Source organism: Bos indicus x Bos taurus, chromosome 20, assembly GCF_003369695.1.
Source record: "Bos indicus x Bos taurus breed Angus x Brahman F1 hybrid chromosome 20, Bos_hybrid_MaternalHap_v2.0, whole genome shotgun sequence".
Taxonomy (NCBI): Eukaryota; Metazoa; Chordata; class Mammalia; order Artiodactyla; family Bovidae; genus Bos; species Bos indicus x Bos taurus.
Genome location: NC_040095.1, coordinates 37,354,152 through 37,498,330, shown reverse-complemented (window position 1 = coordinate 37,498,330; position 144,179 = coordinate 37,354,152). Strand labels below are relative to the sequence as shown.

Here is a 144,179-nt window from a genome sequence, read left to right as displayed (position 1 = left end):
TAGAGAGGGTGATAAGATGTTCACCTTTCAAGCTGCATTTCCTTCCATGAAGCACTCTAGTCTTAGTATCTTTTACACCAACTTATATCCACCCCGTACGCGTCTATACTTCCAAACTTCTACCCTTGTTCTTATTAGCACTTAGGACATTCTTGCCCTCATTTCCTACCTGGTCAATATCTCCTCAGCCTTTTCAAGTTTCAACTCAAATCAACTCCTTTCTTCTCCTTCTCTTTACTGAACTCTTAGACAGTATTAACTACTCTTTCTTCCTTATTCCCAAAGTATATTAGTCTTCACTCTATTTTAGAACTTAATGATTGTTTGTATATATGTCACTCCAAGCCCTGGAGGAAGAAGGACTATTTTATTTAATCTTTATAACCCTAGTCCTAACCTTGTGCCAAAGACATCTAGAAGTTGTGCTAATATGTGGGACTGAATGTGAACAGAAGTCCAACCCGGGGCAATATTCTGCTCCTCCTGATGCTTGCTTGGTAACCAACACTCCCCCACCCCCAACTCTCCCACACCAACATCCTGTTTCTTCTTCTTATCTCAGCTCAACATTTTCTTCAAGTTATACTTACTCTGCAGGTCCCATTGTAGGCCCACTTACTCTAGCTTTATTTTTTGGTACTCTCTCTGTTCAAGCCTAAGTACTCGCCCGCTACCTCTTAGCTTCAGTTTCCTCATCTGATACAGCCTCTTTGTAGCACTGTTGTATAGAGAAATATTAGATGTGTATGCAAAAAAAGTTTTGTACTAAAATGTCAAAGAATGATGCAAATAAAATAAACTTTAATTGCATATTTCAAAGTAAACTATATTTTCTAATGGAAAATAGTTATGATAAAAAAATAACTCACAGAATATGAATGTAAAGGAGTCAGAAATATATCTCTGAATGGCAAAATAGATCAAAAAAGAATAAAATTATAACAGTGGGAGTATGATAGAAAAAATACACTGGACTGAAAAATTATTGAATGTTATCAGTTGTCAGTATTATAAATTTCCAGTAGTCATGTATGGACGTGAGAGTTGGACCATAAAGAAAGCTGAACGCTGAAGACTTGATGCTTTTGAACTGTGGTGTTGGAGAAGACTCTTGAGAGTCCCTTGGACTGCAGGGAGATCAAACCAGTCAGTGCTAAAGGAAATCAGTGCTGAATATTCATTGGAAGGACTGGTGCTGAAGCTGAAGCTCCAATACTTTGGCCACCTGATGTGAAGAACTGACTCATTGGAAAAGACCCTGATGCTGGGAAAGATTGAAGGCAGGAAAAGAAGGGGATGACAGAGGATGAAATGGTTGGATGACATCACCAACTTGATGGGTATAAGTTTGAGCAAGCTCCAGGAGTTGATGATGGACAGGGAAGCCTGGTGTGCTGCAGTCTATGGGGTGGCAAAGAGTCAGACATGACTGAGCAACTGAACTGAACTGATCAATTGTTTAAAAAAAAAAATCTTATTCCATTCCTACACATCTATTATTATCTCCCCATAGACATCTCAAATCCAATATGTTCAAAACTAACCTCAAGATAGATCTCTTACCTACTCCCCTTATCTAACTTGCTTCTATTCTTATATTCCTTCTTTTGACCACTATCCATCACTCCTAAAGCCCCCAATCCTATTTCATTTTCCCATCGTATTCAAAGCCAACCCAAGTCCTGTGGAGTCTAAGTCCTGAAATATCTCTTGTCTCTATCTCCTCTTATGCAAATTCATTGCCCCACTTTCAGGACTTAGGATTTCTCACCTGTTCTGCTTCCTCTGTGTCCTATTAGATCTTCTGTCAAAGACATAAACCTTAACATGCCACTTAAAAATATTCTATGGCTTCCATAATTCAGACTGAATTCCTTAACATGTCATTCAAATTCTTTCATGATTTAGCCCCTGTTTATCTTTCAGTTCATTCTTCTGTGCTTCTTTAGGGATCTTGTAATATAGAAAACTTTCTCAGACCTTCTCAAGGTGACCTTTCACCCATACGCCCCACAATACTGTGTGTTCACCTTAATTAGAACATCTGTCTCAAACATGATCATTTCTAATTAGATATCTTCCCCGCCAGACTGTACACTCTTTGCTTGTCACCTAAAATTTTCACACAAAGAGATTAAATGGAATGCTTCCATTGCCTCCTCACCCAGGCAGGCAGCCCCTGAGTAAAATGGTAGAAATAGAAAGAAAGATAGGAATGAAGAAAGAAAGACAGTGTTAGTCCTGACATTGGAGAGAGAAGAGTCCAGGAGGCTGTAGCCTCTGTTGATGAGTGAAGAAAGAAAAATACTGAATCCAGCATAAGCTTGACCATATGACCCCAGCAAGGATCAAGGAATTTAACCCTTGATATGAATCATTTTGAAAGAATACAGAAACATTTCTCTCTATCAGGACTTCTAGAAAAGACAACTGACTACTGGACAAGCTTTTGCCTGATAGATATGGATTAATCCCAAAGAACAAATGTTTCATTGTGAATTATGTCTTGACCACTTGCCAACAGGTGATTGCATTTAAAGAGCTATTGAGTTTTTTTTTTTTTAAGAGTTCTTAAAATGCGCTCATCATTGAAATCTTCAAGGGCAGATAAAGACTTCAAAATCAACACACTGGCCCAAAAAGAGTAAACACAGATCACAAAAACAATAACTTCTGGTAAATTTAACCAGTTAAATTTAGTTCTCTGTGTTCCTTTCTCCACACAAACATCATCATTGGTCTCAATATTTAACCAAACCCAAGTTTATTCTATATAAAAAAAAAAATAGAGCATTCTAAGATTCTACCTTCATTAGAAAGAAGATTTATATAAATGAAATGAAGAATTTAGTCACTTAATAAATGTGCTTTCAACCAAATTTTCTGCCTAAAATCACCAATATTTATAGAGGACATAACATAGTTCTAGTGTTACTGTTGACTCTGCTGCCTACAGTTTTAGATCTATCTCTTAGCTATTTTTGTGATTGATATGCCCCTCTTTACCAACATGGATATAAAATCAGAATATATTTTTAAAATACTCAAATTAAGTAACTATTCATCTTACTCCTCTGTCGTGAGAAAGTATTTCCTCTCTCTTCAGGGTTGTCTCATGTCCAATGCCAAGGGAAAGAAAAAATCTGAAGAGTTTTACTCAGCCCAAGGTGTTATTCTTGCTTTACCATCCTCATGATGTAAGAAAACTGGAAACTATGAGGAGTCCCCTCATGACAGATGCTGGAACTTGCAGCAGTTGCTGCTGAGGGAGTATCTGTGAAAAGTGGGCAGTTTGATAGTGAGATACAACGCTTCCTCATTTCTGTGAGAACCGCTGTTTCTCATAGTATCTGTGTGTGTGTGCATGCATGCTCAACTGTGTCTGACTCTTTGTGGCCCCATGGACTATAGCCTGCCGGGCTCCTCAGTCCATGGGATTCTCCAGGCAAGAAAACTCGAGTGGATTGCCATTCCCTTCTCCAGGAAATTTCCCGACCCAGGGATTGAACCCATGTTTCCTGGGTTTCCTGCATTGGCAGGCAGATTCTTTACCCCTGAGCCACCTGGGAAGCCCCTCTGCTGGTCAATCCATTGAAGAAGGGAACTTGGGTACCAGTCCATGGCTATTACACAGGTCTGGCAGAAGGTTCTCAAGGTAGAATATGGAAAAATAGAAAGACATGTTAAGATCAGCAATACTCACTACACAATATGACTAGTTACTTCAGTTCAGTCGCTCAGTTGTGTCCGACTCTTTTCGACCCCATGAATTGCAGCACGCCAGGCCTCCCTGTCCATCACCAACTCCCGGAGTTCACTCAGACTCACGTCCATCGAGTCAGTGATGCCCTCCAGCCATCTCATCCTCTGTCGTCCCCTTCTCCTCCTGCCCCCAATCCCAGCATCAGAGTCTTTTCCAATGAGTCAACTCTTTGCATGAGGTGGCCAAAGGACTGGAGTTTCAGCTTTAGCATCATTCCCTCCAAAGAAATCCCAGGGCTTATCTCCTTCAGAAGAAACTGGTTGGATCTCCTTGCAGTCCAAGGGACTCTCAAGAGTCTTCTCCAACACCACAGTTCAAAAGCATCAATTCTTCAGCACTCAGCTTTCTCCACAGTCCAACTCTCACATCTATAGATGACTACTGGAAAAACCATAGCCTTGACTTTAACATATATTAAACTCTGGTTAGTAAGTTTGCTTTTCACGGTGGTATAGTTGAGCAATTCTGAAGCTATTCTAAGTGTATTCTAAGCATGGGTAATTGAATAACTATGTATTATAGCTATAGAGAGGAAAAGACTGGAATGTATCCTGTGGGACTTAATTGAATTGGAACTATCAGCATAAGTTCATGGTTCTGTGTACATATATACAGAGAGAGAGAAGTTTGTTTATGTACATGTTTGTGTGTGTATGTGAGTGTGTGTTACCACTACCAGTAAGAGGGCCTCTGAACAATGACACACATGTAACAACAAGCACATCTCAGATACTGATTTCTAAATACCACTCTTTACTAGAAAGCCAGGGCTTCTTGGAGAAAAGGCTGACTCCTGGCTTGGATCAGTAAAAGCAAAAAATGATCCTGTAATACCTTGTGCTGAAAATTAAGGAACTACGTAAATCACATCAAAGGGACAAGGAATCAACTGCAAGAGTCCCCACTAATCATATCTAGGACAATTGATAAAATAAATTGATGTTAAATATAGTGGGTCAAAATTACATGATGGCCAAGTAATTCTCACAAAATATGTCTCCACCTTTCAGGGGAGGGAGCTGGTGGACACCACCTTGTTCAACTGATCTATGTCAATATCACTACACTGTGGCAAATTGACACCATGTGCTTCCAGATGTGATGCACTGAGAAGGACATGTCACCTTAACCGTGCCAAAAATGCATGGCCTGAAATTAATCACACCCAGACTGAGAAGAATTCTACAAAACAACTGACTTGTTCTCTTAAGAAATGTCAAGGGTAAGCAAGACAAGGTAAAACTGAAAAACGCTTTCAGTTTAAAGGATGCCAAAGAGACTTGACAACTACGGCTACACGTGATGACTAGATTAACATATAAGCAAGACAAACACAAAGAAAAAAACCAGTAGACATAACGGATATTATTGAGCCAAGGGATGAAATTTGAATATGCACTATGCGTTAAATAATAGTGCTATGCTCATACTCAGTCATGTCTGCTTCTTTGTCCCTGCATGGACTGTAGCCTGCCAGGCTCCACTGTCTATGGGATTTTTCAGGCAAGAATATTGAAGGGGGTTGTCATTTCCTCCTCCAGTGGACCGTTCCAACCCAGGGATCAAACCCACCGAATCATTGGGAAAGCCCCAATAGTGCTATAGTAGCGTTAAGTTTGGGTTTCTCTCATGGTTCAGTTGGTAAAAAATCCACCTACAGTGCAGGAGATGCAGGTTCAGTCCCTGGGCTGGGAAGATCCCCTGGAGAAGGGCATGGCAACCCACTCCAGTGTTCTTGCCTGGAAAGTCCCATGGACAGAGGACTCTGGCAGGCTACAGTCTATGGGGTCACAAAGAGTCCAAGACGTCTGAAGAGACTGAGCACATATGCTCGCAATGTTAAGTTCCCTGATTTCAGTGTCCTTAATTTCAGAAAATTCACATGAAATGATTTAGTAGAAAAGGGACATGATGTCTTGAACTTTTACTGAAATAATTCAGGAAAAAAAAAAAAAACATTTTGGACACATAAACACATTGATATGAGAAGAGAAAATGCTAAAGTAATTGGAGCAAAATGGAAACTGGTGAAGGAGCCCCTTGTAATAGGCTTGAAACTTCCCTATAAGTCTGAAATTGCATCAAAATAAAAACTTAAGACAAAAAACTAAAATTATATAACATTCGGAAATATTGATTAAATGACCAACAAAACTGGGTTATATTCTTGGAGAACTTATACATGGCTCTATTAAAAGTTATTTTCAAAAATAAAATTCTTTCTTAAACAGTTAAAATAATCTATCTGAGTATATTATTAAATTTTTCCAGCCCTTATAATAGTTATCTAAATATTAAAACTATAAAGGTGAAATGACTATCCTTGGTACGTATTTGTTTGTTTAACCAATTTCTTAGCTTTATCTATCACACCATGTTACCACTGTTTTTGTGAAGAATTTTTAAAATATGGAATTGTTATTTTCACTTTTCTTATAAAACTGCCTACAGTATTTTTCATAGTTGAATTTTATAATTAGTAAACTTGAAATTCATGACAGCTTCATTGACCTCTGTCTTTCGACCATGGTATTTTTCCTTTTCTTTTTTTTTTGGCTGCATGGTGTGGCATGCAGGACCTCAGCTCCCCAACCAGGGATCAAACCTGTGCCCTTTGAACTAGGAGCATGAAGTCTCAACTACTGAACCTCAAAGGAAGTTCCTTGACCGTAGTATTTTTATTTAAGAAGCTACACTCTCTACTGAGCACTCCACAGGCAGTTCTGGGCAAAGTCTGCCAAACTGAATCTATTTTCAAATTTTAACTTTTAAACTGGGATCTGTAAATATTTTAACCCAAACATTGCACAGGTACTTTTTTAAAAATCTCAGAATACTTTGCTCAATAAATATTTTTATAAGATAAAATTCTTATTAAAAGATGTTCTTTTTATAATTTTTCTAAATATTTCATGTAATTTAGATTATAGAAATCATAGGTCTTCTCAATTTCAATGAATTCCACATAGAATAAAAATTTATCAAATTGAAAATAAAATCTTCTCAAAAGATTTTTTCCACATGTTGATCTATTTCACAGTTTGAGCATTTCTTAACTAATTTGTTCACTTCTCCCCTTGCTTTTGTAAGGATAAATATTAATATCTCCCTGTTTGCAAGCTTTCTTTTTAATAATTTCAGTTTACTATAAACTTTAAAAGTTAAAGGAACATTTGTTTCCTTTATTGAATAATTTGATTAAATATTTCCAAATGATTTTGAAAAAAATACAATCAAAATTTAGAGGACTTTTTTCTCCATGGTTGACATTGAAATTGATTTTCCAAGCAATTCTTCAAAAAGTTCAAACGTTTATAAGATTCAATAACGCATGTCAAGGAGAAAGCACATACTGTCTGTCATACTGCAGTTTTTGTTTGCTTTTGTGAGGTCACTTCATCACACATACACACACAAATATTGTGATTCAGTTACTCTATGTACAAATTTAACCACTATCAGCTTCTACTTCAATTACTAAAACACTGAAATTTGGATGCAGTTAAGTGTTGTGACTCATTGGAAAAGACTCTGATGCTGGGAGGGATTGGGGGCAGGAGGAGAAGGGGACGACAGAGGATGAGATGGCTGGATGGCATCACTGACTCGATGGACATGAGTCTGAGTGAACTCCGGGCGTTGGTGATGGACAGGGAGGCCTGGCGTGCTGCGATTCATGGGGTTGCAAAGAGTCGGACACGACTGAGCGACTGAACTGAACTGAACTGAAGTGTTGTGTGTTCACCAAAATCAATTCCAAGTACGTTTCCATTCCATAGAGAGAATGAGTACAGTGTAGTTTTTACCATGGTGTTATGCTCTGCTAAAATTTATCCTCATAGTATCACAATAGCAACAAATAATTTCATCTTCAATTGACTGTTTAACTGAATTTATCACAGTATTCACAATGATGTCAGATGTTTCAGTACTTTGATTTCATGAACTGTCAGATGGAAAAATAATTGAATCATTAACCAAAATTAACTGATGTCCTCACTGAAGCATTTGATGATCCTGACATAAAACTGGAATTATTTAATTGTTCACCAAATTCTTACTGCTAATGGAACCACCACTTTAACATTGCTTTGTACGTGCACAAGAAATCTTGAAATTGAAAGTGATTGAAATTATTTTAGAAGGACATACATGTGACCTAAATGAAAAATCACACTTCAGAGTGATGTATAAACATATCTTTCCACAGCTGCACATATTTAATTGTTTGCTTGGGGCACAATCTATTAAAATAACATCCAACACTGAAATCAGTGCTTCGCTTCTTCAGCAGATGTGTCTTGGCTTTTTATATGTTTAGCTACATCACTAAAACCCCTCATATCAACCAACATTTTATGCAAATTTTATATTCGTCGTCAGTTGATAAAAGAGCATTCAGGACTTTATCTTTCATTAAACATGCTCTTTCAGGCTTTTGGCTTGATTTTGTGCTGTTGTTGCTTTTGTTTTTTAGCTTGTTGCTGCTGAAAGTACATATTGCAAAATGTTTAAATAGAGTTGCCACATAACAAATGACAAAACCATTACAGCTAGAGAGTTCATATTATTTTCCATATATGTACCTGTGTCAGGACTCTTCAGTCTTTATATGCAGCCCGTAATTTGCATACACTTAACCTGTAATTTCCTGTGTTATCTGCTGATGGACAATCTCATGGCTTTGCCAACCTCCCCGGTTAGGGCACATACCTGGGCACAGCTGGCTGGTAGACCAAATGGCAAGCAGAGGCAGCCACTTGTCAAAGAGAAAAAGGAGTTAGCTCAAGTGTGGATGCTCTTCTTTTCAACATGCATGCTATTTTTGAAAAGGAGGGGTTAATTATATTGTGTATGGAAACAGTGGAAAAAACAGGTATGACTTATCATTAGTCCTCTTTCAGACTTGACCATATGTTCAAGTAAAAACTGCTCACTGCATGTGCATGTTTCACGTGACTGGGTAGAAGCTCAAAGCACAAGGTAGAGGGCTACTGTTAGTTTTCTTTGCTGCTAAAAAGTTTTCCTCATTCATAAAATGGGAATAATAATAGATCTACTTAGGAAGTCACTGTAAGGAGTTAAAGAGTTAACATGTATAACTCAGTCAAAGGAACTGTTTTATCAGAATTAGGCATTATTATTATAACTATTACTGCTTTCTAGAAAAAACAACACTGTGATTCCTCATTGTTGAGATTTTTAGAAGCCAAAGTATTTCCAGACCCTTTGCTGTCATGTTCTATGACAAATAGTGTTTTATTCGCCAATTCCTTTATGGCTGTACCTCTGCAGATATTACTTCCATTGCTGCAACTGCAGCAGTTAGCTTTCATGGGCAGGCTTGTTACAATTTCTTGGCTCATGTGATAAATTAAACTTTTTTAAAAAAGTAAACGTAAGCCTATTCCACATAAACTGTTAATAAGCCATAGTTTCTCCACTTCAGATTCAAATAGCTAGTGTTATGAACGTACATTCAGAAATTTCCATCTCTCCCCCATTTTATTTAATCATGTTAGTCTGAGTCCATAGCTTTATTTCCCTTGAGCTCTTTCTGATTATCTAAATTATTAGTTTTGAATCACCTGTCATTAGGAAAGAATTTGGGCTTCCCTGGTGGCTCAGTGGTAAAGAATCTGCTTGCCAGTGCAAGAGACAGGGGTTCAATCTCTGTTCAGGGAAGATCCCACGTGCCTCAAAGTAACTAAGCCCATGTACCACAACTATTGAGCATGTGCTCTAGAGCCCAAGAACCACAACTCCTGAAACCTGTGCACCCTTGAGCCCATGCTCAGCAACAAAAGAAGCCACAGCAATGAGAAGCCCATTCACCGCTACTGGAGAAAAGCCCGCACAGCAACAGGGACCCAGCACAGCCAACACAGAAATAAATAAATATTTTTTAAGGAAGAATGAATTTGGACTCAAATAGTCCTATGCTTTATTAACTGTGTGGACTTGGGCAATTTCAACCTAAGTCTCACTTTTAATCTGTCGAATGAATAATAAGAAATACTTTGCATCACAAAATATGGGATGGTGAAATGACATCAAAACTGGTATATCTCTCAATATCTTATTATAGTAATAAAATATAATTATAAATATATTTATTAAAACAACATATAGTACATATTTCATTAATTATGTATTATGATAATAAAAATTATTATAGAAAACTATTCACCAAGATGACATTAGACATTTATTATTATAATAATTAATAAAATATTATTATGAAAAACTGTTCCACCAGGATAAGAATGATCACTATGATAGTCCAATAGAGACCTCCTTCCAGTAGTTTGACTCTTTAACAGCTACAAATTGACCTATTAACCAACTTTAAAACCCTAGCAGTAAGAACTGAGATTAATACTTTAAGACAGTCAACACAAATCTGGGTGTCTTCTTAAGCTCAGATCATTTTTTTCTGATACGTTGTTTTTCTGTACCTTCCTCTCATTGTATTCATCAGCTCTTTTCATGTGTCTAAATCAATCTGTCCACACATTGTGTGGAAGCTTGCAAGTTTTGGTCAGAAAACAAATTTTCAATACAGCATCAAAAATAAGCATCGAGTATAGCATCACGGATATGTGGGTAATTCAGGAAGTAGTTGATAGGATGATCTTTCTGACAGCAGTTAACATTTATAGATAGAATATCTTCTAAATGCAGATGTTTAATATTAATGAAAGCCAAAATAAGATAAAATAATGAAAGCCAGTACTGCAGAGCTCTTACCATGTAGCAGGCAGTCTTCTCAGTGCTTCACATGCATAAACCCCCCGTAATCCTAGAACAATCCTACAGTTGATACTACTATTACCCCATTTTACAGATGAAGAAATTGAGTCCCAGAAAGACTAAGTTCTCGTCCCAGTGGGAGAGTCAGGTTACAAAACCAGAGAGTATGGTACCTCAGTCCACATTTTTTTGTCTGTTTTTTACAGTTTTTTTTAAGTATAATTGCTTTACATTGCTGTGTTAGTTTCTGCTGTGCAATGAAGTGAATCAGCTATAGGTATAGGTATATCCCCTCCCTCTCGCACCTCCCACACACTCAGCCCCATCTCACACCTCCAGGTCATCACAGAGAAACACACTTGCAGCTCCCTGTGCTATACAGCTGTTTCCCACTAGCTATCTATTTTACACACGATAGTGTCAATCCTAATCTCCCAAATCATCCCACTCTGCCCTCCCCCCTCCCCTGTCCACATGTCCATTTTCTATTTCTGCCCTGCAAATAGGTTCATGTGTACCATTTTCCTATATTCCACATATAGGAGTTAATATAAATATTTGTTTTTCTCTTTCTGACTTCCTTCACTCTGTATGACAGACTGACGTCTCTACATCCATGTCTCTACAAACGACCCACACCTGTCAGGATGGGCACCACCAAAAAATCTACAAACAATAAATGCTGTAAAGGATGTGGAGAAAAGGGAATCCTCTTGTACTGTTGGTAGGAATGTAAATTGATGCAGCCACTATGGAGAACAATGTGGAGGTTCCTTTAAAAACTAAAAATAGAACAATCATATGACCCAGCAATCCCACTCTGGGGCATTTACCCTGAGAAGACCATATGTAAAGTCACACAAGCACCCCCATGTTCACAGCAACACTATTTACAATAGCCAGGACATGGAAACAATCTAAATGCCCATCAGCAGATGAGCGGATAGAGAAAATGTGGTACGTATATACAACGGAATACATATATACTACTCAGCCATAAAAAGAAACAAAATTGGGTCATTAGTACAGTTGGCATTTTGAACCTGTAGCTGTGCTGCCTCTCTGCCACTTTGCCAAGTGCCATCCACAGCAGGCACCCACATCACCCTTGGGGGAAGGGACTGGGATGGAAATCCGCTGTGGTAGAGAGCATGCACAGGAAATATACCCAGTGAGGACACATCCCAACATGTTGCAAATGCTGCACGCCTGTTGCTCTTCCTTTCAAAAAGGCCGCCCATTCCAGCTCTGCACACAGAACGGGCTTTCCGCTCACGGGGCCATAATACTCACTGTGATGCTCTGTTTGCCCAGTGACCCTCTGGTCCTGGAGCCCCGCGAAGGTACCCTAGAACATGATCCCACATTTTTCCTCTCTGCGCCCACTTTCTCCCTCTTCTGCGTTGTTGTCATGGCACCCTATAGCCCTATACACTTCTCTCTCCCTTTCTGGGTGGGCTTGAGGAGGTAGGGAGGATGCGTGGTGGGGCAGGTCTCACTAGATCCTGTGCATCTTGTTTGAACAGAGTGCCCAACACTCAGCGCACTTCTCACTCCTGCCCAGGCCAGATGCAACCCAGCTGTCCTTTCCCTAGAGCCCGGGCAACCCCTGCCTGGTTTGTGTTTCCCTTGCCCTACTTTTTTGAAAGGCCTTTCATCACAGCTTTTTGCTTTGGAACACAACAAGGGCTTCCCTTGTGGCTCAGCTGGTAAAGAATCTGCCTGCAATGCGGGAGACCTGGGTTCCATCCCTGGGTTAGGAAGATCCCCTGGAGAAGGGAAAGGCTACCCACTCCAGTATTCTGGCCTGGATATTTCCATGGACTATATTGGGGGTCACAAAGAGTCAGATATGACTGAGCAACTTTCATTTCACTCACAACAAGGAAGGGTGTAGGTGGGCAGTGATGGCTTCTTCTTGTCCCGTCTCCCTGCTGCTAGGCGGCCGGCCCTTCCTGAGCAGCCACCCATCCCCAGCCCAGCTACCCGCAAGCGCCCCCTTCCCTGCTGCCTCTTGGACCAGTCGGAGTGCGATGTGATCAGCTGGCCTGACCCCGCCCTCCTCCCCTTTGCTCCCTTTCCCTTTCCTCCCAGTGCTTTCGCCATCACGACCACAGCATCGGGCCTGGTTCCAGCAACAAGCTGCTTCACGATGCCCTCTGCCAGAGAACCACAGCTGCCTGCGGAATGCCAGAACCTTCCAGAAAAAGCCTACCGGAGAACTCCGCTCTTAAAAATCCCAGCTCAGGTCCTCTTTCTTCCAGAACCGTGGTCATGCTCTGGCATGTGCCAAATGCCTCCACACTCAGTACTTCATCTATATTCCTTCAGGGAGAAATCCCTTCACACCTTTAGGGTAGGTTGAGACTCAGAAAGGTTAATAAATGGAGGAAGGGAGAAAGGGCCACACTCCAGCTCTATGAGCATTGTCTCCAGGTGAGCATTCCTGGAGCTATTGACTGATGCTCAGGGCTACCAGGCAACTCATCCTAGACCCTGGAGCTGAAACAGCCCCCTCCAGCCCCCAATGCAGAATTCTTTTCTCTAGACCTCCCAGGAGTTAAATCCCTCGGTCCTCAGGTCTCCTACAGCACATGACAGACATCACTCCCATCTCCCACAGCCCCAGATACTTCATAGCTGCCCGTCCCCATCAGTGTCTGTGAGGGTAAGGCCAATGTTTTGTTCATCCATTTTTTAAAAAAACAAAACAAAACATTTTGTTTGTTTTGGACTGTGCTGGGTCATTGTTCCTGCTCACAGGCTTTCTCTAGTTTCTATGAGTGGAGGCCAGTCTCTAGTTGTGGTTTGAAGACTTCTCATTACAGTGAATTCTCTTGTTGAGGAGCACAGGCTCTAGGCACCAGGGCTTCAGTATCTTTGGCTCACAGGCTTAGTTACACCAAAGCACCTGGGATCTTCCCAAATTAGGGATCAAAACTGTGTTCCCTGCATTGGCAAGCTGATTCTTATCCACTGGACCACCAGGGAAGCCCCTTGTACATTTTTTTATCCTCAGCATCATCTCATTCATCTTGAAAATTCTCAACATTTGCTTTATGGAGATATTTTAAGACAGACAAGGGTCTCACAGATAGAGAGATTTTGTTAATGCCTGGTGGCCTGCCGTCTATGGGGTCACACAGAGTCGGACACAACTGAATTGACTTAGCAGCAGCAGCAGCAGGATCAGGAAGTTGGGGAAGTTCAGTTCAGTCACTCAGTCACGTCCAACTCTTTGCCAAAAGATGGACTGCAGCATGCCAGGCTTCCCTATCCATCACTAACTTCCAGAGCTTACTCAAACTCATGTCCATTGAGTTGGTAATCCTCTGTCATCCCCTTCTCCTCCCACCTTCAATCTTTCCCAGCATCAGGGTCTTTTCCAATGAGGCAGTTCTTCACACCAGCTGGCCAAAGTACTGGAGCTTCAGCTTCAGCATCAGTCCTTCCAACGAACACTCAGGACTGATCTCCTTTAGGATGGACTGGTTGGATCTCCTTGCAGTCCAAGGGACTCAAGAGTTTTCTCCAACACCACAGTTCAAAAGTATCAATTCTTTGGCGCTCAACTTTCTTTATAGTCCAACTCTCACATCTATAGATGACTACTGGAAAAACCATAGCTTTGACTAAATGGACATTTGTTGGTAAAGTAATGTCTCTGCTTTTTAATATGCTGTCTAGGTTGGTCATAGCTTTTCTTCCAAGGAGCAAGTGTCTTTTAATTTTATGGTTGCAGTTACCACCTGCAGTGATTTGGAGCCTGAGAAAATAAAGTTTATCACTGTTTCCATTGTTTCCCCTTCTATTTGCTATGAAGTGATGGGACCAGATGCCATGATCTTAGTTTTCTGAATGTTGAGTTTTAAGCCTGCTTTTCACTCTCCTCTTTCACTTTCATCAACAGGCTCCTCAGTTCCTCTTTGCTTTCTGCCATTCGGGTGGTGTCATCTGCATATCTGAAGTTATTGATATTTCTCCCGGCAATCTTGATTCCAGCTTGTGCTTCATCCAGCCCAGCATTTCACATGATGTATTCTGCACAGAAGTTAAATAAGCAGGATGACAATATACAGCCTTGACATACAGTCTGTACAAAATACAGCCTTTCCCAAATTGGATCCAGTCTGTTGTTCCATGTCCAGTTCTAACTGCTGCTTCTTGACCTGCACACAGATTTCTCAGAAGGCAGGTAAGGTGTTCTGGTACTCCAATTTCTTGAAGAATTTTCCACAGTTTCTTGTGATCCACACAGACAAAGGCTTTGACGTAGTCAGTAAAGCAGATGTTTTTCTGGAACTTTCTTGCTTATTTGATGATCCAGCAGATGTTGGCAATCTGATCTCTTGTTCCTCTGCCTTTTTTAAATGCAGTTTGAACATCTGGAAGTTCTCATTTCATGTACCACTGAAGCCTGGCTTGGAGAATTTTGAGCAATACTTTGCTAGCACAACTGTGGGGGTAGTTTGAACACTCTGGCATTGCCCTTCTTTGAGATTGGAATGAAAACTGACCTTTTCCAGTCCTGTGGCCACTGCTGAGTTTTCCAAATTTGCTGGCATATTGAGTGCAGCACTTTCACAGCATCATCTCTCAAGATTTGAAATAGCTCAACTAGAATTCTATCACCTCCACTAGCTTTGTTCATAGTTTTGCTTCCTAAGGCCCACTTGACTTCTCACTCCAGGATGTCTGGCTCTAGGTGAGTGATCACACCATCATGGTTATCTTGGTCGTGAAGATCTTTCTTGTATAGTTCTTCTGTGTATTCTTGCCACCTTTTCTTAATATCTTCTGCTCCTGTTAGGTCCATACCACTTCTATCCTTTATTGTGTCCATCTTTGCATGAAATGTTCCCTTGGTATTTCTAATTTTCTTGAAGAGATCTCTATTCTTTCCCATTCTATTGTTTTCCTCTATTTCTTTGTATTGATCACTGAGGAAGGCTTTCTTATCTCTCCTTGCTTTTCTTTGGAACTCTGTATTCAGATTGGTTTATCTTTCCTTTTCTCCTTTCCTTTTGCTTCTCTTCTTTTCTCAGCTATTTGTAAGGCCTCCTCATACAATAGAAGAATGGATGTCTTTGAACGGTGGTGTTGGAGAAGACTCTTGAGAGTCCCTTGGACTGCAAGGAGATCAGACCAGTCAATCCTAAAGGAAATCAGTCCTGAATATTCATTGGAAGGACTGATGCTGAAACTGAAGTTCCAATACTCTGGCCACTTGATGCAAAGAACTGACTCAGTGGAAAAGACCTTGATGCTGGGAATGATTGAAGGCGGGAAGAGAAGGGGATGACAGAGGATGAGATGTTTGGATGGTATCACCGACTTGATGGACATGAGTTTGAGCAAGCTCCAGGAACTGGTGATGGATAGGGAGACCTGGTGTGCTGCAGTCTATGGGGTGGCAGAGTCGGAAACACCTGAGTAACCGAACTGAACTGAACTGAACTGAAGGGGAAGCCCAAAGAAATTGAGCAACTTGCCCAGACTCATATACTCAGTCATCCAGCTGGAACTAGAACTTGGATCTTCCCAATTCAGTGAGTCCAAACCCTTTGAAAATTGGGGGGAGGGAGGTGGTGCGGGTAGGGGAAGGAAGGAAGGAAGAAAGGAAAGAAAGAAGAAAAGGATACAGAAATCTTCTAAAATGTCCTCCTTTCTCCTTCAGCCCACACTCCCCTGGAAGCCAGTGCAATACTGCTGTCTGCCGTCCTTTCTCATAGGCCTTGTAGAGGTGGTCATAGCAAGTTTGGAAGCCTCTAGGCAGAGCTGGATGAGGAAAATGCTCCTCCACGGGTGCTCTCTTCCTTTCCCCAACCATTCCTTCCCCTTCCAGGAATTCACCTCTATATGAAAGGTGGACAAATTTTTACCTTCAAGTACCTTTCATCACAAAGAGCAAAAATTTTACCCAACACAGATGTCCAAAATAGGGAAACAGTTAAGTAAATTATGATATACCTACATAATGGCAGCATATGCACTCACTGACAAACCATACTTTGATAATACAATGAATTCATGCATAACATGGAAAATACTCATATTAACTCACAGCTAATGAGTGTTTGGGGCGTCCCAGTTGGCTCAGTGGTAAAGAATTCACTTGCCAATGCATGGGACACAGGTTCAATCCCTGGGTCAGGAAGATCCCCTGGAGAAGGAAATAGCAACCCACTTCAAGAGAGAGGGGACATATATATACTTACGGCTGATTCACATTGTTGTATGGTAGAAACCAACACAATATTATAAAGCAATTATACTCCAATTAAAAATAAATTTGAAAAAACTTCTTTAAAAAATAAATACCATCTAAGGTAGCTGTCCATGGTCAGTGGCAGTATGCATAGCTTTCACTTCCTAAGTATGTTAAATATTTTTCAAGCATTCCACAGTGAAGAACTATTTCTCTTATTCTTTGGTTTATTTAAAGGCACAATAAAAGCTCTTGTAAAAAGTATTGCTCCCAAGGAAATGGCAGCTACATCACCAGAGTTTGCAAAGGAAGAAAAAAGAAGAGACTTCAGAAAAGGTTCATGGAAAAGTGAGAGAGACTGAGCCATCCTGCTGCCTACACCCCATTCCCATGTCTTCCAAGCCTCCTCCAAGCTCTAGTTCAGGTCCTGCTTTCACTCAGAACTGTCCCAACTCTGGACCTGAGGAGGGAAACAGGAGCTACTTGCCTCATAGTAATAACTAACAAACTCCTACCTTGGCCATCGTCTAAAGAATTTCCCTCCGAAGGGAAGTCTCCTGAAGTCCCCTGCTCTGAGCTGTATCTCCCATTGGAAAGTAAAAACCCACCTCAGACTTCTTAACTCAGTGAAGTCACCCAGCCCCTGTGCTCAGCATTTCACATGATGAGGCTTCTCTGGTGGCTCAGATGGTAAAGAATCTGCCTGCAATACAGGAGACCCAGGTTTGATCCCTGCGTTGGGAAGATCCCCTGGAGAAAGAAATTTCAACCCATTCCAGTATGCTTGCCTGGAGAATCCCATGGACGGAGGAGCCTGGCGGGCTACAGTCCATGGGGTTGCAAAGAGTCAGACACAACTGAGCAACTAAGCGTGCATGCACAAGGAATATTACAAAGGAGGCCAGGGAGGCTAGAGGTGCACCCAAGAGTCCTATGCCCACTTCCTTCTCTGGGTCAGCCCCACCCAGTTTTCCCAGAATGCCCTGGATTTTGAGGAATGGCAACAAAGGGGACTATTTGAAATGTACGTCACTCAGCTTCCCCTAGTGTGACTTGGGCTGCCACACTGTTCTTTCCGGGGCACCAGGACTATGCTGCTTGCTTATTTTTAGAACACGCTCTTCTGACATCCGCATCCTGCAGGAACACACGTGTACACACACTCGCAGACACCAGCAAGTGCACCGGTAGAGTCACAACCACAAATGCCAGCGTGCATCCCCAGGGCAGGGCGCCCCAGAGATAATCATAAAAGCCTGTCCAAGGAGGGAAGCAGGCAGATAGGCAAGCATCCGAGAGTCTGCTTTCTTCTCCATCTCCTTTGATGTATCTTCTTCCTCAACCTGACCCCTGTTGACTAAAAAAAGATGCACGATGTGAAAGTTTCAATTAAGGTTTATTGGGGGCAAAATGAGGACTGCAGCCAGGGAGACAACTAGGTCTAATAAACAACCCCAAAGAGGTAGTGGGGAAGGACAGCATGCATGTGATTTTGATAAAGGAGGAGTACGTGCAATCCAGCATATTTATTTTTTAGAAAGTTTCTGCTGGTTTCATGAAGCTTCTGCAAGTCACAAGAAACAGTTGTCACAATGAAAGATTTTAGTGCTTTTGTAGATATGAGGAAATACAAGAATTGGGCTCATAATATCAGCTCCTGAGAATATCTAACAAACTGAAGACCTGTACTGCCAGTTTTCCAAGATCACAGAGCGCCTCATTTCTGCTCTTCACCTTGAACTCCTCCAGTGGGTGTTGAAGGTCAGCAGCTGCAGCAGCACATGATTTAATCCTTGTAGAGGTAGATGGCAAGCACTCACGGCAAGTGCCAATTTGTAGCTGACAACCATAAAGGCTGGAGTGTCCCGGGACTCAGTCCCTGAACTTGTCTCTTCTCCATATATTCATATCATGGAAGATCTCATCCAAACAAATCAATAAGCTGACAGTTCCAGCCAGGACTCTCTTGTTAACTCTTATAACAACAATGTTTACAGATCACCTAACCATGGGTAGCAAAACAATGACTAGAAGTAACACAGAGACTTTAAAATCTACTTTCAGGATATTTTTACTTTATCTTGGGAAGCAGGGTTCTCTCCATCAAGTCTTTAAACGAAAAAAAAGGAAGGGAAGGAAAAGAAATTCTGCCTTAGGGACTTTCCTGGTGGTCCAATAGCTAAGACTCAGCGCTCCCAATGCAGAGAGCCTGGGATTCAATCCCTGGTCAGGGAACTAGATCCCACATGCTGCAGCTAAAGACCCCACAAGTCTCAACAAAGACCCAGATTGGCCAAATAAATTTATTTTAAAAAAATTTTTTAAAAGAAAGTCTGCCTTAAAGTGTTTTACAAAGAAGTTTAAGAAAGTTCAAATGAGCAGAGTAGAAGATGAGTTTCATGTCATGGATGACCATACTAACAATAAAATTAAACAATTTATTTTTTGTAAACACTTTCAGATTTGTTCTTTCATTTGATATTCATAACAACTCTATATGGCAAGCAGATGAAATAATTTCATCCATGTTTATCTTTGAAGAAACTGAAAGTGATGTTCAGAAGATCATAGTCAAAGCATGGCTTAGCCAGAAATGCAGCTTCAGTCTCTCAGATCCAAGCCTCGGACAGGTCAGTTGTACCTCCTTGCATGCCATCCCCCTCCTAGAGCCTGTCACTGCTTATCAGTCCCTGGGAATCATAGCAACAAACAGAAAGAAGAGGAGTAGACCTGGATTTTCTTTGTTCTTCACCTGATGTGCAGTGGCAGTCTTCCATACCTACTACTGAAACCCTAAGAAAGTTTGTTAATTTGGATTAGATTCCAGTCCTGGTGTCTGAGTGATTCCTTGGACTCAGCAAAGGGACCAAGTTTCCAGAGTCCTGAAGACCAGGGGTAACACCCCAAAATATGGATTCATTTTCCACTCTACCTTCATTGGTGGAGCAGCTGCCAAGAACAAAAGCTAAAATCTGGCAAACAAATGCCATAATGTCTCATGAACTGATTGCTTCTCTGAGGTATCCACCTGTGTGTTTGGGGAGAAACTTTGAGAACAAGTTGAGGAGCAACTGTCCTTCTGTGAGACTAGAGAGATTCCATGCAAGAATCTGGTTGTCATGAAGGATGCAACAGCTCAGGCAGAAGAATTGGCTGCTGAAATTACCAGGAAGCTGGAGAAACAGAAGAAAGGAAAGAAAAGAAAGCAGAGGAAGGAAAAGGAAAAGCTGTCTTTGATTGTTCCGGCATCTTCAGAAAACAGCAGTAGTACCCGGAGGAGTGTGAGGAAACAAGCAAAAGACCTAAAAAAGAGGAAAAGCAAAAGCCCCGGGATCCTCAGGAGAATAGAATGGAAGACCTATCTATCTCTTTCTCCAAATCCAAGAAATAGAAATCTTTTTCCAAGAGGAGCTGGTTAGTACTGATCTTGAAGAGACAGCTGGCTGTGAAAGTCTTCCCAAGAGGAAGAAATCTTTCCCCAAAGAGGAACCAGTTAGTGACCCCGAAGAGTCAGAAAATAAGCAGGTCCCCAAGAAAAAGAGGAAATTATCTTCCAAGATGGAGCCACTCAGCGGGGGGCCTGAAGAGGATGCTGCCAGCAAGAGCAGTGGCTCCAAGAAAAAGAAAAAGCTCCAAAAGCTATCCCAGGAAAATTAGAATGGACATTTCCCTAGTGGGGCATAACTTGCAGAGGTCTTTCCCAACCCATCCCTTATGGCCCAATAAAAATAAAAACAAATTCAAGAGAAAAAAAAAAGGAAGAATAGATTCAGTTACACATCTCGGGGGGTGGGGTAGTGGAGAATGGCTTAAAAGAATATAAGTTTTATTTTCTCTCACATCAAAGATGCTGAAAGTACGTGTTCCAGGGCTGTACAGAGTCATCAGAGACGCAGGATCTTACCCCTCTGCTCTGTCATCTTTGGCACTGGCTTCCATCCCCAGGTTCCCTCATAGTCCAAGCTGGCAACTGGCGCTCCAGTCATCAAGTGTACATTCCAGCCTAACATCAGAAGAAAGCAGGGAAAACTATAGTGTCATTCTCTTCTTCCTTTTAAAATGCTTATCAAAAAGTGCCATAGAAGCCTTCTTTTCAGATTTCTTCAAAGAAAATTTTATCACATAGCCAAATCAAGCCACAAGAGAGGCTGGAAACAAATCTATATTCTAAGTGGCTAATCCCTACCTAAACATTATGTTCCTATTAAAAAGAAGGGGAGAATAGATACTGAGAGGTAACCTGCATTGTCACCTAATTGCATTCAACTGAGGACTAAGAAAAAGTTGCCTCCTATTTTAAAAGGCCCTAATCCAACACTCAGGATTTCCCTGGTGGCTCAGTGGTAAAGAATCTGCCTGCCAAGGCAGGAGACGCAGGAGACATGGGTTCAATCCCAGGGTCAGGAAGATTCCCTGAAGAAAGAAATGGCAACCCACTCCAGTATTCTTGCCTGGGAAATCCCATGGACAGAGGAGCCTGGCGGGCTACAGTCCAGGTCACAAAAGAGTCAGACACGACTTGGCGACTAAACAACAGCAGCAACATATATATATATATATATATTATTTAATATAATAATATATATTGATAATATAGCTCTAATGTAGTCATTCCACCACTGCCAAAGACAGATTAAGTAGTACCAGATCAGTGCTCAGGCCTCAAATAACCAAAGAAAGAAGACAATATATATGAAACAATTGTTTTTAGATGATGGACAACCAGCAAGAGAGAACTGTAACTCCAAAGAAAAGAGAAATAAATGAAATAACCCCTATGATGACCACAATTCTCCGAAGGTATTTGTTAGACTCCAGACACAGTAGGTACAACACAGTGGTTTCGATGAATACAAGAGACGTTGTTGTTGTTCAGTCACTAAGTCATGTCTGACTCTTTTGCAACCCCATGACCCGTAGCCCACCAGGTTCCTCTGTTCATGGAATTTCCCAGGCAAGAATACTAGAGTGGGTTGCCATTTCTTTCTCCAGGGCATCTTCCTGACCAATGGATTGAACCCTCGTCTCCTGCTTGGCAGGCAGATTCTTTACCACTGTGCTGCCTCAGAAGCCCACAAGAGACATTACTTGAAGTGAGCTGAAGTGGCTGAGATTTGCAAGGCAGAGAGAAGGACGCTATGCATGCAGACATGTAGCTTTAGGAATCTCCTTGAGTCTTTGACTGGATACAAGTCTGTGCCTATATAGGGTAATACAAAAGGAGACCAATCAAGGGAAAACAGAAACTTGACCAAATATTCTGGATAATTTTTTTCCTACCCCATAGCATTAAGGCCAAACTAAACCTAGAGTAAAAACTACTTCAGATTTACTTTAATAAAGCTTAAAAACAAGCCTCAAAATGATGAAGACACTCTGCCAGTAAATTAATTACATGACAGAACAAATCTATTCACTCTTCCATTAAAGGAAAATGAAAAGATACAACCAGGAAATGAACTACCATTTTTTTAAGTTTAAAGGGTTAAAAAAAAAAAGTCCACCTAGAATTCTATAATTAAAAAAAAAAACAACTTCAAAAATGAAGTTTAAATAAAGACGTTTTCAAACAAACAGAACCTGAGAAAACTCATTGCCGTTGTTAAAGTGCTTCAGGTTAAAGGATGATAACTTCAGATGGAAATTTAAACTTCTGGAGATAAATGTAGAAGACATTTATTTCTCATTTTTTAAGTCCTTAAATAATAGTTAACTTTTAAAACAAACCCCAAGAAAGTACTGTGAGGTTTGTACCATATGGAAAAGTAAAATCTATCATAATAATAGAACAAAGAAAGGGAGGAGGGAAAGGAAGTATAATGCTATAAAGTTTTAAAATTTATGGGAAATGGCATAAAATCAACTTTTTACCTAACTCTCTTACCCTTACATTTCCTATTCCATCAAATCCCAATGAACCCAGTCTTTTCCTCAACATGACTTTCAGTCCCTACTCTTCGAAGTATCCTCCCCTTGCCTTCCAACTCAGCAGGACCCTAGGGCCACAACATAGAATTGTAGATACTTTAGAGCTAAGAGTTGGACGTTATCCACTGCAAAGCCCTTACTTTATAGATAAAGAAAGAATCCAGACCTCCAGCTCCTTTCCCTTCAGATGTCCTTACCATGATCCTTCGCTTCCATGACCAATGCTCCACTTGCCTTGTTAATTCCTGTGCTGTGCATTTTTCCATTTAATTTCTCCAACTTCATCTTTTTATGTTCATTGCTACAGTTAATTTCTTAAGAAATTATTAATCATATCAAAAGCTTCTATTGCCATTTTCTGCATCTCAGCCAGGTTTTCAATATTGCTTCAACTCTTTTTTTCCATATCTTTTTAGTTCCTAGTAGAATTTATAATTTCAGTTTTAGAAACTTTTTTTTTTTGGATGTGCCATTCATCCTGTGAGAGATTAGTTTCCTGACCGGAGATCAAACCCGGACCCTTGGCAGTGAATGATAGGAGTCCTAACACCTGGAACACCAGGGAATTCCCCTCAGATGCTTACCTTTTAGTTTTTCTATGTCTGTGTTTGTCTTCTTTCTTAACAGTGGACATCGTAAAATTTTGATTTTCCAACATTTAAACCACCCATACACCTTCCTATGGGGAATTTCCCATTGTGGGAGGCAGGTTTTTAAAAATAGCCTCCAAGATTCCTAGCCTTGGTGTACATGCACCTTCTCCCAGTTATTCAGACACTACTGCTGTGACCTCTCGTTACTCAAACACAAATTTCAGATATAATCAAGTTCCCAGATCAGTTGGTCTTAAAATAGGGAGATTAGCCAGACGAGTGTGACCTAATCACCCTTTAAAGCTGGGTCTGGTGATGGGGACAGAGAAAGTCAGAGAGATAGGAAGCACAAGAGAGGGATTCAATGAGGGTGAAATGCTCCATTCTTGCTTTGAAGCTGGAGGGGGCCACTCGACAAGGAAGGTAGGCAGTCTCTCACCTCTGAGAGTGGCCCCTGGGCAGCCAGCAAGGAAACCACATCACCCAGCCAGCATCATAACCACAAGGAACAGGACTTTCTACAACCACATGAGTTTGGAAGAGGACCCCAAGCTCTAGCTGAGAGTGCAGTCTGACCGACCCCTTGATGTGAGTTTTGTAAGACACGGAGCAGAGATCTAAAGACTTCTGACCTACAGAACAATAAGCTAATATGTGAGTGTTGTTTTAAGCCCTTGATGCTGCTGCTGCCACTAAGTTGCTTCAGTTGTGTCCGACTCTATCCGACCCCAAAGACGGCAGCCCACCAGGCTCCTCTGTCCCTGGGATTCTCCAGGCAAAAATACTGGAGTGGGTTGCCATTTCCTTCTCCTTTAAGCCCCCAAGTCTGGTAATTTGTTATGCAGCAGAAAGAAACTACTACACCCATATTTTACCTTTGGGTAAAAGCTGAAACCAGTCCGTTGCAGGATGAAGGCATATGGTTTAGGTTTTCCTCTGTTAAGAACAAGACAGCAAGGAAATCCCTAGCCGTCCATTGGTTAAAATTCAGTGCTTTCACTCCCGAGGGCCTGGATTTGATCCCTGATTGAAGAACTAAGGTCCCACAAGCCACGCTGTGTAGTAAAGAAAAAAAAAAACTCAAAAAAATAATTTCCTTCCAGAAACAAACAAACCAACAGGCCTAAAATGAAGTCACTTACGCTAAGCCTCATGTCACCGAAAATGAAAGTGAAGTCGCTCAGTCGTGTCCGACTTTTTGCGACCCCATGGACAGTAGCCTGCACCAGGCTCCTCCATACATGGGATTTTCTAGGCAAGAGTACTGGAGTGGGTTGGCATTTCCTTCTCCAGGGAATCTTCCCGACCTAGGGATCGAACCCAGGTCTCCCGCATTGTAAGCAGATGCTTTACCATCTGAGCCACCACCGAACTAAGACTTAATTATAGTCTTGACTTTCTCAGAAATGAAATCTTTCCCAGAAATGATCAATCAAAATCACCTAATCGGGACTTCCCTGGTGGTCCAGTGGGTAAGACTCTGTGCTCCCCATGCAGTGGACCCAGGTTCGATCCCTGGTCCCTCATGCCTCAGCTAAGACCTGGTGCAACTGAAAGAAAAGAAGAATCACCTGATCAGCTCTAGTTAGGCAATCTGCCTTATAGAGCCCTGACATTTCCTAAAGGACTTCCCTGGTGGCTCAGTGGTAAAGAATCCTTCTGCAATACAGGAGACACAGGAAACACAGATTCAATCCCTGGGTCGGGAAGATCCCCTGAAGGAGGGCATGGCAACTCATTCCAGTATTCTTGCCTGGAGAATTCCATGGACAGCAGAGCCTTGCAAGTTACAATCCATAGGGTTGTAAAGAGTCAGAAATGACTGAATGCACTGACACATGGCATTTCCTAAAGGAAACCAACCTGCTGTTTCGCTTCATACAGCTTCCTTCTTCCTGCTCCCTTCTGCCTATAAAGACAGATCCCTGAAGCTCCTTTCTATCTGCTAGATTGCAGGATGTCTGTTTCAAATCAATTTTTGCTCAAATAAACTCTTAAAATTTTTAACTTGCCTTAGTTTGTCTTTTAACAGTTTTGGTATCAGAAGAGAGAATCAAAGAAGACTCCCCCCACCCACCCATCAGGAGAAGCCCCTCAGGAGCAAAGAGTAACCAGACAGGTATGCTTGGAGCCGCTTGACCTGCCAACTTTCTTAGAGCCCTTGGAGGTGGTGGGTAAGTCCCTCTAGCATTCTAGTTCCTCTGTTTTTGAATTATGAGTTTTCAGATTTTATGTAAGCATTTCTTTTTCCTGGCTGAACCCAAAAAGTGACAAGCATTCAATTTAGAATCCAGTCTGGGTTGGACTAGGTCTTTCTTAGTAATTGGACTGGGTTTAGGTTCATACTGGGAGAAGGCAATGGCACCCCACTCCAGTACTCTTGCCTGGAAAATCCCATGGACGGAGGAGCCTGGTAGGCTGCAGTCCATGGGGTCACTAGGAGTCGGACACGACTGAGTGACTTCACTTTCACTTTTCACTTTCATGCATTGGAGGAAGAAATGGCAACCCACTCCAGTGTTCTTGCCTGGAGAATCCCAGGGACGGGGGAGCCTCGTGGGCTTCGGTCTATGGGGTCGCACAGAGTCGAACACGACTGAAGCGACTTAGCAGCAGTAGCAGCTTCATACTGAGGTGCCACCTAGAAACTGGACAGATGAGGCCGTTTGGGTGAATAAAATTTTGTTTTAAGGCTGAACAAGTAGGTTACGCTTACCAAAGATAACTTGAATTATAATGGCCGAAGTAGAGAACTTTTTTTTCCCCCAAACGTATTTATTTTTAATTGAAGGAAGATTGTTTCACAATATTGTGTTGGCATCTGCCATACACCAACAAGAGTCAGCCACAGGTATACATGTGTCCCCTTCTTCTTTAACCTCCTTCCAACCTCCCACCCCCTTCTACCCCTCTAGGTTGTTACAGAGCCCCAGTTTGAGTTTCCTGAGTCATACAAGGAACAGTGGAGACTCAGACATAAAGAACAGACTTATGAAGATGCAGGGGGGTGGGGTGCGGAGAGGGTGGGAAGAATGGAGAGAGTAACAAGGAAGCATATATACTACCATGTGCAAAATAGGTAACCAATGGGAATTTGCTATATGAAGTAGATAAATTTTAATCTAGATAAGCTTATCCATTCATGAGGTGTCCTTAGAGAGAAAGGGGTCTCAGCCAAGCATTGACCACAAAAGGTAGAAGGAAAATTATTTTTCCTCCTCTACAGTTTCTGGTGACCAGGACTACACCCCTAGGACAGCCTACTTGCTCCAGAACCTGCAGACGGGATCCTGGGGAAATTGGCAGAAGCCTGCAAAGGAGGAGAATTCTTACCCAAGTCAACTTGCCTAGATCTCTATCTGTCATGCCAGGTGAAGAGAGAAGGTAAAATTTCATGTTGTCCTTTCTTTTTAGATTGGCAGACAAAAAAAAAACACATGTAAGAATTAGATCTTTAAATTGTGATCTGTGAATTTGCTTTCAGGTACCTGTTGGTTGTCCATCCTTAGCCAGCAATATCTGTTGACTTCTTATTTGTCTCATTTTGTGTCCCAAGTGCTTGACTTGAAAATTGTAGGTTAGGAGCCTCAAAAATATGGCTGGATAGAAATATGGGTTTCAATTCACTTGCAGCTGAGATTCTGTGAACTCAGTCAATCCTAAAGGAAATCAACCCTGGATATTCATTGGAAGGACTGATGCTGAGGCTGAAAGTCCAACACTTTGGCCACCTGATGCAAAGAGCCACCCAGACCACGATGCTGGGAAAGACTGAGGGCAAGAGGAGAAGAGGACAACAAAGGATGAGACGGTTGGATGACATCACCGACTCTATGGACATGAGTTTGAGCAAGCTCCGGGAGATGGTGAAGGACAGGTACGCCTGGCATGCTGCAGTCCATGGGGCTGCATGAATCTAGATCCAGCTCTAAATCTGTAACACGGAAATCTAAATCCAGAAAACAGACATCTTTTGTTTTTCGTCATTGTTGAAGATCTTCTACCAAATAAAAAGAAGCAAATTGAAGATCACTAGCTCCTGGGCAGGGCTTCCCTTGTAGCTCAACTGGTAAAGAATCTGCCTGCAATGAGGGAGACCCCAGTTTGATTCCTGGGTCGGGAAGATCCTCTGGAGAAAGGATAGGCTACCCACTCTAGTATTCTTGGGCTTCCCCAGTGGCTCAGCCGGTAAAGAATCCACCTGCAATGTGGGAGACCTGGGTTTGATCCCTGGGTTGGGAAGATCCCCTTGAGGAGGGCATAGCAAACCACTCCAGTATTCTTGCCTGGAGAATCCCCATGGACAGAGGAGCCTGGAGAGCTGCAGTCCATGGGGTTGCAAAGAATCAGACATGCCTGAGCAACTAAGCATAGCACAACAGAGCTACCAGGCAACCTCCGTGTCAGCCAGGTTTCAACCCAGTTCTTTAAGGAATTAAAATCAACAGCACTTATCTTACAAACTGCAGTCTTATACAAGAACAGAAGTGTGACTCTATGAACAATTCAAAGCCCATCTATCTATTTTTATCAGTTTCCTAACCTCCTCTGTTCACCTCAAAAGACTTGCAGATACTGTAAAAAGTCTGGACTTAGGAAACAGAAGTCCTTCCTGGTGGAAATTCTTTCTCTGTGCCTTTTGATAAGTATTCCACTGGTTTTCTCCAGGAACCAGGGAAATTCTTTTCAGTAAAAAAGGAAAGGCTATTTTGCAAAGTAGACCAATAAAAAACTAAAAATTTCTTTCATAAAAATTAGTAAAAAGCTTTAACCACCTGAACAGGTAATCTTAACTTATTCCATCTGCAAAAAACACAATTTGGATCTACCTGTTCTTTTTTAAACTAGTGATTTTTGTACTATCATGCCCATCTTATGATTAAAATTTCAAAACAAAAGCTATAAGATCTCTGTTTGGGTCTGTATATTTATGTATGTCTATGTGTTTATTTATAGATGTCTGATATTTTTCTACCATGGTAAGGTATTACCAAAATTAATTTGTATAAAGCTCTATTTTATAGGCTTAAAGACAAATAAGCATTTATGTTAATCAAATATACTCTTAAAAATGTAGAAACTAATTAAAATGTTTTTCAAGTTCATGTGATCTAGGATAATCTTCAGTAACTAAAAGCTAGTTTAAGTTTGTTGGTTTAATTAAAACAGGCATGTCAGACTTCCCTGGTGGTCCAGTGGTTAAGACTCTGCCTGCCAATGCAGGGGACATGGGTTTGACCTCTGGTCCCGGAAGATTCCAAGTGCCATGGAGCAACTAAGCCCATGTGCCACAACTACTGAGCCCACTTGGCTAGAGTCCATGCTTCTCAACAAAAGAAGCCACCATAATGAGAAGCCCACACACTGCAACAAAGAGTAGCCCCCGCTCACCATAACTAGAGAAACTCTGCATGCGGCAGCGAAGATCCAGGGCAGCCGAAAATAAATACACAAAACCAGCATGTCTTTAGAGTTATGAGCATTAAATACAATACCTTTATTCTACTTTGGAGAAGGCAACGGCACCCCACTCCAGTGGGAATCCCATGGACAGGGGAGCCTGGAGGGCTGCAGTCCATGGGGTCCCTAAGAGTCGGACACGACTGAGCAACTTCACTTTCACTTTTTACTTTCATGCATTGGAGAAGGAAATGGCAACCCACTCCAGTGTTCTTGCCTGGAGAATCCCAGGGACGGGGGAGCCTGGTGGGTTGCCGTCTATGGGGTCGCACAGAGTCGGACACGACTGAAGCGACTTAGCAGCAGCAGCAGCATTCTACTTAATCAAATGCAAATTCATGCGCCCCATGCACAGGACTTCCCTGGTGGCTCCGATGGGAAAGCATCTGCCTACAATGCGGGAAACCCGGGTTTAATCCCTGGGTTGGGAAGATCTCCTGGAGAAGGCAATGGCACCCCACTCCAGTACTCTTGCCTGGGAAATCCCATGGACGAAGGAGCCTGGCAGGCTACAGTCTATGGGATCCCAAAGAGTCGGACACGACTGAGCGACTTCACTTTCACTTTTCACATGCACAGTAAGGCCAAACAAACCAGAATGTCAGAGTTTGGAGCAGAAAAAGGTATATTTCAGGGCTAAGCAAGAGGAATGGGTGGCTAATGTTCAAAAACCCTGAACTCCTCCATGATTTGGATGAGGAGTTTTTAAACATGAAAAATTTGCAGTGAGGACTGCAGGGTGACTTTCTTCTGATCAGTTGATGGTGCTCAGGAATCTTATGCTCATCCTGAATTTACCATCCTCCACCTGGTGGAAGACCTTAGTTCCTGAGGAAGAACTCACAGATACGGTTATATATATCCCTTGAGAAAGAGCCAGGACCTTGCCCTACCACTGTAGTAATTTTTTTTTTTTTTTTTTGGCCATGCCACTCAGTTTATGGGATCTTAGTTCCCCAACCAGGGATTGAACCCAGGTCCTGAGCAGTGAAAGCAGAGTCTTAACCACTGAACCCCCAAGGAATTTCCTGCAGTATTATTTCTTGACTGGTCCTCCTTGGTTCCTGCATTTCCTTATTCCCCTGATTAACTACTGTTGAATCTCTCCTTTAATATTCAGGAAAGTCTAGGAGGCTGAAGCCTTTTTGCTACAAATGAGAACTGGGGACCTAAAAAATATTTATACCTGGGAGAGCCCCACGGGTTCCTGCTCCCTTTCATAACTCTACTTGGAAAATAGTTTCCAAAATCTTCTGGTAACTTGAAACCTTAGAGTGAGATAAAGTAAATGATGGACGTTCATTGACTATCTAGATCATTTCCAAATAAAATACTGAAGCATTAGCTACCCAGGTGGTGCTCGTGAACCCACCTGCCAATGCAGGAGACAAAAGAGACAAGGGTTCCATCCCTGAGTCTGGATGATCCCCTGGAAGAGGGCATGGCAATCCACTCCAGTATTCTTGCCTGGAGAATCCCATGGACAGAGGAACCTGGTGGGCTACTGTCCATAGGGTCACAGTCAGACACGATTGACACAACTTAGCATACACACACACACACACACACAAACACACATGTCACCAAACTGAGATAATTATAGTCTAAGCTCTTCCAAAAATGGAATATCAAACCAGTCAACCAGAAATCACCCGATCCACCACCAGTTGGGGAATTTGGCTCAGAGACTCCTATAATCCTCTAAAGGAAAGTAACTTTGCAATAACCAACCTATTTTTTGCTTCATAGATTAATAACTTCTTCCAATTCCCTTTTGTCTGTAGAATTCTTTTGTACAGCTAATTGGCACTCCTTTCTATCTGTTAGATTGGGTGTTGACTGATTGAACCAACTTTTGCTCAAATAAATTCATAAATTTTAAAATACGATTCATTTTATTTTTAACATATCTCAGATCCATTTTGCCATATTCAGGAGCCAGTGGCCCAAAAAATAGTAATTGTGATGTTCTTATGCTTCCAGTGGTATTAGTGGCAGCTGCTAAAAATCAAGTTTCTCATGTAGAAGTGATGGCTACATAGGTGGATAGCTAGTACTAAACAATTGTTGTTCAGTTGCTAAATCATGTCCAACTCTTTGTGACCCCATGAACTGCAGCACACTAGGCTTCCCTGTCCTCCAGTAGCTCCCAGAGTTTGCTCAAATTCGTGTCCATTGACTCGGTGATGCTATCTAACCATGTCATCCTCTGCCACCCTCTTCTCCTTTTGCCTTCAGTCTTCCCCAGCAACAGGGTCTTTTCCAATGAATCAGCTCTTCACATCAGGTAGCCAAACTATTGGAGCTTCAGCTTCAGCATCAATCCTTCTAATGAATATTCAGGGTTGATTTCCTTTAAGATTGACTGGTTTGATCTCCTTGCTGTCCAAGGAACTCTCAGGAATCTTCTCCAACACCACAGTTCAAAAGCATCAATTCTCTGGCACTCAGCCTTCTTTATGGTCCAACTCTCACATCTGTACATGATTACAGTAAGGGCCAATATTTCCAGTTCTTAACCTGGATCCTCTATGGCCCTGAAACATTGATTTTTCTCTTCATTCACTTGTTCAACAAACTTTCATTGACTACCCAATATGTGACTTTTCCCCTAAAATATCATGGTTCAAAAAAAGACAGATTGGGCCCCTGTCCTCACAGATATGATGACCTAAAACATGTCCACTAATTCAACAGTCCTCTCATCAAGCCCTTAGCACAGGCTGGCCTTACTGATTCACTTCTAATTGATTGAATGCAGTGGAAGTGTCACTGTGTGACTCTGCCCTTAGCAGAAATATTGCACAATTTCTCCTTGCTTTTCTCTAGGATGCGTGTTCTTGAAAACCAGTCACTATGCTGTGAAAAACTGAGGCCATGTGGAGAGGTCAAAGCCACATGGAGATGTTCTGGTCAACAGTCTCAGCCGAAGTCTCAGTTGACAGCCACTGTCAACCAGACGTGAGTTTTAGAGTGATTCCGACTCCAGACCTTGTCTGACTATAACTGAATGAGAGATCTTGAGTGATAATCACCTAGCTGAGCCCAGCCAACCTTTGGAACCATGAACAATGATACATAAGTTCTCACTTTATGCCACAATGTTCGAGATGGTTTATTATGCAGCTATACCTGAGTTTACAGTCACCTGCTCTAGTGTCTACAGCAGACATCAAACAATTACCCCCAAAAAACTAAATTCAGTTACAAAGATGGCACCAAGCTTTCTCCTTTCTTGGCTCACAAAACACTACCCCATCCTAGCTCTTTTTCTCCTCTTCCCTGCTTCCCTTTCCTTGCTAATAGCATTATCCTCCTGACAAAAACCAAGGCTGAAAAATTTGAGTCACTCTTGACCTATTTTCCTCATCAGATCAGATCAGATCAGTCGCTCAGTCATGTCCGACTCTTTGCGACCCCATGAACTGCAGCACTCCAGGCCTCCCTGTCCATCACCAACTCCCGGAGTTCACTCAGACTCATGTCCATCGAGTCAGTGATGCCATCCAGCCATCTCATCCTCTGTCGTCCCCTTCTCCTCCTGCCCCCAATCCCTCCCAGCATCACAGTCTTTTCCAATGAGTCAACTCTTCGCATGAGGTGGCCAAAGTACGGAGTTTCAGCTTTAGCATCAGTCCTTCCAAAGAACACCCAGGACTGATTTCCTTTAGGATGGACTGGTTGGATCTCCTTGCAGTCCAAGGGACTCTCAAGAGTCTTCTCCAACACCACAGTTCAAAAGCATCAGTTCTTCGGTGCTCAGCCTTCTTCACAGTCCAACTCTCACATCCATACATGACCACTGGAAAAACCATAGCCTTGACTAGATGAACCTTTGTTGGCAAAGTAATGTTTCTGCTTTTTAATATGCTATCTAGGTTGGTCATAACTTTCCTTCCAAGGAGTAAGCGTCTTTTAATTTCATGGCTGCAGTCACCATCTGTAGTGATTTTGGAGCCCAGAAAAATAAAGTCTGACACTGTTTCCACTGTTTCCCCATCTATTTCCCATGAAATGATGGGACTGGATGCCATGATCTTCATTTTCTGAATGTTGAGCTTTAAGCCAACTTTTTCACTCTCCACTTTCACCATCAAGAGGCTTTTGAGTTCCTCTTCACTTTCTGCCATAAGGGTGGTGTCATCTGCATATCTGAGGTTATTGATATTTCTCCTGGCAGTCTTGATTCCAGCTTGTGCTTCTTCCAGTCCAGCATTTCTCATGATGTACTCTGCATAGAAGTTAAATAAACAGGGTGACAATATACAGCCTTGACGAACTTCTTTTCCTATTTGGAACCAGTCTGTTGTTCCATGTCCAGTTCTAACTGTTGCTTCCTGACCTGCATACAAATTTCTCAAGAGGCAGATCAGGTGGTCTGGTATTCCCATCTCTTTCAGAATTTTGCACAGTTTATTGTGATTCACAGAGTCAAAGGCTTTGGCATAGTCAATAAAGCAGAAATAGATGTTTTTCTGGAACTCTCTTGCTTTTTTGATGATCCAGTGGATGTTGGCAATTTGATCTCTGGTTCCTCTGCCTTTTCTAAAACCAGCTTGAACATCAGGAAGTTCACGGTTCACATATTGCTGAAGCCTGGCATGGAGAATTTTAAGCATTACTTTACTAGCGTGTGAGATGAGTGCAATTGTGTGGTAGTTTGAGCATTCTTTGGCATTGCCTTTCTTTGGGATTGGAATGAAAACTGACCTTTTCCAGTCCTGTGGCCACTGCTGAGTTTTGCAAATTTGCTGGCATATTGAGTGCAGCACTTTCACAGCATCATCTTTCAGGATTTGGAATAGCTCAACTGGAATTCTATCACCTCCACTAGCTTTGTTCATAGTGATGCTTTCTAAGGCCCACTTGACTTCACATTCCAGGATGTCTGGCTCTAGGTCAGTGATCACACCATCGTGATTATCTGGGTCATGAAGATCTTTTTTGTACAGTTCTTCTGTGTATTCTTGCCATCTCTTCTTAATATCTTCTGCTTCTGTTAGGTCCATACCATTTCTGTCCTTTATCAAGCCCCTCTTTGCATGAAATGTTCCTTTGGTATCTCTGATTTTCTTAAAGAGATCTCTAGTCTTTCCCATTCTGTTGTTTTCCTCTATCTCTTTGCATATACTCAAATCAGTTATCATATAGTTTTGATTCTATTCCAGAAGGTGCCTCCCCAACCTGACTCCATCTGACAAATCCCGCTGTTACCTTGGCCCAGTTCAGGCCCTCAGAATCTCATCACTGATTTATTGAAATGATTACCCAATGGACCATTCATATCCTTGCCTATTCAACACTGTCAGGTATGTGTTCTCAAACCACATCCTCTATTTTCCCCCTCTCCCGCTAGAAACAAACAAACAAAAAAAACCTGTACTATCTCTTCATTCACTGTCTGAAATGTACCAGCCAATTGTCTCAGACCCTTCATGGTCTTCTGCTAACATTTGGTCTGGCTTTTCTTCCCACATAGTGCTACTATTACATGCTATGCTCCCAATAATCTGAACTTCTCAGTATGCTGATCATGCCCCCTCATTGATGCCCTCAAGCTCTCCCTCCCTCCACTGAAAATGTTTTTTCTTACCCCATCTATCCTGTAATCTCCTGAGGCTCACACAACACAATTGTCATTGATCCTATGGCTAGGTAAGAGTGATAGCTATGGCAGAGATGGTTCACGGCCAACCATTTCATACAGCGGAAGCCATGAGTTTTTGCTGAGCACATGGGCAGCCAGACACTACAATTAACCACTCTTTTAATGCAGCTTGACGCAATCATATGACTAAGTTCTGGCACATGGCATTAATCGAAACAGAATGTGCCACTTCCAGTTTATTCCCTTAAAAAGAAATAAGCATGCCTTCCCCTAGCCTTTTCCCTTTCTTGCTGGCAAGGATGGGACAAGGGCTGGAGCCACCATCTTGGCCTTAGACATGAAACTATATTTTGAAAATGGCAGAGATATTTTTATAATCCTAGACCTCTCAGCTTCAAATAGAGAAAATCCATTTCTATTATTCTGTACTACTGAATTTCGGAGTCTCCTTGTCATTGTAACTTCGTCCATATCCTACCTACTATGATAGCTAATCTTTATATTGAGAGTTTATCAAGTAGCAGACACTGTGCATCGCATCATTTAACCCTCACAATAATATCGTGGGAAAATAATGTTAGAGATGAGGAAACTGAAGCTCAGAAGGGGTTTGCAACATGCCTGGAGCCACACAGCTAGTAAATAATGGAGTTAGAACTCAAACCTAGGACAGTTGCTTTCAGAAACTATACCTTTAATCACTGCTTATCCCTTTGCTCTGATCCACAGCCTTAAAGGCATAGACAGACCTCCCTGAGGTTTGCCAAGAGTCCCCATAAACACTTAGAAATATGTTTCTCATGTCATAGGTACTCAATAAATGTTTGTTGAATAAATATCAATTGGTTTTAGGAAAGCAGGCTTTTTGGAAGTTCCTAACTGCAATCAGATGCAGCCCTGCATCCCTGTTTTATATAGAAAACTCTCCCAGTTGCTTAATACCAGACAATTTTCTCTCTGAAGAATAACATAGAGTACTGCACTTTGGATCCATGCATGTCCTTATGCATCTTACCTGCAATCAGCAGAGAGCCTATATAAGTGGAGCAGGCAGTTGGGGAAAGCACACAGCCAGTTGTACTCATCTGTATTTATTTACACAGCTGTTCTTCCCCTTGTTCAAGCAGAAGACTCCAACCCAGAAATCAGAAACAAAAATAAAATTAGGGGGCTTTTTGAAGACTGCTGGGCAGTATCCTGCATCCTGGGGTCTCAGCAGGGATGTGGGGTCCAAGGACGTTCAAAGTCTCCTTTGTGTGGTGTCAAGGGTACTAGTACAAAGCGAACAGTGCTGAGAGTTTAGGGCTGTGAGAGAGGTTGTTATAAAGTACTGACATCCTGCTGTGAGGGCTGAGTGTGTTCCCTTCTTCAGGGCTCTTATCTGAGCTCTGCGATAGAAAAGGAATAGAAGAGAACGCCTGAACTGTTCTGGCGTTGCCTTCAGCCCTCCCCTGGGAAAACTTTTAGCAATAAACACAAATCAAGAGGAAACTGAAAACGATTTTTTCAAATGGGTCTTCAAACAGCCAGTCTTTATTTGTTCAAGTGGGGGGACTAAAAGAAGAAATTAAAGCCAACTTTCTTTCTAATTAAGTTTCATGGACCTCCCAAAATACAACACAGATGCTGTGATGAACATTAACAAGCTCTCTGATGGAGTGTACTTGAACTCAGTAGGACTAAGACAGAGAATGATTTAGAAAAAGAAAAAAAAAACTCCACTTCACACGCTGAGAGAAATACCCTAAAAACTTGTAATGATGACTTTTATTAGTTCTTTAGGAGGTTACACAATAAAGCTGAATCCTTTTTTCATCAGTACATTCAAAAGTAAATTCATTCTTCTCTTTTGATTCCAGTAATGATATATATTTAAGATTATTCTTTCTTTTCTTATGGGAACCTACCATGTTAACATATCTAATTAAAATTAAGCATTATTTTGTTTCAGAACATATGTTTAGATATAATGTCCCTGCCCTGGAATTCCACAGAGTCAGTGTCTCAGGGCTTGGGTGCAGGGGTTGGAGGGCTAAGATTGATCCATCACCTAGAGGAGTATGTGCATTAGGAAGAGCTAAGTGATCACTGAAGAGGCATGTTTGATCCGCCATGTGTAATCAGTTTTAGTGCAACCAGATCCCAGGGAGTGGGATGAGTGTAAGGCAGGTGATTTTAGCTTCAACTTCAGAAAGTCAAAGATGATTTCGGTGGTATTTCTGCTTCAGTTTTAGCTATACCTGCTATATAGTTGCTCAATCGTATCCAACTCTTTGCTACCCCATAGACTGTAGCCTGCTAGGCTCCACTGTCCATGGAATTCTCCAGGCAAGAATACTTGTTTTAGGGTCCACAGCAATAATCCCACAGATACCATCAAGGATAGGAAAAAACGCATGACATAGAGGGAACCGTGCATGGAAGTTGGCATCACTTCAGAGTTAATTAATTTGAGATAAGAATCAGACAGAAACAAGCTATGTGATAGTGCCAAGAAAGATAGATGATGCTCTCCTGAAACGGAAAAAAAAAATTGAGCTCAATGTTGAAATTTCAAACGGAGGCAGTGCAAGGTTGGATTGAGGATTATTTGCCTGTGAGACTGTATTATCTATAAACCATGTCAATGAGGAAAAATAAAAACCAATAAGGAAATTCATTTTTATGATTTCTGTTAAGTATACATGGGGGTGAGGGAAAATACCAACATAATTAACATAGAAGAGGGACTTCCCTAGTGATCCAGTGGTTAAGAATCTGCCTTCTAATGCAGGGGACCCAGATTCAATCACTGGTTCAGGAACTAAGATCACACACGCCAGGGGAGCAACAAAGAGCCCTCGCTGCAACTACAGAGACCATGTGCTCTGGAGCCTGTGAGCCACAACTAGAGTTTTGCACCACAAGGAAAGATCCCGTGTGATGCCATGAAGATCCTGCATGCCTCAGCTAAGACCTGACACAGCCAAATAAATAAATACATAAACTTTCAAGAACTAATGTAGGGAATTAAATGAGGGGATCTGTTTCAGGCCACCAAGGCTTTGCATATGGAGTGAACTGAAGTGGAAGATGGAAGTTTCTGTGTCTCTTCACATCTCTGTGTACTCTCTACCTCACCTTAAAAAGTGGAATAATAATTTACTCCATCCAACATCAAATTGCTAGAAGGGAAAGACTCAGTTTTCTTTCTTGTGGAGGATTCATTTTCAAGGCCTCTTTTTACTTCTTACTCACTCTTCCTTCTTCTTCTCTGGCAAATTAGGGAAGAATAAAGTAGAACTTTTTGGCTCCATTCTTACCTTTTTGGTGGGCCACAAGGATTGTGGAATCAAGGTGCTGAGAGCCTTACATGGACAACTCCCACCTCGGGAGATGGTCCCCAAACCAAGGTTGCCTGAGGCTCAGGAGCACATCCGCCTAATCCTGGAATCAGTTCATAGGGCCATTTGGAGGTACATTTATAGGTACACTATCAACTCAGTTGTAGTCTCTAATGAAGGGTGTCTTTTTATTTCCCATATGCCTGCCTCTTTACCATTTTTCTCACTGTGTTCATAACCTGGACAGAGAAAAGATATACTATATATTGGGCTCCCTGGGAAATCTCAGCAAAAATAAGGAAATATTGGAATGCATAAGCTGGTTTTAAAGTCCACGTAGAAAAATAAGCAAGCAAGAATAGCTAGGACAATTGTGAAAAACAAAAATAGTGAAAGAATGTCTTGATAGTCCAATGATACAATAATTAAAACTGTGGTATTGACACACTGAAGTTGCAGACAGATCAATGGATCAGAGTAGAAAGGTAAGCATTAATCACTCAGTGTGTCTGACTGCTTGCAATCCCATGGACTATAGCCCGCCAGGCTCCTCTGTCTATGGAAATCTCCAGGCAAGAATACTAGAGTGGGTAGCCACTCCTCTTCTCCAGGGGATCTTCCCAACCCAGGGATTGAAACTGCCTCTCCTGCATCTCCTGCATTGCAGACAGATTGTTTACCAACTGAGCCACCAGGGAAGACATAGGCATAAATATATGTGGAAATATAGTTGCAAAGATGGCATTTAATATCAATAGAGAAAAGAAAGAGTACTTAATAAATTGTTTTGGAGCAGTATCTGGGGAAACAAAATGAGCCCTTACTTTATGGCAAGATAATTCCAAGTATATTAAATATTTAAAGTCAACAAATTAAATAACAAAAATTCAGGAAGAAATCACTGGAGTCCTTTCATAATCCTAAGTACCATAAAACTTCTCAGAAATCACAAAAAGAAAGACTGATCATTTCAATTGCCTAAAATTCAAAATTTATGTACAGCAAAGCCCATCAGTAATCAAAAGATAAATGACAAACTGGTCAAAATATTAGAAACTTAAATCACAGAAAAAAAGACCAACATTTCCTAATAATATATTTATTCTATGTAAGCAGGAAAAGATAGATATCAATAGATAAACAGGCAAAGGATATGAAATAGAAATAGCTCTTAAGCATGAAAAAAAACCCAGTATCATTCATTAGAAGAAATATGTAAATAACTCTACAATGATTTATCATTTTTTGCCTATTAAATGGACAAAATTAAAAAAAAAACTTACATAGAACAATGTGTAGAGAAGCCAGCACTATCAAGACATTATCCTTGGAAGTATAAATTGATTAATCCTCTACCAAGAATAATTTGATCATATCAGTTCTAAATGTATATACCTTTTGACCCAGAAATTCCTCTTCTAGAATTCTATTCTATCAATATATTTATATATGTGTCAAATGATATATATAAAGTACTTATTAGAGCACTGTTTATAATAGCAAAAGATTGAAAACTAAACATTCATTATTAGGAATTTGGTTGAATAAACTATGATCAACCTCATTAGAAGATAAGGTCTATGAATGAAAGGATTTGTGTTTGCTTTGTTCACTGAAGAAAAAGAAATGCAAAAAGGCAAAATGGTTGTCTGAGGAGGACTTACAAATAGCTGAGAAATGAAGAAAATAGAAAGGCAAAGAAGAAAAGGAAAAATATACCCATCTGCATGCAGAGATCCAAAAAAAAAAAAAAAGCAGGGAGAAATAAGAAAGCCTTCCTAAGCAATCAATGCAAAGAAAGAGAAGTATACAACAGAATGGCAAAGACTAGAGATCTCTTCAAGAAAATTAGAGATACCAAGGGAACATTTCATTCAAAGACAGGCACAATAAAGGACAGAAATGGTATGGGCCTAACAGAAGCAGACGATATTAAGAAAAGGTGGCAAGAATACAAAGAACTATACAAAAGAGATCTTCAGATAACCACAATGATGTGATCACTCACCTAGAGCCAGACATCCTGGAGTGGGAAGTCAAGTAGGCCTTAAGAAGCATCACTATGAACAAAGGTAGTGGAGGTGATAGAATTCCAGCTGAACTATTTCAAATCTTAAAAGATGATGCACTTAACATGCCAGTAAATTTGGAAAGCTCAGAAGTGGCCACAGGACTGGAAAAGGTCAGTTTTCATTCCAATCCCAAAGAAAAGCAATGCCAAAGAATGTTCAAACTCTGTACAGAGTACATCATGTGAAATGCTAGGCTAGATGAAGCATAAGCTGAAATTATGATTGATGGGAGAAATATCAATAATCTCAGATATGCAGATGACACTACCCTTATGGCAGAAAGTGAAGAACTAAAGAGCCTCTTGACAAAAGTGAAAGAGGAGAGTGAAAAAATTGGCTTAAAATTCAACATTCAAAAAAAGAAGATCATGTCATCTGATCCTATCACTTCATGGCAGTCAGATGGGGAAACAATTAAAATAGTGAGAGACTTTATTTTGGGGGCCTCCAAAATCACTGCAGCCATGAAATTAAAAGACACTTGCTTCTTGGAAGAAAAGCAATGACCAACCTAGACAGCATATTAAAAAGCAGAGACATTACTTTGCCAACAAAGATCCATCTAGTCAAAGCTTTGGTTTTTCCAGTAGTCATGTATGGATATGAGAGTTGGACTGTGAAGAAAGTTGAGTGCTGAAGAATTGATGCTTTTGAACTGTGGTGTTGGAGAAGACTCTTGAGAGTCCCTTGGACTGCAAGGAGATCCAACCAGTCCATCCTAAAGGAGATCAGTCCTGAATGTTCATTGGAAGGACTGATGTAGATGCTGAAGCTCCACCTGAGGTGAAGAACTGCCTCCTTGGAAAAGACCCTGATGTTGCGAAAGATTGACGGCAGGAGGAGAAGGGGACGACAGAGGATGGGATGGTTGGATGGCATCACTGACCTGATGGACATGAGTTTGAGCAAGCTCCGGGAGTTGGTGATGGACAGGGAAGCCTGGTGTGCTGCAGTCTGTGGGGTTGCAAGTAATTGGACACAACTGAGCAACTCAACTGACTGAGATGAGAAACAAAGCAAAAACCCTGTTAAAACATTGGAAGAAAATCTTGGAGAGTACAGTATTTTTTACCTTTAGAAAGGGTAAAGTCTTTGAAAGAAATATCTAAAACCAGAGGCCATGAAAAAAAAAGTAACAATAGCAAACTTACTGCTTAAAATTTCAAACCTCAGATGAGAAAAGACACCATAAATAATGATAATGTTGTTGACCAAAGCCTCAAGATGTCCCATAGAATATCATTACTCTACCTTTAGGAGTAGTATTGTGCCAAGAAGTGGGAAGTATATCATAAGAGTTCAGGACACAAATTCAGAGACAGCAGAAGTTCTCCACCTTCCTGCACCATTGTTCTTTGGCAATCTTATGAAGTCCCTTCTCAGGATTAAATAAAAAATGCATAATGCAAAAGATTACAAAGGGAACCAATTATTTTGATATTCAGTTATATGTATATATACTTCTCTACTAACACAATAAAAAAAGATACAGTGTCCAATCTAATAATTACTGCAATTTTGAAGTACCGTTGAGCTATCTGAAACAACTGTAAGGTGATATAATGCTATCTATGTCAGTGACAAAGTCCAGGTACTGCTAATATTAATATGGCTTGTTGCCTACATTCTTAAGTGAAAGAATTACTGAATTTCAATTAAAAGTTAATGAAAGTAGGACTTCCCTGGTGTTCCAGTGGTTAAGAATTCACATTCCAATACAGGGGGCCCAGGTTCAATCTTGGCCAGGGAACTAAGATCCCACAATGCCACGGGGCAACAAAGACCCAGTGTAGTACCCCCAAAAAAGTTAATGAAAAGATTGAAAGGAAAACTGTAATATTTTTCACATCCAAGTTCATGGACACCTAGGTTTTGTCAATAGAAGACCCTTTGGACAGCTCCTCCAACCCCAGGTTCAGAATTCCATGGGAAGATCTTGACACAACCTCAAAATATAAAGAAATGCAAAGTCTAATCAAGTGTTATGGATCCCCTGTGGTTGCTTAAATAGTCCAACCTCATCCCACTTTTTACCCTTCAAAGTCATGACGGAGACTTAAACAGCATCTCACAGCATGGCAGTCAAGAGTTGAGAAACCAAGCTCTGCTGTCTGCTGCTTCCCATATCACACCTAGCCAAAATCTCTGGTCAACGTGCCACACTGATTAGCCAGGAATGTATAGCTGGAAACATAATTCCAAAATATCCCTTTGGGAAAGCAACTCTCAAATCCTTTGGATGACATATTTATTTTCTAAGCAAGCAAGTATATATAATCCTGGGGAGATTTAGAATTAAATACAGAGGCCATGTAAATAAGACCAGGTGGTTCAGTGGTAAAGAATCTGCCTGGAATGCAGGAGACTCTGATTCAATCTCTGGGTCAGGAAGATCCCCTGGAGAAGGGCGTGGCAACCTACTCCAGTATTTTCGCATGGGAAATCCATGAACAGAGGAGTCTGGCAAGCTACAGTCCATGGGGTCGCAAAAGAGCTGGACATGACTTCTTGACCAAACAACAAATTCTACGCTTGCATTAAATTTCAAAAGAATCTGTGACTAACTGGTATTTTAAGTACTTGTTTACAATAATTTGGCATATTAGACCATACTTCTGCTTTTTCCTCCCTTACCATGAGGGCTCTCTTCCCATTCCTCCCTATCTTTTCCATCTTTGGGTATTGGAGAGCCCCCAGCCCATTCCTTGATTATCAATTCTTGATTACCTATCTCTAGCTACACTCACACCCTGTGGAAACAAAATCCAAGTTGTTAGTATCAAACTGTGCCCTAGCTTTAAACACTATCTAGAATTTGATAACAGCAGATCTAATCTCCAACCAGACCTCGCCCCTGAATTCCTTCTCTTATATCTAACAGCCTATTCGATATCCCTACTTGATTACCTTTTGATTTCCTGTCCTGCCCACACCGCACACGTCTGTTCCCACTCTTCCCCAAATTGATAAATTACAACCACAGTCTTCCAGTTTCTCAGGCCAAAAACCTTGGTGTCATCCTTTTTGAGCCAACACATGCTTATGAAAAATTTGGCTAACAGTATGAAGCAGAATAATAGAGATTCCATTAGATATAACTTCAGCCTTTGTAATAGTGTTCGGTGTACTAACATGTATAATGTTAAGCAAAATAAACTGAACTATTTAATTTTTAGTTATTCCATTTGTTATGAATCTTTCTGCTCTGTCTCCATGCACACCCATGCACTCCCTTGGCAAGCTCATGCAGAGCTGGAGCTCTTAAATCTGTGTGTGTGACAAATATGGAATGCCGGCTTTCCATCTCTCTTGAATGCCATTGCCACCCGGCATCTACATTTGGCGATCTGAGAGAATCCAAAACAGCTCTTCCATTCCCTACACCTAACCGAAACCTTCAGCTTTCCACCCATTTCAGTTAAACTATCTACGCATTTACTCAAGCCTAAAACTTTAGTTCCATCCTTTACTACTCTCTTACCTTCATACCCTTCATTCAAACATCATTAAAGACTGACAGTTCTTTCAAAAGACATCCACTGCTCATCATCTCTCTGGTTAGTCACCTTAATCCAAGCTACCATCATCTTTCCTTGAGGCTTTTCTAGTAGTCTCTCACCGTATTAACCATTCTCCATCCAGCAGCCAGAGTTTGATTTTTTTTGTCTGTACCAGGATCTTAGTTCCCTATCCAAGGATGGAACACAGGTCTCCTACAGTGGAAGTACAGAGTCCTAACCACGGGACCACTAAGAAAGTCCTAGAGTTGGTTTTTAAAAAGACTATTTCACCCCTCTGTGCTAAGCTAAGCCCTACAGTGGCTTCCTATCTCTCTCAGTGAGATCCACAGCCCCCTCCTGAAGCCATGCACATTTCTTTGTTGAGGCTCTATCTCGCACTAGAATGCAAACTCCGGGAGCATCCAGACCTCCTTTCCTTTCTTCAGCATCTATCCACAGCACCTAAACAGTGCCACACATGGAGCAGGGACTCAACAGAAATTTGATGCATAAAGAGTAAATAAACTTGAAGTTTGGGGTTAGCAGATGCAAACTAATACATAAAGAAAGGATAAACAGCAAGGTCCCACAGTATAGCACAGGGAATTCATTCAATATCCTGTGGTAAGTCATAATGCAAAAAAAAAATTTTAAGAATATGTACATATATTTAACTAAATCACCTTGCTGTACAGAAAAAATGGCACAACATGTAAATCAACTATGCTTCTATTTTTTAAAAAGTAAATAAAATGTTGGATGTGGATGAAGCAAAATTTGGGGGTGCAAAGGAGTATATAAGGGCAACACTTACATTTTCCTTTATAATTTTTACTCTTTTGTAAAGAAAAAGCATTTTGAAGACTTAATCCTCAAAAATTTTAGAGGGGAAAAATTTATGTAAACATGTTAGCAAGTTTAAGCTTTCCATAGGATTGAAGGGGCACCAGAATAAGACAGAGAAATCTACAGTGGTGGAGATCTACCAGAAATCTACTGGTGGAGCTGAGGAAGCTGAACAAGTCACATCAACCTTTTAGGAAAAATGTTAGAGAGGAGTCTTCCTCTGGTTCACAATGACTTCCTAATGAGAATCAAAACCCCAGCTTCCACCATAGCCAGTTTCTACCCTTTTGAAGATTATCTGTGCCCTCGTCCACTCTCTTGTCTTGTTTGTTCTTTTCCTTTTTCTCACCCTAATCACATCTATTTTTTTTTTTAGTTAATTCCACACATGTATTTAAATCCGATGGTGAAAGTGAAATTCCTCAGTTGTGTCCAACTCTCTGCAACCCCATGGACTATAGCCCACTAGGCTGCTCTGTCCATGGGCTTTTCCAGGCAAGAGTACTGGAGTGGGTAATCTGATGGTATGAAGGTATAATTGGTTATAAAAAAGAGAACTTATTGTGAGGTGAAGAGCACAGCAAGCATGATGAATGATACAGTTCTTGAGAGTAAGAGGAGGTTTCCTCAGCAAAATAAAATTTCTTAACACCAAGTTACAATCTGTTGGAAAAGACCGTGATGTTGGGAAAGATTGAGGGCAAGAAGAGAAGGGGACAACAGAGAATAAGATGGTTGGATGGCATCACTGAAGCAACAGACATGAGTTTGAGCAAACCCTGGGAGATAGGGAAGGACAGGGAAGCCGGGTGTGCTGCAGCCCACTGGGTCGCAAACAGCTGAACACCACTGAGCGACTGAACAACAATCTTATCCAGAAGATCCAAGAAAACAGTTCTAAAAAGCAAGCAAAGAAGAAATAAATTCTTTGTGATAAGAAGTTGAGAAAGCCAGATATTCCAAGTGGGTTAAAAGAATGCCAGAGGCATAGCTTCAGGATTGACATATAAACATTGGCCATATTCTAGGAGTAGGATTTGCTTGGTCCTGGTGATGGTACTATTATTTGTAGTGAAAGACTGGCGCAAAAGGTGGTTTGTTGTTGTTCTTCAGTCACTCAGTCATGTTGACTCTTTGAGACCCCATGAACTGCAGCACGTCAGGCTTCCCTGTCCTTTGTCTCCCAGAGTTTGCTCAAACTCATGTCCATTGAGTTGGTGATGCCATACAATCATCTCATCCTCTGTCGTCCCCTTCTCCTCCTGCCCTCAATCTTTCCCAGCATCAGGGTCTTTTCTAATGAGTCAGCTCTTCACATAAGGCGGCCAAAGTATTGGAGCTTCAGCATCAGTCCTTCCAATAAATACTCAGGATTGATTTCCTTTAGGATTGACAGGTTTGAGCTTCTTGCTGTCCAAGGGACTCTGAATCAGAGTCTTCTCCAGCAACACAGTTCAAAAGCATCAATTCTTTGCCTCTCAGCCTTCTTTATGGTCCAACGCTCACATCCATACTTGACTACTAGAAAAATCACAACTTTGACTATATGAACCTTTGTCAACAAAGTAATGTCTCTGCTTTTTAATACACTATGTAGGTTTGTCATAACTTTTCTTCCAAGCAGTAAGTGTCTTTTAATTTCATGACTGCAGTCACCGTCCACTGTGATTTTGGAGCCCAAGAAAATAAAGTCTGTCACTCTTTCCATTTTAACCCGAGATAAATTAACCCTTCAGCAACACTCCTTTCCCTAAATTCACCACCACACATTTTAACCTAGAGACAAACCCTGGGCTGAAATTAGATTGGGACTACATTTTAATCACTTAACTGTTCCATAACAAAAGACCTCACCTGGTGGCTCCAATTTCCTGCAAGAATTTGAAAGTTGGACAGGCAGTTCTGAGTCACATTGGATTTGGTGAAAAAAAAGATTTAAGCAGTGGAAGGGGAAACTCCATCTTCCCTGTCAAGGAAGTGGGCAGTGAGTTCTGCCTTAAAGATTACATTTGAAAACTTAACAGACATCTAAGAGGGATTCCAACAGATTATCTAATAAAATTATTCACTGTCTTCTACATGCTGGTAAAAGCTACTTTTTCTAGTCTTCTCTGTCTGCCCCTTTAATGTTAGCAATTAGTATCCTCCTGTGGATCTATGCTATGTTATGCTAAGTCACTTCAGTCGTGACCAACTCTGTGCAACCCCATAGATGGCAGCCCACCAGGCTCCCCCGTCCCTGGGATTCTCCAGGCAAGAACACTGGAGTGGGTTGCCATTTCCTTCTCCAATGCATGAAAGTGAAAAGTGAAAGTGAAGTCACTTAGTCGTGTCCGATTCTTAGCGACCCCATGGACTGTAGCCCACCAGGCTCCTCCGTCTATGGGATTTTCCAGGCAAGAGTACTAGAGTGGGGTGCCATTGCCTTCTGTGGATCTATTGGCCCCCCAACAGTCCTTCCTGTAATGGAGTCGAAGGGAACCAGAATTTTGACCTGAGTATGGGTTGGGGTGGAGCTGAGGCAGGGGCATAGTTGAGAAGGCATTTTGTTTCTGCTGATAAAGATCCTGGACTATGAAAAAATGTAGGCCACCAGGAGATCACTTCCCTGGCATCTTTGTCACATTTGGATACACTGTTCCTTTTGATTCTTGAAGATGGGTGGTTCTCTGAAGGTCTTAGGGTCTGATCTTGTGGTAGTTGGTGCTATTGTCTGTTTGGCCTGGTTATAGAAAAAGACTTGAGAGTTTTACAAATTGCATTAATACAAAGCTATCTTTGATTCTGAAAAGACTTTTTTCCAACCCAAGAAATCCTTGTCAAAAAAGCAAAGGTGGGCAAGAGATAAATGAGAAGTTTGGGATTAACAGATATACACTACCATATATAAAATTAATAAAATACAAGGATTTATTTGTTCTGTACAGCACCAGGGCTTCCCTGCTAGCTCAGATGGTAAAGAATCTGCCTGCAACACAGGAGACCTGGATTTGATCCCTGCATCAGGAAGATCCCCTAGAGAAGAAAATGGAAACCCACTCCAGTATTCTTGCCTGGATAATTCCATGGACAGAGGAGCCTGGCAGGCTACAGTCCATGGGGTCACAAAGAGGCAGACACGACTGAGTGACTAACACATTTATGTTTACATCGCACAGGGAGCTATAGTCAACATTGTCACAGTCTGTGTGAGAGCTGGAAAAGAATTTTGAGACATGAGGCAGAATGAGAGGAGAATAAAGTTTACTAGAGTGAGAGAGGAGAAGGCAATGGCACCCCACTCCAGTACTGTTGCCCGGAAAATCCCATGAATGGAGGAGCCTGGTAGGCTGCAGTCCGTGGGGTCGCTAAGAGTCAGACAGGACTGAGTGACTTCACTTTCACTTTCCACTTTCATGCATTGGAGAAGGAAATGGCAACCCACTCCAGTGTTCTTGCCTGGAGAATCCCATGGACGGAGAAGCCTGGTAGGCTGCAGTCCATGGGGTCGCATAGAGTCAGACACAACTGAAGCGACTTGGCAACAGCAGGCAGCAGAGTGAGAGATGCTGTTAGAATAGCAGGGTGGCTCAAGGGTGAGCTGAACGCTTTCCCAGGCTTGCAGCCAATTTTTATAGCCTCGAAACAGAGAAAATTCCTACTGGAATGGTGGCATTAGGTGATTGGCTAGGATGCTATAGGGTGGATAGTAGGGTAGGTATTTTACATAATATGGGGTCACGGAACTGGCTGGTTTAGATCTGGAAGCTCATAGCAACAATTGCTATGGGGCTTGGTTAGTTCCAGAGATTTTTATCCTGTGGTACAGTGTTCCACACCTGTGACCTTGGTATAGGGCTCCACAGATATCTTATAGTAACCTGTAACAATAACAACAAAAATTTAATGAATATACATGTATATAGACATGTACATATATATATAACCAAATCACTTTGCTATACACCTGAAACTAACACAATATTGTAAATCAATTATACTTCAATTAAAAAAAAAAAAGAATAAAGCAAAGTATCCAAGGTCTTTCTACCTTCTTACTCTCTACTTGTCTAAACGCAGTATGCTTGAGACCTCCCTCGTGGTCCAGTGGCTAAGAATTTGCTCTAGTAATGCAGGGGATCCAGGTTCTATCCCTGGCCAGAGAACTAAATCCTGCATGCCACAACTAAGACCCGGCACAGTCAAAAATATATTGAAAATAAAACACGGTATACTCAACCTCCTTTGTCTTGTCTTTCACTTGTGCCATATTTTAATAGCTTCTCTGGAGTCCATGCAGCGTCTTTGCTCTTTGGTTTTGCCACCTGAAAGATTCTCCCGAGCTATTCCCGTGTGTGTGTGTGTGTATGTGTGTGTGTTAGGCCCTCAGTCCTGTTCCACTGTTTGCGACCCCTTTGATCATAGCCCACCAGGCTCCTCTGTCCATGGAATTTTCCAGGCAAGAATACTGGAGTGGGTTGCCATTCCCTTCTCCAGGAGATCTTCCTTACTGTATTAAAAAAACTTCATCTGTAGAGTTCCTTCTGAAATATTGCCTCTTCCATGCAACCCGCCATTTCCCCCCGAAACTGGAATTAATCTCTCTCCTGTGTGTCTAGGGAGTTTAATTTTTCAGTCTCGTCAGGCCTTATATAGTCATCTATCTCACTGCATATGTTCTCCGTACAATATTGTACGATCCCTGAGGACTGCAACCATTTTGTCCTTCTCTGTGTATTCGGACTTCCTTTCAGTGTCTTCAGACCTGTGGGAATTTGTAGAATTCAGAAGGCAGTATTTTCATCAAGAGTGTTCTTTCTCAAAGCAAAATTGTGTGGCACTCAAAGGCCTGAACTTTGAAAGCAAGTGGCTGCGGTAGAATCTGAGTCCAACCACTTAACCAGCTTGTGATCTTGGCTGGGTGCTCATTCTCTCAGAACCTCAATTCCTTCATTGGGAAAGTGGGAATAATAAAATTTAGTAACAATAGGGTTGTTGTGACAAGTAAATGAGGCAAATGTAAAGCACTTGGCACAAGGCCTGGCACACAGAAAAGATTTAATAAATGGTAGCTGTTTTATTATTATTACTATTACCATAGCATTAAACCTCTGTGCACAGACCAAAATAGTCTCAACACATGCTAATCTATTTAAATAAATTGAGAGGGAATGGACTGGAGAGCTTGCTAGTGCTGCCAAGTCTAAGAACACCTCTATAAAGAGTAATCACTTTATAACAGTGCTGTCCAATAGAAAGACAATGCAAGTCACGTATGTAATTTTAAGTTTTCTATTAGCTACATGAAAATAAGCTACAAGGAACAGGTGAAATTCTTAAACATATTTTTAATATATTTTCTTTAACTTGATGACAGTGAAAGAGGAGAGTGAAAAAGTTGACTTAAAACTCAACAACCAAAAAACAAAGACCACAGCATCCAGTTCCATCACTTCATGGAAAATAAATAAGGGGAAAAAATGGAAGCAGAGGCAGATTTTATTTTTCTGGGCTCCAAAATCACTGCAGATAATACAGCCATGAAATTAAAAGACACTTGCTCCTTGGAAGAAAAGCTATGATAAACCTAGACAGCATAGTAAAAAGCAGAGATGTCACTTTGCCAACAAAGGTCTGTATAGTCAAGGTTATGGTTTTTCCAGTAGTCATGTACAGATATGAGAGTTGGACCACAAAGAAGGCTGAGTGCCAAAGAATTGATGTTTTCGAATTGTGGTACTGGAGGAAACTCTTGAGAGTCCCTTGGACTGCAAGGAGATCAAACCAGTCAATCCTAAAGGAAATCAACCCTGAATTTTCATTGGAAGGACTGATGCTGAAGCTGAAGCTCCAATACTTGGGCCACCTGATGTAAAGAGTTGACTCCCTGGAAAAGACACTAATTCTGGGAAAGAATGAGGGTAGGAGGAGAAGGGGATGGCAGAGAATGAGACGGTTCAATGGTATCACCAACTCATTGGATATGGGTTTGAGCAAACTGGAAAATAGTGAAGAACAGGGAAGCCTGGTGTGCTGCAGTCCATGGGGTCACAAAGAGTCAGACACGACTTAGTGACTAAACAACAACTTAACCCAATATCTAAAATATTATAATTACAAACATGTAATTAATATTAATAACTATTAATGGTATATTTAACATTTTTTGGATTAAAATTTCAAAATTAATATATACTTCACACTTACCCAGTGGTTCAGATGGTAAAGAGTCTGCCCACAATGTGGGAGACCCAGCTTTGATCCCAGGGTCGGGAAGATCCCCTGGAGAAAGAAATGGCAGCACACTCCAATATTCTTGCCTGGAAAATCCCATGGATGGAGGAGCCTGGCAGGCTACAGTCCATGGGGCTGCGAAGAGTCAGACACGATTAGTGACTAACCCTTTTCACTTTCACACTTACAGCTCATCTCAATTTGTACTAGCCACTTTAAAGCACTCCATAGCAACTTGTGGCTGGTGGCAACCACATTGGACAATATAGCTTTCTAACATGGGATCTGAAAATATCTCCCTTATAAGTGAGTCAAACCATATTAGGCTTTCACTGTATGTTTCTCTGAAAATGATTGGTGGGAGTGTGAACACCAGGTTCAGGTGTTGACTTTGATGTTCACTTCGTTGACTTTGGGCAAACCATTAATTTGGCATTTCCTGCATCTATCCTGGTGCTTAGCAAGGCCACATGGCCATAAAAATTATGACCCATTGCTCAGTCCAGTCTGTCTCATCACCACCCACCATCCCCTCCCATCCCCTGACCACAGGCCTGGGCCTGAGATCTGCAAAACATACTCCCAGACATCTTACCTATGGCTGAATTTACTACAACAAGCCATGCCTCTGTAAGATTTACTAATTGAGGCATCACTAAAATTGTGGGGTCCTTAGAGTTTAAGGCTTTTGTCTTTTGCTATGAAGTTATTCTATCCTATTAGAGTGCTTTTCTTAGAAATTGAGTACTTTGAGTTACCCTGGAGATCCCCTGGAGAAGGACATGGCAACCCACTTGAGTAATCTTGCCTGGGAGAATCCCATGGACAAAGGAGCCTGGCAGGCTATGGTCCATAGGTTTGCAAAGAGCTGGACACCATTGCAGTGACTTAGCACACAATCTAGCTAAAGCTGAGTTGGAGATTTGGTGTGTTAGGTTTCCTTGACAGTGTGGGCTGACTTGGGTTTTAATGTGTGATGTGGGCTCATATATGAATTAACTTCATCAGGTTAAAAAAAGTCTGAAACCTAGTTTTTGTCTTACCTTTAGTTTAGTCCCAGGATTTGCCCAAGCTTCCACAACCTGACCCCAGCCTCAGTGTATGTTTCTCCAAGACTAAATTATCTCCCCAAGTTTTATCTGTTGATATTAAGAGATTTTTTTTTAAAGATTTATTTCTTTAGGCTGTCCTGGGTCTTAGTTGTGGCATGCAGGATCTTCTCAGTTGCAGCATGCAAGATATTTATTTGCAACACGCCAACTCTTAGTTATAGCATGTGGGACCTAATTCCCCCACCAGGGATTGAACCTGGGCCCCCTGCACTGGGAGTAGGAAGCCTTAGCCACTGGACCACCAGGGAAGTCCCAGTATCAAGAGATTTTTGAAGAACCTACTGGAACTCACGCAACAGTGATAGAAATACCATTTTACAACTGAGGTCTATCGACAGGAGTGAACAGGTCATCCTGTGAGAATGTCATTGCATTTTGGCAGGTGTGGTCCTATGTGGGAAAAGAGCAGGATGAGGGGGGAGGCTTGGTTTTGCCACTTCTGTGACCCAAGGTGAACTGCCTCACAAGGCCACAGCAATCCCCCTGCCCAGCCCAGGAAAATGGGGTTGGTAGCATTCTAAAGTTTTCTTCTTTGGCCTTTCAATTTAGAATCAGCCTATAGATGTGACATTAGCAGAAGATTGACTTCAACTACTGAGCACAGCACAATGTACATTTTAAAGCATGAAATAACTTTATTCTGACCTTACCCCAAATTACTCTCACAGCATCCGATGACCAAAAATTATTTCAGCCGCTGAGATTGATTTGTGTGCAAGACCCAGACAGTTTCCACCATTCACCCTGTTTTCTCAACTCAAAGCTGCATTTTCTCTTGCTTAAAAAATTTGCATATTTTCTCAGTGCCTGTTTCTGACTCACAATAAACAATGCCCAGAGCTCCTGCCAAAAAAATGTCCAAATGCGAAATAGTTGCTATAATAGTCGTTTTTGTGATGGCAACTTTGAGCTGTGTGCTTTTAAATTATAATTACTTTTTTTCCTTACTAAAAATGTGTATCTGTCTTGATTGCTGTAATTATGATTCTATACTTACAAACACTTATAAAAGATTCATGTCATTGCTGTGCTTCATAAAACCCATGCCCTTCAATAAGCTTCCTTTGGTGACTGTTTATATGTTTGTGTTTAATTTGTGGCAGAGAAATCTAATGAGAAGCCATTAATCACTGCGTGCATATAAAAATTTGTGTCCTTAACTAAATAGACCGAAGTGAATGGGGCAAGCCTATTACTGGCATGACAAATTTAGAATCATAGAACATTGAAAGGGAAAGAGACTTGAGCAAAGTAACGTAGTCTAACCTCATTTTGGGCTTCCCTGGTGACTCAGTCTGTAAAGAATCTGCCTGCAATGCTGGAGATGAGGGTTCGATCCCTGGGTTGGGAAGATCCCCTAGAGAAGGGAATTCAACCTCCTCCAGTACTCTTGCCTGGGAAATCCCATGGGCAGAGAAGCCTGGCAGGCTACAGTCCATGGGGTCGTAAGAGTTGGACATGACTTAGTGAGTAAACTACCACCAATCTCATTTTACAGATGACATGCAAATTTGGAAGGGGAGGAATTTGTGGTTTAGTGATTAAAAATATGATGGGAGCAGGAATGGGGCGTCTAAATTCTAAACCTGGACCTGGCACTAAGGAGTCCTGGCACACACTGACTTGACTTCCTCATTCATTCTTCTTCTCAAAGATGCTGCCTAGAATCCGTGGATTGATGAGGGCCTCCCCTGAGGGAGAGAGGAGGGGGACACTGAAATAGGTTCTAACATCCATCTCCTATCCATTCCATTAGAGTAGCTCCACTTGGATTTATTTTTTACTTTTTTGCCCATGTCACCCGACCCCTGTGGTGGAGGGTAGAGTTCTAACCACTGGACTGCCAGGGAATTCCTTCTCCTCCTTTTAAAGTTTGATGTTTTCTGAGATCCTTCCTTCAAGTTTTAGCACTGGAGATGGATTGATATAATTTTTCCTATTTGTGGCTGTGATGTGTCCATTTATTCATGTAATAATTCCTACTTAACCAGGCAACCTTCTGTATTAATAACTGGGTATGCAGTAGCTGTAAAGACAGACTGCTCTCGAAGAGCCCGCAGTCTAGAAAGAGAGAATTACAGAACAGTGTGGCAATTACTCTGGAAATTTAAACCCCAGGAATCTTGGGAGCACATAGAACGGGCAGTCAACCCTATCAAGATTTGAGGAGGAAGAGAAGGAAGAAGGGAAGTTTAGGGTTGACTTTCCATAAGAAATAACAGATGGTGGGCATTCCTTTTAATGTTCTTTACTTTCTTTTCTCTTTGTCTTAATAAAAGCTACTGAGGACTTCTTTTGGAAAAAGATGAGAAACCAAACTTCCGAGAACTGTTAAGAGCTCTTGTCACTCACTGACTGTAATCCTGGGCAAATTGCTTAATCCCTATGAAACTCCATGTCAACATCTGGATATACAGGGCCAATAATGATAGAATGTTCCACAAAGTACTATCACAAAGATCGAATTAGATAATGTGTGTAAAAGTGTTTACAAAACTATAAAGCTCTGTAAAAATGTGGACTATCATTATTGCTAACACTCTGTGGAAAGCTTTAATTCCCACTGACCTACCCGATCTTTCCCAATTACACCAAGATTCTGGTCCTGTGGAGGTCTGGCTCACTTTGAACAACTGGGAAGGGAGCCATTTCACAATATGAGTCATAATTAATAGCAATAAGGCTTGTGAAATCTTCGTTAAAAAGTAGACCCTCTTTAGTTTTAGGATGAAGAGAATGTGTTACATTTCTGTAAACCATCATTGTGTCCAACTCTTAGCTAACTTGGGATAAAATGGTTGGTATAATTTCTTACCACCTGCAGATTTATTGAGGGGGAGTCCTGTTGTTCTTTTTCTCTATTATAGTGGGATTCCCTAGGCGTCTGCCCTTGCTCAGACTGCTTCTTAAACCTCTTCAGGGGTCAAAACATTAGAATGTTCTAGAGAAACCCACTGGTAACTAAAAAGAGTAAAGTGGGTGGGCCCAGAGATCTGGAAAGAAATTACCTCTAGGGGAGGTGGTCTCAGTTTAATTCCAGCCTGTCTGTTGAACCTCCATACCTTGAGTGTAATCTTTTTTTATCTTTAAATGTGAGTGTGAATCATTCTGGTTTGTAAAGGCTCCTCCGTCCCCTTGGCTTCCTGACTCAAGTCTTGTTCCCTTAAAAGGTTTGCATCAATCTAAACCTAAAATCACTCCAATGATTAAATCCTGTGGCTCCCTCTTGCTTAGGAGTAGAGTTCAAGGTTTTTTAATTTAGCGTTCTGGCTCCTCTGTAAGTTACCCTGAAGAAGGGCAAGGCAACCCACTCCAGTATTCTTGCCTGGAGAATCCCATGGACAGAGGAGACTGTCGGGCTACGGTCCATAGGATCGCAAAGAGTCGGACACCACTGAACTGACTTAACACAGCACACACGGAGTAAGGATAATGTTGAGCTAGGCATAGCTTCTCCAAGAGTCTCTGAGTCTCAGAGGAAAACCTGGTAAATAGGCTGCAGGACAGGGTTCCCATAACTTTCTGTGGGCCGCTCCCACTGCCCACTGAATAATTACAGATGTGTTTGTGGCCTCCTAGAGAAAAGGGGCTGGTTTTTGCAGCACAGCACTTGTTCAAGGTTTGTTGAATGAGTGACTATGATAAAGGGTACTTTTAGCTGTTCAACTCTTTGTAGCCCTATGGACACTTTCCCGCCAGGCCCCTCTGTCCGTGGAATTCTCCCGGCAAGAATACTGGAGTGCATAATCTTTCCTTTCTCCAGGGGATCTTCCTGACCCAGGGATCAAACTCGGGTCTCCTGTATTGCAGGCAGATTCTTCACCTTCTGAGCCACCAGGGAAGCCTAGCTGCCCACTAAAATTGGGATTTTCAGGCTTCACATAGGTTCAAGATAAACCCAATCTGTTAAAAACCTAACCAGAATTTGCCACCAACTTTTTGTTGTTTTGCTTTTTACATTCGGGCTCAAAAGGAAAAAAAATTCAGACAAAATGAGAGACCAGCTACTATAAGTACTGTTTCTATGCCTGCTACCTCCAGTACTTTCACTGGAGTTAAATAAGTCCCCTTCATGGTCCTAATATTCTACAATTTCCAAATTGCAGAAGGAAAATTGACATTCCTTACGGTAATCCTAAAATGTAAACTATTTGAACAAGAATGGACAAAATCTCCCATGAAATTACAAATCAAAGTGAAAAATATTCAACAAAAGTTAAAAGGGTTTCTAATCACATTCTTCCTTAAATTCCAGAATTCCCTTATCTTGAATGCTGAAATTTGATGGTTCTGACCTATGTTACAAAACTTACTAATACGTCAAACTTCAAACTAATGGAAATTCAAGGATAGGTTGGATTTGGTTGTTTCTTGTTGTGACATTTCCCCTCACCTCCCACCACCCCAATGAATTCACCTACAACATATTTTATAATAGCATGTTCAAAGAAAATTCTTGAAAGTTTTCAAAAGAAATAGCATTTGCCACATCTTTTTTTTTTTAACTCTGGAATAGAAAAATTAATATGATTTCCTAGTCCTGTGTCTCCTACCCACAGTAGCCTTAAATAAAATACATATAGAGACTTGTTCATAATTTCTTGCTGTTTGGCTTATTTAGTATTTCTACGAAGGAAAAAATGTTTGAAGGCTCAAGGGTCTTATTTATAAAATAGAGGAAAAGGAAGAAATACGTTGAGTAAACCCAAGTTGTCCCGAGGGCATTATTGCTATAGCTTTCCAAAAGAGAAAGTGGTACTTAAAAGTAGTAATTCCTAATATTTCCCCCAGACTACACCCTTGTAATTCAGATGAACTCTGAACTGAGACTCTTTACATCTCATTTTCTCATTAGGTTTTTATTATAGCCAACAAAACTTTCAGTGGTGAATTACTTCTCTTCTCTGGGGTTCACCAGACTCCTATAATGTCTGTGCTAATTAAAATAATGAAATGGTTTTTAACTAAGATTTGGGGATTAGAAAAAAAGGGATAAAGAGAGGGTACTAGAGCCTTCTCATCTCTCTACTAACCAAAGTATGGTTTTCTAATCCCTTTTCTTGTCCCCCTACTCCAAAACAACCAGAAATAAAAATGGAAATGCCACTTGGCTTGAAATTCCATTTAAAATTATATAAAGATTTCTCTTTTAAGTTCTCTTGAAATACAAGACATTTCCTCAAGAAATGTGGACAAGTTAGTCTTAAATCCATGGCTCAGAGAGGACTTAGTGTAGTAAATAAATGCTTTAAAATGTAGTCAAGGCATTGAGAAATGGCGCCTAGGCCAGAAGTGCCAACACAAAAAGCGATTTTGTTTGTTGCCAAGTGTTATTATGTCAGTTATTCATAGGAGTTAAATTTAATATTTACTGTGTATCAGGTATAAAACCCATTCTTGCTCTCAAAGAACTTACAGTTTAGTTGAGAAGCCAGAAATTTTACAAGGATTTTTTAAAAGAAAAGAGTGGTAGGAGACTTGTAATTAAATGTTAAACTATGTAATACAGATGCTAAGTGATCTAGGAGATAAAAGAAAAAGAAAGACTGCTGAGGGTTGGGACTGCCAAGAGCATATATTTTCAATAAACCCTTAGAATGATGCAATTTTAAAAGTTGTTGTAATTGCTGCTAGTTTATACTTTTAGCATGTACATGATTCACCATTGCTTTCCAACCAGGAGATGTTCAAAAAAGTATAAACATGCAACAGTTGAGACTTGGCAGGAGACATATCTTCAGAATCTCCCTGGATTTGCTAATGAGAGAAAAAGACATACTTTCTTGCTGGAAAACAGACGTAAGAATTAAGCGGATTTTGTATGGGGAATATGAGATTTAATAAACAGGAATACAGAACTCTGGCTGTAATTTTTGGTATGAGTTTTGTTTCTACTAAACATTTTTTCTTCTTGCTAAACACATTCTAAGTTTTGGAGTTGAGTCAGGCTCAAAAAAATTTTTTTTTAATTTTTAAAAACCTATTTTCACAATCTATTTTCTTTAAGAAAGGTGGACTAGAAGTACGAGTTACAGTCTCAAGGAAATGAGAATTTTCTAATTCCTAAAAAGCGATGGGGTAGGTGGGGGTGTAGAGGACATTGAGCATCCTTTAAAATTGAGGTGTCTGTCTGCACAGCAAATTTACCTTTTGAAACTACGAAACTTCAAGTGTGCATTTATACTCTTGGTCTTAAAATGCTTTTTACTTTAGTAGTCTAGCAAAGATCTTGGTCTCTTTGTGTTTCTTACCTTTTTTAATCTTTGCCACCAGACAATTTGAGCTAAATTAGATGTGTTATAATAGAGTTTTAACTGCTAAAGCAGAGGCATGTCTCATCTTGTGTTTTGAGTAAGTTTAGTCAAGTTTAGAGCATTATAGCATTTCTTTTCTCCATACTTGATTGCCTTCTGGGTCTTCCCAAGAAATGTCAGTTATTTCCCCAATTCTAAAAAGAGGGACTCTTTCATAATAGTGTACAACCAGGCAAAAGAGCACACTCGTGTTTCCTTAAGGGGAGGAAACCAGTAACAATGTGAGATAATTAAATTTAGCTCCAGAAATCTCTTCTTTGAAACGTTCTAATCAAGACTTCAAGCTTTCTGAGTGTGTGTGCGCTTTATTCTTCAATTCTTCCTGGTCCCGGTTTTGCATTTCTAATGAAAGTGAACTGACAAAGCGGCAAAGTGGTCTAAGGAGCAAAACAAAGCCAACAAGCAGGCTTCTGGTGCGCCAAGATTAATCAATATTCCAGAAACCTCGGGTTTCTCCCCTCCTTCCCTGTGGTGTTTTCATTTTTCCCCACTCCCCCTTTCCCGGGCACAGACTCCGCCCCTTTTCTTAAGTTGCCCTGATAGTAATTTGCAGTTTCAGAGCACATGCACGCCTCGCTCGCTGCGTTCTGTTGCTCTGCCGTACCTGCTGAGAATTCACCTTGTCATTGCCTGGGGTATCTTCCACCCGTTACAAAATCCGGAAAAGGTAAGTCTGACGTCCTGTATTCTTGCTGGGCTTAATTTCTCATTCCATTTCTCTGCCCCTGTATTTTGTTTCCCAGGCAGAGGAGTAGCGAGAGTAAAAGCTAGCCATTTTGGTAGATAAAGTCCATGTTAGTGATTTAATGCAAGGAGCGTGTGGTGTCTATTTACACCGCGTCCTCTCTTAATTTGGAGTTGAGTCATTCAGGGTGGATTGGGGGCAGATTGTGGTTCCGGCGCTAGAAAAGAATCAAGGCTGAGCTGGTCTGTTTAAAAGTGACTGGTAAAGGGAATGAGAGATCAGTAGGGGGGAAAAAATCTGGTCTCTCTCGTCTCCTCTGCTTTACTTCTCCCTAAACGTTTAATCTGCTATGAAGTCTTGAACGACCTGTATGTCTTATTACCACTGACCCCAACCTGCAGTTTTATTTAAAAGTCAAAGCTGTTAGGGTTGTTTTCCCCACCCGCCCCGCACTTGAATTTGCCAAAAGCTTCCGAGGAGTCCCTCGCTTTCTAGTTACTTCCCCCACGGACGCACACGCTGGCTGTTCGCCAGATACACACGTCCACAGGCACCACTGCTTTTTACTTGGATTTATCGTGGGAAAGGTTATGGATTAGAAATCTTGTAAAACAGCAGGAGGAATTTCTTGATCTTTCAAAAGAGCTGATTTCTACCAAGGGGAGATTTACTTAGATATATTTGAATAACCTAGGAGCACTTTAAAGAAACTGGAAACCACACTAACTGTAATGTTTGGAATGAAAATTGGACTCATCTCTTCATCTGTTGTAGAAATCCTAAATTTTAAAATACAGAGAAGTGGGTGATAGTTTCCTTAGAAGACTTCAGCATGTTTGCCACAAAGATAAATGCTACTTTGTACTTCTACTTGTGACAGAAATGTAAATGAATTATGATTTCAGATCATTTATAAATGTGCCCAGCCCACTTTGCTCATTTCATGAAAAAAACTAAAAAGTTGCCATGTGAAAGAGTCATTCTTTCTCAGGGCCTGTGGGTACTTGTGTTCTGTTCATAAGCATATTTACTATTGGATGTTATCATGACATTTTTCTTAATGAAGAAAATAGTTACTTTATTATATATAACAGAAACCTCTGACTGAAATCTCAACATCTTAATTCATTTTATTGAGCTGGTTATGCCTTTCCCATGTATACAACATAAGCCATTAAGTATAGTTATTGAGCATTTCCTGTGCATTTAATTCAGTTGGACATTTATTGAGGGTGAACCCTGTGTAAGGCACCCAGCTAGGTTCCAGGGGATCAGGTTGGGGTAGGGGTTGTTCCGTCACACCCAGCTCTGATGAGCCCTTTTATAGCTTCACTGGAGAGGGAAGGACAAATTTTTAAAAACGTAACACAAGTTCCTGCTCATATATTCTGGATTTATGCACATGTCTCACACGTGGTTCAGTAAGATATCCACATTCGAGCCCTGCGGTCTGGCATTGCCGCTCTCCAGTCCTTGATTCCTAGTGAGATCATGCAGTTTGCCAACAGCTTCCCCTGGTGTGAGGCAGCCCTGATTGTTCACCCCTGGGGGCTGTAACTCTCGTCTCTTTCTCTCCTGTCTAGTTGTGTTCTTTAACACCAAAGAGAACTGGCTTTCTGGGGCTGATTCCGTGACGTTGAAGTTCAAAGCAGAGACACTCTAGAGAAGTAAAATATGACGAAAAGCAATGGAGAAGAGGCCAGGTTGGGAGGCAGGATGGAGAGATTCCAGCAAGGGGTCCGTAAACGCACACTGTTGGCCAAGAAGAAAGTGCAGAACATCACAAAGGAGGACGTTAAAAGTTACCTATTTCGGAATGCATTTGTGCTGCTCACGGTCACTGCAGTCATTGTGGGTAAGTCATTTGATAACAAAACCCCCTTCCAAAAAAAAAAAAAAAAAAACAACTGGATCTTGTTTCTTTGGGGCATCTGACTGCCTGGGAAAATTATCAGATGAACTGATTGTAGGTATTCAAAAGGACCGCCCAGGCTTTCCTCTGAATTGAAAGATTCTTCTTTTTCCCCTTTACATGACAGTCTGTTGGCACGTTTGGAACTTTGATAAACATGTAGGAATCTGAAGAAGCATCCTTAGGCATTATGCAAATCAATTGATTGTGTGGAGAAGGGAAATAAATCAAATGTTTTTCCATCTTATGTAAGAATAAAAGAGGATAATTTAATCATTAGGCCTGAGCGGTCAAATAACAATAAAAACAAGCAAGCACAGTAGATCTGGCCAAAATGTGATCCTTATACAATGTAACTTTCACTTAAAACTAATTTACACAATTAGCATACCCAAAATGAGACACAGGTCCCTGATAGTAATTATATTCTAACTGATGCTGTCTTGAAGCTGAGTAACAACTCTTAGACTTAGAGGCGGAATCTTTTTTGTTTGCACTCTCTGTCATCCAGTGACTGGGAAAGGTAAATTTCGGAAAATGTTAACACAGATCTCTCATTCATTCATTGCCTCTAAATGCCTGACATAAATGGCTATAACTCTTTTGAAACATTTTAGCCTCTTACTAATTTAGCATTGTTGATGGCAATCTGTACAAATAAAACATTATTGTTTGGTTTGATTTATTGTTATCTGAAATTACAGTTCATTACTTGTGGGTAGCATTATTCTTCCTTTAAAATGTAGTTGGGATTTTTGACTGAACCAATATAAAAGTCCTTAGGCTAGTAAACAGATAAGCCAATGCCATGCTGTTAAAAACAAATAAACAAAGCTTAAATCTGCCACCAGAAAAAGTTTTAATCTCTAACTTGAAGTTTGCTAAAATCTCCATCAAATATAAGAGGTAATGACAAAAGAACTCAGAAAATTCTGTAGCATGTAAATATAATTGTAACTTTATCCCCCAAAAAGGGATTCTTAGATCACAGACAAATATGAATATAGCAGAAGAGTAGTTTGTCACAAGACTTTAGATACATTCCATGTCAGTATCATTGGCTCCTTTTCGTAACTGTTGTTGATTAATGAGTGTTCAATTAATTCTAGAGACGTTCCAAGGGAAAGTGTCTTGACTGACTAGGAAAAATAATGGCTTTCTTTAGGTTGCCAGGTTTGAATACCTTCCTGGAAGAAGTTATTTCAGTGCTGTGTCACTGTCTTGGAAGTTGATGTAAAATACATTATTTTCAATGAATTACAATCACTGTCAAGCCAACTAATAGCTGCATAATACTAACAGTGAACATTTATACAGCACTATGCCAGCTACTTTCTAGGTGTTTTGCTTATATTAGCTCACTTAATCTTTAAACAAACCTATGAAGACTGTGGATAGGTATGATTACTCTGATCTTCATTTTATAGTTGAGGAGACTGAGCATGGAGAGATAAGCCACTTGGCCAACATCACACAACCAATAAATGTTAGAGCTGGAAGTGAAGCTCAGGCTGTCTAGAGCCAGAGGTGATTTCTCTTAACTAGTCTGCCATCTTGCCTCTCTGCTCTCCTGACTAGTTTATATCTTATGAGAGTTGCCAGGAAGAAAAATACTGCCATGTCTTGGTAGAAGCCAATTACCAAGCAATGCTCGATGCATTCACATAGCCTTGTAATTTTGCTAAATGATTTACTCAGTTAAATTCAGCAGAAAACGTATAATTCTCCTACAAATGATTAAGCTGCATCCCTATCATTAATTTAACAAATACCTGTTTATTTTGTAACCCTATCCATATAATAATAGAGCTTAGTGATACTGGTGTATGTTTGGAAAAGATATAGAAACCCTGATTCAAAATGGTGTTCTAAACACAAGAGTTCAATTGCTACGACAGAAGTGTTTCATTTCAAGAACAGAGAAATAAAAAATGGTAAAAACCTGAGCATGGAAAGCAGATTGATGGAGCAGGAAGTTCTTAAGTGACTAAAAAGAAATAACATCTCTAATAGAAGGAAGATAATCCCAGATTTAAAAGTCCATTTTCTCTTTGAGTTCTGGGATCATTTCCTAGCCCAATGAGTCGTTCCTACAATTTGTGAGATTTGTGATGAGTTGGCTGAGCTGGGGTAGATAGCTTGGCAGGTTGCCCTCGGTGTTGGCTTTACTAATGGAAACTGAGGAGGTAGAAGTAAGGAGAAGAAGCCACTAACAAAGAAACAAATAAAAAGAGCTCATTGACAGTCAGAGAGACCACTGAGTCTGCATAAAGGACTTGGAATCTCAATTTAGTAGCAAACAGGTTTAGGAAAGAAGGAAGACGCTTTGGTTATCTCTTGGTGCCTCTTCCATAGAGTGAAAACACGAATTTAGCTTGTCACTGGTACATGTCTACATCAACCTTAAAGAAATATTAGGGAAAGGACATGTCTGTGTATGTCTGCTCAAATTTATTTGCTGCAGCATAAGAAAAGACTGGGAAGTTGCTAGGAAGAAAGAAGAAAATAGTTTATTTCCCCAAAGATGAAATGAGACAAAAGAACTATAGCTATTACTTAGTTTTTGAATTCTTAGGTTTTGATTGCTTTTACTAAGAAAGAGTGGAAAAACCTACATATTGGGGTGAATTTTTTATTCCACTCTATTTTCTTTATCTTTTTGAAATAAAGTAAATGTTCATTTAGTGTGTGGAAATAGAAACTAGAAAAAGAGAGGAAGAGTAGAGACTTGTAATTCCATATGCTCAAAAAAGTAGAGAATTGTAAATATTAATATTTCCATAGCAATTCCTCTACAAACACAGGCATAGCCCTACATGAACAATTTGATGTCATTCCTATGCAATAATATTTCTACTGTCATTTCTAAGTGATATCAAAAGTCTGAAAATGCCTGGTTGCAAAGCCCATGTAACAGGAGCAGGTTAGCAACCTGAGAGAAGGCAGCGCCACGTGCTAGATGTCTTTAGGACAGTTCATCATGAAAGCATTAGATGAAGTGTCTTCCCAGGCTATTGCAGACAGCTGTCTGACAAAAGCCATACTGAGAAAAGTGGTTACTGTCCTTTCTCCAGGAGGCATTTTCTCATTTTCCACTGCGGTCAGTTGTGTTAGAGTGACCTCAGACATCTCCCTGAAACAAAGGAAAATCCTTTGTCATGGTCAAGTCACAGAACGTTACTCATTTCATGTGCAGGGAATGAAGAGAAAATAAAAGTGAAATCTCAGGCCAAAGAATTACGAAGAAACGGGTCTTAAGATCAGCTTCAAGGGGAGGGAATCTTTAAATAGAGTTGCAGAGAATTAGATGGTGGTTTTACCTGAGGAAGTTCACAAATACAGCACCCAGCACCTTTTTCTGCTGTTGGTCTTAAGACAGACAGACAGACACACACACACACACATACACACACACACAACATTAACGTTTAGACTATCTTTATGTGACTTTGAGAGAAATTGGTGACTTTTTAAGAAAGAAAACCTGCTGACTGAATGTGTATATTACATTTCCCACCATTCCCTGACACTCTTTGGCAATAAATTTCAATTGCACTAAAATTGAGTGCAATTCAATAATATATCTGAAAGGATGTGCAAGAAATGAGCCACCATGACTGCCTCTTGGGGTAGAATTTGGATAGGTGGGGAGTAGGATGGAAGGAATGTTACTTTATCCTAAATAAGTTTTTGTATAGTTTAAATGTTTTAAGGGCTGATTAGCTCAGTTGGCTATGGCGTGATGTTAATAAATGCTTTATACCACATTCACACATTACCCACTGTGATCTATTATTTGCTGAATACATAAGTTAATTTTTTTAAAGATTCAGTGTTATTCAGTGATTTAACAAATATTGGATATTGTATATCTGGCCCTGTGCTTTGAGATGAGGAGTCTCTGCCCTCCGGTCATTTAGTAGAAGAGATGGATGAAAAATGAGATGACAAAGTGATATACAGGGTTCAGATATCGTAATAGAGGAGTTTGTAGCATTCTTTAAAATGAGATCATATTTGTATATACAGTGCTGTATCATATATGAGGTCTTCCTGTGTTGGTACTTTAGAGATTCTACTGTGTTATTAACAACCACACTTGGAGCCCTAGATGTGCCACGTGGAATAATCTTTTTTTAAACTGTGGCTTTCGATGAAGGATAGATCTGGGTTCCTATGCCAGCTGTACTTAATCACTGTGTGAACCTAAATAAGGCGTTTAGCTATTCTGAAGTTTCAGTTTCCTCATCTATCATTATATGTATAATATATATTGTGAACACTTACATGGTGCCAAGCAGTGCTAGAGTAAGCCAGGGAGGAAGGTATTTTTATTCTCATTTTATAGATGAGGAAAGTGAAGGTCAGCCACAGTTGATGCACAGTTGATGCATTTTGACCACAGTTGATGCATTTTGACCATGTTTCAAACCCACCCTTCTGTCTCCAAGTTCATATTCTTACCCACCACAGTGTTCTGGGTGTTCATCTCTGCTCTCAGGAAATGTTCATTCTTGTTTTATTACAACAGTTAACTAAGGATGTGCACTGACACATCAGCACAAGGCGTGGAAAGGAGAGATTGAATCGACAGTTCAGAACAAGGGTCACTCCTGAATCCTGGTGGTTGATTACATGTGAGTTGACAGAGAAAGTGGACTGCAGGTGAATCGTCCGATTTCTGGTTTGGTGCCTGAGTGGTAATGGTGCCACCAGTCATGGTGGAATACAGGAAGAAGATGGGGAAAATAATAAGCTGAGTTTTGGACATTCTGAGTTTGAGATGCAGGCTGCCACTGCAGTGGAGGTATCGTGCAAGAGGCGCGCAGAGATTTGCATGGTAGCCTTACCATCTCCAGGCCCAGTGAAGACAGGCTCTGTCTCTGAAGGTAAATGAATAATGATCAGTGAATCAGGTTATTCTACTACATAAGCTACTCTGTAGGTGAGTCTATTCTGAGAGCAGTCTAACTCTAGGGCCCTTCTTTATGACTAGAAGCAGTAATCTCCCAGAAAGGCTGTAGTGGTATTCTGAGCCTCGGACATGTAACACAATATCCAGCTGAGTCAGTTTAGCTCGACAGGTTCATCGATGCGGTGAACTATCAGCTGCTGCACTGAAGTGACAGGTCTTGGGACCAAAGTAGCCAACTATTTGAGTTAGTGGCCCCCCTGCTGACACCTTCCACCTTACTAAGAGAAGGGCATCTCCTCTCGGGTTGAACAACAGGAATCCAAAGAATGGTGGATGGATTTCTGTTTCCTTCAACACTTCCTGGAAAAGAGAAGAGAGAGAGCTTCCGGAAGCTTCGGGGAGGGTGGCTCCTGAGGCAAGCCCTCCCCTGGTGTTACCAAAGCCCAGCTATTTGTGGTCACACAACGGAGGCTCCCCGGGCAGAGGGCTGGACTGGAAGGGTTAGGCTTTCAGAGCTGAGAACCACAATGCCCTGCTTTAGAGAAATGACACAGGGATTGAGTATTAGGGATTAGAGTCTGAGTTTTTTTTTCTTTTTTATCTGCTTTATCTTCTCCCCCAGGGAGCAGAACTATAGAAAAATTGTCAAGGACAGCAATAGCAAATAAGTGACTTGCATTAGCTGACTTGATCCTAGCCCTCCCTATACCCCACCTTCTCCGCAAGCGTTCCAGGGAGCTGCCTCCTGTTGTGGGGACAGAGTCCAGGACTGGAGAGGGGAGTGGATCAGGGCTATGGATTCTGGAGTCAGACAGTTAGGGCTATGTCCCACTTCTGGAACTGAGCCTCTCTTTCCTTGCGTGTAAAATGGAATAATTTTAACACCTCTCTGCCAAGATTTATATCCCAGTTCTGCCATTTACAACCGTGTAACCTTAAATCACTTCCTTAAATGCTTGGCAGACAGAGTGTCTGTAGGAACTGTCCACACTTTGCCTTTGCTTCCCATCTTTGCTATGGCAATAAGTGGAAATATGCACAGGTTTGATGATGCTATTTGCTCAGAGGACGGAGACCCAGGAATGAGGGAGGCCTGGGAGCTGGAAGCAGAGAAGTCAGTTACCTGGTTTAGGTCTGGAAGTGGCTTGTTTCCTTGGCTAGAGAAAAGAGCTAAGAGAGTTGTAGGAAGAGATCTAATAGCTGTTAAGGTCTCTGAGAGCAGAGATGAAAGCCTCAGAGTAAGTGACACCATCCTTATCTGTCCCTTATCTACCTGGCCTCTTGAGTCAAAGCAGAAAGCAATCTCCAGGCAACTGTTATCACAACACAGCTTGCTCAATGCAGGGAGTACCTGATAGCTGAGGCCCCTCTCAGGAAAATGGGAAGTTGCTGGAAAAGTGGTTTCAATAAACATAACATACTCAATAGCTCATTTTTGTTCCTAGCACTTGGGGACCCATCAGAGAGTCCATCGCCTCCCTGATTTCTCCTTTTCTCCAGCATTTTGGTGTCTTCCTTGTTGTTTAGTCACTAAGTCATGTCCGACTCTTTTGCAACCCCATGGATTGTAGCCCGTCCAGCTTCTCAGTCCATGGGATCTCCCAGGCAAAAATACTGGAGTGGGTTGCCATCTCCTTCTCCAAGGGATTTTCTTGACCCAAGGATCAAACCATGTCTTCTTCATTGGCTGGCATATTCTTTACCACTGAGCCACCAAGGAAGCCCATTTTTGGTGTCGACTATTCATTAACTGTCACCCCTGCATTGGAGTGGGGGCAGGAAAGATGAGGGGTTCTGGAAACTTGGAGAAAATGTTGCTGGTTTCTAACAGAGCTGGGAGAGGTTGTTTTGAAGTAGGAGTAAGGCTTAATGTTGTTCTAAGATTATCTCTAGGTTCTATTTTCTTTCTGTTAAATCAGATAATGAGAAAACTGAGCAGGCAATTTCAAATCTATTTATCTTAAAAGTAGGCCATCAAGTAAGTAGATATGTTCAGAACAATTACCTACAATAATAATAATACCTTCCATTTTTCTGTGTCACTTTATAGAGCACTTTCTGTTTGCCCTTTATAGCAATGTAAGTCCATGGCGAGTTCATCCCCTCTTCTGATTAGTGTCTGGGAATGTCTGGAACACAGCTAGGAAAGTGCTAAGAATCTAAAGGTCCTGCTAAGAATCTAAAGGACCCTGCTCTGCCATCAGCTCCCCTTATGATTTTTAAAAATTTTTCATTTATTCTATTTTCAGCTGTGCTTGGTCTTCATTGCTTCATGTGGCTACTCTCTAGGGCGGTATGCAGGCATCTCATTGCAATGGCTCCTCCTGTTGGGGAGTGTCAACTTTAGACCTTGTGGGCTCAGTAGTTGGGGCCCACAGGTTTGGTTGCTCTGTGGCATGTGGACTCCTCCCAGACCAGGGATTGAACCCATGTCCCCTACATTGGCAGGAGGATTCTCAACCACTGGACCATCAGGGAAGTCCTCCCTTTATGATTTAAAACAAGTCTCATCGTGCATACATGCTAAGTTACTTCAGTCGTGTCCAACTCTTTGCAGCCCTACGAACTGTAGCCTGCCAGGCTCCTCTATCCATAGAGATTCTCCAGGCAAGAATACTGGAGTGGGTTGCCGTGCCCTACTGGAATGGGTTACCGTGCCCTCCTCCAGTGGATCTTCCCCACCCAGGGATCGAACCTGCATTTCTTACATCTCCTGCATTGGCAGGTAGGTTCTTTACCCCTAGCACCACCATCAGCAAAATACATTTGGACTAATGTCTGCTGCCAGCTCCAAAATTCTATCATTTAAAGTCTAATTTGCCTTCCTCTAAAGCTGTATATGAAATAAGATACAAGAGTGTTTGCAGCCCATGACGCTGTACCATCGCAGGACCTTTTTCCTGAGCTCATGATCTCCCAACCCATTTGAGCCAGTCTCTCTAAACTCACAAGCAGCTGCCTTCTCTTGCTTTGCATTCTTGGCTGTCAAGTTCCTGACTCTGGGTAATGGCCAGTGTTTCCTAAGCAATGTTCGAGGACACACGTGAGGCATACCTCTTCAGGAGTCACTTCCAACCTTCCGTCTTCTGCTAACCTATCATAGGTCCGAGGATGAAAATTTCGGGTGTCTGTTTTTGCCGTAGAGTAAACAAGGTTGTGAAGAGCCTACGCTATTTGGAAGAGGCAACTGGAATTTAAGCCCCGTCTTTCCCAAGCTGTACATTCCAGGTGTTAGAGTTCTTGATATTTATGGAACACTGGGGTGTCATCATTCATCAGGTATTTGGTCTGGCAGGGAGGTGAGCTGTATCATTGCTGTGAGATGTGGAAACACAGAGAACACTCCAGCACACAAAGTATTGCCATTGTACTGACTGAGGATAAAAATTATGAGTTTTATGTCAAGCTTCAGTGCAATCAGAGCAACCCAGAGCAGATTCCCTAGACCAAGAATATTCCCATCACTAGGCCCAATCAAAAATGTGCTCAAGTTGTTTTGAAAGCAAAAAGAAAAGAATAAAACCCCCAAAAGTAGATAAAGAAAGTTATACCCTGGCTGAATTAAGGCAAGGTTTCCTCTGTGTAGCTTATCAAAGAGTTGAAGGTAAATTTAGGAGCAGCGAGTTGAAAGGCACACTTGAATTTTGAATTTCAAGACTGAGTCCCTGTCTCCTGAGAGGACAGCTTCATTCTTCTTGGCCCCAAAGAGACTTCTCCAGTTCTCCAGCAATGATTTCAGGCCACACACTGCTGTCTCTTCTCAGAGAGAAAACAGCGGGCTATTAATGACAGACTTTCTATTCAGAATCTTGTAAGACGAAGCTCATTTGTCCCTAATGAGAGTAGAGATGGACAATTACTGCCCTTCTCACCCTGAAATGATGGCCTCTGCATTTAGATCCATTGCACCATTGGAAATTCCACCTTTAAAGCAAGAAAGGCAAACCCCCAGAAATCCATGTGTGTCTTGCTGTCTTCATCATGTCGATGAACGTGAAGACAAAGACATCAAGAAAGAAAGTATGTCTTTGAAGAGATGCCTATGACCCTAGTTGGTTTTGTTTTTTTTTTCTCTTATTTTTTTACTTTTGTCTTAGATTTGCTTTTTTAAGGCAAATGAAGTAGTCCTGTGCTAAAGTTGAGATTCAGTAAACTGGCCAGGGCTTTGTAATTTCTGGTATTGGGATGCTTTACACAACATGGGGGATGAGGAAAGAGCATACACCTTTGCCAAGTTGTTGAGTCTCTGAGTCTTCAGTTCTGGGGTACTTGTAACTCCAGCTAATTGGGTGAACCGGCACATGAGCCTCAGATGACTGAGTTCAAAGTTTTTTCAGAGTCACTTCCTTGTCTCCAGAAAAAGAGCCTTTTGGTCAGAAAGTGATCCACTCAACTATAAGTCTGAGCACAACTAGTGTCTCCTCTCTCCATGACCCAAGTTAAGTAAATTCATTATTAAAATAGATTGAGGACAAGCCGACCCAGACCCAGAATGACCTTTTAGAAAGATCCAGGCATCTAGCAGAAAATATGTAAAATAGAATTCCATCAGCTTGCTTTTTGTAGCTGTGGACTATTTTTGTGTGTGTATTTTGTTATTTAACTTATGAAATAAATCACACTGCCCCAAATCAAAAAGAACAGACGTGAAATGAAAGAGTCACGGCCACCAAACCCCCCCCACCCCCCACCCCCCCCGGGGATCTAATTTGCTTTGTTATCAGTTTCCTCAGTGTATTTAGAGTGATTTTATGAGCACAAAAATAAATTCATATTGATTTTTTTTGGTCTTTTCCAAATAGTAGCATAGTATATATAGCCCACTTCATACTTCGCTTTTTTTCACTTTGCAACATTCTTTGGATGTCATTCCTTACTGGCACATAAAAAGGCTCCATTCTCTCAGGGCTGCATTGTATGGGCAAATTATAATTTATTTAAACAATCCCCAATGTAAAGGTTGTTTCCAGCTCTTCGAAATCATTTTTCAAATGGTATAATGAATTATCTTGGATGAAAGTTATTTCACCTTAGTAAAGTATGTCTATAGAATACACCCTTTACAGTGAAGTTGCTGAGACTAAGGATATACGCATTTGTGATTTTGATAAATATGGCTAACTTACACCTCATAGAGGTTGTTGTCATTTACTCTTTCAAATTGTGAGATTTGAACGTTTTCCCAATGGGACTGCTGCCGCAGGTAAAGATGAGTGGACTTTGTAGTTTATGTGGACTGGCAAGCATGTGACTCATAGCAAAGGCATAGGAGGAACTTGGAAAATTTTAAATATATTTTATTTTCAGTTTCTGCTCACAACTGTATATGTACCTGTGCTGTGCTTAGTCGCTCAGTCATGTCCAACTCTTTGCGACCCTTTGGCCTGTAACCTGCCAGGCTCTTCTGTCCATGGGGATTCTCCAGGCAAGAATACTGAAGTGGGTTGTCATGCCCTCCTCCAGGGGATCTTCCCAACCCAGGGATTGAACCCAAGTCTCACAATTGCAGGCAGATTCTTTACCATCCGAGCCACCAGGGAGGCATATAGTTACGTAACTATATAACTATATAGTTACGTATAGTTACGTATAACTGTATAGTTATGTATATAGTAAATATAACATATAGTTACGTAACTATATAACTATATAGTTACCTATAGTTACGTATATAGTAACTATATATATAGTTATATAGTTACGTAACTATATAGTTGCTGCTGCTGCTGCTAAGTTGCTTCAGTCGTGTCCAACTCTGTGTGACCCCATAGACGGCAGCTCACAAGGCTCCCCTGTCTCTGGGATTCTCCAGGCAAGAACGCTGGAGTGGGTTGCCATTTCCTTCTTACGTAACTATAAAATATAATATATATAGTTATATAATATATATTTAAACCAGAAATAAAGGCAACAGATTCTGGTGATTATAGTTCGTATTTCTAAAATAAAAGACTTTTTTAAAAGGACAATGGATTGGACATTTAAGAGATCTGTAGAATTATTTATAAATTACATTACCATTTTGCGTAGCCTGTGTTACTGCAATTTGAAGAAGAAAGTCGCACCGCATTGAAAGCCACTCTGCTGTCCCTGGGACATTCTGTGCTTACTATGCCATTTTGTTAATATTTATTGAGCCCTACTATGTGTCAGGATCGTCTAGTGATAAACACATATTGGTCTCTGTCTTAAAAAAGAAGGAGAAAACACCAGGTTTTTCAGAACTGCAGGGTTCTTGCAATTCGCTTGGGTCCCAGGGCTGCGTGCCATGTGGATTTGAGTCTAAGTCTGTACCCTGCCTGGTGTCCGTCACGGCTGGTTATCTGGGCATCATTGGTGGAACAAGGCTGGAACAGGTATTTCCCACCTCCAGCAACAGGAAATACCAAAGGATAAAACAATGAGCCAAGTCAGGCCCCAAATCTCTGAAGGATGTGGGAACTGAGGAGTGGGGGAGGGTCAAAAGGTTGACTCAACACAGGGCAGCTTCTCGCCAGGAAATGCCTGCAAGTTTGGGCTAAAACAAAAGGCCAGGGAGCTTCAGACCCTCAATCCCCCCACCCCCAGCAGGTAAACTCTCCATTATTGCCTTGGAGTTTTTATAAAAATGAGTTAATGATGCTTTATGTCCAGCAGCTTCCTCAAGCTGACATGAGACCGGCCTTTAACATCTCCAAATGGATTGGCCACAGTCTAACAAATTTCCAAAACAGAAACTTTTATTCAGTCTCTCAACCTGTTGCGTACCTGCCATAATAGCCATAATGGCCAAATTGATAAAGCATTTTATGACTTACTACTAGTTTCGTGTGCATTTTCAAGGACTTTAGAATTCATTAGAAGAAACAAGATGAATTCATAAAGAAGCTAAGCTAATGCTCAGGACATTTAGCTGAGAATATTGAAGTTCAAGAAGATCTTAGATACTGGCTTTCTGATCTAGTTCTCCCATTTTTCAGATTAACGAAGAGGGCAAGGAGAACAAAGAGATTATGTGACTTGAAGGTAGGAGCTGTGGAAATAGGAAGATCCAAGTCTATAACCCCATTTTGCCAACATCTCTTACTGGCCGTGTAATCCTGGGCAGACAGCTTATTCTTTCTAGGGTTCGGTCTCCTCATCTATACAATGGTGATTCTAAGTCTGTCTAAGTATGTCTGCTGTGATGATTCAGTCATTTACGTGAAGTGTCTACTTGCATTATTTACTAACAGCATCTGACTTTCAGTCCATGATCTTGCTATTGCATCACATCTGCTGTTCTTCACACTCAAAAAATAAATAAAAACAACCTGCCTTGTCAGAGCATTAGGGATTGAGAGCTATCATGCCTAGTTTGTGAGTCTAGAAGCCTAAGCGTATGAGAAATCGTAGCTCAATCAAGAACCAGTTTCCCAAATCATGAGAGAAACCACGGTTTGGCAGACAGGAGATGTCTCGAAGGGCAGGCTCCTATGTTCACACAGCACAGTAAGGAATCAGATTCACTGTGGAGCTAAGTTATTCCTCTGTTCAGGAAATTGTTCAACAGCAGCTGGAGGCCAGGCCTAGAGACTTTACAGGTCAGACAAACCATTAATCACCCTGTGAAGCTTGCTTGTTGGTGTGGGGAAACTGTTCTTGCTTTTAGGCAATAGAATATGGCAAAGGTGATGGATGCCACTCCTGTGGTTTTATTACATCACACGTTGTTGTTTAGTTGCTAAGGTATGCCTGACTCTTTTTTGACCTCATGGACTGTAGCCTGCCAGTGTCCTCTGTCCATGGGATTTCCCAGGCAAGAATACTGGAGTAGGTTGCCTTTTCCTTCTTGAGGGGGTCTTCCCAACCCAGGGATCAAACCTGCATCTCCTGGGTCTCCTGCTTTGGCAAGTGGATTCTTAACCTCTGAGCCACTCTGGAAGCCCACATCATACTTTAGATTGTTGTAAACTTGAGGCAAAGTCATGCTAGTCTTTTGTTTGTTTGTGTGTTTGGGTTTTGTTTTGTTTTGTTTTGTTTGCTACAAAAATGAAAAGACTGTAGCTGGGAAATAGTAGCATTTTGTACATAAAACTGCTACATCCTTGAATCATCTTACAGACAGCATGGTCTTTCTGGCTAAAGACCTACAGGCCAAGCCTTTTCTTGGTAGGAGTTTGAATGCGCTTTGACTGGTTTGCAGTGTAAATGCTTAAAGAGCTAGTTGGCTCATCTTGGGTGGGCTTTTGGTAGTTTTCTTACAGCTGGCCTCAGAATGTGAGGTCCTCTTCTCAAGATCAATGCCACTGTCACCTTTAAATTCTCTTGACATCTGAGCCTTTAGGGGGCATCATCTCTTTCTGAGAATTTTGCACTGTAAGTAATAATTCTAGAAAGCTTTCTACCAACTCTCCAGAGTTTGGAGATAGGGCAGGAATCTTAGTAAAACTTTTGTTTCTAACTCCAGCATCCACGAAAACTTAAATTGGGTGACTTGATCTAGTTTACTTCTGACTGTGCCTCGTTCTTTTACTTTTAAATAAATATGTTCTGACTTCTTGATGTTTTCAGTAATTTTTTCAGATTAGATATGGACCAAATTCTTAAAACAAGTCTTCAGCTTTTACTTGTGTGTGTTTGGCCTTCAAAAGTGAGCTGAGAATGTGTTCTTTCTGAGGTACCAGGGTGCATTTTGTGTCTTAGTTTAGAAAGTGAAGTGATATTTAATCTTCCAAAGAAGTATTTGTTATATAGACTCCCTAGGGAGAACAGTGAGCCCCTGAAGGACTCTCTTCTTGTGCTTTACACATTAAGAGAAAGAATTGAATATTTTTGAAAATGCATCTTTGCTCATAGCAATTAACTAACTACAGTTAGTTTTCATCCCTGTAAACATTTTTGTTACTGTATTTCCTAGATTCTAGAAATCTTGTTAAAATACCAAAACAGGAGTGCTATAAGCCTACTGGCTGAGAATGAGTGATCTTGATATTGCTCATGACATCTATGTATTACATAATGTCACCAAGATGCCAACTTTGCAAACTTTGCTTTGGCTCTGACCAGTCCTGTTAGGAAGTTCTTCTGGTTTTTATTGTTATTTCTTCAGAATAATCAATAATAAAGGGTCTGTTCTTTTGCACTGAAGATCTGGTGGCCATAAAGGTCTTTATTAACTCTGGGAATATAGATCAATGTACTTAAGTGCCCACTAATGGAACCCAGCTCTGCAGAGGCATTGAGTTGCTTTACCAAAGGGAAGCAGGCTCCCCCATCCCTCTCCCGCTAACAGGTCAGAAGGACAGAGTGGAGAGGGTGCTGAGACATCTGTGCATCAGGCTGTGAGAACGTGTTTCAGAAAAGGCTTCATTTCTGTAATCAGAAACCTGAATTGCTAACCCCTCAAAAGCCATCTTTGCGTGCAGACCATTTCCTCTTGATTTTGATGTTGATCGCTGACTGACCTCACCACTCTGGCTTTACCTCTAACTACCTGTCCCAGCAGAAGGCTGAAGAAAAAAAATGTCTTTTGTTTCTTCATGTAACAAATGAGTTGAAAACAGCTAGATGTTAACTTCATTAGTTCAATGAAATCTGTCCTCAAGTTAAGCTCCATATTTAACCTAATTAGTTAACCTAATTCAAAATAGAATGAAAAGGTAGATAAAATATTGCTCTTAAAAGTAGTGTCATGACTATTTTTTTAACACCAAAAACATTTTGTATCAGGGTATCACCAATTAGCAGGGTTGTGATACCTTCAGGTGAACAGCGAAAGGACTCAGCCATACAGACACATGTATCCATTCTCCCCCTAACCCGCCAGTGACATGACTATTGAGAGGCCCCAAGTACAGCGTAGTGGGTGATGATCTGGGCCCTGGAGTTGGGTGTGAAGTCCAGCTCAGCCACTCAGCTGACCTTGAAGAACTTGACCACTCATAAGGTGGTCTGTCTACACAGGTTTGTGGTTTTGGCAGTTTACCAACCTTGTTGATGACCGGTTCTTCATCTGAGATATAGGTAGTGCTAGTCTTGGCCTCCATGGTATCTGTGCTTGTGAGAACATGGCATCTTGCACGTGCTCAAGACTGATATCATTAAGTGAGAGAATATGAAGCATGTTTTCTTTTCATGTCTTTCCTACCTTTGTGTACTGATGGTATCCAAGGATTAAAATGTCTGCCCTGGAAAGAAAAGGCAGGCTACTTTAATGAATAAATTCTATTTAAGTTTAGTTAAATCATTCCATAAAAAAGGACTTGGTGTAACCATTTTAAAAAGTGACTTGATGCTTAATAACCATACTGTAGGACCCTCAGCAAGTCAGAGGACCTGTGGAAGGTTCCAAGATGTGCTGGGTACCTCTGCAGCATCTTCAGCAGATCAAAGCTTTAGTACTCAGTTGCTTCTACGATTTAGAGATGCTTGAAGACCCAGAGGCCAGGTGCATTTGAGAACTGTCTTTGCTGCTGCTGCTACTGCTAAGTCGCTTCAGTCGTGTCCGACTCTGTGTGACCCCATAGATGGCAGCCCACCAGGCTCCCCCATCCCTGGGATTCTCCAGGCAAGAACACTGGAGTGGGTTGCCATTTCCTTCTCCAATGCATGAAAGTGAAGAGTGAAAGTGAAGTCGCTTAGTCGTGTCCGACTCTTAGTGACCCCATGGACTGCAGCCCACCAGGCTCCCCCATCCATGGGATTTTCCAGGCAAGAGTACTGGAGTGGGGTGCCATTGAGAACTGTCTTTAGGCAGGCTAAATGGAAGAGAAGGTACATGGATCACTCAGAAAGAAAGAGGTGAATACAGCTGAACTGGTTGTTGAGAGCACAGTAGAATCAGTGTTGGCAACGGTTGGACTCTGGGGAGTGGGATCAAATGTACCTAATATTTAGAAAGAATAATCCCTTCTTTCATCTACACTAGCTTGTCTCTTGCTCTCAGAACCTATATCATAAGTAGAGAAGCTATCTTGCTAGTTTTTTTCTAAATTGTAATTTAGATTTTCTGAACTAGGCAGGATCCTACCTACCCTTGGAAATACTGTTGTATCAATACATGAGTAAATACGTGAATTTAGCAATGAACTTGTAAAGCCAAGCTTATTCTTAAATTGTTGCTTGAAGGATATCTAAAATTCCTACTAGCTTGGTATGGTCAAATTCCAGAAGACCAAAGTGAGTTTCTCGTGTTTACTGTGCATATTTTTTGTTACAATCGAATGACCAGTGTTTAAATGCATTTAAACAAAAGTCACAAAACATAATCAATACCAGTGTAAATTTGATTTGGAAGTAAGGTAAAAATTTTAATATTTATTTATTTACATACTTATAAGATAAAGCATTTAAACTAGTAACAACCTTTATATGAATAAGTAGGAAAAAAACAGATATAACCAGAGCTTTTTATAATATCTATCTGCTGTTAATACTGCTGTATCAAATAATGCACAATGAAAATTGAAGTCAAATCCTTTATCCCAAACCAAGTTCCAGGAAGATTAAAGGTTCAATATTTTAAAACCAAGTGAACTATCTAAAAAGGAAAAATATATTAAAGATTTCTCAAACTTGGGAGGGAAATTAAGTTTATAACAAAAGATCATCTAATAAAAAAGATGTGTAGACATTGTTTTATAAAGTAGAATACCTGTATATTTTAAGTAATAATATATGGCAAGTAAATTAGGAAAGTAGTTATAGCAAATACCATTTTAAATATAGGTAGAAAGTAACTATCTCTATTACATAAAGAATATATACCAAATATACACACACATACATAAACTCTTAAACTATCAAAATGTAATAAATGCTTGATGAAAATACAATTGAGGGAATGGTCAAGATCACTAAATATTAAGTAAATTCAAAAGAAAACAAATGTGCATACTATTTTCTCCTCTCATTCAAAAATTCTGCTTCTTTTAAACATTTTTTATAATGCTGTGTTCCTAGAGGTATAGGAAATAAGCCATCTTGTTCACTAATGAATTAAACTGCTGAGCTAACCCATTGAGAAAGCAGATTGATAGCATGAATTGAGGTAGTCATACACTTTATTTTCTTGCAGTTTTATTGAGATATAATTGACATACAGCACCATGTAAGTTTAAGGTATACAGTGTGGGAATTCCCTGGCGACCCAATGGTTAGGACTCTGAGCTTTCACTGCTGAGAGACAGGATTCAATCTCTGGTCAGGAAACAAAGATTTCACAAGCCACACAGCTCGGCCCCATAACCCCCACAAAGATGTACAAGATAATAATTTGACTTATTGTTGTTCAGTCACTCAGTCGTGTCTGACTCTTTGCAACCCCATGGACTGCAGCACACCAGGCTTCCCTGTCCTTCATAATCTCGCAAAGTTTGCTCCAGCTCATATCCATTGAGTCGGTGATGCCATCCAACCGTCTCATCCTCTTTTGTCCCCCTCTCCTCCTGCCCTCAGTCTTTCCCAGCATCAGGGTCTTTTCTAGTGAGTTGGCTCTTCACATCAGGTGGCCCAAGTATTGGAGCTTCAGCTTCAACATCAGTCCTTAGATGAATATTCAGGACTGATTTCCTTTAGGATTGACTGGTTTGATCTCCTTCCATCATGAAATGATTATCACAATAAGTTTGGTGAACATCCATTATCTTATAGATACAAAAATTGAAACAGAAATTTTTTTTTTCCTTGTGGTAACTCAAGATTTACCCTTTTACCAGTTTTCACATGTAAGTACAGCAGTGTTAATTTATCATGTTGTCCATTACATCCCTAGTATTTCTTTGTCTCATGACTGGAAGTTTGTAGCTTTGACCACCTTTCTCTAATGCTCCTTCCACCCACACCGTGCCTCATGTAACCACAATTCTGATCTCATTTTCCATGAGTTTGTTTTTGAAGTGAGATTGACCTACACCACTACGTTAGTTCCTGGTGTACAACATAGTGATTTAGTATTTCCATACATTTAAAATGGTCCTCATGGTAAGCCTAGTTACTATTTGTCATTCTACCAAAGATATTATATAATTATTGACTATATTACCCCACACTGTACATTTCATACCCATGACTCATTTATTTTGTAACTGCAAGTTTATACATCTTAATCTCTCTTACCTTAATCTCTCCTCTTCCCACCTGGTAGCCAGATTCTTTAACGCACAGGTTCCCTTTCCCTGAACCACGCTAAGCAAAATATTCCTAGGAAAAAACCAGCCTTCATGTATTCATAATGGAGTTTTTCATAAAGTAAAAAATGTGAAACAATAAAGTGACAACAACAAAAAAAATTAGGTACATTTTGATACAATCATTAGATCTGTTATCATGAGGCTTAAAAGTATTATTTATAGTAACAGTATATGGAAAAGTATTGTCTTCATGATTTCAATATATTTCACTCTGTATGGGAACATCCTGGGAGGAAACTCACAGAAGCACTAACAGTGGTTGTCTGCCCTACTGAAGAGGCAGGAGAATGAAATGTAGTCAGGAACAGGAGATCTGAGTCCTAACTGCCTGGGTTTAACTCCCAGCTCTGCCACTTCGGTGACTGTTTAACTTTGATATGGAAGAGCTATTGAAATTGGGCATGTTTTAAGTTCACTGTGATTAAATTTCTCTGTGAGTAAATTGGTGGTAAATTAGTACATAATTCCTGGGATTTTTTTTTGAGGATTAAATATACTAATACAGGCCAGGAAAGGAAGGAGAAGGAAATGGCAACCCACTCCAGTATTCTTGCCTGGAAAACCTCATGGACAGAGGAACTGGCAAGCTACAGTCTATGGGGTCTCAAAAGAGTTGGATACTACTTAGTGACTAAATACAGGTAAAGCACTTAACAGAAATGTTTAGCAAATAGTAAGACCTCAATAAGCATCAGCTGCTGCTGCTAAGTCACTTCAGTCGTGTCCGATTCTGTGTGACCCCACAGACAGCAGCCCACCAGGCTCCCCCATCTCTGGGACTCTCCAGGCAGGAACACTGGAGTGGGTTGCCATTTCCTTCTCCAAGCATTAGCTATTTGCTGTTTAAATAGCAAAGCAAATAAAGCCAGGGTTTTGCCTGGACTTTTCTACCTTTTCCCAATCAACTTTTTATATCAAACATGTTACTGTTATACTGAGGGAAAGCAATAAATATTTTTCTGAAGGTCTTGAAAACTGGGTCAGCTGGATTTTCTAGTAAACATAGATTCAGCTCATAATTAGAATATCATAGATTCAGCTCATGATTGGGGTATCACAGTATGTAATCAAATGGATACTTCATTACTGCTAGAATCCAAGAATTGAAATTGGAAGTTATAGTAACAACTGAAATGAACTTTGTGTCTCATTTCATAAGAAGTTAGGATGGCTCAGTTTCCTTAAAGGAAAGATTGCTTCCTTTGGAAAAACTTGTGTCTACACAGTATTCACTTCCTCAACCTTTAGCCTCTAGACTACTCAGTACTTCTCTAAAACTCACATGTTTTAGTAATAACAGTGCAAAATTTTTGAAAATATTCATAATAATGGAATAAGCACATTTGGGGTCAAGGGTTAGCAAATACCCTCTTCCAACAACAGAAGACTCTACACATGAGCATCACCAGACAGCCAACACCAAAATCAGATTGATTATATTCTTTGCAGCCAAAGATGGAGAAGCTGTATACAGTCAGCAAAAATAAGACCAGGAGCTGACTGTGGCTCAGATCATGAGCTCCTTATTGCCAAACTCAGACTTAAATTGAAGAAAGTAGGGAAAATCACTAGACCATTCAGGTATGACCTAAATCAAAACCCTTACGATTGTGCAGTGGAAGTGAGAAATAGATTTATGGGACTAGATCTGATAGACAGAGTGCCTGATGAACTATGGATGGAGGTTTGGGACATTGTACAGGAGACAGGGATCAAGACCATCCCCAAGAAAAGGAATTGCAAAAAAGCAAAATGGCTGTCTGAGGAGGCCTTACAAATAGCTGTGAAAAGAAGAGAAGCGAGAAGCAAAGGAGAAAAGGAAAGATACACCCATTTGAATGTAGAGTTCCAAAGAATAGCAAGGAGAGATAAGAAAGCCTTCCTCAGTGATCTGTGCAAAGAAATAGAGGAAAACTAGAAAGACTAGAGACCTCTTCAAGAAAATTAGAGATACCAAGGGAACATTTCATGCAAAGATGGGCTCAATAAAGGACAGAAATGGCATGGACCTAATAGAAGCAGAAGATATTAAGAAGAGGGGGCAAGAATACACAGAAGAACTGTACGTAAAAGATCTTCACGACCCAGATAATCACGATGGTGTGATCACTGACCTAGAGCCAGACATCCTGGAATGCAAAGTCAAGTGGGCGTTAGGAAGTATCACTATAAACAAAGGTAGTGGAGGTGATGGAATCCCAGCTGAGCTATTTCAAATCCTGAAAGATGATGCTGTGAAAGTGCTGCACTCAATATGCCAGCAAATTTGGAAAACTCAGCAGTGGCCACAGGACTGGAAAAGGTCAGTTTTCATTCCAATCCCAAAGAAAGGCAATGCCAAAGAATGTTCAAACTACCACACAATTGCACTCATCTCACATGCTAGTAAAGTCAAGCTCAAAATTCTCCAAGCCAGGCTTCAGCAATATATGAACTGTGAACGTCCAGATGTTCAAGCTGGTTTTAGAAAAGGCAGAGGAACCAGAGATCAAATTGCCAACATCATCAAAAAAGCAAGAGAGTTCCAGGAAAACATCTATTACTGCTTTATTGACTATGCCAAAGCCTTTGACTGTGTGGATCACAACAAACTGTAGAAAATTCTGAAAGAGATGGGAATACCAGACCACCTGACCTGCCTCTTGAGAAATCTGTATGCAAGTCAGGAAGCAACAGTTAGAACTGAACGTGGAACAACAGACTGGTTCCAAATAGGAAAAGGAGTACATCAAGGCTGTATATTGTCACTCTGCTTATTTAACTTCTATGCAGAGTACATCATGAGAAACGCTGGACTGGAAGAAGCACAAGCTGGAATCAAGATTGCCGGGAGAAATATCAATAACCTCAGATATGCAGATGACACCACCCTTATGGCAGAAAGTGAAGAGGAACTAAAGAGCCTGTTGATCAAAGTGAAAGAGGAGAGTGAAAAAGTTGGCTTAAAGCTCAACATTCAGAAAACTAAGATCATGGCATCCAGTCCCATCACTTCATGGCAAATAGACGGGGAAACAATGAAAACAGTGGCTGACTTTATTTTGGGGGGCTCCAAAATCACTGCAGATGGTGACTACAGCCATGAAATTGAAAGACGCTTGCTCCTTAGAAGAAAAGCTATGATCAACCTAGACAGCATATTAAAAAGCACAGACTACTTTGCCAACAAAGATCTGTCTAGTCAAGGCTATGGTTTTTCCAGTAGTCACGTATGGATGTGAGAGTTGGACTATAAAGAAAGCTGAGTGCCGACGAATTGATGCCTTTGAACTGTGGTGTTGGAGAAGACTCTTGAGAGTCTCTTGGACTGCAAGGAGATCCAACCAGTCCATCCTAGAGGAGATCAGTCCTAAGTGTTCTTTGGAAGGACTGACGGTGAAGCTGAAACTCCAATACTTTAGCCACCTGATGTGAAGAGCTGACTCATTTAAAAAGACCCTGATGCTGGGAAAGATTGAAGGCGGGAGGAGAAGGGGATGACAGAGGATGATATGATTGGATGGCGTCACTGACTCAATGGACATGGGTTTGGGTAAACTCTGGGAGTTGGTGATGAACAGGGAGGCCTGGTATGCTGTGGTCTGTGGGGTCGGGAAGTCAGACACAACTGAGTGCCTGAACTGAACTGAACTGAGGTGGAGTCAGGAAAGTTAATTAGGGAAAGGGGAGAGGGGATAAATTTATTCAGTACATTTGTTAATTTTTAAACATTTCCAATGGTATCATGCATAATTTGATTTGCATATAAAGTTAATAAATATTTAAAGATTCTATTTATTTATTTTTGGCTCCACCGGGTCTTCATTGCTTCGCTTGACTTTCTCTAGTTGTGGCAAGCGGGGGTTACACTCTAGTTGCAGTGTGCATGCTTCTCATTGCAGTGGCTTCTCACTGCAGAGCACAGGCTCTTGGGTGTGCGGGCTTCAGTAGTTGCAGCTCATGGACCTTAAAGCATGGGCTCGGTAGGTGTGGTATACAGCTTAGTTGCCCCTCAGCCTGTGGAATCTTCCTGGACCAGGGCTTGAACCCATGTTCCCTGCATTGGCAGACAGATTCTTAACCACCAGAGCACCACAGAGTACTTCATTTTGATATTTTTTAAAGTTCCAGGAGCAGAATCAAATTAAGGGAAAAATTGCTTTCTCTGTCCCCTATTATCCCCTAAGTTTTTCAGGGAAGATTTTTGGGAAAAGTGAAATCCTCTCCCGCCAGCAACTAGCAAGTCTGTACAGGATAGTTGCCAAGGCAATATCAGGACCACGTAGACAGAAAGTGTGGGGTGTAGATAGGGGGATGATGAAACTGGATTCACAGTGTGAGCGAGAGGAGTTTTTTTTTTTAATTGTAAAAAATAAAATTACACTACCCTTTATAAGTAGTTATGCCAGCAGTTCTAACATCTGTTGTTACAAAGGAACTTGAATATAATAAGCCTTTTCCCCCATATTGCCTTGTATATGGGGACACGCTTTGTTTCCTAGATATGCCCCAGTCTTTATAACTTTGTCCTGGGCCATGTCAAAATTGGTTGCAAGTTAGACAAAGAAATTTTTCATTGGCTAAGACCAGGAACATTTTTTTCTCTAACTTCTCTGTGAAGCCCTGAATTCTGCCAGACCCTTTGAGATTATGGTTGAAAAGACAGGCAACACCCCTTGCAGCAAAGCAGCACAAATATTTGCTGCTTAAATAAATTGATTCTTGTTAGACAGGCATGATCACCAGCCAAATTCTTGCATATTTTTCTAAGCTTGTTACAGTTTCAAGAAAGGCTCAACTTTTCTTCCTTGTTTTTCTTTTTCCTTCAGGTACAATCCTTGGATTTACCCTCCGACCATACAGAATGAGCTACCGGGAAGTCAAGTACTTCTCTTTTCCTGGGGAGCTCCTGATGAGGATGCTACAGATGCTGGTGTTACCACTCATCATCTCCAGTCTCGTCACAGGTACCCTATGCAGTTTTGTTTTTTCATGTGTGCTTATTGCCAAAGATCGCTTAGAAAAACCAACGCTTTAGGTTTCTGCTGGATGCATGCTCTGTTCTAGAAAATAAAAGTCCCTTCAAAATGATGGAAAGGAGGCTTCAGTAATGCATGAATGATTATAACTCTCGTATTTTACCAATCACAAGAGGAAACGGATTTGAACCGCCACGTAATCTGGTCTGCCTCACTATGCAAGAGGCACCCTGCTAGACACTACACCACCAGCCTTCTCTGCCCACAGCGATGTAGTTGACAACAGCGTACAACAGGTCTGTTTTCTCACCCTCTTATCCCACCCAGATAACATCTGGTTGGACAGCCTATTAGCTATTGATGCAAGAATGCTTGTTCTCAGAGCCACCACGACTTGAGCGGGAGCCTTCTTGGAAGCCTCATCAAGAGGTAATGCCCACGACACACTCACCAACTCTCCTGCCACCAACACTGTATCTTTTCCTGGTGAACCCGCATGACTTCTCCATTGTCCCCCACCCCCGTTGCCTTTTACGCTGGTGGGAGAATGGGGAGGGGGTGGGAGATTTCCCCATCCAGACACTTTGTCAGTTGACACTTGGATTGTCGAGGCATGGAAGCTTGGCAGGATAGGATTCTTATTCTCTATGAACGTGAAATAACGATTTACGCTTGCGTGGGAAATGGTTTAAGAGTACATGTGATTGGTGAATACGAACAGAGCTAAAAATTTCAGAAAAATGTTGCTGTACGTTCCTCCCTGCCCACTGTTCTCTTTCCCCACAGCACATCTCTGACTTGGAGAAGGAATATCCGTAGACACTACCCCCAGCAGGATGGTTTCTGGGTTTGTAGCTCAAGCCCAGACCTCAGGTATTACTAGCCCTGTTTTCTTTTCCGTCCTTGGCTTACTGTCCACCCTTAGGCAGATCATTCTGTGAGCTGGCTCTCAGCATCTTTTCACCTCCCAGGGAGTTCGCAAGGATGTTTATAATCTCCTTTCAAGATCTCTGTGTAAAAAGAACTCCATAGAACAACTCGAAAGTCTTGAGGCAAGATTCTGACTGCTTCATGCCTTGGAGGGCTGGCCATTACTTGGAACAGAAACTACGTCAGTTTCTTTTTTTTTCCCAATGCCTTGCAGATCTCTGCTGGCTTCTACTTGCCCAGGTCTTCAAACAAGTGATTGCATGTACATAAAGCTCCCAATGGAGGATGAGTTGCCCATAAAACAGTCAAGTAGACAGGATGATTTGGGGCACATGTTTTTGAAACTGGTCTGGCCCATTGCTGACCAGAGGTAATCATAGCCGGCCACGATTCTTAGCAGAAAAGCTACATTCATACTGAGGTGAGGGCACGTCCTCATTATGCATTTGCTGCCATTTTTCTGGGAAGCAAGTTCTTGCAGCAAGCACTCAGAGGACAGAACTCATATCCGCCATTTTGTTTAGTGGAACAGGGAGTCCCTTCCCACCACCCTGTGGCTGGAGTCGGAATTGAGTCCCTGCAGTTTTCCTGGATGCAAACTGAGGGTCTTGTGCTCCTTTATGCTCTCTCTTCAGTGGTGAGGCCAGTGTTTAGAGGTTTCTGCTTTCTGATAATTGTGCTTTAAAAAAAAAACCCACTGTGTTACCCTTTGTAAGAGGAGAGCCCTTGTTCAGTACAACTAGAGAAAATATTCGTTCCCTTTAGCAATCCTTTGAAGTAGAACTCCCTAGTGTTTTCTCATACTTAATACATCAACTTTGTTGCAGGAATAAGACCTTTGGTTGAGTAATTTTTCAGGGAAAAAACAACAACAACACTAAGAGGCAGTCCCTCTGCTTGGTTAAAAAGAAACTGTGTGTAAACCTTGGAGAAATTATCAACATTTATGATACTGGTGTTAAAGAGAAAGGAATTTTAAACCTTGAACAACCAGTATAAAATGAACCTTAAAAGGTAACCTAATTGCAAGTTGGGAATGCCACCACTTGGAACCATTACAAGAGTCTCAGTTCTTTTCTAGGACTGTTAAGGCAAGGGACATAATTACGTTTGCTAAAGATCTTTTCAAGGTGTTAGTCTCAAAGGAATGATTTCTAAGCTACATGATAATTTAGATACTTATGATCAATTGGAATGAATGATAGATTCAATAAGAATTTCTTTCATGATTTGAAGTGCTGTGATTCTAAACCAAAGCAGGGTGTGATCCAGTGTAAATAAGGAGGTCCCCTTTGGGGACTTTTGCAAATTACACATACACAAGAGGATCTCTGTGTGTGTTGGGAAGCATTACTGGAGAATGTATCTGGAGAGGACAAAGTAAGGGCCCAATATTTTAGAACGGAAAAGCAAGCTCAAATGCCTCCAGTGGCCAAGCAGGTGAGGGATCTTTATATATGAAGTTGCCCTTTCAGGCTCCTTTTTGTTTTCCTACTTGATAGAGTCATGGATACAGGGAAATATTTCTCTTCAGTGGGAGAGGTAGCAGGGATGAGTATGATGATAAATGGAAAGTGACCCACTGCAGAACAGTGTAGACAAAGGGAGGAAAGGAGGTGATTATGACCTGAAAGCTATCAGCTCCATCCAGTTGTTGCCATGTGTCAACAAGGGCCAAATCTTCCAATTTTTCCAAAGAATCCAGAAATCCAAAAATTGATAAGAACCTAGATTTTTTTCTAATTTATTTATTTTTGGCTGTGCTGGGTCTTTTTTGCTGTGCACAGGCTTTCTTTAGTTGAAGTGAGCAGGCTTCTCATTGCAATGGCTTCTCTTGTTGCGAAGCACAGGCTCTAGAGCATGGGCTAAGTAGCTGTGGCACACAGGCTTAGTTGCTCCACAGCATGTGGGATCTTCCTGGACCACGGATTGAATTCATGTCTCTTGCATGGACAGGCAGATTCTTAACCACTGGACCACTAGGGAAGTCCAGAACCTAGCTTTTTTTAAACACTGACATAGGTAACAGAACAAAACAGTGAAAGCCAAACAAAGCACATCTGCAGGCTCAGTCCAACACTTGAGCCACCAATACTGGAACTCAGGTTTCAGTGTCGGTGCTATTAATTATAAGAATGCACTGATAGACTTGTGCATGCATCAGCCTATTCCCGGGTTTCATATGTTACCTTATTCCACGGTTGGTAGTTCCTTGTCAAAGCTTAGCTTAACATGGAATCAGCTACTGAACGCCACTAAACAAGCAACTGTTGGAAAATCTCTCCATCTTCTGTGTTATAAATGTGTTGTGTCCTGGCCGTGCTGGCCTTTTCGGCCCCCATCAGGAATATGAGAACTCAGCACTCTTTAAGTTCAAAAGTCCCAGGGTCTGTGCAGACAGAACTTGGAATGCATGAAACCCTTACTGCGTTGCCTGCATTTGGCATTTTGTTTCAGAAGGTTCTGTGTGTTGTTTTTCCTTCAATTAATTAATTAATATATTTTAGGCTGTGCTGGGTCGTCGTTGCTGCACTGACTTTTCTCTGGTTGTGGAGAAACCTTGGGTGCAGCGTGCAGGTTTCTCACTGTTGTGGCTTCTCTTGTGGAGCACGGGCTCTAGGGTGCATGAGCTTCAGTGTTGTGGCAGCTGGGCTCAGGGTCGCGGCAGGTGGGCTCAGTAGCTGCAGTTCCTGGGCCCTAGAGCACAGGCTCAGTGGCTGTGGCTCACTGGCTCTAGAGTGCGTGGGCTTGTGTACGCGGGCTCTAGGCACTGGGTTGGTAGTTGTGGCACACGGGCTTAGTTGCTCCACGGCATGTGGGATCTTCCCGGAGCAGGGATCCAACCTGCAACTCTTGCACCTGCAGGCAGATTCTTGACCAATGAGCCACCAGAGAAGCCTGGTTCTGAATGTTTTTAATCACATTTAAACTCTGAGAAATTTAAGTTAGATTTTCACCCTTGGAACATCTTTCTTGGTGAATTGTGGCACTAGAGACCCTGGAAGCCATGGTCTCCTTTTCTCAAATTTGACATTTCAGTCCTTCCTAACATCCTTGGTATGTATTAGCATTCCAGAAGCTGCCAGAGAGAAGCCGGGAGAAAGCCTAACGGCTACATTTGTACTCAAGTACCTATTTTTTTGGACAAAAGGAATACAACTGTGCCAACATACCACACAATAAAATGGGGAGTTGGCACCAATTTCTATTGATTTGGTCAAGATAGGCAGCCAGACTAGATATTTCATGCCAGAAATATGAGTTGGTTTGACTGACTTAACCCTGATTAAATTCACTAGATAATAGTTAAACTCCATTTCAGGTTGCTCTGTGTAGACATAGCTACCACCTCATTTCCTCCTTACTTTGGAATCTTTTCAGAAAACTCGTGCTTTCTTTTCTCATTCTGAATGTGCATTCCTTCTCAGTCTCTTACCCTGCAAGAAATCTTCTGTGTCTCCAGTTTTCTGGAAAGTGAAAGCATCCCTTTTGACAAACGATCTTCCAAATCTGTAGACCCGTGAATTCAGTGAAATATAGGACTTCAGTATAGGTGAAGCCAACAAGCTCCACTCAGCAAAGGGCTCCCTTACTTGAGAAAACAGAAGTAGAGACAGTAAATGGTAAACCTCAAAATATGGCCCCTTATTGTCAAAGAAAAGACAGCTACAATAAGAATGATCTCAAATTTTGTCATTTCATTTAACACAAGAGGGCAAGCAATGAGCTAGACGATTCTTGGTTCTTGGACATATGAAGGTTTTGTGAAGGTCTTGCAAAAATGAAAGCCAAAACACATAAGAAAAATTTACTATTTTAAATGATACACTGTCGTGGCTGAGGGGTATTACTGAGGCTTGATGAAATACTCCAGGTGCTTATGTACAAGAAAAGGGAGAGCAGATTTCTTTCCTTTCCCCCCCTACACATACATTTCATTGAAGAAGGAAATATATCTATCTCTGGTGGGGAGGAGTGTCTTTGAGCCTCCTTTTCATTCTCTGTAAAATGAATTCATTCATTGTATCTGTGTCATGGATCTGTTCTGAGGATTTGTGCTTGGCACACAGTTCAGTTCAGTTTAGCTCAGTTGTTTCCCACTCCTTGTGACCCCATGGACTGCAGCACGCCAGGCCTCCCTGTTCATCACCAGCTCCTGGTGTTCACCCAAACCCATGTCCATTGAGTCAGTGATGCCATCCAACCATCCCATCCTCTGTCATCCCCTTCTCCTCCTGCCTTCAATCTTTCCCAGCATCAGGGTCTTTTCAAATGAGTCAGCTCTTCGCATCAGGTGGCCAAAGGACTGGAGTTTCAGCTTTAATGTCAGTCCTTCCAATGAATATTCAGGACTGAATTCCTTTAGGATGGACTGGTTGGATCTCCTTGCAGTCCAAGGGACTCTCAAGAGTCTTTTCCAATACCACGGTTCAAAAGCATCAATTCTTTGGTGCTCAGCTTTCTTTATAGTCCAACTCTCACATCCATACATGACTACTGGAAAAACCATAGCCTCGACTAGACGGACCTTTGTTGGCAAAGTAATGTCTCTGCTTTTTAATATGCTGTCTAGGTTGTACGTGCTCAGTTACTGGTAGCTACTGGTGGTAAGGATAGCAGCAGTAAGAGCTGTCCTGGTCCACACAGTATGAGTGAAAATTCTATAACAAGAAGAGAGAGCTTCAGCTTAGGGGCATGTAACTAAGCCTCCAGATTCCTTACATTTTATTTGTCTGTGGTCTTCACAGTGATCACTTTCCTATTAAAGGTTGATTAAAGAAACCATGAAGTTAATCAAGTAGCAACTGGGGGCCAGGGAGAATTCCTTCCTGTCCACTGGAAAGGATTGGTTTCTTCCCTGCAATGTGGAATGGGATGACCTTATTACTGCTGCATCATTCTAAATATTATCATTGGTTATACAACTGCCCAGTCGTTACTGAGCAACGAGGCCCCAGTGTGCAGCACCCTGGAATCCACAGGGCAGCAAAATCTACTTGCTGCTTATAGGCCACAAGCGGAGCCTTCCTGGCTAATCAAAAGTTAGACAAATGGAGTCTGTCTCGACACAATGCTTGGCAACCTAGAAACAAGCCACCCAGAAAGAAACTTTGGCCCAGTTCATTTGAAGCCAACAGGTTGGCCCCGCTTCATTTTCTCTCTAGATCTGTTGACAAACATGGGGAGGGAGGCTGAATTACATCCACAGAGACAGAGAGATTGTAAGATATAATAGGAAGACCCACCTGAGGGCTGAAGAGATCACCTGGCTTTTTTTTTGGCATCCTGTAGAAAGGAAATCTCGGAAACTAAATGCTCTTTATTTATTTTTAGTAAATTTGGGTTTTGTTAAAAGGTAGACCAAATTATTTAAGTCTAGCTGTCCCAGAAAATATCTACCTTTCCATCACAAATAATTTCATTCAATAAGCACTTGACTTTTTTTTTCTTTTTTTTAATGTACCAGCCACTTTTCTAGGACATGAGGATGACACAGAACTTCCCTGGCAGTCCAGTGGTTAAGCCTCTCCCTTCCACTGCAGGGGGTACAGGTTCGATCCCTGGTCGCCAAAGTAGGATCCCGAATGCTTCAAGGCACAGGCCAAAAAAAAAAATTTTTTTTTTTTTTAATGAGAAAGACAAAATCCCTGACTTCAGGAGTTCAGAGTCCGGTGGGCGATAGACTTGCAGTGGCAGTGTCGTGGACGGGGACAGTGACGCAGGGAGGAAGAGCCCAGGGAGGGACAAAGTTGAGACTGAGTAGCCCCAGGCCAGCTGTACTCCCCAGTTTTCAGGCTCCCTCGTCAGGAAGCGACTCTACTAGCAGAGAAGAAGTTGTTTAGGTTGATGTTCTCCTTACACTTGGCTCACCATTAAATGCTGCAAGAGCCGGAGGTTGGGCCCTGGGCAGCTCCCAGCAAAAGTAACCCTGGAATGTGCGGCCACACAGAGGGAAGAGGACCCTGACGGGATTTCAGCCACAGAAACTCCCTTTGGGAGCAGAGCCTCTCTCTCGGCTCTCAGTGGGGCATGCAGGAGATTAGGTCCCTCTGAGCTGGATGGCAGGGAGAGGACATGCTGTGCATTCCAGCGCCCAGAGGGGCAGCCCCCTCCCCTGCACCCCGGAAGGCGGCCCGCAGCCGCTGCCTGAAAGTTTTGTGTGTCCATGGTCCAAACTTAAGTTGAACTTGTCTCCTGTGAGGTCCAGGGAGAAATAGAGGATGACAGTTCGGACGGTGTCAGGAAAGCACTTGAGCACAGCCTCGAATTTTTCTGCCAGTTCTTCTCAGATGCCCAGTCCTCCTAGGCCCTTCGCCAACCTGGTTGCCTTCCACATCCCCTTGTGTTCCCAGAGTTGAACCCAGTGTTCAGATGTCACATGACCAGGTCGGGGCAGTCACCAGACCCAGTCCTCTGCTCATACTGACTGGGGTGGGTCAGCTGTCATAAGGTGCAACAGACCCCTGGCTCAGAGGGGTTCAGCCTGTGGTCACCTAACCCCTCAGAAATGAAGTTTGTGGAGAAGTACGACTGAGCGACTGAACTGAACTGAGCTGAAACGCATTGTAAATCAAGGAAGATCTATATTAACAATGCCAAGGGGGAACTTGTTGCCTGTCCTAAAGAAGCTAATAGTTTATTGGATTGTACATTTTGGTGATCAAATGCCATGCATGAAAAGAAACGGTAGAAAAAAGAAAGAGATAAGAAAGAAGGTAGAGCTGAATTTGGAAGTCCTGCCTCTGTTTTCACTAACTTTGTAAACTTTAGTAATCGCTTAAACTTTCTAAGCTTTAGTTTTACTAACTTGAGAAGTTAACCAAATATTCTGCCTGCAACATATGGTTCGTAAGAGATTTATATGAGAAAAATAAATATGTTATAAAAAAAAAATCAAACAGTTCTTGAAAAATCAGAAGCCCCAGGCTCAAGGCTTTCCTAGAAAGCTTAGGCTTCTATGACTTGGGAATTCTTATCTGTGAAATTTCAGCAGCTTCAAGGTAGGTAGCCTACAGTTTTGATCAGTTCCTGCTTGTAAGACATTTTTGAACGTTTCTTTAATTAAAAAAAAAAAAAAGATTTAAAGCTTCTTTTAAAGTTAAATTATTCTCTAAGAAAAATAAGATCCCCGGCCCCACCCCCACCCCTACCCCCCCCACCCCCTAACCCCAGCTTATATTAATTTGGTATTAATCTGGTAATTTCTTTCAAACCACTCTGAAACTGCAGGTCTGTGGACAGTGCTGAAAACAGATGCTTTTATTCTGCTGATATGATAATGGTTTTCAGTAGAGCGAGGATGAATCCTGACTGGAGATTTGTGCTTAAGGACACACACAGACACCCAGTTTATTAACTCTGATTTGAATGGATTTCTGCTAGGAAAACTGCTTACCTTGAAAGTGACTGGGAAAACTGCCTTCCGTTATAAATTATGCATGTCTCATAAAGCCGAGTAAAACAGTGCTGGAGTATCTGCCAGCAGAAAGAGACAGAGATAGAGACAGAAAGAGACAAGATTCTATAGCTGGATAAGGCTTTCTGTGACAATGTCATGGATTGTGTGTCTTCAGGGGATAGTACCCCTTCTTCTGTTTGTTCAGTGTTTAGTGGATATTTCATGATAAGCAGAAAGAAGGCTTTTGGGGGTGATGATATTTTCTGCTGAAGGATGGATCTGCTGGAATGATCCAGCCAATTTTGAGCCTGTGTAGAATCTAGCTTCCCGAGTCTTGTATTTGTGCAAATTCGTTTCTCTAGGCAAGATAAACTTCTTTTTAGCTTCTTCACAGAAGATCTTTACAAAAATCCCAGATGGAAGCCAGTTTACTACCCATGATTGCAACTGTTTTGCTAGCCCAGCAACATCTACATTTTCAGTTAAGACTGCTTTCAGATGTGCATTTCCTGGACTCCCATGTATGGGGAAATAGGTTTTGCCGTCTTTGTTTAATTTGTTAAACAATTACTTGAGTTTTCATCTGAGTTTTTCTCGGAGGGAAGAAACTTCCCCTAAATTACCAAGGGGGTTTCCTCTCAGAGCGCTGGATGAAGGGAGGCCAGTGTCTGAGCTCTGTGATGCTGGGGGCAAGTAAACAAGTCAGAAGAAGCTCTTGGCTAGCCATTTAGAAAGAGTTTTAGAAGGAAGAACAAGGTGGCAAGATGATTGCAGACTTTCTAGATTCAGCCTGTTGAAATGACATTTATATTACCAGGACTTGTCAGTGTGGTTGAGGGAGAATATAAATATATAATCTTGTCTGCAGTACCCTTAGATCCCCTCCCCCACCTATACTCCTTCCCACCATTGGATTATTTTGAAGCAAATACCAGAACACATAAGACAGGAATGATACTTTAAGATAATTTTAACTCGTTTCATGTTTCCATAATGTCCTACCCCGCCACCCCCGCACACACACACACACCAAGAGCTGTCCTTCACTTTAAAAAAGTATTGCCAACCCAGTTCTTTCCTTTTGTGGTGCAAACTTCCCTGCCACTGCTTACAGTAATTACCAAAATCTGCTTCCAGAGAGCATGATACATCTCTGGTATAAGATGATGCAATAAAATGTTGATGCTATGGAATTTGGGGACACAATTTTTCACTGAAGCACAATACAAGTATGTCTGTGCACACATAACTGTGTGTGTTTTGTCCAAAGTTCTTCCAACTCTGAAAAGTACTCTGGTCTGACTGTTGCCTCTACTCTTTGTAATTTACAGCTTTTCCAGAATTTCTTTCTGTACTTTATGGTATCTTACATAGATTATTTCTAGTTAAGCTATAATTTGAACACATTGTTCTCAGAGGAATTTGTGCTAAGAGCTGAAGTTTCAATTATTTTAGAACTAACTTTCCTAAAGAATATCGCAAAATTTTCCTGAGTTGGTGCATACCATAAAATCCTTAATATCAGCATACCTTACCTACACACTAAGTATTTTGGAGTTTGGGAAAGAATGAATACTTATATATGTATGACTGAGTTGCTTTGCTGTGTACCTGAAATTATCACAACATTATGAATTGTCTATACTCCAATATAAAATAAAAAGGTTTTTTTTTTTTTTTAAAAAAGATGGAAACATTAATAGCTTCTATACTAGAATCTTATAACTTTCATACTAGAATCTTGCCTTCTTTTTTATTTTAGAATAGAATTTGGTAGTCTTATCTTGGGACCTATGCTTAATGACATATCTGAAAGCATTCCTTTGGCATACTTAGGCTTAAAGCCAGGCATTAATGTAGTAGTTCTTAAACATATTTAAGAATAACAAACTGGAAACTCATAACACTCTCATGGGTATATTCAAAATGTTTACATATTGAATGATGTAGGAATACATTTACTGTAAGAAAATATGACTCTTATGCAGTATAGGAACAAAACTATAAAGCGTATTTCCACAAATAGTATAAGCTATTAAACGAAAGCATGATTGACAGTTGCAAAGTTTGTAATATCATTTAGGTATTCATAATTTTTAAGTCATTTTTCTGCTAGCATTCACATAAGTAGAGGCAAGAAATACTGAAGAAAAATTTATAGTGAAAAATCAAAAGAATTCGGTCTACTGACTTTATTCATTTTTTCCCCTCTGAATTGGGCATGTGGCATCATTATCTGATCTTAGCAGAAAACAGATGTTTTATGGGAAAGTGACTGACGTCACTCTATAATTTCCCATTAAATAAACATCTGAACACTAACTTAACAGCTAGCAAGTGAGGTCAAGTGCCTGAAAAGTGCTGTATACACCACAGAAGCACATTTTGCATCTGTGAAAGATGGATGTGTAGCAGTGTGTATCAGACTTTCAACTGCTAGGAACATCCTGGTTGCCAAACTTTGCCTCTGTCACTACTTTCCCTTGTTCTTTGGAATGATAGAAGCCTATTTTACAATAGAAAGAGAGAGGTTTTTATTTATATGATGTTCCTGAAATTATTTCTTGGTATTGGTAGACTTAGGTTTATCTTATTTCAAGGTGCTTTTAATTTTTTTAACAGTTCTGCTGAAATGTAACTCACACACATACGATTTACCCCTATTGTGTATAATTCAATGGTTTTTAGTGTATTCGTGAAGTTGTGCATCCATCATCACATTAAAATTTTAGAACATTATTATTACCCCCTGAAAAAAAACCCACACTCCATAGCCATCACCCCCCCCAATTACCCCATTCCTCCAGCCCTACGCAAACACCAAACTATTGCCTTTCTCTCTGCGCCTGTCTATCCTGGAGATTCCATATAAATGGAATGCATGGTCCTTTGTTACTAGTTCTTTCAGAGTTCATCCTTGTTGCTGTGCATGTTCGTGTCTCAGTCCCTTTTATGGCCAAATGATATTTTGTTTTCTGAACATCCCATACTTTATTTATCATTCATTACTTGGTAGACTTCAGGGATTTTGTCTGTTACAGGCAGGGTGCTCTTATGAATAATGCTGCTGTAAACTTTCGTGGGCCGATGTTTTCATTTCTCTTGGGTATATACCTCAGACTGGAACTCCTGGGACATGATAATTCTCCTTAAAACTCTGGAAGAACTGCCAGACTGTCTTGTACTACTTGTACCATCTTATCCCCACCAGCCGCATGCTGGGGTTCCAGTTTGTCTACATTCTTGCCAACACTAACCATGTCTTTCTTGGTTTGTTGGGTTTTTTTGTTGTTGTTTAACTTTTACCTATAAAAGATGTATGTTTTAGCTAAAACTTTTGAAGTCGTAAGATACGTAATTTCTGTATTATAACTAAATTTTACATTTCAAAAAAGATAAAGTTCAAATATTACATCTTTGGTTGTACTAAAATAATTGCTGAAATCCTTTAAAATGTATGTGGACTCATCAATTACAACTTTTTGTTTGTATTAATTTCTTTATAGTGAATACAAATCAACTTAACTAAAAAAATAAGACAGGTGACACAGCAATGTGACTATACTTAACACCACTCAACTGCACATCTGAAAATAGTTAAGGTGGTACATTTTATGATACATGATCTTAAACACAAACATTTTTTAAAATAAGGTAGATGTAATTTTTTTCTGGTTTTTTATTTTTAATTGGAGGATAATTGCTTTACAATATTGTATTGGTTTCTGCTATACATAAACATGAATCAGCCATAGGTGTATATATGCCCCCTCCCTCTTGAACCTCCCTCTCACCTTCCACTCCAAAAATATGATTTTTTAAGTCAATCGTTTGAAGCATAGTTGCTTTATAATGTTGTGTTAGTTTCTATTGTATAGCAAAAATTAATCAGTCATACAAGATGTGCTATTTTAATATTAATTCTTTTGAAAGAGACGTTCTAAATATTTGTCTAAATATTCTAAATATTTGTTTTCTTATTAATCTAATCTACCACCGCTAGAGTTTTTATACACAGCTTTCAAAGGACATCTGCTTTAGTCAGATAGCTTTCTCCCTGCGCCTGGATTTACATTTGGAAATAGCAGTATAGATGCTTGTGTTATCCAGAATGTTAAAATCTCTCCAAACTGAGACATTCTTCCACGGCCCCTGTGGTTTCCCTGAGGTGGTTGGGGTTGAGTGTGGGGGTGGGGGAAGAGACAGACTAAAGCCAGAGATCCTCTGGATTCCTCCAAGGAATGTAGATGTTAAGACTGGAGTGCTGACACAAATCTCACTGGTATGAAGTGATTTTTATGAGCTGCTTCAGTGGCCTGGTACATCTTAATTTACAGAATGCCCCCCATTGCTGAAAGTTCTGTTCCGATCTTTTATAATACTATTGAATTATGTATTCATTCTAATTCTTTGCATGGTGAGCTATAATTCCAAGTCAGTTATTTTCAGCTCAGAAGGAAAGTGTTTGCTTCCTTAGGTATTCGCACTTGGGGAATTTAAGAAGAACCCCCTTAGTTCCATTCTTTCAGGAATCTTTCCCTTTAAAGCATGCGTAAGACCTCCAATCCAAATTTTGAGCTGTGTCTTTGCAGAATGGCTTCTGTTGCCTTTCGACCATCAGAAAGCCAAAGTGAAGCCTGCCAACTGATCATTCTCAATAATTTGGGGGTTGTTTCATTCAGCTTCCATCTCATTTATTGAATTGCCAGGAGCGAGCTTTACCTCTGTTTGATGAGCTAGTTTTGGTACTGGTTATTGCTCACTTTTATGCCTGAATAGAATTATATACCCCAAGCTATTTCTTGCATTGATGGTGATACACTCTTACAGATGTATAAGTAATGTACAGGATAATTACAAATTATTCCTTTGCGTTTTATTAAAGAAAACCGTAAAGACTGGTGTAAGCGAAATATAAGCCACTGACCACCCGTTAAAGAAACAAAGCTATATTGTTAAGGGAAAACTAAAGTCTGTTGGGTCTTTTGAAGTTGATGTCTCAGAGGGCAACATTGGTGCTGCTGCCAGAGACAGGATGGATTATTGGTCTGACCAAGGGAAGTCTGGAATTTTAAAGAACACTGATAGAGTATTACATGGACTATCCTTGATAACAAGGGCTGGCTTTTGTTTCACTAACAGTTGGTTTCCTCTGTTTATTTTGCTGTTTCAGATTATCCTTTCTGTGTTGAAATCCACACAAGGGCCATGAGATTAAAACCCTCAAAAAATAAACAAAATATCCCAAGCTCTTTGGAAATCTAAATGTTAGACATTGTTTAGTCATGTCTGCCCCCTCTTGTGGTTAGACAAACCGCACTCTGGTATGTGTCGGCTTCATTCTGCAGCCCTGTGATTTGCTTTTGGTGGCTCTGGGCCAGTGTCCTCTCCAAGTGCAAGCTGCATGAAGGCAGACAGTGCGTCTCCCTTCTGATTAAGCTTTGCAGTCAAGCTCCCCCACAGGTGCCACACTGGCCCAGCATTGTGCATCTGTGTGTACACACTGACAGTGACAATTTAACCTCCCTGCTGGGAAATGGGTTTGGATATTAGAAGGAAAACAATTTGTGGTGTCATATTTGTGGTCTCTTAAAGGAGAATATTCCAAGTGGTTCTTAAGTCTTTGAAAACTTTCTATTTCAGGATGTCTATTTCAAGCGTCCTCACAAATAATGCCCAAAGGGCTATTTGGGGGGAAGAGAAAAAGATTTCTTGACACTTTACAGGTACAAAAGTTCTTGCCTCGGTGGAGTACAAATTTTGCTACGTGAAGGAAACAAAGGCATGGGCAGGAATTTAAATTTAAATTTTATATTACATCCATCCATGTTTATTGGGCTATTGGAGTGTAAGGGTCAGAGGTAGAATTGTTCCTTTGGCATACTTTTTGTTGAAATCATTTCTGTCCACAACCCTGGGGTCACTAGCCAAAATATATCTATTCTAGTAAAATATAGATTCCTTATGACACCATATCATTATAAACTACACATTTGTGAGTGTTGCAATGGAATTAGACTCTACTTACTTACTTCATACACACAGAAAGTGCAGAGAAAATTTCATGATTCTGCATAACTAAGTTTTAGGTTTTCATTTGTTTTCTTTAATTATCCCACTGGAAATACATGGTTCTTCTTTTGTAGCACCAAGTAAGAATCTAATTTGACCATTTTCCTCTTAAAATACTTTGTAAGTCCTGTGAGTACTCAACTAACACTCACTGTTAACCAACTTCTATTCTCAGTCACATGCCGGTCATAATGCAATTTATTAAAAGGACTTGAATGAAATAATTTAATTATTTTCAATATACAAAAGGCAAAATTAGCTGCCATGAATTTCTCTGGAGCAAAGCATACTTGATCCTTCCAAATAAGTATTCATTCTTGACATCCAATCAAGATACACTCAAATTCAAATATATCTTTTGTTAAGTGGAATATTACCTTTGGCATTCAAAATGATTCCAAAGTTTGCTCAGGAAAGAGAAAGAGAGAGAAATCAAATGTATTAAAGGAATTTAATCAGTTCTACTTGGGCACATTATTCCTGCCAATCTACTCATTGGTTTACTTACACCAAAGATAAGATAGAATCTGTGATTCTTTCATGGAAAGAGATTTTTGTCAATACTAGAAAAAGTCAGATTTTGGTCAGATTTTTACTGAAAGGCTATTTCCTTAAATATCCAGCCTGCAATCATCCATTTTATTTTTACAACTGCAAACAGTTTTTGAGAAAAGGTAGCAGCAGTTCCAGCAATTATTATGTTTTAAAAGAGCTCAGTTTCTTTTATGGCTATTTATCACAGTAACTTCCTGGGTTTTGTTCCTTATTTTTAATTTATCCCAACCTTCATGTGGAGGAGGCTAACATGGGCTTTGGGTGCTGAGAGTTTATAAGAAGCATTCTCTATGTTTCTATGTGATCACTTAGAATTTTCTTTTAATTAAGGCATTAATCAGCCTTAAATTTACCATTTTTTTTTTTTTTTGAGGACCAAGCACATAAACATGCAAGAAACTATATTTTATTCTGCTAAATACCTTTCTGTTATTAAATTTTTAAAAATGTTTGCACTGTCTCAATGTTGAAAGAAAATTTTTCAAGGTTTACATGTTTGATTATTTTATCTGTAGTCAGGACTGTGCCACTCGAAACAACAAACTCAGTTTTCAAAATTTTAACTTGGGGACTTTTCAAGGAAGTTTGAGATTTGTGTCAAGAAACCATTTTTTTGTTTTATAACTGATGACTAATGTAAGTTGGAACACCGTTCTTAAATCAGATCTACTGTTTTTGCCCCATAGTTCATCAGATCTTTGGACAATTTCCAAAGGCATTCTGTACCATACTTCATACTGTCTCCTCTGTGTCGTTTGAGAGTTTGGCTCTTACAACCTTCAGTTGCCCTTGGGAGGTATTTATGGCTTTGATGGGCTATGTTCACAGTCACAGGGTTCTTGTAGATAAACCTCTTGGCCTTCTTGTGACACCAAGCTACTGATCCCAGCTTCCCAAGTGCACGGTCAAAGTCCACTTCCAAACAGTGCGGCCTCACCACAAGAGGGGCTTGGAAAGGACTTTTAGGCACGAGCAGACCCCCTGTGTGACCGATCTTTAGACACAGTGAATCTCTCTGGTTTTCTTTCTCTCCGCAGACATTGTGAAAAGATTCAGTAGAGAGAAGTGCAGGACTTGATCTCTCTGGACTCTAACTGCATTAATGACCTGTGGTTCAAGAGTTATTAAGATTTCAGTAGAAGAAAAAATATGAAAACAAAAGCCTTTTTAGACAACACTACAGATAATGGGTTTTTTTTTTTTTTTTGCTACATATAATGAACAGTCCTAATTGTACAGTACAGTTATTATATTCCTTATTATGTTGAATTATGAAAGTTGAATAATTCACAGTCCATCTTAGCTGAATACATTTATCTAATTGGCTCATGGCTAAAAGATTCTCTGAGGTTTTCATTTTCTCTATTGTGAAAAATGGACAGTTGGTTTAAATTCCTATGCTTCTCAAAGAAAAAACACAGTCCTACCTTCTGTTGGTTGACAAAATCAAGATAGAAAAGCATCATAAAGAGCAAGGCTCTGGCCTTTCTGCAGCTTACTTATTTTTCTGTAAAGACAAAAGGCATTCCTATCTCTTGCAGGAACTTCATTCCAACAAATTGGTTCTAGAACAATTCTTGACTATGTTGAATGATCAAGGTAGACTTCACTTTGAAAAAATACCCAAAAAGAAAGTCCAGATCAATGGTTCTCTAAATTTTTCCAGTCCCAACTTCCTTGAGAGAGAAAAATCACTCTTCTTGGTAATTAATAGTAGCTAATATAATCTCTTAGTTTTTTTTGTGTGTGTGTGTTTTTTTGGTATGGGGAGAACAGAAGGAGCCTTGTACACTTGTATTGTTTAAAAAGATTCTAAAAGATATATGCCAGCAAATTTGGAAAACTCAGCAGTGACCACAGGACTGGAAAAGGTCAGTTTTCATTCCAATCCCAAAGAAAGGCAATGCCAAAGAATGCTCAAACTACAGCACAATTGCACTCATCTCACACGCTAATAAAGTCATGCTCAAAATTCTCCAAGCCAGGCTTCAGCAATATGTGAACCGTGAACTTCCAGATGTTCAAGCTGGTTTTAGAAAAGGCAGAGGAGCCAGAGATCAAATTGCCAACATCCGCTGGATCACGGAAAAAGCAAGAGAGTTCCAGAAAAACATCTATTTCTGCTTTATTGACTATGCCAAAGCCTTTGACTGTGTGGATCACAATAAACTGTGGAAAATTCTGAAAGAGATGGGAATACCAGACCACCTGACCTACCTCTTGAGAAACCTATATGCAGGTCAGGAAGCAACAGTTAGAACTGGACGTGGAACAACAGACTGGTTCCAAATAGCAAAAGGAGTATGTCAAGGCTGTAAATTGTCACCCTGCTTATTTAACTTATATGCAGAGAAGGCAGTGGCATCCCACTCCGGTACTCTTGCCTGGAAAATCCCATGGATGGAGGAGCCTGGTGGGCTAGAGTCCATGGGGTCGCTAAGAGTCAGACACGACTGAGCGACTTCACTTTCACTTTTCACTTTCATGCATTGGAGAAGGAAATGGCAACACACTCCAGTGTTCTTGTCTGGAGAATCTCAGGGACAGGGGAGCCTGGTGGGCTGCCGTCTATGGGGTTGCACAGAGTCGGACACGACTGAAGTGACTTAGCAGCAGCAGCAGTCAAGAGACAGGTGGGGAAAATAGATTGACTATTGGAGAAACTCTTCCACTGTTTCTACCCTAACCTCTAGCTCTGGAATGAAAATGAAAATCATCTTTCCTGGATACAGGCTAAGGACTTTCTATAGTCTGAGGGAAAGTCTGGCTTCTGTTGGAGTCATGTATGCCTAAAAAGAGGAAAATCAGTTTCCCTAAAATATAACCATTCCCTAAACAAATGAAATTAGAAATGCCAGGCTGGATGAAGCACAAGCTGGAATCAAGACTGCAGGAAGAAATATCAATAACCTCAGATATGCAGATGATACCACCCTTATGACAGAAAGTGAAGAGGAACTAAAGAGCCTCATAATGAAAGTGAAAGAGGAGACTGAAAAGCTGGCTTAAAACTCAACATTCAAAAAACTAAGATCATGGCATCTGGTCCCATTACTTCATGGCAAATAGATGGGAAACAATGGAAACAGTGAGAAATTTTATTTTCTTGGGCTCTGAAATCACTGCAGATGGTGACTGCAACCATGAAGTTAAAAGACATTTGCTCCCTGGAAGAAAAGCTATGATCAACCTAGACAGCATATTAAAAAGCAGAGACATTACTTTGCTGACAAAGGTCCATCTAGTCAAAGCTACTTGCCTGGAGAACCCCATGGACAGAGGAGCCTGGTGGTCTGCTGTCCATGGGGTCACACAGAGTGGACACAACTGAAGTGACTTAGCATGCATGCATGCATTGGAGAAGGAAATGGCAGCCCACTCCTGTATTCTTGCCTGGAGAATCCCAGGGATGGAGGAGCCTGGTGGGCTGTGGTCTATGGGGTCGCCCAGAGTCAAACACAACTGAAGTGACCTGCTGCTAAGTCGCGTCAGTCATGTCTGACTCTGGATGACCCCAGAGACCGCAGCCTACCAGGCTCCCCATCCCTGGGATTCTCAAGGCAAGAACACTGGAGTAGCATCAGCAGTCAAAGCTATGGTTTTTCCAGTAGTCATGTATGGATGTGAGAGTTAGACCATAAAGAAAAGCTGAGCGCCAAAGAACTGATGCTTTTAAACTGTGGTGTTGGAGAAGTCTCTTGAGAGTCCCTTGGACTGCAAGGAGATCCAACCAGTCCATCCTAAAGGAAATCAGTCCTAAATATTCACTGGAAGAACTGATGCTGAAGTTGAAGCTCCAAGACTTTGGCTACCTGATGCGAATAACTACCTCATTGGAAAAAACCCTGATGCTGGGAAGGATTGAAGGCAGGAGGAGAAGGGGATGACAGAGGATGAGATGGTTGGATGGCATCACTGACTCGATGGACATGAGTTTTAGCAAGCTCCAGGAGTTGGTGATGGACAGGGAAGCCTTGTGTACTGCAGTCCTTGGGGTCACAAAGAGTTGGACATTACTGAGCAACTGAACTGAACTGAAACATAATTATAATGCTCATTATCATTTGTTTAAAAATTAACAATAATCCCTTAATATCATCCAATCAGTTTCAAAAGAAAATCCCCATTTCTTTTCTCCCTCCGTTTTTACAGTGTGTTAGTTTGAATCAAGCCAGATTGTTTTGCGTATCTTTTAAACCTTGTAATCTACAGGTTCTTTCTCTTTCTCTGTCTCTCTGTCCCACTCTTTTCTTTCGTACTTTGTTGAAGAGACCAGATTGTTTGTCATGTAAAATTAGTTTTCCATATTCTGGATTTTGCTGATTACATCTCCCTGGTGTTGTTTAACATCTTCCTCTGACCATCAGACCATAGTTTTTTGGTCAAGAGTCACAGATAGATACAACCAGAAGTCTGTATTGGAAAGAGACCTTGAAGAACCTTAGTAACCACAGCTTTCAGGAACTGGTAAAACTCAGTTGGCTAAAGGCTCTTGAGTTAGGCCACTGTTGACATGTGATTGCTACTTCTTTTCTTTTTGTTTCCATGTTTATTTATCTGGTCACGCCGGGTCATAGTTGTCTTACACAGTATCTTCCATCTTCATTATGGTATGCAGGCTTTTTAGTTCCGGTATGTGGGATCTAGTTCCCTAACTATGGATCAAACCTAGGCCCCCTGAATTGGGAGTACAGAGTCTTATTGTTAGACCATCAGGGAAGTCCTGATTGTTACTTCTACAGACTCACAAAAATTCTTCTTTTATTTCCAGATGGAAGATAGCTATTGGATGTGTTCCCAGGTGTGTGCAAACTAGAATTATCTGCCAAATAAACTTACAGACACAGTAAAAATTTCATAATTCTGAGCCTGGTTCACTGCCTGAAAAGACCTGCTGGTCCCTTTTAAGTTACTAAGATTTTACAGAGCTGGTTCATTATTATGAAGATGGTGAGTGCAGGTCGAATAAATGTATTCCTGGTGAAAGAATGTAAACATGGAGGAGAAATCAGCTATTTTAGAGAAAGAGTACAAAACTATTGAAAGTTTGCTGTTGTTTTTAAATCAAAGGAAATGTAGACAGTAGGGGCTAAATCAGAAACTTCACCTCCTCTCCTGCTCCTCCCCCCATGCACAAACTTGTTGATTCCACCTCCTTAACTCTGACTTCTCACTGTGGACACCCATCCACCAAGTCCAAGCAACACCAGCTCAATCCTAAACTACAGCTTCAACGCCATTGCCAGCCTCTCTGCCTTCCCTCACACTCCCCATGGAGACTTGCCCTTTGCTGACCTGATTGTTTACATGAAGGCAGTATGATCTTGCTGTTTTTGAATTCCCCACACTGCTTTTGAAATAAAGGTCAGAATGTAAGCATGTCTTCTGTGGTTCCTGCTTATCTCTTTCCATCTCATTTATCACTGACTTTCCCCCACCATGTCTGCCTGGAAGCTTTATCTGAAAGCTCTCCTTAACCTCTGATCTTACTTTGGATGTCATTTCCGCCAAGAAACCTTTCCTACCCTTCCTGTGTCATCAAGTGGCCCCGCTGTCATTTTTCCACCTCCTCCAGCCAGCTGTAAGTTTCTGGGAAGCATAGGATCATTTTGTTTGACACTACATCCCTGAGGGGGCTGGCAACAATTGTTTTTTGAGATCCCAGAGAGTCTTCAGTGATTTTAGAAAAAGACATGAAAGTCTCCATTTTTTATGTAAAAAAGGCATTATACCCTGCATACCATTTCTCAGAGGTTAATACAGGAGGGAAGAAGGGTCAGCATTCCAAGGTGACCCAGCTCCTCCTGAAACTATTCCACTGTGTCCTTGAGTAGCATCAGACCAGAACAGCCAACATTTGGACTCCTGACTTAGAGAAAAATATTGCACTGTACTGCCAATTTATGCAGTTGGCTTTTTTTTTTTTAAACAGGCAAAGAGAGCTTTGACATGCTTTTCCTGGAAAGATTCACTGATTCACTCTTTCAGTTAATATTTGGTAGAGTGCCTTCTAAAGCCGTGGCATGCAATTCTGCCCTAGGACATGAAAGTGTGTGCCGTTTAAAACAGTGAGCATTACATGGAGTTTCTGATTGCCAGCTAGTTTGCTTCCCTGATAGGCATTTCCGGATGTGAGGAAAGATTTATTTTGGCCCCTCTAGCTCCAACTGGTATGTGTGCATGTCTACACACACACACACACACACCCACTTTCTCCCTCGGTGCTTAAAATCATCTGTTTTCAACCTTTGGAAATTGAATTGACACAACAGCAGAATAACTGGCTCTCAGTAACTTTCAAGAGGAGAAGGGCATCACTCTCTCCTCTGGAACTGAGTACAACAGCTTAAAAATAGAACAATGTGTATTGGGTGTTTTTCTTTTCATCCTTTGCATCAATAGCAGGTGTACAGTTACAGACACAAAGAGCTAGATTCACGTCTTCTGCACGCCTGCAGAGAATTCCCAGAGTTACCCAGGGAGCAAGAACTGGCCTAAAATGATCAGTAAAAAGACAGTAACCCAATACAGCTGTGTGTTACTAATACTGCCATATCACATGACTTTATTATTCTCCTTCCATAGTGACTCTCAGAGGTAAATGGCCAGTAGAAGAAAGTTTCACCAAGAGCAATTCTTAGGTACCAGTAGACAATATAAAGTTAAAACCTCAAAAAGTCCAATTAGAGTCACTGATTCAGCTACTGTGAATTGCAGGCTTTGAAATGGTTACGGTGAGGGTACTGAGAATTGAAATGCTTCCACTAGAGAGTATCACTACAGCTTCATAAACCAAATGTGAGGTGCTAGTTTGCTTTTTAATGGATTTTCTTTTTTCAAAAAAAATAATTATTTGTTTATCTGGCTATGTTGGGTCTTCGTGACTGCTCATAGGCTTTCTCTAGTTGCAGTGAGTGGAGAATGCATTTTCTAAGATGGGCTTCTTAAGTTGTTTGATGACCTTGGGGCACTGACCTTACATGTGCCCTGGGACTGAATTCCTCATCCGTTTTGCAGCATGTCTGTGGTCAGAACGCTGTTACTTAATGAATCAGTTCACACATGAATTTGCTGCATGGAAGTGGTACGCCTCGCTAGCACACTTCTCGGCAGCTGCTTGCAATTCTTTCACATTCCTCCCCAAGGAGATGGTTCATAATAGATTTGAACAGATGCTAGGTGTTTGGCAGCATGGTGAGGGGTACTAGTTTTCAAAATTTGGGGTTATTTCATGTCTTGTAATTAAAATTATGCCTTCAATGTGCTCACAGACATACCTAACCTCTGACTCCACACTTAACCCCTCATGAGCTCTCCTAACCTATTTATTGGTTCTGATGGCATCACTGCTAAATCCTTGGTGCTCAGAGTCCAATCTGGTAAACATGCACAGGCAGATCTGATTTGGCACGAAAATTGCTCCTTCTTTCTAAATGTACTTTTCCAGTTGTCCCGACAGCAAAGTCAAGCATTTCCAGAAGCCCAGCTTCCAGGTTATCACAGTCCCCATGCTCCCCTTCCCCAGCACTCCTCTCTTCCCACCAGAATGTGGCCCATCCATCACTGCTCTGCCTGCCACTACAAGCACTGAAACCAGCCCTGGGTTTTATTTCCCAAGCCTGGCATACAATAAGTGCTCAATAAATTTCTTTCAAATAAGCCAAGGATGGTTCACCAAGAAAAAAGGAAAATGTTTGTGTTTTCTTCTTAATCAGCTTTAATCTCAGAGTCTTCCTCAGAAGGGCTTCTAATGCTCCTCCAGGAGCCTAGGGAAAGCTGTTTGTATGAACAGAAAATCCGCAGTGTGTTGGATAAGCTCGTGGAAACCCTCTCATGCTTCCAAACACTCAGGGGTGGCTTAAGGGGCGTGTGTGCCTATCTTGCAAGCTGATTCCCAACAGATGGTTACTCTGTTCACCTTCTTTACACATTTATCTCCCTACTTGAAGTATTCTACATCTCTACTCACTTGGAAGTTATTCCACAAGCCGTCATGAGGCATTTTCTTGTGTTGTGGCCTCAGTAAGACTGTTGAGACACTTCTCAGGGAGTGCGGGCTGTTCCACTTCCTTTATTTTCCACGTCAAACCTCGTCTGGCTCCGCACTTTCACTGGATGCGCAGTAAATAGTCCCAACAGCATCTGCCATACGTTTTCACGCTTCGTTCCCTCCCGTGTCCTCATTGCTTTTGTGCCCTGAGTCATGCACAGTGGCTATTGTCTAGCTGAGCTTGTTAATTCATTCAGTATTGAGTTCCTCCAGTCAGCTGTGCTAGGTACTGAAGAAGCAAGTGACAGAGCTGTTAAACAGGGACTCTGGGCCTGGATTTCCTTCCTCTGTGGACAGACAAGGTGTTTAATCCTGAAAACTTGAAAAGGGGCTAGCTGAGCAGTGCAGAGTAGAGGATCAAAGAACAGGAGGCTCCCTCTGGCTGCATGTACCCACAGTAATCCCTGTTTGTTTCTTAAGAGCACAAACTTTGAAATTATCAGACTAGTTTTCATACTGACTAGCCAAGGGGAACATTGCTTTGGTATTCAAGGCTTATCGATGGAGTGGGAAATAATGGTAGTGATAGGAATATTTGTCCATGCTATGAGAGGGGACCCAGAGATGAGCCCAGCTGAGATTGTGGCTATGCGCATGCTCTGTGTGAATTGCAGGCAGTGAACTAATGTTAGTGATTACTGTCGCTCTCGGACTCTGCTTCAATGCTGTGAACATCAAATGCAAAGGTCCTTTGGCTTCCTTGCTGGAGAGGATCTGGTGAAAGGCCCTTCCTCATTTGTAGATCTTGCCTCTGCTCAGAGAGGATTCATTTCCAAAGTCTTGGCCCCAGGTCATCTGATAGTGCTCGAATCAGTGACCATGACTGTTGTTGTTATTCTTATTCAGTCACTAAGTAGTGTCCAACTCTTTAAGAGGGGTTTGCACAAGTTCATGTCCATTGAGTTGGGGATGCCATCCAACCATCTCATCCTCTGCCACCCTCTTCTCCTTTTACTTTCAATCTTTCCCAGCATCAGATCTTTTCCAGTGAGTCAGCTGTTCACATCAGGTGGCCAAAGTAGTGGAGCATCAGCTTCAGGACCACTCCTGGACTGTCACTAATTGGTAGCCAGTTTCGGAGATCAGATCATGTTGTATGCCACTTTACCTCCTTTCAGCCAATTTGTGGGTTCCCTGGTGGCTCAGCAGGTAAAGAATAAACCTACAATGCAGGAGACCTGGGTTCTATCCCTGGGTTGGGAAGATGGAGACCTGGATTGGGAAGATCCCCTGGAGAAGGGAATGGCTACCCACTCCAGTATTCTGGCCTAGAGAATTCTATGGACTGAACAGTCCATAGGGTTGCAAAGAGTCAGATACAACTGAGCGACTTTCACGTCACTTCAAGACATGCTCACTGCAGCTCATCAATGTTTCTCAAAAAGAACACTGCTGGGGATGACCCAGGGTAAACAATTCAAAGTGAAACTGAAGTCGATCAGTTGTGTCTGACTCTTTGCAACCCAATGGACTGTAGCCTACCAGGTTCCTCCGACCATGGGATTTTCCAGGCAGGAATACTGGAGTGGGTTGCCATTTCCTTCTCCAGGAGATCTTTCCGACCCAGGGATTGAACCCGGGTCTCCCGCATTGTAGACAGACGCTTCACCGTCAGAGCCACCAGGGAAGCTAACTTTTAATTTTTTTTTTAAACCATTAAAGTCACTTTATATTCTATGTTAGGAAAAAAAAAAACAAAAACTCATTTGCCAAAAAAGCTCATGACCTCCCAGGATTGGGAACATTTTCTTTGTCCTAAACTTAACCAGCTTCATGGGGCTTCCCCATGGCTCAGTGGGTAAAGAATCTGCTTGCAGTGCCAGAGACACAGGAGACACCGGTTTGATCCCTGGTACAGGAAGATCCCCTGGAGGAGGCAATGGCAATCCACTCCAGTATTCTTGCCTGAAAATTCCATCAGAATTTTCAACAGAGGAGCCTGGCGGGCTACAGTCCAGGGACTGTAGAGTCAGTCAGACAAAGAGTCAGACATGACTGAGCAATTAACATTTTAACTGGCTTCAAGTTGGTGTACTAATGCAAAGCTTTAAACTACTTTGCAAAGTTTCACGGTGAAGATTTCATTCCATCCCAGCCTCACCATTACCGAGCGGTGTCATTTCATACGTTATTGAGAGTCTCTTGGTTTCTGGGACTCATTTTCCTTAGCCATGACCTAGCCCCAGTCTTCAGCATTTAATTTTGGCTTTTTGGTAATGGATGTGGTTTCAAAGGGTGTTTGCAGACTCTACCTTGGGATTATCAAGTTTCCATAGCATTAAGATGTGTGCAAGTTAGAGACAGTGCTACATGGTTTGCTTAGTCTGGGACAGAACCTGGCACATGGTATTTCCTCAAAAATTGGCTAAATAATGTGTGATTTACATCTGAAGCTGAAAATGTATGAGAACATTGGTATTGCCATTCAGATCATGTTTACTCTCTCCTACCTTAAAGAGGTGAAATGATAATCCTGGTGCAGATTTATTCTTTGATTGGTCAGTGACTTTTGAAATTTGACCTGCATAATAATTGCTAGCAGTTATTGAGTGTAAGAGACATGCTGGGCCTTGAATGCATATACTTGTTATTCCTTCTGCAAGGTCGTTATTCGCATTTTCAGATGAGGAAACTTCCCAAGGTGTCCCTGGCAGCAAGTGACTGAACCTGTGTTCAAACTCAGATCTCTTTGTCACAAAAGCGATGCCATGCAGAGATACACTCTGCAGTGCTGTGCAACCTCTTATGGGCTCTGGCCACTAGATTTGTACAAGACTGACTGATAATGGTAAAGTGCATTTGTTGCCTTAATTTTACTGCCTGTAATAAAGTCTTTTCTCCACATGAGCAAAATTTTTCCACATTAAGGCAACAAATGCATTTTAGCAGTATACACTTAACTTTTTAAGTCACATGTGGTTGATCATTTATTTGTTGAGAACTTGTCAACTCAAAGAAAGAGCTCCTTGAGAATAGGAACTACTGTTTGGACATCTGCATTTCAGGCCTGGTTACAGTGATGAGTTTAGTAGATATTACATAAATAATATCTCATTGATTTGTGGATCGAGTACATTTGCTTAATTATTCTCACCTGCTAAATGTGCACTTTTTCACTCATCATTTGTGCAACAAAATAACTTTTGGGTCCCTACTGTGATAGCCACTGGATGTACAGCAGTAAATACAGACCATCATGTATACTTAGGATTGAAGGACTGTAACTTAGAAAACCACAAGCTACTATGTACTGGTAGAAGGACTAAAAGTAAAGATGAGTTAAAAGCATACACTTTTGAAAAATAATGGACATTTTAATGATCAGTGTCATTAACATAGGGTAACATCTGGGATTGTTTGCCAATGAATTACCCAGTGAACTTTTCTAAAGCCTAAAATAATTATTATGCTATTTCTTTCTCACATGAGTAACTATGTTTGTATTAATCCTTGTCCTGTTTAAATCTCTACCCCGTGATGTTACATTCCCATTTAGTAGAGAAAGATATTTATCAATGTATAATTTTTTGGATTAATACTATTGATTCTTTTAGGAAAAGAGAATTATTTCCTAAAGTTACAAAGTCAAGCTTAATGTATTCTCACAAAGTATCCTGTAAGAATTCCTTGTGCTACAAAGAATCTTTTTATGTTTTAAAAGCAATCCCTTTCTATAATAACAGTTGGCTATGGACTTCAATTTATTTGAATTCAATTGGATACAATTTATTTTGGTTATTCTGAAAATTTCAGTCTTCTGTAGTACCCTTGATAATAAAATAGCACCAAGTATATACCACTGTGTATACTTGAAACTGGCTGAATGTTTAGCTCCTAAGGAGTGTTTAAAGCTACATGGCAACCTGGAAAGATACCTGGTAACGTACTCTGATGGTGGTGATGGTGATTTAATCGCTAAGTTGTGTCCTACTCTTGCAACCCCATAGACTGTAGTTCACCAGGCTCCTCCGTCCACAGGATTTCCCAGACAAGAATACTAGGGTGGGTTGCCATTTCCTTCTCCAGAGGATCTTCCTGACCCAGGGATCAAACCCAGGTCTCCTGCATTGCAGGCAGATTCCTTACCAACTGAGCCACCAGGGAAGCCCGATGTACTCATAAAAAAGTATTCAAGCGTACTTATGAAAAAAACCCTGTCTTGTTCCATTATTTTAAATCAACAACTTAATGACCCAGAAGACACCTACACTGTGTTTTGAGATGATATAAGCCCCTGAAGAATAGCTTCTACCACATATGCCTCTAAGGATGATTCAAAATGACTTCAATAGGCTGCAATGCTGGATGGAAACCAACAAGATGAAGCTGAGCAGGGGATAAATGCACATTTCTGCTTTTAGATTCAAAAGGCAATTGCGCAATCGCAGGATAGGGAGCAACTGAGCTTGGCAGCTGTTCATGCAACTAAAAGCTTAATGGGAACCAACAGTAGGATGTGGTGGCTAAAAAAGAATGAATATAGTCGTGTTCTTCCTCAGTAGAATTATGAATAGTTCACTGTACTCTGCAGCGATCACACTGCCTCAGGAGTATTTGTTTAGAACCGAGCACATTCGGGAGCACCTTTGACAAAGCAGAGTATCTACTAAGAGGGTGTTGAATCCAATCCCAGACACATTTATTGGACTCCTGTTTTGAGCTGGAGATGTGCTAACTGGTATGAGAATAAAGATGTGAAGAAGACCTTGCCAGTCTGTAGCCTCAAGGAGTTGAAAATGTTAATGGACTGCCTGACAGGTACACACTGTAAAACCAAGCTTGACTCTGAAGCCAAGAAGCAGTAAAGAGAGTGCTCTGAGAATTCAGGAGCTGGACCGGTGGAAGGATTTCCACAGGAAATGAGGACAAGGGCAGAGGAAGCTGTAAAAGCAAAGATGCAGAGACATGAAAACTCGAGGCACGTCTAGGGACTACTGAGCAGTGTAGGCTGTCCAGAAGAATAGGGTAGCCTCGTAGAAGATGAAGCTGAGAGATGAAGGTTTGGATCAGAGCATGAGAGTCCTGACTGGTAGACAGTTTTAGAAGGATTACAGGTTGGTGAACTTCTGAAAGGGCTTCCCAGGTGGTGCTAGTGGTAAAGAACCCATCTGTCAATGCAGGAGATGTAAGAGGATGCAGGTTTGATCCCTGGGTCAGGAAGATCCCCTGGAGGAGGGCAGGACAACCCACTCCAGTGTGCATGCCTGGAAGTCCCCACGGACAGAGGAGCCTGGAGGTCTACAGTCCGTAGAGTCACAAAGAGTTGGACACAACTGAAGCGACTTAGCACTCACGCACACATGAACCTCTGAAAACAATGCTATATGGAGATTGGTTGGAGAAATGATGTGTATTTAGTGTGCAGAAAAGAAGACCAAGATCTCTGATAAATGTGGACCAGATTTGTTCTGTGTTCCTCCAGAAGCTAAAATTTATCTCAGGGGGAAAAGAGTTATAAAGAACCAGATTTCAGTTCTGTCTATGCACCAGGTTTTTAAAAAATCAAAGCTGGGACTTCCCTGGTGGTCCAGTGGTTAAGAATATGCCTTCTAATGCAGGGGATGTAGGTTCGTTACCTGGTCGGGGAACTAAGATCCCACATAATGCTGGGCAACTAAGCCCTCGTGCCACAACTAGACTGGTGTTCCAAGGAGTCTTTCAAACCTAAAAGTATTTGTAAAAAACAAAAAATTTGCCATCATCATGGCTAGGATACGTGCCATATATTTGTTCTGAGGCATCACATGCTGAATTTATTTAATCCTCCAAAAAATCCCATGAATTAAATACTATTATCATCTCTCATTTACTGAGACCCTGAGAGGTTGACCAGTCACTGGCTAATCAGTGAGGGAACCAGGATTCAAACCAAGCCCACTCCCAAATTCTTCCAATATATACCAACAAATTTCCTGGTTTTCCTCCTAATTCCATTCCAAATCACTCTGCTGGATAATTCTATGCATTTTACTTGTTAACATTAATATGTTTTAAAGTCTTACTTGTTACTAAATACTAAATACATGAGGGTCTTAATGATCATGTCTTTGGCGGATCATTGAGAAGGCCCTTAATGAAAGGTGACTGAACACATGAATAAATGAGAAATTTTTAATTATAAAATCAATTAGTATAGCCACTTTCAAAAGAAGTAACTTGCCCTTAATAGAACTTCATTACCTTACTGCCTCTTTCCATTATTTGTGATGGGACAGTCCTAGTTATTTGAATTATTTAATAATCATTTGAAATTGATGTTTTGTAGCTGCTTTTTTAAATCTTATTTATAAACCTTTTATGCCATATTCAGTTTTAACAACAATATCCCAAGTTCATATTCTCTCTTTTCTGTTTTGTGTTACCAGATTTCACTTAAATGTGCCCATCCAGTCCTAAAGTCTAAGTTAAAGAAGAATATTACCAATCATGCAATATCAGTCTCAAATCAACCAAACACCATTTCCACATCTTTTCTTTGACAACCTTCTAGATCCCTGAAGTCTGTTCAAGATAACTGAAGTCTGATGTCAGGGGCTGCCCATAATTTTCTTTGGAGAATTTTTGGGAATTCCTAAATTATCCCTTGAAAAAAAATCAAAATAGGAAATTGACGCTACAAAACTAAAGTAGAATTTGCAGAAACAACTCCCTTGTGTAGAAGGGAAAAAAGCTGTCAAGTGTTGCACCATTTCTAGTGGACTATTTCAGGAATAATTCAATTCCATTGTCGCCCTTGGCCCTGGGGGCAAAAATGCAGCTTTTCCGGTTCCAAGGAGGGACTGTTCTCTGACTTAACATGTGAGGCAGAGATGAGGCAAGCCAACCAGTTCTAGAGTTTACAGTCTTTTTCACTCTGCGAAGTGATACTGCCTTATTGTTTGGGTCAGGTACTTGGGAGCACAATCTCCCACCCCCTGGGTGCGACTATTCCTTTATAGATTAGATAAGAACAATTGATGAACTTTTAAATGCTGAGAAAACTAATCAGAACTGGAAAGGGGGGTGGGTGTTGGCCACAGCCCAAGAAATATGCCGACTGAGATAAAAGCACCTTCTGAACTGTTTCTCCATCCCACACTTCTCGGCTTTTAAGTCTCCATTTCTTTTGTCTCTTGTCTTTCTTATCTGTCATTCCCTCAACTCTCTTATCTCCACTATCTTTCTCTTCTCCTCAACCCCAACTTGATCCCCAAAGACTTAACTTTGAAAACTCTCTTAACTGGGCAAAACATGGACTTACCTTTTCAAAAATGCATTCTTTTTTGTAGTACATAAGACTCTACATTCTGGATTTAATTCAGAAAATAGCTCAGGTGAGCATATGAATGAATGAAAGATGCTCAGTCGTGTCCAACTTTTTGTGACCCCATGGACTATAGCCCGCTTGGCTCCTCTGTCCATGGAATTTTTCAGGCAAGAATACTGGAGTGGGTTGCCATTCCCTTCTCCCGGGGATCTTCCTGACCCAGGGATCAAACCCGTGTTTCCTGCACTGCAAGCAGAAAACATGCTTCCAGGTGAACATATCTTACTCTCAATTCTTCCTTTTTTTTTTTAAAGAAATATTAAAAATATCTTAATTTTCATTTCGGGCAACAGACTCAACCTCAGTTCATTTCAGGTTGGGTTATGGTTCCAGATTCTTGATGGCAAGGAATTGGAGGGGGGAGGGTGGACCTTGGGTCACAGAGTCTGTATGAGTCCTTTGGCCCCAGCACTCTTTGCTGCTTCCCAGCCTCATTTCAAGGCCCGGAGTCATACTCCTGCTTCAAATGTTCTGGGAATCCAGGCCAGATAGATTTGAGTTTTAATGTCCATATGTTGCTTTCAGTTTCTCTGAGGCTTTCAATTCCTTTTTTTTTTCCCTGTGAGGGACAGGCCTTCCCTGGGAAGAAAGAGCACCCCTTGAGTCTGACATGTTCTGCAGTCATTTGTGACGCCCTTTGATTAACTTGGGACGAGTCTGGCCCCATGCTGGAACTCAGTCCCATTCAGCATCCTGCCAGCTAGAAAACGTACTGTCTCGATCAACACCTTCTTAAGAAAGTTGTACGATGCCCAGAACATAAAGGTCTTTTCCGTGGCAAGTTAGGCAACCCAAAGGAAAGAGAGCTGTTATGGAAACGGCCAACAACTCATCCGGTGGTTGGTTGTAAATCATTCTTTGGGGGAATAAAGGCAGAGTGGGCTGGAGCTCTGGCCCTCAAAGAACTTCCTCTCATTAAACCAGAGCAATTTGCTGCTCTCTGCGTGCTCTTTCTGCTGTGAGAGAAGTCACCTGCTTTCCTCATTCACATCAGTGCTCCTGGCAGGGTCTGGTTGAGGGTCCCCTGCCAGGGGTGCATCTTTCCACCTTATAGAGGTCTCTTCTCGAAGCCAGACTCCACAGGTGTAACTCAGAGTCGATCTGATCAGCTCCTTGCCCCCACTGCCCAACTCTCACTTTTTCTCTTAGCTGCTCTTTTCTGTGGTCCTGGGTTTCCCAGTCTTGGCGAGAAGACAGTCATTCCTTTGTGTTCGGCTGCTACAATGAGGTAACCAAAGAAAGGGTCTTGGTCTGAGGCTGTCAGCTGTTACTAATCACTACTCCCCGGCTCATCATGGGTCCCACTCGCCTCTCCCTCTTGCTCTGCTTAGCACACATAAAGAAGATGAATGACTCCCTGGTTCCTCTTCAAAAAAGCATATTGTGCGGCACATTCCAATACCGTGAGCGAAGGATGGGCTAGTGTGTGGGGTGAATGGGTATCTAAATCACCTCTCCGTGGGCCTCATGCCGGCAGCTGTGGCCTGTGAGACGTGAACCTCAGAGCTGGCCCTCTGAGAGTTTCCTGAGACCACGCTGAGAGAGAGAGGAAGTTGATGTGATGGGTTCCTGAGTTACTGGAACCATTCGTTGCAGGGCTGTGTTAGGCTGGGATATGCTGTGTTAGGCTGGGATGAGACTATAGGATGGTTAAGACTAGTGCAGAAAGGGGCTTCACTGGTGGCTCAGATGGTAAAGAATCTGCCTACAATGCGGGAGACCCAGGTTCGATCCCTGGGTCGGGAAGATCCCCTGGAGAAGGGCATGGCAACCCACTCCAGTATTCTTGCATAGAGAATCCTCATGGACAGAGGAGCCTGGTGGGCTATAGTCCACGGGGTCACAAAGAGTCAGACACAACTGAGCGACTAAGCACAGCACAGTGCAGAGAAGACAAAGCTTGACCATTTGGAGGGCCTCACCAGTTGGTTACCCAAAAGGAGGGCGCTCAGACGTGTCTGACTCTTCGAGACCCCATGAGTTGTAGTCTGCCAGGCTCCTCTGTCCATGGGATTCTCCAGGCAAGAAGACTGCAGTGGGGTGTCATTTCTTCCTCCAGGGGATCTTCCCAACCCAGGGACTGAAGCCACTTCTACATCTCCTGCATTGGCAGGTAGATTCTTTACTGCTAGTGCCACCTAGAAAGCCCCACCCAAAAGAAGGATTCTCCCCACCCCAAGGTTAACGAAAAGGACCCAGAAACTCTTGGACATGAGAGGTAGCAGAAGTTGAAGCTGGGCCTCCGTGTCCCCTCTGCTCCCTTCTGTGAAAGCTCATTTTCAAGGCTGCCTGTAGCCAGAGAAAAGGGATTGTCTGCTCAGTCCTACCACACTGAGAATAAAAGGTGACTTATGATATAACTTTTCCTGCTACTGACAATCATGTCTGTTCCACTACGTTTCCTATTTAACAATCTTGAAAAAGAATGTTTCCTTTCCATGGCATTCTACTAGTGAACACCAGAGCTCAGGAAAAGACTTTTGTTGACAAGCCTTAAGAATTGAATTAAAAAGTCAACTTGGCTGACAAAGTGATATGCCAGTGATACATTTGTTAGGAAGCGTCTTTGTCCTCCTCAGGCAAAATAACCTCATAAAACTAAGTGGTGTCATAGGTGAATGAAACGCCAAGTTTTGGGATGCTGTGAACAGCCATAACAGGAAGGAAATTTTGGCCAGGGGGGAAACCCTTGTGAGAATGTTTGTGATTTAATTGACTGTGAATTCCACAAAATCATTCTCAGTTCTTTGTGGAAGATGGTTTAACTCTCTTCACCAAGAATCACTGATTAAAGTAAAAGCCTTCTTGGCTCAAAATTCCATGAAGCATACCTTTTCTAAAAGTTCTCCCTTCATTACAGTGTCTGCAGAATTTCTGTTCAGATGAGTTGACCAGATTCCAGTGATCAGCACCGTCATTTCCTTGGTCTCCATTAGAGATGGGGTGCAGTCTTGGGTGGAGTGGGTGGGCAGCCCCAGGGGAACGGAAGCAAGGTGAGAGGGTGGGAAGACCGTAGCTCAGAGCTCCTTTTTCAAGCCTCTACTCCCAACTGAATGTGGGTATATACCAGCGTTTGCAAACTCTTTATTTTTTTTAACTAGAACCTGCAGATACCGTATAAACGTATTTTACGCTGTGACCTGGCCGCACACAGACATACAAACGTGCAGCTGGAAAAACTGCACGTTTTTCCCTCTTACCCCACGTAATGCACTCTATCGTTTTCGATTCTATCCTGTTTCATTAATAGGATAAAAGATACTAGCTCATGACCTACTAAATTGATTTCATGACTGGCATCTTAAGCACTTATTCAACCTCACTTCCTCTTCCATTCCCGTCTCTGTGTTGGGTTTTTCATTTATTTGCTCATTGTTCTGTTACTGTGTGACAGATAGGACTATAGCAATTACATAAGCTCATCTGCTAGAGTGAATCCTGTTAAAGATGGCAAAGAATAAAGGAGTGGGGGGAGGGAGAGGCTGGGTGAGAGGGAGGGGTACTCCTGTGGTGAGGGGTAGCCGTGTGCCAGCCTCCTGCCCATCCTGCCCTTCTCGGATTACCCACCACCCCCATCTGGAGATAAAGCTCCAGGTTATGCTGGGTCCCTCCCCACAAGGTCTGTCTCTCCTTCAAGGTAGAAGGAACCTCACTACTTCAGATTAAATTTGGGGAAGAGGGCTTCCCCAGTGGTTCAATGGTAAAGAACTGGCCTGTAATGCAGGAGACTTGCAAGAGAGGCAGGTTTGATCTCTGGGTGAGGAAGATACCCTGGAAAAGGAAATAGCAACCCACTCCAGCCTGGGAAATCCCGTGGACAGAGGAGCCTGGTGGGCTACGTTCCATGGGGTCGACAGCTGAGCAACCAAACAACAACGACACTGTGATAAACGTGGGGACGAGCAATCAAAATTGGCGAGTCTGAATTTCAGGGTATTTTAAACACAACAATTTTAGTGCTGGTCATTCGAACACTAGCCTAAGTGAAATGTTTTTAAAAAGTTTGTGACCTCCTCCCAGCATAACAACAACAGTGATAAGAATGACTATTCAACATTCTATTGGGCATCTTCCTGTGCAGGCACTGTTTGGGGCAAGGAGGCTACATCAATGAATAAAACAGATTGTTCTGCTCTCCTGGCACTAAAATTCTAACAGGGGGCATCATATAATAATCATAGCATTTACCAAGGGCTTACTTTGTATAGATTCTTCATGTAAGTTTTCCATAAGCTTGCAGTGTAGGTATTATCTTCTTGTCTAGGTGAAATGGAGACTTAGAGAGGTCAAATATTATTATTTGATTAATTAATAATAGCAGCTAACATTGCTTGAATGCTCAGTATGTGACAAGCACAATGCTAAGTGCATCTTGTACAGAAGTCCCTTTAGAGCCATGAAAACCCTGTGAGGGAGCTTTCTTCATTCCCGTGATACAGATAAGGAAACTAAGGCTTCCAGAAGTCACAGGGCATCCCAGAGCTAGAAGTAGAATCCAGGTGTTCTAACCTCAGAGCCTGAACTCTTAATCACTGAGCCACAATTTTTTAAAAACAATGTGCTTCTGAAAATGCCTGAGGCTGGCCTTAAGTAGTTTTAAAATATTGACTCTTCGATTAAATTCTGAGGCTTTAACCAGCTTATTCATTGTGATGCAAAATTATGATACAATTTCTAACCTAACTAAGATTTGCCTTCTGTTCTAGAACCTCTAGAATCATCGAACTTATTTTTTTTTTTCCAATCTAGTTTATAAAGAAGCTGGAAGAAAATATTCCAGTAGGAAAAAAACTTCACATAGTTTTAGAAGGATATTTACAGCAATTTGTTCCATGCTCACTCCCACCCCCTCACACCTTTCCTCAGAGCTTTTTCTCCTGCTGTATGTGCTGAGGGTCCAGGGTGCCCTTGCTCCAGCAATGGGCAGATGCTCTAGGACACAAGAGCTCCTTTTTCGGCCTGTAAATATGAAGTACGTTGTATTTTTTAGAGTTTAGTTTTTCTTATTGAAAAAACATCACATGAATACGGTATATACTACCACTCATCCTTGATTTCCTTGTTATAAGTTTGCCCGTCTTAAAATTCTAGGAGGCTTGAGAACAGGCGGCTTTCATTAGATAAATGTCTGAGAAACCCATGGTAGAGAAGGAGTATATCTAAAATAAAAAACTAAAACAGAGCAATATTCTTGAGGCAGCAGTTGCCACCCCCTCCCTTTTCCATTCTTTCTGGGCCTGATCCAGTGGCCCTGAAAGAACAATGAAACACCATGAGGGTGAGTAGAAAGAGCATTCATAGCAGAAGGCTTCTTCTTTAGATTTCACATTTCAGAGCCAGAAATAGGAATCGTTGGAAGAATATACTGAGACCCATTAACGTATAAGACAGACTTTTAGCAGATGGGAGAATAAAATCCATGCAAAGAGTAGAGCCTTAGGAACTTGACATTATTTATATGTTACCCTTTAATAACTTGACTGAATACATATTTCATTTATCCAATAAGTCATACCAAATATTATACCAGAAGAAATCTAATTTACAATAAACTTACAAGAGTTCCATATACATATTTATTGAACACTCTCTCCCCATCCCCATCTTGCCCCAAAACGTGAATTTCATGCATTTTCTGTTGTGCTAAACTGATTACTTAAACATTATCTTCATAAATAAAGAGGTAAATGCTTACTAACCCATTTGCATTAAGAAACTCTCTTCCTCTCTCTTCAGAGTGACTGCTGCCTAAAATATTCAGGTGTTTGAAGCAAAGTCTAAATCTTTTGCATTCTAGAGAATGTCTTGTTCAGTCTTTTTTAGATGCATAACTCATTGGTAAACATATATTAGGTTTGCAGACATGAATGATTAATTACTTTTTAAAAATTAATTTCTATTGGAGTATAGTTGACTTGATTACTTTGTTGACAACTGGTATTTGATGGGTTTGTTTTTAGAAAAGAAGACAAGATCCGTGTGCCCACAGTCAGCAAATATCCATGATCCTCAGTGCTCCATTAGAACACATTCTGGGCTCTTTTTCTAGGAATGATGAGGAATTTGAACAGATTGATCTGCTCTCTAGCTAGTCCTTCTGGTGACCACTGTGGTCCACTTCCCCCCAAGGTGGGGAAATGTCAGAGTTTTTCCACAGTTACCTCCCTGTATGCAAATTTCTTCTAGCCAGATGGCTCATTTCAACATTGAACTCAAATGCAATAAAGTTAGAGAAAGCTAGTATGGATAAAAGTGCATGAAACGTGGGTGACTCCTAGCTTGTCCTTAAGGATTGAGATATAGTAGAAAGGGTACTCCCTTTGAGTGTGGGTTCAAATCCTGCCATTACTGTTTACTAGCTGTGCAACACTGGGCAAGTGACTTAACTTCTCTGGTCTCTTGTCTCTTTACCTTTAAAATGGTATCAACAATATCTGCAACATACAGTTGTCATGAAATTAGATGTGCCACTGGTGAGAGGAAGAATTTGGTGAGTGATTTAGTGGATCAGCACAAAAGTTAACTCAAAATATACAAAACATATAAACTTACAAACATGTCACTGTAATTGGAAGAACTATGGCAGAACTGTAATTAATAGGCAATATAGTATTTCTTGGGGTTCAAGAGGATCTCAATTCTGATGACAGATTGTTTTCATAATAAAGATGTCAGGATGTCTTGAATAGGGTTGGTTCAGCTAAGCCCAGATCAGATGAGGAAAAAGGGACCAGTTAAGATCATTCTCTTTACTACTTGCCCTGGAATGTGTTTCTCACGTACGTATTTAGATGAACACAGAGTCGTCATAACATACTCCCACGAGTACCTGCATACCCAAGTGACCTCGTTCGCCCTCACCCCAGTGCCCTTTTCCTCCATATATTTTAAAATGACGAGGCTCCATGCAGACTTCCCCCTTCTCAAACATTTAGAGCACTTCCTGCCAGAGTTCCCTTTTCTATAAAGTGATTTAGTGCTTTACTCTTGTGCCCAGACACTCTGACATTTGTGTGCAGCGCTTTGTCTGGAATTTCAGGAGGCTTGAGAAAGGAGATGGCCCCAGAGTTGGGGTGAGAGACAGGAAGAATGACAGCCTGCCCGTGTGGAGTTTTGCCTTCCAGAGCTTTTCCTCCATTTCCTTTGCTCCTCCAGCATTGAGGCTGTTCTCTTGCAGACCCGGTGTTGTGACAGATTGTCCACATCCATCCTACCTTTGCCCTGATGACAGTGTGTGGCTTTGCTTCTAGCGTTCCCTTTAGTTTGACAGACCCTACTCAGAGAAAAGGGGAGAGGTTAGAGTTGGAAGGAGGAGGGGAGGGGCACTGGGGTACCCAGAGCAGAAGTCAGCAAGCAGCCCCTCATGGGACACCAGACCCCTTTAGAAGAAGGACCTCCATGGAGATTTGGTTAATAAAGATACCCGCACACACCCCTGCCTTTTCTAAAACGTTAGCAGTTGCTGCTTTATTCTCTTTCACAGGATCAGGGTCAATATGCAGAGGTTGGTGAGGCCTCTCATTTGACCATCGATTCTCTCTCTGGGCTCATTGCTAAAGAAAATGCTTCAGTGTTTGTCTTCATCTATTTCACAATTGGAAAGTATGGAGTAAAAAGTCACTGGTTTTCTTTTTTTATTAACTTTATTTAAAAAAAGAAAAACAAAAAATCTATAAACTTTGTTTCCTAGAGCTGATGGCCCTGTAGCTGTGAATTCCGGAATAACAGTGCCCAGCCCTCCCCCATGGTGGGAGGGAGGGAGATTTAAGCCTCCTCCTTTGTCTGCCACGTTGGTTTCCAGTGCTGTGCCTTGACCACTTAGCGCTCTCTCTGAATAGCTATAGGTCGGGAGTAGTGGGCAGGAGCGGCAGAGAAGAGTTGGCGTGAGAACGGAACAGCACCACAGAATAGAAGGCGAGAGGGAAAGAAAGCATCTCGGAGGAAGAGAATACTGCCGCCTGGTACCCCTAGCAGAGATATCCGGCCTTTTGTGCCCACACCACTCGCCCGCCGAAGAATTGCAGGCTTCAGTGGTGACGAGCTCAGGCAATGATGGGAAAGAGAGTGGGCCCCTTCTGGGAGAAATGATTTCAAGCACAGGAAAGCCAAGATATTTTGAGACACCATAGGAGACCTGCGGATGAACCTGGGGGGATGGGACCACGTGGACTGAGGACAGATTAGCCCATTTCTAATGATGGTAAAGTGTTGAAGTGGCGCCAACCTCACAAGTGGGTGTTAACCTTAGGTTTCAAGAAGCCTAGGGCAAGGATAAAAGAAGCTAACTTCACTGCCTTAAAACCAAAATTGGCCTTCTCGTTTGTGGGAGCTGTAGGTGGTTTTCTCAGGGGCAGAAAGTACACTAAATTCAGTTACATAAGATCTGGGCTCAAGTTCCCACTTCATTTTACTTGGTATTAACTAAGAACTGAGAAATTTACTTAATTGCTTTTTAATCTGCCTTATAGATTGTTGTTAAAAATAAGAATATAGCAAGTACTACGTGCTTATTATGAAAATTATGAATGATTTGATTCAAATACACATGAAATTATAAATTGGAGATCATGGCTTCAATTCCCATATAAGCTCATTACCATTATCAAGATTTGGGGGCAAACCCAGCCAGTTATCTGGCATTCATGGACATTATCCAATATACTTTACCTTACTCTAAATACATTGATATAAACAGAGTCACTACCTACATATTGAACCACTGTTAGAGTCTGATACTGATCACTGAGCTACAGTGTAAACTTTTAATATATTTATAAATTTATGATTTTGCATAATAAAGAAAATAGTTTGATTAATTACGATTGGATGATGCTATAATTGAATCTTAGTGTTTTAGGGAGTTTGGGGGGGAGAAAGAAAAAAGACAAATGAAGAAATGGTTAATGAAACAGAAGAGCCCATATTATGATTATGAAAACTTAATCTTTTGAGAGTTTTGGGTTATTTCCAATTTTTTTCCATCCCGAGAGGCATGGAGATGTGTTCCATTTGCTAGAACAGTTAGGGAAACATTCACCATCATGCCTCCTCTTTCACAGAGGATCATGCCTTGTCTGAGGTAGACTTTGAAGATGTCCTGAAAAAGAGGGGAAGAATGTTTCACATGAGATAAGGTATGCCAGGCCTGTGGGACAAGGTGGAGGAAGGCAGAGAGCAAAAATGAGAGGAACCCCACCAAAATTACTGTTTTTAAAAACTGTTGATGAGATGAGATAAAATGAAACAAGAGAAGCTGTTTGAGAACTTTGGCCTACTATCAATGTAAATTGAGGATAACTCAGTAAGTGAATAGAATAATAGCTTAAATTTTACATTAAAAATTAAAAAAACTTACAAGTACATACATAAAATAATAATTCTTATAAAAGAATTTAATGGTAGTTACTCTGTGTGAGTCTGCAGAGTGCTCAAAACTTGAAATATGCTTAGATTATCCTGCCAGAAACCTTTTTTAAGGTATCTCTTCATATACACACACACACACAATACTCACTAATTCACACTCACAGCTTCCCCAACTAGTAGCAACCTAGGAAAGAATTTGATTGCCCCTTCAAACCATCAGAGAGTCATGTGAAATCAACTCTTGGGGCAGAAAATGGGTGATCACGTGTTAGCTGACACAGCTGATGCCTAGCCATTCTATGGCTTTTCCCCTTCACCTTTTGTGATGCCCTGACTCAATTTGGTGCCAAGTTCTCATAACATGTATAAAATCCCATTGTCGGGTGGGAGAGGGTTGGGGAGTGAAAAAGGAAATGTTCTTCCCATTACCTTCCACTGGACAATTCCCTGAACTGATTTCCTGAAAATCTCCTTCTGTTTGCCTTCCCTAGGAATGGCGGCCCTAGATAGTAAGGCATCAGGAAAGATGGGGATGCGAGCTGTAGTCTATTACATGACTACGACCATCATTGCCGTGGTGATTGGCATAATCATTGTTATCATCATCCATCCTGGGAAGGGCACAAAGGAAAACATGCACAGAGAAGGCAAAATTGTACAAGTGACAGCTGCAGACGCCTTCCTGGACTTGATCAGGTACGTCCTTGCAAGCCCATCCTCTTGAGTATATTTTGACAACCTCTCCTCTTTCGGGGGGAGCTGATCAAACCCTAGAAGAGGTATCCAACTGAACCAGTCCTGCTGGGCTTGAAATGAAGATCACATGTAACAGAAATGGAAGTAAGGATCCGTTTTCTGATCTCATGTGAAAGAGATAAAAAGAGCAAGGAAAAGATAAAGATTTAGGAGCCCTGCTTTTAGGATTCAGAATCTGAGCACTCAGTCCTCTTAACTGTGCAGCTCATCTTGGAATATTAATATCAATAGTTCTTTTGTGTGTATGATTTTTTATTGAAGTATAGGGTTGTGCAATTACATAAGTTACAGGTGTACAACATAGAAATTCAAAATTTTTTACAGGTTATACTTTGCTTATAAAATACCAGCTTTATTCCCTGTGTTGTACAGTATATCCTTGTAGCTTATTTTATACTTATCAGTTTGTACTGCTTACTCTTCAACCCCTGTATTGCCCTTTCCCCCTTCCCTCTCCCCACTGATAACCACTAGTTCTGTGTCTGTGAGTTTGCTTTTTGTGTTATACTCACTAGTTTGCTGTACTTTTTAGATTCCACATGTATAAGTGATAATCATATAGTATTTGTCTCTTTCTGACTTATATCACTTAGCATAATGCCTTTCAATAATTCTTGACCTACCTTTCTCAAGTCTTACTGTTTAAGGCTATTTTTTTCCCTCAAGTATAGCCTGTTCATTGGACTCTTCTAATTTGGAACTTGTGATCTGTATCACCATCCATTATACACAACAATTCATTTCCAGAAGGGACCTTAGAGATCATCTGATCTCACCTGTCCTAAGGTTTTCCTTTTGTACTATTTATGAAGAAAGGATTTGGCAAATCAATAATAAAAGATTAAAGGATGACTTCTTTAGCATTGTTTTTATATACAAACTGTATACTGATTACAAATTAGTTTTATCTAGTACTTGAAACAGATTCAAATGATATAGTCTGATTTACACAGAACTGAGAAGTAAGCCTAAATTTGATCCTGGCACTTCCCTGCCTGCTGTCTATCCACATTTGCTTTTGCATGGGTCAGGTCCTGGAGGGAAGCATTGCAGGCTCAAAAGGATCACTGAACAGGGCGTGCAAAGGTGTGGGCTGGGTTAAGGGAGCCTACAAGTGATGGTGAGACACTCGGGGACTATCAGCAATAGGAAATTGTTTTGTTACCACCTGTTGCTTTGAGGTCAGGAAGGGAGCTATTCCTAGAACTCAGGATGAGCTGTAGCCTTGGAAAAGGCCACGAAGGACAGGGGCTGGAGCTCTAATTTGGAGGAAGGGAGCTATTGCCCAACCTGCCAAGAGAGAGAGCTGGAAGAACCTATACATCCACTTCTCTCTCCCACTTCTGTCTGTGATCTGTCAGCACCTCCCACTGGACAAACCCAACAGGAAGCCAGAAGGCAACGGGGCAGCCTCGCAGGCACAGAGCAGGATGGCGGGTAGATGGAGAAGAGCAAATGGAAGATACCCTAGCACAGACCTCGAGATGTCCCACCTGCTCAACAGTCCAGCCAGCAGCCCATCCAGGCTGTCTTCCCAAACCTAGCTCTTTCCTCCTTATTTTCCAATGGACCTACTTGCAGAGTGACTGGCTTGCCAGTCCTAGATGTCTACTCTAGGATTCCCCACTGACCATTTGAAAGCGCTCCTCCTAGCAACTCAGTCTCCCATGCCATCTCAAGGAATGGGTCCGTGGCTGGTAGGTTCAGGAGTGAGTTGGGCAGCAAAGGACCTTTCAGCAGCACCTCTCAATACCTACCACAAGTGACTTTGTAGCATCTGTGTGTAAGCACTATACAGCCCCCTCTTGAAAGCCTTTTCCAGGGAGTTAATGGCAGTTATCTGAAGGTAATAAGCCATTCTGTTTTAGTTCATATCAAGTTGGCACCTGATGACAATGATTTTATTTAGTTCCTACAGTTAATTAAAGCTTTTCACCATTTTTTTCAGGGACTTTACCTTCAGGTAGTTTGGATTGGGGGTATTTTATTATATTCTCTTTCTGTATAATTTCTACTCCTTGTTTAAAGAGTTGGGAACTTGTCATTCTCTGATGCTTTTCTGCCCCTCCTTGCCCCAGTGACAAGTATAAGACTAGCCTGTCCTCCCCCACACACCAGGTTTGAGCATTTATCTTGGAACCTCCTAAACATTTATCTCAGGGTTCATAGAAACAGACCCATAGAGCATAGATAGGAAGAACAAAGAAACAGGATGGTCCAGGCAGTAAGAAGAGACAAGAATTTATAATCTTAACATATGATCGATGACTTAACAATTGCTGGAATCTCGGGCTCTGACCAGCTGCCCAGGTCATGTCTCCTCCACAGGCTTCCATCCTGGAGCCCTGGTGATAGTTAAACCCATCTCATCTTTAACAGATGAGCAAACTGAGACCTGCATGGACGCCACGAGTCACCCAAGGTCACACAGCTGGTTAGAAATTCCCCAATGAGAGTGCTGACTCTCATTCCTTCCCCACCATGAGCACAGACACTGGTCTAAGGAAATGACAAATTCTGCCACCTGGACCCCAGCTTCAAGTTCTGTGGACCATCTCCCTGTTGGTTACCAAAGGGCTAGAAGCTCTAACCATTCAGAGTCATTATCTCATCCCCCAGCATTCTTTGGGAGGACTTTGTGGAGAATAAAATTCCACAGTCTGACCATGACATTTGATTCAGAACATTTGGTCCCTAAACACCCAGCGTGATACTAAAATGACCCCTATTGAATGACCCCTAATGACCTCCCCCTGCCCCCAGTCAACCAGAATGCTTATGCTAAAAGGTATTTCCATTTTCACTTGGGTTCTTCCTGGGCGCAGGGTTTGATGTCTGAATTTTAAAAATTCATTTGTCTGACAAAAGGACAGATGAGTTGGATTTGGGACTTAAACTGAAAAATATGAACTACATGGACCACACTTGGGGATGACCTGTGTCCCATTTCAAAACTATCTACCAAAATCTGTCTCTTTTTCCATCTGCCGCTTAGTTGGATGCAATCTTTACCTTACACACAATGAAAAGGTATTTAAGGAACTAATTTATTATTTGGAAAAGTTTCAAGTGATCATTATTTTCTTTGCAGGAATATGTTCCCTCCAAATCTGGTGGAAGCTTGCTTTAAACAGGTAAATACTCTACAGCCATGAATTCCCCTTTGAAATTCCTCTTTGGCAAACAGAGTGTGGCTGTCTTTTTAATTGAATTTACTTTTTTTTTCCTGTTTCCCTGCAATAAGAAACTTCCTTTGCCAACTAGATGGAAAGCACTAGAGTTTTCTGGGGAATTGGGAGGGGAGGGAGGGGTCTTCCCTTGTATTGAAGGCTTATTAGTTGCCAGACACTATATGTCTTGCATACAAATGGTTCATTAAGTCTCTGTTAATTGTTAAGAAGGCTAATCAGGAGACTTTCTCCCTTCCTCCATATCGCATACACAAAAGCTCACCAAGCACACAAACTCCAGTATAAGATATATTTACAACTTGCTTCAAAGATTAGGGAGATTATTCAAGTGTCTGGGTTTGATTTTAAAAGTCAGTGGGTTGTGTTTTTTAAAAGTCTGTTGAGGGCCTTTAAAGGACTCTAAAGGAGGAACCATGTCAGAAAGGATTGCCCCATCACGTATTGGATGTCTGCTCTGTGCCAAGCACTAATGTTGTATTTACTCCTCACATAAATATGATGGGTATCATTGTCTTCATTTCATCAATGAGGCAACTCATCTGTGATCATTCAGAGGGGTCAAGTAACAGGCATACGATTTCACAAGTAGTAAATGCCAGACCCAGAATTCAAACCTGTTGTGCTGATTCCCAATTCTGTCATCTTTCTGCTTCTACATTCTGTTCCCCTTCCTGGAAAGCAGTATCCAGGCTGATGCGACACTTCCCAGGAGGCCGTAGTGAGCGTCAGTTCTTCTTAGCACCAAATCCAAGCAACCCTTGGCTCTCTGTGTTGAACACACAAATACATTTTTACTATTAGGGGATAAAATGAGTAAAGCTCATTCTAACCTCAATTGAATTAAAAAAAAGCTTTGTTGCCCAAAATATTAAGAGGGAAACAATTAAATATTATAGTTGTTAAATAGTAGTTCCCAAACATTTCCCCAGATGGTGTCACTTTCCCTAACCCCTGTGCTTGGGATGTGGAAAATAAACAAAACCAAACCCTGACCCCATGGAAGGCCAAGTTTTCCACTCTTCACTTTTCTTCCCTTTTTAAAATCTGTATTGACCGTTTTTAATAGTCAATTTTGCACATACTGCAAAATTCAAACAGAATTCTTTCTTTAAAAAAAAAAAGGCTGACAAGGCAAAATCTAACTCTTTTTATTCAAAACAACTGTAACCATAAATAATAATCCCCTTTCAATCCAGCCAGCCAACCCCAGCACCATGGGGCTGATTCTTCCAGTTAGTCAGCTGGCACTGGACGAATTCAAAAACATTGATTTCTAGCAGCACTGGGAAAAGTGCTGACTCACACGGATTTATTGTATTCAATATTTGGTTTTGGATAGCACTTACACGATTTTGAAGGAGAAGCAAATGTATCGTTCCAGATCTATTTGTCTTAGATCAGAATGCAAGTGAGGTTGCAATTTCTGTGTAGGCTGCAAACTGTGTCTTAGGGGAAAGAGTTGGAGGTGTAGGAAAGGCTAGTTGGGATTGAAAATTCACCCTAGACAGTCTAAAATTGGGGTGCACTAAAATGCATAAGCACCCCAATTGAACACAGATTTGACTGGAATAGGAGACAGAACGGGGCCAGTTTCTTTGTTAAAATTACCAGCAATGCCACTGATTGTTTAGGGCTACGTCTACAGTATTGACAGCTGGCCATGTCCTTGTTTGGAAATGATAGTTTCCCACTGCACAAAAAAAGTCTCCCATACTTTACCAGTACTCTTGGTAAAGTGATGGCCAAGCATTCCATGTACAGCTGTGCTTTCTTCCCCTAGACTCTAGATCGAGGCAGCATCCATAGATTATTACTTTCTCTGGTGCTTTAGTACCATCAATGTGAAGGCCAGAAATTCTGTTCTTATTAAAATCGTAGAGAGATGGGCTTGTTTCAAATGGCCACAGGAAGACACTCAGCATCTTCTCTCTGGGGCATCTATGCAGACATTTTGGTAGAAAGACCATCTCCCTTTTTTCTTTTAAGATTTATTTATTTGTTTATGGTTGCCCTGGATCTTCATTGCTGCTCACAAGCTTTCTCTAGTTGCAGCGAGCAGGAGCTACTTTCTGGTTGCAGCCCGCAGGCTCAGTAGTTGCGGCACACTGGCTTAGTTGCCCCACAGCATGTGAGATCCTCCTGGACCAGAGATTGAACCCATGTTCCCTGCATTGGCAGGTGGATTCCTAATCACTGGACAACCAGGGAAGCCTCAAGACCACTTCCTGAGTAAGAGGAGAAACTCCTCTGTAGACTTGAGAAGTGGGTTGTCATCCTCACCAATCAAACACTTCTGCTTAAGAAATGATACAATCAGGAATACCTGGAGGAATGTTGTTTGGGGATATTAAAATTTTTAATAGTCACCAAAATCGCCAACTAAGTCTAGTTCCAGAAGAGCTTTATTTGTGAGTATCATTAGCCAACATTAAAATCTGTGCTTTAAAATTTATCAGATGATCTCATATATTGTTTAATTTGATCATTACAACAACCCTGTGAGGTAGAGTCAGCCCAGTGACCCCTGTTTTGCAGCTATGGGATATGAGCAAAGGAGGTTAGGTGATTTGCCAGTGATCACATAACATGAACCCATAGAGGATACAGGAATTGTTGTGAATATCTTTTAATTTTTAAAAAGCCTATTATAGTCATTTTATTAGGGTTTCAGAAACATGCATATGTTTACTCCAACATCTTCAACCTCTTTCCTGTTATGATTTGCTGTATATTTAAGTGTGTGTGTGTGTGTGTGTGTGTGTGTGTCTGTACTGAGGAAGTAGTAGAGGTTTGTCACAGATTAGTTAGATGATAGATATAGATAGACAGATACTTTCTATAACACAGTTCTCTGACTTGAGGGTAATGTATATCATTACAGAAAATGCGAGCAGAAAAGTACAAAGAAGAAAAGAAAAATCATCTTTCATCACTGTTGTGTCTTTTCTTTTTAAGTTTAAAACCAACTATGAGAAGAGGAGCTTTAAAGTGCCCATCCAGCCCAACGAAACACTCGTGGGCGCCGTGATAAACAATGTGTCAGAGGCCATGGAGACTCTGACGAGGATCACAGAAGAGTTAGTCCCAGTCCCAGGGTCTGTGAATGGGGTCAATGCCCTAGGACTAGTTGTCTTCTCCATGTGCTTCGGATTTGTGATTGGAAACATGAAGGAGCAGGGCCAGGCCCTGCGAGAGTTCTTTGATTCTCTCAACGAAGCCATCATGAGATTGGTAGCAGTGATCATGTGGTATGTATTTCCATTTGCTCTGTATGCTCTATAGAAGATGCTTATTGCCATCAACTTGTGTTCTGTTCTGAGGAAGATGCCACCAGGCAGGATGGCCAATTGCAGAGATTTCATCTGGGTAAGCATAAGAAAATCAGTGACTTTCTGGGCTGGTAGTAGCCTTGAACGTATCTGTGAACCTCTTTTCATAGTTTGCTTCCTTGGTTTTGAAAGATGTCAACTCCTTTATTCCAGTGCTGATGGCATCCCATTGCTCATTCCTCTTTTACAACTAATTAACTATTCATTCAATACATATTTTTTTGTTATCTCCTGTATACCAAGCATTTAATGCCAGGCACTATGGATATAGCACTGAGGAAAACAGACAAGGATGTCCTAGATCTTACATTTTTTTTAATTCTTTTCCATTATAGTTTATTATAAGATATTACATATAGTTTCCTGAGCTATATAGTACGACTTTGTTCGGATCTTATATTCTTAAACAAATCAACCATATGCTTGGAGTCACAAGTGCTATGGAGAAAAAAATAAAAATATTTTATTTTATTTTTATATAATTTTATTTTATATAATATCATGTGGTGTGATTAAAAAAAAAATAACTGAGGAGGAGGCTTAAAATTTGCATTGGTTGGGACAGAAAGGCCTCTGAAGAGATGGATGACATTTTTTGCTGAGCTCTGCATGACCAGGAGAAGCTAGCTATACAAAGTGGTGAGAATCACATTCCCAGGAGAGGGAAAAGCAAAGGCCGAGGCCCCTGAACCATCAGAAAAACAGAGCTCTCCTCTCCTCCACTTCAGTCCTAAGAAGGAAGTGTAAATGGCCCTTCTGCAGCTAGTGTGAGGGACTCATGGGAAGTGTTATAGAAAGCCAAGCCACAATTTATAACAAAACTTCCTTCAAAGAAAGTTGAGAGCAGGAGACAAAGGAAAAGACTAAATCCACAGAGGAACATTGACCTTGGAAAAGTAAACTCTCCCCAGCAGGGAAGAACCCAGTGATTGGGTTAAACCTCCTGTGAGGGTTGCTTTCCTTTTATCCTTTATTTAAAATCCAGACTCCCTCTTGGCACCTGAGGCAGGAAGGCATCCATTTCTAAGAAAAGCACTCACCAACGTGATTAAAAATATCCTTGGTTTTTATTGCCACTGAAGCCCAGAGAATCCATTTTTCAGGAGTTTGTACAAGATGGATATGAAGTCGGAAACACAAAGATGATCAGAGTGCGGTCTCCACAGGCATCCCCATTGCAATGCTGGGGCCCTCCTTGGAAACCTTGGCGGGGCTGAAAGTGGACATTTATCTTCATATTATTAAAATGCTCTACCTTTCACCTCTTTTATGAAAGAAGTCTATTCAAAGGCTGCTGAATGAACCTCACATGTAGCTTTTTCTAGCTGTACATTTCGCCTGCACATTCAACATTGAGTTATTACATTTCTGAAAACAGGTACTCTTATACTTTTCTGGCCTGTGTTTTTAAAGGGCTTTTAAAAGAACCATTGTATTTTTCAATATGAAAGAAGTCCTCCACAGTTCCCAACAGACCCTTCTCCTGAAGGGTGATCGACTTCTGTGTTTATGGTAATGGGAGTTGGGTTGTAGTTTACAGCATGCATCGGACAAAGAGAGTTGAAAGCCTGGCAGCACAGCCTTGATTCAATGTATACAATCCATTTCATGTCTCCGATGTTAATTCTTGCTCAGATGTAGAGCAAGATCTAGAAGAAGGATTGCAAATAGCGGTAGCAGCCTGTGGATAATAATTGCTTAACTAGAGCACTTATAACCTGATTGTGGAGGTACATACATGCATGTTATTAACTTTGATAGCTGTGAGTTTATTTTACGATTGCCTTCTACTCATCGCAAATGGTGTTAGTTTTTCATTTGCACTGTAACATGTAATTTCCTCTTATAATACATTTATTTAAGTTAAAAAAAATACCACGCATGTAATATTATAACAAGGTTGTAATATAGGAAAAACCAATAAAAGTGGTCCTTGATAAAGAGAGTTGACTGCAAATCTAGAACACTGAAATGGCATGGTATACATCTTGCTTTAGCTTGGGAATCAGTCTCTGATGTGGGAAATGCTGCCCCCTCTCCCCTGCCCAGAAGTCTGGAAATTGGTTCAGTAGATTCTGACTGTTCAGGGTATTTAGCAGGGGAACAGGAAGTGGTGGGGAGGGCTTGGAGAGTGGATGGCATCTGAGGACTCCCAAAGCGACTGAGGTATTTAGGGAAAAAAAGAGGTAAGTAACAAAACCTCTGAACCAACCATTTTTCTTGGCTTTGGAGAAAAAAAACTGTGACCTAAAGAAATTCTGAGTTAGTGGAAAGTCTAAAGTACTATTTATATTTAAATTTATATTTTAAAAAAGGAAAGAAGGAAGTTCATAATTTCTGCAAGCCCTCATAGTATCCTGGGCAGAAAAGTTTGGAAATCAACTCTCATTGACTTTTTCTTATCACTTGGTAATTTCTGTGGAATAGTTTGTTGGAAATCAGGCTTCCAACTGTGCGTGTGTTGCTTCTACATAGGTACGCCCCTCTGGGCATACTCTTCCTGATTGCAGGGAAAATTGTTGAGATGGAAGACATGGGAGTGATCGGGGGACAGCTGGCCATGTACACAGTGACAGTCATCGTGGGCTTGCTCATCCATGCTGTCATTGTCCTACCCCTCCTCTACTTCCTGGTAACGCGGAAAAACCCCTGGGTTTTCATCGGAGGTTTGCTGCAAGCGCTCATCACAGCTCTGGGAACTTCCTCCAGGTATAGATATATCCATGGCTTATTCCTATCAGAAAATATATTTCAAAACTTACTTTGAACCAGAACCTTCAGATTGGAGTGGCAGGGTGCATTTTTTCCAGGTTTTAAATGTCTAGATGCATGAATTGGCTTTTTGACTCTGATGCTAATCAGACTGATTTGGGATTTAGGGAATGGCTGGATATACACACTTTTAGGAGAAAAATAGAAATCAACTATCCTTTCCTGCCCACTCTCATCTCCCTTGTCCAGTTGCCCTTTATCTGAGATGGCAGAGCATCGGCACAGGCTCTTCTTGCGGGAGTTGGAGAGTAATCACAAGCGATGCCTCATGGAGGAACCTAGAAGCAGAAGAGCTGTCAAATGATGCAGTGAAGAGACCCACTGTTCTAATCCTGCTCCCCTATTTATAATAGTGCTGACTTAGTTCCCTTTAATTTAGAATATGGGAGAGGAAGGAACTCTCTGTCCAAAGTACTAAAACAGACAGGCACAACAGTAGGACCAGCTCCCTAAGGGTTGTTGCAAGAAGCAAATGAGGTACGCCCTGCTTCACATGTCAGGATGGTCAACTGACATGTCCTGTTTCACTGTGCTCAGCTCCGCCACCCTACCCATCACCTTCAAGTGCCTGGAAGAGAACAATGGCGTGGACAAACGCGTTACCAGATTCGTGCTCCCGGTGGGGGCCACCATCAACATGGATGGGACCGCCCTCTATGAGGCTTTGGCTGCCATTTTCATTGCTCAAGTTAACAACTTCGAACTGAACTTTGGACAGATTATTACAATCAGGTACCAGGAATATTCTACATGACATTTTCTTAAGAATGCCTTTAAATGATGAGCTAGTGATCAGGGCCACCCAGATGAGGGTAACACCCAGTTTGACACAATCACAAGCTCTGGTCCCTTACTCTATAGAACACTTGGTACTATACAAGGGGGACAGAGTAAGGGAACCGTGAACAGTCTCTTCCACAGACTTATTACTTTATGAATACCACTTTATATCTACTCATAAAACATTTTCACATTGTCACATAAGCCTATCAAATAGATATTTAACAAACTGAGTTCCAGACGGGTTATATGCCTTACAAATGAAATTCACATCGCCTCTGTAAAAAATATTGATAGTGCTACAGAACTTTGTTCATAAATCATTTTGCTTTTGAATTCATAAATTTGATTTGTTTTTCTGACCACGGTAGCCATACAAGTTCAGTATCCCTTACAATCCTCTCCTTGGATAGAGGAATTATTAGAAATAAATTGTTATTATAACTATACAGTATTTTAGACCTTACGAAATACTTTCAGGTACATGAGGAAGTATTCTATAACATCATAGGGGAAAGGCCAAAAGAACTTTTTGGCCAACCCAATATCTAGGTACAAAGTTCTTTATTTAGAAAAGGTTGTAATAGTAGGACCAATTCTTGAAGGGTTGTTGCAAGAAGCAAATGAGGTAAGCCATGCTTCACATATCAGGAGGCACATAGTAGGCATTTGATAAGTATTAGTTAATATGCTTATTAACTCAATGGGTTTTTTTTAACAATCTCATTTACGTTTTTCTAAAATGTGTCCTTAATTTGGCAAGTCATACAGCACCACTGTGCATGTTTTATAGGATCTGCTCTCTATTTGGGGAGATTTAAACAAAGGTTTTCTGTTTGGGGACTTCCTCTAACAGCATCACAGCCACGGCTGCCAGTATTGGGGCAGCTGGGATTCCTCAGGCAGGCCTGGTCACCATGGTCATCGTGCTGACATCTGTGGGCCTGCCCACCGACGACATCACACTCATCATCGCGGTGGACTGGTTCCTGTGAGTACACTTGGGCTGCATCATCCGACTTGCCATCGTGGGGGCCCCTCTGTCGTCTTAGGACACCAGGCAGCCTGGCACCCCTGCCAAAGGGCTCCAGGAAGAGGGGCAGCTTGGCCTGTAATTATCGTGCTCCCTGCCTGATCCCGACGGCTATCTGGAGCCTGAGTCCCAGACTCTATGCACACTCACCCCCTTATCAGCCCACAGGGCACATCTGGCTGTTACCCTTCTCACTCCATAAAGCCATTTGGGGATTGGGAAACCCACTGTCTGCAAAGTCAACATAAATCGGCGAAGTCAGTTCTGAATTGCACAACACGTCCCCATGGTGGCCGGGACAGAAATGTGGGCCTCCCAGGCTGGCTCAGACTTTCTCCTTGTGCTTCCCATTCCAATGGCATAATACAGGGCAGATGTTCCCATCTGATCCCCGCAGGGAGTGGGGCGTCCCCAAAGACAGTGAAAAGAGAGCTGGCGTCATTAAGTAGAATTGATTTTTGGCTCTGGGGAAAATTCCAAGAACAATACCCTAGACCCTAACCTCTAGGGCTCATCCCTCTGCCCTTTTCCCCTCACCCTTTCGACTGACACGTTCCACTCCTCTTCTTTCCCTTCCACTTACAGAATTTCTCCCCAGGATGCCCAGGTTGAAAGCCTAGAAGGACGCAGTAGGTGATAGAGTCTACATAGACGCTGTGAGCTAGATCCAATGACCGCAGAAGCTCAGTGTGCTCAAGGCATTATCAGGTGGGGGAGGGGGGTAATTAACTGAAGCGAGAGATCCACAGTCACTCGGATCTGGGCTTGTGTCCTGCCCCATGTGATACTGGGAGGGTACCCGGCCACCCTAGTTTCCTCCTCTGTAAAACGAAGACAGGAATGTCTTCAGTGGTGCTACGAGGACTAAATGCAGTGGTACGTAGGAAGCATTTGGCCCACTATCTGCCCCACAGTCCTACTCGATTCATGTGAAGACTTTTATAGCGTAAATTGGTGGTTCTCAAAGGTTTTAGTCTCATAACCCCTTTACATTTAAAAAACTGAGGACTCCCCAAACTTTTTTATCTGTATGGGTCATATCTATCAATGTTCATCATGTTAGAAAAGCTTGGGCATTTTTAAAATGTTAAATACATTTAAAGATTACAATACTAAATTCATTACATGTTAACATATATAACGTTTTTCTGAAAAAAAAATACCATCTTCCAAACCAAAAATTTAGGGAAAAGAATGACACCATTTTACATCTTTGAAAATCTCCTTAAAATCTAGTTTAATACAAGACTAACTGCTTCTGCCTTCAATCTCTTTTGTTATCTTTTGTGTTATTTTGTAATATTCTAGAAACTCCACTAGATAGACATTCATGAGAAAGTGAGATGGAAAGGGGCAAATAATATCTTGGCATTATTATGAAAATTGTTTTTACCTTAGGGACCCCCAGGGGTCTCTAGAGTCCAATTTGAGACCTTCTGGTAAAAGGAAGGAAAGAGAACCAAAGATTAATTTTAAATAGAAGGAAACAGGGAAGCAGAACTTAAGAGATGCCCCCAATGACTTAGCTGGCTAGTTCAGAACATGAGCTGAAAGCTCCTGATGTTTACTGGGGCCTCGCTTTTCACTCCTCCACGCTCTTCCCCAGGGACCGCCTTCGCACCACCACCAACGTGTTGGGAGACTCTCTAGGAGCCGGCATTGTTGAACACTTGTCACGACATGAACTGAAGAACCGGGATGTCGAAATGGGTAACTCAGTGATTGAAGAGAATGAAATGAAGAAACCATATCAGCTGATTTCCCAGGAAAGCGAAATTGAAAAATCCATGGACAGTGAGACCAAGATGTAGACTAACACAAAGAAATGCTTCCTTGAGCTCCAGGTGTTTGAAAACCAGTATACAATATTTCCATCTCATTACAACTCATTCTCACCAGTAAGCCCCTTACCTCCCTTCTCCTCCCTGCCCTGACAGGATTGGGAAGTATTCATCCAAAATCAAGGGAGGATTTTGCAGTGGCCAAAATGTATAGTTTTCATCCCAGCCTTGAAATTTTTAAGTCATTTCGTATTAGTCTTATCTAATAAGGTACTGAGATCAAAAATAGTCCTGATCAGATCTTACAAGTTTCTGTGGCACACAATCCTGTAAATGTGATAGATCTTATAATTTAAAGACTCAAAACAAATACTCAGCTAAAATCAATCATGGTGTTAAATCAACTTTCAGAATGGAAAAATCCTTCAGAATACAATTCAGTTTTAGGATCAAAACAAAACAAATTGATCAGCAATGGGTTATTAGTTGGATATTAAGAGGGTCCCCCCCCCCTTTCTCCTATGATTTGTGTCCTTATTTTATTAGTAGCAGGACAATATTAATACACAGCACAGCTGTAAGGAGGCATGTGAAGAGAAATTTCCGTGTGCCATGGGGAAGTTATGAAGTCTTATCTCTAGGCCTCTGTGTTCCCATCTATAAAATGAGCAAGTTCCTTAGATGCCTTTATGATTAATTCCAGTCCAAACATCAGGTGGCACCATGAAAGAACATCAGATTCCTCAAATTCCCCTCAGAGTGTTCTGTAGCAAGGATCATTCCATGGAGCATGGGACTTTCAAAGCAGATATTCATTGCAAAGGAACGTTTCTAAATAGTGGGGGGGATGGCTGTGTGGTTTACGAGGTCCTGAGTCCAAAATGTCAGTTACACGTCACCAGACTGGAGGCATTCCAGGAGTGGAGTTGTTCATGAAACTCTGCTTAGTTCTTCCCAAGAGGGGATGTATTCCTTTCTTTCTTCCCTTAAGGAAGGGATTCTTAAGGGATTCTTCTGGGAAGGATGTCTCCCACCACTCCTCAACTGACCATAGACTTTTAGAAAATAAAAGGTAAGACTATCAGTTGGCAAGGGTGCTTACCCATCTTACTTTGGAACACTAAAGAGCCAGCCAGGAAAGAATGGAGCATGGTTGATATTATAAACAGGATTTTAAAACACCAAGATTATAAGTCATCTTTAAGGAAAAGGTGTTTTGTTTTTTTTTAAACCTGAAACACGTTTTCTCTTCAGTTCAAAAATCATTCCCTAAGGAAGTCTGCAGATTAAAATATAAGGTCACTTCTTATATTATTTTAAACAAGTCAAATGAATGAGCTCTGTCTCTACTAGAGGTCCCAGAGTCAGGTGGGTGGTCTCTTATTTGAAAAGGTTTTTGATTCTCATCAAAAGTTCTCAGAATGAGTAAAACAAGATATTTCTTTGTGTTGGAACACCACTCACAAACTCATTCAAAATCTTAAGCTGGAGTAGTGTTTGATTTGATTGTGTTTTTGTCCATGAGAGAAATAGTAGAAGATGAATCGGTATGAAGCCATATCAGCGTGGTTCCAAGAAGAAAAAAAAAAAAAGACATTGGGGCATTAGTTTCAGGCAAGGCAGCTACCAGGTTTAGAGGAGATTAATTTTTTTTTTTTTACCCTGTAAGGAATATGCAGTTAAAGATGTGAAGTGGGAGCTGTCAGACAATACCAACTGTGTTTGAGTTTCTGACTGAAAATGGTGAAGAATGGACTTAATTATGCTAACAGATTGAAAATATAGACATACATCCTCTGATACACAATTAGAGATATTTTTATATAGATCGCAAGCATTACGTGTGTACAAAAGTTAACGTTAGGCTGTGGTGGAATAACCATTTAATGTCAAGGCTGTATTTGGGAAATACACTACAAAACTTAATGTATTATCCATGGCTGTCATGACACCAGTAGAGCAAAAATTAACCATGTCAAATTAACTCGGTTACACAGTGTGATCTTTTTTAATACTAACCATCTCTTAGGGAAAGCAGATCCTCTGAGATGACCCTCTCGCCAGCCCATCATAGGCTCTGCATATCACTTGTACCCAGTGTGGACTGAGAAGCGTTACTTTGTAGATGTATTTTCAATAAAGAAAAAAATTAGTTTTACATGATATCTTTGCATGTGGTTATTATTCTTCTCCCTGAAGGAAAATAAACTTTTCATTCAAGGAAGTATTTCAGTGAGGTCAGGATAATGCTGGGAAGGATGCCTTGCAGATTTTTGGTTTGTTTGGTTTTTTTCTTTTTTTAGATTTTACTAGGTAAAATCTTGGAAGGCCCAGCTAGGGAACCCAAACACAAGAAAATCAGAAAGGACATACTCTCCCTGCCCAACTCCTAAAACTGAAGCTGGAAACAGGAGGAAGTGAGGGAAGCATTTTGCTTTAACAGCCTGCATTTACTTGTTCATTTCAGATTCAGATTTCTGCAATAGAGTGAATCATTTCCATGTTGGGATTAATTAGAAGAGTGTAATGCCACCAGTGGTTCTTCCAAAAAAAAAGTAATTTCCTGTCTGACCTTCAAATTAGGTAGATTTATCTATGTGATGACTGCTGCCATTTGTGAAAAGAGCTGAATAAGATCTCAAGGGATATTTCAGAAACAGCCAATGTGCCAGTGAACCATTCTATTCATAAAGTATGAATTATGAGTAACTGCTTTTTTTTTTTTTTTTTTTTTCTGTCATGCTTTTTAATAAAGAAGTGAAAGGCAGTACCATGGAATGCCCGGATTAAAGTTGTGTCTGGAGACCTTTTAATCTAACCCTCTACCAGCAGGTGGCAGCCACCTAGAGGAGGGTCTCTTAAGTATGGTCCACAAAACCCCTAGATCAGGGGTCCACAACCTCTGGGCCACAGTAATGGTATCTCCTGTCAGATCAGCAGTGGCATTAGATTAGAAATAAAGTGCACAGTAAGTGTAATGCACTTAAATCATCCCAAACCATCCCCACCACCACCACCCTATCCATGGAAAAGTTGTCTTCCGTGAACCCTATCCCTGGTGCCTGAGAGGTTAGGGACCACTGTTCTAGATCATCCATGTGAAGACTTCAGTGAGCTCATACAGCCCTTGAAATTGTAGGGAAAGTTCTGGGCATTTGCCTTTCTGCATGGGAGCAATCTTTAATTTCCATCAGTTTCTCTAAAGGATCTTTTGACCAAAACATTTACAAATCACTGTTTGACCAGTCTTTTTACAAGGCATCTATGATATTTGAATGGTTGGCTGGGGAAATGCCCACAACCTGAGGGAATCAAACCAGCTCTGGCCACCCTAAGGGAATCTGCATCTATGGGACTCTCTGGATACAGAAGCAATCAGGAAAGTGCCACAAAAAATCCCCCCCTAGGAAGTGCTTCTTCCTGCAGTCACCAGTTTCCTTCCCGTCCCAGTTGAAGCTGGATTTTGCCTCCGCCCCAACCTCCACAGCCACGCCTGAAGCTGGTCCTCAGCCTGTGGAAGATCTGGAGATGCCATTAGGGTTGAGGGACATGGCAGCCCTGTCGGTGTGTGACTAAGGTGGTGATGGGGAAGCCGGCATAGATCCCTCTGTGTGGTGGTCATAGATCCGTTCACAAACGGAACTTTGGAAATTTTTCAGATTCACAACTTTTTTTTTTTTTAATGTTTCTGATGAGTAAACACACTCCTAACAATTTTTCTTACAATCCAGCACTGTGAGAAGTTGAGAGTCTATTCGTGCTTCCCATATTTATCCCTTCAGCACCACTGCCCCTCTCCAAGCAGGATTTTTCTCTCCCAGGCTGAAAAATCTCTTTCCCAGTAAAATCCCTTCTCTTTCTTTCTTTTTTTTTGGTAAGTCTTTATTCATATACAGAGTGTTGAAAATAAAGATTTTACTGCTGTTAATTGTGTGGGTCTGAAGGAAGGGCTCATTTCGCGCTGGAAGGGGCAAAGGGGGACGTGGAGGGGGCACCCGCGCTCCTTCCGGGTGGCCCGCGGGGCACTTGACCTGAGGCTGCTGTCAGTCATCCGGCCTCCGCGGCGGCGCGCTGCCCCTTCTCCCACCCGGGTGGTCCCAGAACTGGGGCAACAATGACCAGCTCTGTGTGGCCTGTACTGGGGGCCAGAGCCGTTGGTAGGCGTCATGCCGAAAGCAGACTCCGAATGAATAAACGGTCAGAAAAAGCCGAGAAGCAAGAGCCGAGAAAGCTAAGTTCGAGGAAGGCCGAGTTCTAAGAGAGAAAGCGGGAAATTGGAAAACTCGGGGATAAATGAAGCAGGGCCTGGGGGAGCGATACCCATAATAGCCACCGGGGGGAGCCCGGAGCTCTTCGCAGGAAGGAACTGCACTTCCTCTTGGAGAACTCGCTTGAATTAGCTCCATATGAAATTCCAAGGTCTGCAATGCAGAGGGAAGATCAATATGTGAAAGCCATCAAGGGGTTTAAAACTCTACCCCGCCCCATTTCCCTTCTCCCTCTGGTCATCCTACTTCTCCAGTCCTCTCTCCCAGGAGCCTCCTCCTTTCTGGATATTCTGTTTAGTCTCCCCCGGTGGACCTGCCTCTCTCTCCTCCCACTTCCTTTTTTATACCACCTTGTTCTAGATTATTATCTTCACATCCTATCACTTATGTTTTCTAAGCACAAAACAGGTACACAGAAAGTGGCATGGGAACATTCTTTTTCAGCTCATCTTTATGCCTGCAAAACTTCCCTCTTTATTCCTGCAAAACCAGTGTCTCAACCTTCAATTTGGAAACAGTCTCATTTTATTGAACATACACATTCAAGTAGGATTGTCAGATAAAATACAAGACAGCAGATAAATCTGAATACTAACAAATAATGTTTTAGTTTGAGTATTAAATAGCAAATAATGTTTTAGTGTAAGTGTGTCCCAAAATATCATAAGGGCAACCTGTATTTTTGGTTAACTTGGCTATCCTACATACAAGTGAAATGAAGAATTCAAGACTATGCTTGCTTCAGTGAAATGAATATTATAGGTGACAGAGTTCGTGTGATTGTTAAAATAATTATCCTAATTTTTAATTTCTCTTTGTAGACAAAAACATGTGTAAAAGGCAGCCCAAATCTGGGACATTTCTTCCTATTTATTTACTTTGGGGACTTCATCACTTATTATGTGCTTGTAAATCACTGCATGGTCTTAAATAAATTAAATAGTGTTTCAGTTATCCATGCTTGAAATATTTTAGGCTCACATCTGTTTTTCTTCTCTTTTCATTTTCCCCCCTTTCCTTCTCTTACCCCTTCCTCCTGTCCTCCCCTGCCCCTACCCAACTCCAAACATAAGATATTTTCTGTAATCTGTTACAGAGCTGAGCAATTTGGCACTCACATATTGTTTTCCAACGTGAACATATTTTTTTCATTTGGGGTACTCTTTTTTAAAAACGCACCCATATTCTTTTCATATTGCACTATCCAAAGACCATCATTTTCCAGCTATTGTAAAGTTGGAAAGGAGGCATTTTTCAAAGTCTTCTGAGGAAACTGTAGCCTCTGTGGTTGGGCGTCATTCCCACAAAAGCCCCTTCTTTCAGCCGAAGCTGAAGGATATTAAAAAGCAGGGCCCAACTGGTGCTGCAGAAGGAGCACAAAATATGCCCCTTAAAAATTGTAAAGTCTTTCCCAATAATCACACACACAGCCAGCTGACAGTGGGTCTTGCAAAAGATGGTGTCAGATGACAACTTTTGGGTTTCCCTTCCGAATCTGTAGGTTCAGGAGATCAAGAAAAAAAGGCTGAAGGCAGCCAGCCAGGAGCTTGCAGACATAGCAGGAAAAAATAAAGAAGACCATCCAAGAGTCATCTCATTCCCCAAAGGAACTAACGATCCATCTGGGGAGAACTTAGCACTCAAAGTTCTGTCAACAACACAAGTCTGAAAACTGTCACCAAATTCCATGGCCTTGGCACTACAGGGCTTCAATAAAGAATTATTCCATGTAAGCTGATGATGAGCCATTAGCTGAAGAAGTAGAACATCTACATATGTGTTAGGAAACTAACACAGCTAGGCTAAAAGTATCAATACCTTCATGCTTTCTCAAACTTAAAGGCCTTTGGCTGGCTTCAGAGTGATGGTTGAATCCAAACCTGTATATGACCTTGCTGGCTGAATCCACACTATTAACCCTAAGTTCTAGGGCAGTTTCTTCAAGATCGCTGAACTATCTTGCTTAACCCTGGAACTTAATCTATTGGCTTCATGGTGATAGTAGTTACCTGGACAAGGAAATGTGAGTTCAAGTCCCTGGCTTGCTTTTTTTTTTTTTTTGGCTGTGCTGGGTCTTAGTTGAGGTATGCAGGATCTTTAGTTGTGGTACGCAAATTCTTATTTGTGGCATATGGAATCTTGTTCCCTGACCAGGGATCAAACCTGGGCCACTCTTGCATTGGGAACTTGGAGCCTTAGCCATTGGACCATCAGGAAAATCCCTGACCTGTTTTTAGCCAACTGTGGTACCCTGACCTAAACCTTCAGGCTCCCCTGTAAGTTCTTATCTGTACACGTCGAGGTTAAATGAAACCCAGATTCTCCACACCAATTTTCCTCTCAGGTTTCTGTATACCAGAGGAGGTTTAATGGGGCTCTCTGGTCAGCCACACTTGGCTTCAGCTCTCCTTATCAACAGGTATACTAAGACCTCCGCAACATGTAGTGGGACTTCCCAGGTGGCTCAGATGGTAAAGTGTCTGCCTACAATGCGGGAGACCTGGGTTCAACCCCTGCGTTGGGAAGATCTCCTGGAGAAGGAGATGGCAACCCACTTCAGTATTCTTGCCTGGAAAATCCCATGGACGGAGGAGCCTAGTAGGCTACAGTCCATGGGGTTGCAAAGAGTCGGACACGACTGAGCGACTTCACTTTCAACATGTAATGAGAATTAAATAAATGAAAATTATAAAATTCTCAGCACAGCTCAAGGCACTTAGGAAGATTCTTAAGGTGTCTAGAATAAAACCGGCTTGGTGGAAAAAGAAGAGGCGCACGGATGGTGCTGGAGGAGGGGAAGGTGGCTCCTGACTCCATCTGGGCCCACAGAGCAGGAAGGAACTCCCGGAGGATGCCACAGACCAACCTCCTCTGGGAGGGAGGTTTTCGGAGGCCCATCACCCCTAGAAACAAGCATCCTGAGAAACTGCCAGGCCGGAGGGGCCCAGGCCTCTGCGTGCACCCAGGGTACAGGCAACCCCTGCCAGTCTCCTCCGAGGCCTTTGTCAGGCCCGGCTCTCCCAGCAGCCCCGCGCTGCATGGCGGTTTTGTCAAGGGCACAATTCGACACTCTGAGGGGACCACCCAGCTTCCTCCCGGGTCTCCCAGAGAACAAAACCGCCTCTCTGTGTGCCAGCGACCTCCCCCTCTGCCAGGCCCCTTCCAGCTGCCCTGCTCCCTGCCAAGGGGAAACGGAGAGGCAGTCAGGCCCACACTCTGTGGGAACCCAAGGGCGGGTGCGCTAATGAGCTGTCCCCAGCTCCAGGCCAGACTCTCG

The 144,179-nt window shown here is 41.3% G+C and overlaps 1 protein-coding gene across 1 annotated transcript; it reads left to right on the top strand.

Annotated features, from left to right (window-relative positions):
• Positions 1–58,228: 58,228 nt before the first annotated feature.
• On the top strand, positions 58,229–138,797 carry SLC1A3 (solute carrier family 1 member 3). The gene is made up of 10 exons (XM_027520030.1): positions 58,229–58,360; positions 59,962–60,233; positions 83,165–83,302; positions 123,484–123,688; positions 126,840–126,882; positions 129,895–130,187; positions 132,744–132,977; positions 133,578–133,772; positions 134,677–134,811; positions 136,460–138,797. Exons 2-10 carry the CDS (start codon positions 60,053–60,055, stop codon positions 136,662–136,664), a joined length of 1,629 nt encoding a protein of 542 aa, XP_027375831.1. The 5' UTR covers positions 58,229–58,360; positions 59,962–60,052; the 3' UTR covers positions 136,665–138,797.
• The last annotated feature ends 5,382 nt before the right edge of the window (positions 138,798–144,179 follow it).

Excerpts from the sequence above, each read along its gene's own strand:
- SLC1A3 (XM_027520030.1), top strand. The coding sequence starts at position 60,053 with ATGACGAAAAGCAATGGAGAAGAGGCCAGGTTGGGAGGCAGGATGGAG. Across the intron at positions 132,978-133,577 it reads GCTCTGGGAACTTCCTCCAG|CTCCGCCACCCTACCCATCA; the intron begins GTATAGATATAT and ends CACTGTGCTCAG. Across the intron at positions 133,773-134,676 it reads GGACAGATTATTACAATCAG|CATCACAGCCACGGCTGCCA; the intron begins GTACCAGGAATA and ends TTCCTCTAACAG.